General features: G+C 41.6%; 1 protein-coding gene and 2 pseudogenes across 1 annotated transcript; all 3 read right to left on the reverse strand.

Moving 5' to 3' along the window:
- Positions 1-9,646: 9,646 nt before the first annotated feature.
- Positions 9,647-36,046, reverse strand: LOC105102052 (kinesin-like protein KIF21A; annotated as a pseudogene).
- Positions 36,047-45,413: 9,367 nt separating this feature from the next.
- On the reverse strand, positions 45,414-49,510 carry LOC116151320 (actin, cytoplasmic 1-like; annotated as a pseudogene).
- A 12,061-nt stretch (positions 49,511-61,571) lies between these two features.
- LOC135320619 (collagen alpha-1(XII) chain-like) lies at positions 61,572-95,631 on the reverse strand. Its single transcript, XM_064483765.1, has 9 exons — positions 95,450-95,631; positions 94,956-95,076; positions 94,245-94,332; positions 93,646-93,779; positions 92,308-92,447; positions 91,086-91,273; positions 90,377-90,517; positions 61,845-61,943; positions 61,572-61,643 (listed from the first exon to the last, which is right to left on the reverse strand). Exons 3-7 carry the CDS (start codon positions 94,299-94,301, stop codon positions 90,491-90,493), a joined length of 546 nt encoding a protein of 181 aa, XP_064339835.1. The 5' UTR covers positions 94,302-94,332; positions 94,956-95,076; positions 95,450-95,631; the 3' UTR covers positions 61,572-61,643; positions 61,845-61,943; positions 90,377-90,490.
- Positions 95,632-144,179: the final 48,548 nt, after the last annotated feature.

The raw sequence follows: 144,179 nt of genomic DNA on the forward strand, positions 1-144,179 counted from the left end.
AGGTTATCCATTTTCATTCCATATAGTTTTTCATAATATTCTGGTATGCTATTCTGTATTTCTTTTTTACTTGTAATTTCTCCATTTTCCTTTCTTATTTTGTTAATTTGTGCTCTTTTTTCTTCTTTGTGAATTTGGCCAGAAGTTTGTTGATTTTATTTACTTTTTCAAAAAACCAGATTTTGGTTTGATTAATTTTTCTATGGTTTTTAAAATCTCTATTTATTTCCTCCCTGATCTTTATAATTTCCTTCCTTCTGCTGCCTTTTGGGGTGTTTTGTTCTTCTTTTTCTAATTCTTTTAGTTGGTGGATTAAGTTGTTTATTTTGAGATTGTTCTTTTTGGGGGAAGGCCTGCATCACTATAAACTTCCCTCTTAGCACTGCCTTTGTTGTGTCTCATAAATTTTGTGTGGTTGTGCTTTCATTTTCATTTGCCTCAAGGTAATTTTTAATTTCAACTTTGATTTCCTCATTGACCCATTGGTTTTTTAATAGCATATTGTTTAATTTCCATGCTTTCCTTTTTTCTCCTTTGTGTCTCTGTTGTTGATTTCACTTTCATGGCATTGTGGTCAGTAAAGATGCTTGAGATAATTTCTATCTTCTTAAAATTGTTGAGTTTTGTGCCCAAGTACATGATCAATCCTAGAAAATGTTCCATGTGCACTTGAAAAGAATGTATATCCTATTTTTGGGGGTGTAATGCTCTGAGAATATCCACCAAATCTAAGTTTTCTATTGTATTATTTAGTTTCTCTGTTGCCTTATTTATTTTCTGTCTAGAAGATCTATCTAGTGATGTTAATGTGGTTTTAAAATCTCCAACTATGATTGTATTCCCATCAATATCCCCCTTTATCTCTGTTAGTAATTGTTTTATTTATTTACGTGCTCCTATATTGGGTGCATATATATTAATGTGTGGAATATCCTCATATTGTATCACTCCTTAATCATTATAAAATGTCCTTCTTTATCTTTCTTTATGGCCTTTGTTTTAAAGTCTATTTTGTCTGAAATCAGTATTGCAACACCTGCTTTTCTGGCTTTTCCATTTGCATGAGATATCCTTTTCCATCCTTTCACTCTCAATCTATATGTGTCCTTCTCCTTAAAGTGGGTCTCTTGTATGCAGCATATTGAAGGTTCTTGCTTTATTATCCAGTCTGCCACTCTGTGTCTTTTGACAGGAGCATTTAGTCCATTCACATTTACAGCAATTAATGATAGATGTGTGTTTATTGCCATTTTGAACTTATCTTTGAGTTGATTTGGTATTTCCTCTTTGTTCCTTTCTTCTTCCTTCTGTGGTTTGGTAATTTTCCTTTGTATTATCATGGATTTTTTTAGTTTTTGTGACTCCCTTATAAGTTTTTGGCTTGTGGTTACCCTTTTCTGTAAGTCCTTAGCCCATTAGTATATTCGAACTCATCCTACTGAAAACAAAAACTTTTAAAAGAAAGAAAAAAATACTCTATATTTTCTTGCTTCCATCTCCCACTCTTAATGATTTAGATGTCTTCTTTTAAAATTTCGTGTTTATTTTATTTGTAATTCATGAGTTATCACCTTTCCAGTTAGGAGATTCTCATTTCTGTAGCATCCTGATGCTTTTCTATTTAGAGTATACCTTTCAATATTTCTTTTAGCATGGGTTTAGTGTTGCTAAACTCTTTTACTTTTTGCTTGTCTGTGAAATTCTTTTTCTCTCCTTCTATCCTAAAGGATAGCCTTGCTGGATAAAGTATCCTAGGCTGCATCTTTTTTTCATTCAGGACTTTGAATATACCTTGCCACTCCCTTCTGGCCTGTAGTGTTTGTGTAGAGAAATTAGCTGAGAGCGTTATGGGGTTTCCCTTGTAATTCATTCTTTGTTTTTCTCTTGCTGCCTTTAGGATCATTTCTTTATCCTTGACTCTGGCCATCTTGATTATGATGTCTTGGTGTGGGTCTGTTTGGGTTTTTCCTGTTTGGGACTCTCTGAGCTTCCTGTACTTGGATATCTGATTCCTTCTTTAAGTTTGGGAAGATTTCATTCATGATTTCTACCAATACCTTTTCAATCCCCTTTGATCTTTCTTCCCCTTCTGGGACCCGTATTATATGAAGATTAGCACACTTTATATTATCCCATAGGTCCCTTATGTTGTTTTCATTTGTTTTTATTTGTTTATCTCATAGCTGTTCTGAGTGTGTGCTTTCTGTTGTCCTGTCTTCTAGCTCACTTATTCTTTCCTCTACATTTTCTACTCTGCTTTGCACAGCATTTAGATCAGTTCTCACCTCAGCCAATGAGTTTACCAGTTCTACTTGGCTCTTCTTTATAGCTTCCATTTCATTTTTGACATATTTTATATATCTAAACATTATCTCTTTTAGTTCCTTCAGTACTTTGAACACTCCTTTTTTGAAATCTTGATCTAGTAGGGTATTGATGTCTATTTCATTGATCATTCTTTCAGGGGATTTCTCTTGTTCTTTTAATTGGGAATGGTTTCTCTGCTTCTTCATCTTGCTCATACCTCTCTGGCACTGTGGCTTATGGAGTATCAGTTATCTATTGTGGTCCTTAAGGAGTTTATTTATTTATCTATCTAATGCCTATGTAGGTATAAAACATATTTTTGGCCCCTCTGTCTTTTGAAGAGGACGATGTTCTGTCGGAGTTCCTCAGGTGCTCTGGTTGGCTGAGTGGGTCTGTGGATGTGAGTCTTGGTGTATTTGTGGGAGAGGGTGAGCTACGAGCATCCTTCCACTCTGCCATCTTGGCCTCCTCCATGAAAATGACTATTGGCAGCAAGCTTTAGTGCTCTCCATGTGAGCTCTTCATAGGGCTATTTGACATGGGTAGATCCTTTTTAAAATTGTGCTTTAAAAGGGCAGAAAGTAGATCAGAGGTTTCCAGGACTTGGAAAAATATTGCAAGTTTATCCTCTGGAGGTCAGCAGCGTGGAAACACACCGTTCCCTGGGCAACACCATTTTCCAGAATTGTCGTCTTTTTATTTTTTTGAATAATGGAGGATTTCTTTTGTCATAGAAATCTAGAACTACTCATCAAGAGAGATGCCTGAATGTTTCATCTTAAGGCCACAGTCTAGACATAGAAGCCAATTCTTCTTGTAAAGTAAAATCAAAGTCAACAATACCAGCCCCCTAGTCTGACTGCAGTCTCAGGGCACCTGCCTAAAAGCACCCACACTTATCAGTCTGCTTTGGCTGGTCCTGCAGCACCCACTCACTGAGTGAAGAGCCCCATGTGCCGTCCTGACCCAGAGTCGTAACTTCTTCAGAAAGAGGAGACATACTTGTCTGTCACAGCCAGAACCTCTCTGCCTGAAAGTTGTCTGCTCTCCACCTCCTTGTTCCAGCACAGCTCAAATGATGTGGTCATGACGGCTGACAGACTTCAACAGAACAGGGTCTATCCTCAGCCCCACCTGCAGCAGCTTTGAGATCTGCCCCAATTTCTTTGGGACCCTTAATATTTCATTGCTCATCACAACCTTCTGCCCCCGAGACCACTGGGTGTGTTTTCAAAGGCCAGCCCTGTGTCTTTTCTCTCTTCTTTGGAGAATTGCCTTTAGGCTCCTGGAGTCACTATGCTCAAGTGCACAGAGAGCCAGAAGATTCCTGGGAATCTACAGTTTACATCCTCACCATTCTCCTGGTGGAGCTCTCCTGTCTTGGGTCAGGACCACCCTGGGATGCAACTTCTGCCCCTATGGAATCAGGGCAATGCTACCCTTGGTGGGGCCTTTGTCTGTGATCACACCCTTGAGTGGCTTCCTGCCCTTCTCTGACCTGCTTCTCTCTGTCCTTTACTGATTTCTCCTGGGTGCACTTTGCTAATAAGTCACATGCACCCAAATCCTTGTCCTGAGGTCTGCCTGTTTGGAACCTGACCTAAGACATGGGCATTGATGGGAGATTGGGGCTGCCTCTGTGAAGAGTTCGTGTTATCTAAGACACAGATGTCCAGCCATGGGGTGGGGAGGGGGGAAGTAAAAGACTCAGCTTCTAATCATGGAAACAGTCAGACGATAGAACTTGATGGCTATGGTCACAGGCTTTATCAGGCAAACCCATGTTGCTGTCCTGGCTCTGTCACTTACCCTCTACCTGTAGCTTTGGGCAATTTGCTTACCCTCTTTAGATCTGAGTTTTCTCCTCTGAAAAATAGAGATAATTGTCACACATGCTCTGCGGGATGGTTGTGAGCGTGAAGGAAGCACGTGCGTGTGTAGTGCTGGGCACGTGCTGGCACATGGCAAGTACCCAGTGCGTACTGGCCCAGCTTATGGTTTGGTTCAAGCTGTCATTGTTCTTTGGCTTGTGCTCTGTCCCCAACTTGTAACTGTGTGTGCCAATGTCATTGTCTCCCCTGGTGGCCAGTTGTCATTTCTACGTGGGGAGGGTAGAGTCAGGAGGGAGAATTCCTCTTCTTTCTCAGGAACAGAAAAAATATTTAAGCAGTCTTGACTGTAATTTGGCTTTTGATCGATTATCTGTAACATGATTGATGATGCCTGTGTGGCATCGGTTGTTAACCATTTTTAACGTTGCCCTTGTCTGGGGAACTCCTGATGAGTCAAACTGAGAAGATAGTTTGCCTTTGATTTGACACAGTCTTTGAGAAAGTAAGAAGAAAAGACTGTAGGGGTTGAAAGTAGGAACTGATAGGCCTCTGGAACCTTCTGTGGACCAGTCATTATCTCATTGAATCCTCCAAGTCATACAAGGTTGGGAATATGACCCTTATTTCCCAGCTGAGGAAGCCAAGAGCTGTAAAATAATTTGTGTAGAATCAAATAACCAAGTAACTGGGAGTGACAGGTGTTACTCAGGTTAGCAAGTGGTGGAGCAGAATTACAGCATAAGGCTTGTTTTTCTAAATTTCCTGCCTTTTTTTTTTTTTCAGCACAAAGGGTTAAATGAAGACACTGAAATTATTCAGTAAAATTCAATGGGAGTGGGGTGAAACTTGGGCATTGAGAATATAATAAAAATCACAGAAGCTCTTTAAGTAATAGTTGGAATGGAAGATCTCACAGTCCCTCGAAGCTCAAAGAATTTGTGCCTATGGAAGACACCTTCTAGGTGCAAATGCAGAACTCTCAGAAGCTTCTTAGGACCTTTCCTCCTGCTGTCACAGCCTCTGGAACCACCAGAATTGGATTCTCCTTACTAAATACAGGAACAGTCACATCCCTGGGGCACTGACGGGGTGTCTGTTCACAGAGGCAGCAGGTGTCCATTTTGTGGCTGGGTGTTTGGCGATGAGGCAGCATGCTGTGGGGATACTCACTGGGGCTTTGACATAAAACAGACCCAGGCTCAAATTCTGGCCCAGCCAATCAGCAGAGATGGCCCCTTGGGCACTGTCTGTCTCACTCTGTTTTCTCATCAGAGGGACGTATCTGAAGGTATTACATCAAGCACATGCTTCACAGTGCTTTGCTCCTGTCATGGTTCATGCTTCCCCACTTTGCTGTTTGGGGAACAAACGTTCTTTGTGGATTTTGTTCAAGGATCACCTTTTGTGGTCCTCCCACAAGCCAAGCTAGCTGATTTTCTCTCTCTCTCTCTCTCTTTATTCTGTCTCAGTAGAAAACTGTGAATATGTTGATTAAGGCACTTGTCACATTGTGTCATAATAATCTGTTTAAAAATCTGTGTCTGTAAGAAATCCTTTGGCTGCAAGTAACAATCAAATTCCAACTGGCTTTTTGGATGAGGAAATTGCTTATGTCAAGGGATGAAAAGCTAGAAGGAACTAGACTCCATCTCGGAGTTTAAGAGGTGCAATCAAGGGATAGAGGGGACAGAGTGGTTTTAAAATATGAATAGAAACTCTTTGGCACGCCGCTCTTCAAAAGGTAGAGTATAAATCCCTGTCCTTGAGTGCAAGTTCCTCTAGATCCTCATGGTCCTCATCTGTCTAATGGGGTAATGCTCACACTCACCTCCTGGGGTTATTATCAGTAGAGTGAGGTCAGGCTGGTAGCATGCCTCGGGGGAGACAGTGTTTCCAGGAATTTTGATGGTCATTCTGCACCCACAGGGACTCAGCTGTTGGTCAAGTAAGTTTGGGAATCTCTGAGTTAAGCTGGTTGGCTGTAGGATTACTCAGAGCCTTGAATAAGCTAATCTTCCTTGCACCCATCTAAGGAAGGCATATTATCAAGTGGCATTTCTTTGGTACATTTGACCCTAGAGTCCTACTTTTGAGGGCATTTTATGGGCCTGTGTCCACCGCCTTAGCTCTGTGTTAGGGAAGCCACCTGTGGCCACCCGTGTCCTGTGGTGGGTCCGTGGCTGGCACCTCTCCTGTTTGAGGTGGAGGGCAGGCCCTGTGCAGTGAGTGGAGCCCCACCTTTCCTCCTGCCCTGTGTGAATTCTGGGCTGAGTAGACTTAGCAGTGGCCTCACCTGTACCTCCCTTGTCTCCCATAGTGCACAGGGGCTCATAGTCTCAAGACTGCCCTGGGCATCTGGTGCCACGCTGTGGAAATGCACCTGGCAGGTGGCCCTGAGGGGCCCGGGTACACATCATACTCTTCTTACCACCTGTGTCTTGCAGCTCCATTTGTTACCAAAACAAAAGCCCCTGGAAATTCAGCTCAAGGATGACATGATCACCTTTAAGTAAAAGGCACCTTTAAAATCCATATGCCAGATGAGGTGCTTCCTGAGTGGACACTGTCATGGAGAACCCATCTTTAGCTTCCTTAGCTCCCAGGGTAGCTGATGGGCATCAGGGCGGAAGAGGGCACTGACACAGATAGGATAGCACACAGCCACTCCCCGCCATTCCTCCCAAGTTTCTGTTTTCCTCCCCCAGAGAAAACAACCATTTCTCCTGGCTTTGAGATTGTGCTGCAGCACCCTTTCTGTGGTGGGTTCTGGCCTCCTTTGTCCCTGGCTGTCCCAGTGAGGCTGCATCTGTTTTTAAAAAATTTAATTTAATTTTGAAATATAGTCAGTTTTTTAATGTTGCATTAATTTCTGGTTTACAGCCTAGTGACTCAGTTATACATATACATATATATATATATATATATATATATATATATATATATATATATATATATTCCTTTTCATATTCTTTTTCATTATGGGTTACTACAAGATATTGAATATAATTTCCTGGGCTAACAACAAGGTTAGCTAATTTATTTTATTTGTGTGTGTTCTTTTTTGCTTTTTTTTTTTAGTTTGGGGAGGCAATCAGGTTTATTTATATATATATATACATACATACACACACACACACACACACACACACATTTATATACATATATATATTTAATTGTAGCACTGGAGATGGAACCCAGGACTTCGTGCATGCTAGGCACATTACCACTGAGCTATATCCTCCCCCATATTTTACTTTTTTTAAATTGAAGTATAGTCAGTTTACAATGTTGTGTCAGTTTGTGGTGTAATGTTTCAGTCATTCATATATGTAACATATATTCATTTTCATATTATTTTTCATTATAGGTTACTACAAGATATTGAATGTAGTTCCCTGTGCTCTACAGTAGAAACTTGTTTATCTATTTATATATAGTATCTGCGAATCTCAGACTCCCAGCTTACCCCTTCCTGCCCCCTTTCCCCCTCTAGTAAGCATAGTTTGTTTTCTATGTCCATGAGCCTGTTTCTGTTTTGGGAAGCTCCTTCTTAAGGCAGAAAAAGCTATGGGTGAAGGAAGGGAAGCCTGTTGGGCCGAGGATTCAGACTCAGGGTTTATCTGCCCCGGCCCCACAGCTTTGGTACCCATAGTGTGGAGTTAGTTTGGGATTCCCAGGGCTGTTGGGCGATCTTGGGATGAGCAGAGCCTCTGAGTGGCAGTTCTTGATCTATTTTGGGGAGCAGGTGGAATCTTTGATTCCTCTCCCCAGAGAAACACAAGCCAGACTGACACACATATAGTAGGCCTGGCATTTAGGGTAAAATCCCTTAGATTAGGGCACTATGAGTCTGCTCTCTTCTCATTTCCATTTTGGAGTCCCTGTTTGGTGTTGCCTTCCTTCCTTTTAGGGCTGCATTCGTGCCTGTGCCCAAGACAGTGGGGATGAGACACAGGAATGACCAACCAGCTCCTCCATCTGTGATCCCCCATCCTGGTGATGACAGCACAGGTGACAGGGACCAGAGCATGAGCTTCCCTTGCCCAGAGCCTGGGATGGGGCAAGTCAGGCAGGGCTGGAGGGTGGGGGGTGGGGAGGAGAGGAAAGGGATGGGGACGGAAGAGGAGAGAATTTGGGGAGGAGGAAGAGGGAAGAAGGAGAGGATGGAGGGGGTGAGGAAAGAGACCCGAGAGAAAGGGGGAGGGGAGGGGCAGGTGGGAGGCGAGGGGCAGAGGGAGCAAGGGTCCCTGACTAGGGGGCATTCAGCACAGGGTGATATGTGAGTGACGCCCAGTGACTTAAGAGGGAAGACATTGGCCTGAAAGGGAGGGAGACAGAAAGCCGGGCTTTTCAATATGAGCATTCATGTCGCTGTGACAGTGGTCACTTACCACGCCCTGAACGGGAGCTCAGGGCCCAGTGCTGCCGCCAAAGGCCTCCGGGTAAAGTTTTACCTGAGTGTGAAAGGGGCGGGGGCCTGGCCGAGCAGCAGCTCCTGGAGCTTCCGGGGCTGCGGGGGTGGCCCCCCCAGGGCTGGATGTTTGGAGCAGAAAGACTTTGGCACCAGAAGAGGGGACACAGGACAGGTTGTTTCCAGATGGGGGACCCCTCCAGGCATCCCTGGCCATTGGAGGAAGGGATTGCTTCATACAGGGGCCTGGAAATACCTTCTCCAGCCACCCTTTCCCCATTCAGTGTTGTGAGCCTGCCAGGGGGTGAGAGAGAGGGCAAGTTGGGGAGCCTATCTGGGCAAGTGATGTCACTGGTACCAGTTCAAGTTCTTAGAAAAAGATATTGTTTCATACTTACCACGTGTAGGTCATGTATAGATTTTTAATGAGGGTGACCCTCCCTGTTTGCTGTCCGGGAACTCAGAGGTTTCCTGGGATGCCGGACGTCCCACGTTAAATCTGGGACAGTCCTGGGCAAAGCAGGGCAGCTGATCGCCCTAATATTAATTTGTTTGATTTCACAGTAGCTCCTGGAAAGAGGCACTGCATTTACATCCACTTACAAATAAGGAAACAGGCAGGGAGAATGAAGTTCCGGAGGCTGCAAAGCCAGGGAGAGGGAGAGCCTGGGTCAGAAGGCAACTAGTCTGGTGTCTAAGTGTGCGCTCCCAACCCCTCCCCTTTGCCACCTGGAACCTAGAGGCGACACCAGTGTGATTAACATGTTTTCTGAACAGTCAACCAGGATGATGGGGGCCAAGGGGGTCACTGATCTGTAGGTCCCAGTGCTTGAGACAGGCCTGCCCCTCCCTAAAAATCAGATAAGAAGGGAAAGAAATATTCCTATCTAATAAAACTGAAATTAAAACGTTTCCATCACAGAATGTATGCCCAGCACTAATGAAACAATTTAACAGCATTTTAGTCCTGAGCACAGAGTACAGCGCAGCTGCACAACTTTGGTCACGACAAATAAACAGCAATACTTAACACAAACTGTGTAACAGTCTTTGTGAGTAGATTAAGGTCAACTCCATTTTGTGAAAAATCATCAATATACTGTCACCTCTCTTTTCCATTACATTAAAAGAGCTTTCAAATTTGGGAACCCTCTGTAGACTGATATAAATACCAGACAAAGAGACCACATTTTGACTAACATTCTTGACATGTTTAAATAGGTAAATCGGCTGAACAGTAAACAGCGGGTTGCATTGTATTCCAGATGTATTTTCTGTCACAAAAGCAGATATCTTTACATTCAGCAGTTGGACTCAGATATATTTCCCAGTTAATCCCATTCACAATTTTGCCTAATAAATGCAAGATGACATTTTCCATACAGAACACAGAGTGTTATCTCAGTGTTCAGTTTATGACTATCTTCATCCATGTTTAATTACTGGCAATATCTTCCCCCAGATCTCCTGCATCAGACATTTGACCATCTTGTAAATTTTGAGCCTTCCAAATTCTCACAGTTCGATGACTACAAAATAATAAATTAAAAATGAACATGTGAAAAGATGTGGAAATATAAAGAAATAAGTTCTTAGAATTACTTATCATGGAAACATTTTCTGAAAAGACCTTTAATAGGTGTAAGTAAAAATATACATTATACTATAATTATATCAAAGTTACCCATAATAATGAACTTTAAAATAGCTCCTATTATCAAAGGCTTACAATGTGCCAGCATTGTCACTATGTGTGCCTTACAAAGATGAATTAATTTAATTCTCCTTGCCTACCAAAAGATACAGATAATGCTATTATCCCCTATTTACTGATGAGGAAACTGAGGTCTAGAGAAGTGAAGAAATTTGCCCAAGATCATAAAGTAAGTGATAAAGGCATGATCTGAATCTAGGCAGTCTGGCTCCAGGTTCCTGTCTCCTAAACATCACACTGATATGACAAGGTCAGAGGTCCTTAGGCAAAAGAGCCCAGAGTAAGGTCAGAGTTTAGGGGCCGGGCAGGGACTCCAGGGAGCTAGTGACTCTGTCAACAGTCAGGAAGAATCATGTTCCAGTGAAATCAGCAGAAGCCCACAGGAAAAACGAGGGTATTAAGAAGTGGAATACCACTCTACCTATCATAGAACACAGAGGATGCAAAATTTTTCTGAGAAAACTATTTTTGTTGACCCAACATGTGGGCACTGGGGACCAGTCACTAGGCAGTCACATTTTTCTACCATGTCTCTCATGGCTCTAAAAGGGGAGTGTTGCTTTTCTCTAATTTCCTAATAAATCCAAAGCCAAAAAGAAAGATTTGCCATGGAATTTTATAGTTAAAAAGCTTTTCAAATGTTATGCAGTCCATTTCAAGGATGAAGGACATTTACTGACTTGTCCAGTGTAACACAGTGGAGCACAGAGCAGAGCCTAGAATCCAGGGTTTCCAGTTCTTAATCAATAGTCTTCCCTCCTGTGAGAGTTCTCATCACAGGAATAAAAGGCACACTTTTTCTTTTTTCTTTTTTTTTTTTTGTATCTACATCAGATGATGGATGTTAATTCCTAAATTTATTACGGTAATCATTTCATTATACATGTCAGTCAAATCATTATGCTGCACACCTTAAACTTGTGCAATGCTGTATGTCAATTATATCTCAATAAAACTTGGGGACAAATAATAATCTCATCCACCCACACAGCACATGTACATTGAAAATAGTAAGGGGCTGTGCTCATCCATCCACCCATTTATCCATCTCATTTATCCCATTCAACCATCCACTCAGCACATTTTCATTGAGAGCTTGCTGTGCTCTAGGCACTATTTTAGGTGCCTGGGATGAACATAAAATAAACAAATAAATAAATAATAGAATTTTCTGCCTTTATAGATCATACATTCTAGCAAAAGGAGACAGACAACAAACCACAATAAATAATTAGATTATAAAGTTTATTAGAAAGTAATAAATGTTGTAGAAAAATAAAAGAGCATGGCAAAGGGGAGCAGGAATAGCAGGTCAGAGGAGAGATCACAATTTTAAATAAAATGGCAAGGTGATTCTTCTTGAGGAAGAAAGAACTTAGAAAAATGTCTGAAGGCAAAGTATTCCAGACAAAGAGATCAGCCAGGGCAAATGCCCTAAGGCTGGAGTGAGCCTGCTCTGTTCAAAGACCAGCAGAGAGGTGATCAGTGTTGTCAGAGAAGGAGCCCAGCAGAGGGTGCTAGAAGGTGACATGAGAGAGAACAGATGCTCAGGGGGCTAGGCCCAGTATTGGCTCGTTGCTACATAAGATGGACAATGACCATGAGCTTTTCAGCCAAGCAGAAACATGATCTGACTTGTGTTTTAAAAAAATTACTCTGGCTTCTGTACTGAGAATATATCACACAAGGGCAAAGACCCTTGTTTAGAAGGCTGTTGTAGTCATCCAGGAGCTGATGGTGACTAGGGTCAGTGAGGCAGCAAAAGACATGGCGAGAAGTGGTTGGATTCTAGATGTAATTTACAGGTACAACACCAACAGAATTTGCTGTTATGGAGTGTGAAAGAAAGGGAGGAATGAAAGTTTCAAGTCTGAGGAACAGAGGAGACAGAGAAGCCATTGACTGAGATGGAGAAGTTTACAGAGCAAGCCTCAGAAAGGCTGGGAGTTCAATTTTCAGCATATGAAATGTAAGATGATCACCACTACTAGTCATGAGAGAAAAACTTGTGCCAGGTTCTCTCTCCTGTTGTAAACAAAGTGAAAACTTGAGAAAATGTAAGGAACATCTGTTTTCAGACACTGGGCAATGGGTAGTTCAGGCTTGTGATCCCTGAGAAAAGGGGAACAGAGAAGGTAAGCTCTGTGACGGACTTGGTTCTGGTCCTGGAATCACCTTCCAGACTACAGCAGGGGGCGGGGGAACCAAGCAGAAAAATCACAGAATGGGAGGTGAAGAGATAGTAAGAAACACCTGGGAAGTATGAAGTCATTGGAATTTGTAAGACCAAGTGGAGAAGAGGAGAGAGCATGCAGAAACAACTGTGGAGCTACAGGGAAAAAATTCCATAAATACACATAGAGGCGAAGCTGCACATGAGTAAAGCCAGGCCCAAAACCAATCACTAGTTAAGTGTAAGTCAGATGAATCCCAGGGCGCACTGAGGGCTGTGAGATGCTCAGGTTCTGACCAGTAGAGCAGAGAGTGTCATCACACGCCTAAGACAGTCAGTAGGGATCCAGGAAGAGCTCAGAACAAGTCTCAGAAAGATGAAGCTGAGCCACAAGCAACTTAACTGCCTGACAGACAAAGCCCAACACTCTTTAAAGGAATATAATATAATCCAGATACTCAAACACAACACTGTCATGTTCAACAGTCAATAAAATATTACTTGACATAAAAAAGGAGGGAAAATGAGACCCATAATCATAAGAAAAATCAATGACAACAGATCCAGGAATCAGATATGACAGAATCACTTCTACAGGGACTGGGAATTACACAGTGCCTCAGTTTTCCCTCCTGTAAGCCAGGGATGATGACAATGCTCCCCTCCTAGTGTTCTCATGAGGACAAAATTTTAGTGCCTGAAAACTCTTAAAACAATGCCTGGCAGATACTAAGCCCTGTACACGTTTGTTAAACAGCAAATATGTAGAACTAATTTGAAAATAGCCCCTCTGATTTTATTGTCTGTTTTCCTGATTTGAAGTTATGTGGTAAATGCATCTGCATCTGATGCACCAGGAGTAAACTGAGGGAAATTTCAGTTCTTTAAAAATAAAACTGGGTCATGGAAGGTACTACAGTACCCTCACACCTCACTGGACAGGCCTCAGGGACGCACAATTCTTTTATAGTCTTATCTGAGTGTCCTATGACTTTGAGGGCTATTAAGTTATTTCCAGTAAACTGTCAAGGACACAACAAGTTTCCCAGGGGATAAACAAAAGCGATGACTCTTAGGAAAGTAATGCATCTTGGAAATTGCATCAATGAAGCATCAAAAGTAAGCACCCTAGAAAAACACAAAATAAATTGGCTTTGATGTTCTTTAAAGATGAGAGAAAGCAAATCTAAATGAAAAGAGGGATTTGAGGAAAATATCACAGATAATAAGAGACACCACAGAAATAGGACAGAGGCTTCAAAATAAAATCAGGGTTATCATGCACTTAGGATAAAAGAATCTGGAAGGTGCTCAAGTTAAATTAAGTAACATAATTGGTGCACAAATGACATGGGGAGGTTTTCAAGATAGATATTCAGGAGAAATCACATTTTATTTGAAGGAGACAAACACCTCACACTATAGTACATATGCTTTCCTTCCCAAAGTGCTTATACACATATCATGTCGTTTTTATGGTCGCATCTCTACACCTCCTTCAAGCACCTTCTTAAGTGTCACTGTCTCAGGGAGGACCTCACTGACCACTCTCACTGCGCAATGTCCCCACCCCCACCCTGTACTCTCCTCCTTGCTTTGTTTTTCTCCATCGCGCCCATCACCATCTGACATATTTTACTTATTTATTTTCTTTTCATCTCCTTAGAATAAAACTGGGGTTTGTTCATGTTTTGCTCACTTTGCTGTTCCCAACAGCCTAGGACAGTGCCTGGCACACAGGAGAGTCATCATGAATGAGCAAATAAATTAATCAATACAGTCATCAGAATAGGGAGGAAGCAAATATTCATACCATGTATTTTAGAAGAGTTGGGAGAGGTAAAAAGAGGTTTTTTCTTTTTTTTTTTAAATAATTTGTTCTAAATATGAAGAATGGCAAGTTTGTTGCCTTTCTGGGAAAAAAAAAAAAACTTTAGAAATTAGTCACCTATCAATGATTAAAAAAAATTAAAATCACCAGGAGAAGATCTGGCAGGAGACTTCCCAGTGTAAACAGAGAGCTGATACAGGAGTAACACTAGTATCTTGTACCTGGGGAGCCCGAACTCAGTGCCCACAGTGGGCCTCAGAAAACAGAAATAAGACAGCATGAACAGCCATTAAAGTGACTGCAATAAAAGAAGGATTTCGCATGTTCTGCATTCCCAGATGCTGACAACAGAGCATTCATTAAATCTGAACACGAGCAACCAGTGTAGAGAAATATCACACGGGAAAGCTGACTCAGTAGCAGTAAAAGTGTGGGTGGAATTACCTCCTATGGCTTTGCTGGGGCCATCATAACCTGCCATCTCTCTGACGGGCACAAAGTTATCCACGTTCCAGAGTTTCAGAATACCCCCTCTGCAGCCACTGAGCAAAACTGGGTGGCACCATTCCCAGGGCACAGATCCAGTCCTTGTGTGTGTTTGGAACTTGCTGAGAGAAAAAGGAAAAATTATCAGCATAAGAGGAGGCTTCCAAAGAAAATTTTCATATGAAAACAAGTTACAAAAGTTTTTACTGACAAAATTCAATATTTGGAACACTGAATTGGCCTGGAAACTATTTTAAAAAAAATTTTGGTATGCAATCACTCTTAGTGATTTAAAGAAATAAGTCTATAATTTGCTCTGCAATTTGCCTCACTAGTTATCATCAGTGTTATCAGCATTAAAGGGTTAGAATATTAAAAATCTATAGAATCTAAAAGACCTGGAAAGTATACAGGATTTTTCAAACATCACTTCCTCTTCAAAGGAGTAATTATCTCACCTTTCTCTAACATGTATTTCATGCAAGTTTGGAAACTTTAACCTGGTATGTAGTCTCTAAGGATTATCTCATAAAGTCACTGCCTTAAATTTTGAACAAGAACAAGAGCCTAAAGCTTTCTGTTGAAGGCTGGAGCTAAACTATACATTTCAAAATGAGTAGGCAATAATTATAAGCTCATACATTATGACCATATTTTATGCATAAAAATATTCCTATGCATAATATAGAAGTTACATCCAAGAATGTACATCTATAAAAGAAAAGCTTTTGAACGCAATGTCTGCATCTGTTGCCAGGTTTTTTCTATCAACATACAGTCTACTTGTTTATTTGCTTTTCATCTGGTTGTCAGCAGGAAAGTGACAGCAACAGCAGGACAAACGCGCCCACACGGAGAGAAGGGAAAGCTGGAACCTGAGAACAAGTTCATATGCTAATTCATTTCTTCCTCTGGGAATTAGGGAAAGCCACCAATATTTGATTGTACTGACAAAACACTTCAACCCAACCATCATTCCACAGGAAATGAGAGAACCACCACTCATGGAGGTATGAACATGCTCCTGCAGAGGAGGCACCATTTACACTGCTCTGACTTTAGCTACACTTAGATTTCTTTGGACTGTGCATACCTAAATCAAAAACAAAACAAAATGAGAAACTGTAACTGCTTTACTCTGAGACCGATTTTATTTAGTAAGCAAATGCACAGGGCAATCCCAGACTTTCCAGTTCTTATCAGGGCCTACTCTCCTCTTATCTAAGAGGTTATCATTCAATGCTAAGTGTTGCCCTTTTCATAATTAATAACCCTGATGGATGACAATGAAACACTCTTGAAGAGGAAGCCCTGACTGATATCATCCTTAAATGATGAAATTCTACTTAGAGGCTCTTCAAGTTCTTATACAGGATACTGGTGACTTTGAAGCACCCAGTCTGTCCCGTGCATTACCTGTAGAAGGTCTTTTTGAGCCAGATCCCGTTTCTTGATTCCATTGTCTCTGGACCCACTAACTAGGTTATCCCCTTGTATGATTATCACTTCAGTGCCATCATAATGAGGGGGCTCAAAACTGCAGGTGGGACTCACAGTTCCAAGAGCCCCTTCAGTTACATCAAACATCTAAATAAAAGCAGAAAGAAAGCAGTCATCCTATTTAACTTACATATAAGTACCTATATGTGTCCATTCATAGAAATACATGAGATGTATATTAACAAGACATGATTTGTTTTGTTGTGATATTTTACTAAGTTAACTAAAAAAAAACTGGCTATGAATGACTCAGAATGAAACTGAGCCCTATTTTCAGATTACTTTTGCTGACATATTAGGCTTTTAAAGGCAACAATTTTTTCACGTATGAGTGCACAAATGGTATGTTCAATAATAAAAATGCTGGTTATCAATCCAGTTGCTATTCAAATAAGTGACATGATGGTTATTTCAACACTGCTAGTTGGCTCAGCGGTCCTGCTGGTCATCGCAAATACCCCAGAGCTGCTATTCCGAACTTTTCCCTCCCCTCAGTTGCCCTCATCTCTCTCAGCTGTTGACCTTGTGATGTCCTGCAAAGGCTAGTGTGATCAAAAATTAACTTTCTGGACCCTCCTCCCAGTTACAAAAGTTTGCTTTTATCCTCAGACATTCTCTTTCCCATCCCTTCTTTTCAGCTGCTAAAGTGTACTTACTTCTTTCCAAGGTTCACATCTTTGGTCGGACTCTTTTTTGGTCTGATTCATCAACTGCCACCCCTTTTCTGCTCACACTTTCCCTCTCCACTGAGCCCATCTCCCAAGCATTTAAACATGCTCAAGTCTATAGAATACAAATCCCATCCCCTTAACCATTCTCTTTTCAAGTCACTAACTCATTTCTCATCTTTTAATAAAAGTTCCTTTAAAAGGAGCACTTATATGCTTCCTAGATCTCTTTATCACTGTATCCTCTTTTATTCCTGTTGGTTCTTATAGGATTCCCAAGGCTGAGTCATGTCAACTTCTTGCTCCTTTGGCCATATCAACTACTCTAACTTCTTGAACATCTGCTTCTGTTTGACTGGCTCTGAAACACACATGTCTACTTATAACTTATCTTGAGCCTTGGACTTGCCTTTCAAATGGCCTACTGGTCTACACAAGGAAATCCTCAAACTTAACATCTCCAAAATCAAATTATGCATCTCTCTTCATCTGCTACTTGCATAAAACCTGAAGACCATAATATGTTCAGTATAAAAGATGGTGATGATGGGACTTAAGCAGTAGTTGGATGACTGAGCCAAGAAATCTTTAAAATCCCTCCCAACCTATCTTCTGTGACAAGTGATCATATACGTATAAATAATAAGAACAAAATCAGGAACTATGAGTGAGGAAGATCAGGAAGAAAAAGCAAAGGCTAGAAATGAGAAAAAAGAAATATGATTAAGAGAACAGGGTCCTAGGTGTATCTGAATACTTTAAATCTATCAATAGGAGAATATAATTCAACAACTGTATTATACACACTTTGATGTAATGATCCTTGGAGCTGGTGATGATTAGATCTTGTCCATTGGAAATCTGATCTACAGTTAAGACATATAACAGGGCCTAGTTTTCCTGTTAACTTTCCTGTGGACTGAAACCTTAGAGAAAAAGAAAGAAAGAAAGAAAAAAATTTTGTTTGGAAATATTTCTTAGCATGCTGAGGCTGTCTCAACAAAAATAATCTATATTCTTTGATAAAATTATTCATTCATTTTCTTCTGATTTAACTCCACCTCTATACAAGTCTGTTCAAATTAACAGTCAAAAAATGGCCAAACTACGATGGAAGTGTCAGAAGTCCTAAACAAGTTATTCCAAAGTGACTAATGTCATTCAAGTAGTAAACAAAAGGGCATCAAGAGTCCAAAAACTTGCTACAGGTTAATTTTAACTCCACCCTAAGTCCAGGTAAACTTTAACCTGTTAAATGTCTGCATATGTTATAGACATATGACTGATGTTATCAGGCCCGATGTGAAATTGGATTAAAACAACTATGTCACTGATATAACTAGAAAATAGCAATATGGAGAAAGTAAGATTATTTTTTACACACACATATTTTCACACATACACATGCACGTATATGTACACCTATCTTATATACACATGTATACACACATGTGTGGGCACTACGTGCGTACACATGTGCACCAGGACATAGGTAGTCCATTTCATCAGTTATTTTAAAGATATGAAAATTACCAGGAATGTATCTGACTGGTAGAAAAGCATATGATGTCAAATGTCAGGGGTGACAATGAACTTTTTTTCGTAGTCCTGCTTCAAATCAAGCTGCTGGGATACAGAGATATATTTGGCTTCCAGAATATTACCATTTCTTGAACACTCTTTTCTTAGTTACTTTGTTAAGATGAATCTGTATTTAATCATGTTGCTGAAATCAGGCAGGTTTCAAAGGATCTAACTTTTCAGCAGAAAAGAAAGTGTGAAGATTTTCAAAACCTGATCTTTTCTGCCTCTTGTGGTGACTAAGTTTCTTCCTCCATGGTGCTCTGGCTACAAGTTTAACATCTTCAAGAATAAACCAAGTCTTCCTCTCTTTCCTAATTTTCTTAAACAAACACTCATTTTATTTTTCTTCTTTTTATTTTTAAAACAGTACTCAGGGCTGTGTTTCTTCTTTCTCTTTCTCTCTCATTTATTTATATATAAATTAGGTTTATTATACTTTCTCAAACATGCATTAAAATATTACAAGTTATAACTAGCTATTCCTCAAAATTTCTAAAATAAATTGCCCTTTATTTACCACTAACAGATTCCTTCTAGATTGGATTATTATCTGAATTTCCTGAATTGCAGACTGAACTCAGTATCCTGTAATTGCCTGTTCAGTGGCCTTTATCCTCCATTATGAGATGAGTTCTAAGAAGGTGGACCCCACGTTTGTCTGGCTTAGCCTTTATCCCCAGTACCTACCATGGTGCTGGTACAGTGTCTGTCATAATTGATCTTGAATATATATTTGTTAATGAATAAATAAATATTCTCTTGCTGCCAAAATTGAAAGAACTAAAATAAATAGTGGATAAAATCTCATACTTCAATATATCATTTTTCTTTTTTTACTCACTCCATCTTCTTACGACTTCATCTTTTATATATATTATTTCATATTCACTAAAATCCTGTGAGGATTTATGTGCAAAGTTGTAAAGTTTATAAACTGAAAAATTTGAGATATAAGATGCATGACTGATGTTACAAAAAATAATTCTTTCAAAGGTACTAATGCAGTTAGGATGGGAGTCTTGGTCTCTTCTTAGTAAACAGTACAACTGGAGACATATATTAAGGAAGGCTGTTTTCCTTCATATATATTTTCCCCAGCAATGGAGATAAAAGAAGGAAAATTGGGAGTTTGCTAATGAGGAAAGAAGAGATATTTAGGAGTGTTGTATTCAGCAGAAAAGCCCAAGATTTTATATTAACTTCTGGGGTTATAAAAATTAGACTTCACATGCACTAATGATAAGTGAAAAAATATATTTGCCATATAAAAGAAATATATTTTCCTTTAAAATTCTGCCTTTTAAGATCCCACATTCTGACCGCATTTCCAGAAGCTGCACAGAGGAAGGTGCCAGTTGGGTTTAGTGCAATTTGACTGATCTGGTTTTCCCCAGAAGGAATAGCAACTGTCCGGCTGGTACTTGCAGAACAGGCATCTCCAAGAGGAACTTGACCTGAAGACCTTAACAGAGGTGAAACAGCAAGGTAAGTCACATTTCTGGGTAACAGTTAGGCTTAGAATGCCTTAAATTCCTAGGAAACTGGCTGCAGGCAACCAGATCTGGTCACTGTAAGCAGCTTACCCAGCACAGCACTTCACACACACGTGACTGGCACTTATAAATAAACATTTTGACAGATAAATAAATGAATGAATGAAGAAAACAAGATGACATGGCTTTAAACTCAATTTGCAAGTCTCTTAAACACTGGGAATTATGGGTCCTGAATTAAGGATGACCTCAATATGATTCAGAAAAGATTAGATGACAATGATTTAAAAACTCAGCAAGTGATGCAGTGCCACAGAGGTAATTCATTTTCCTGCAGTTTCCAGAAGCCCCCTGAGGGGCAAGCCTACCGATATTCTTTCATATGTAAGATTTGCCCTTTTCAGTTAAACACACTGAGGAATTTTAAAATTATTTTTAGTTTTTGTTTACTTTAACCCAATCATATATGGATTAGTTACTATTGCTTAACCATAACTTACTTCTATTTCCTCTGCTAAATTCTAAATGGCAAGTGTATTTTTAAATTTGGGAACATTTTCTCAGTTAACTTCTAAAATATCAAGTTATAATCAGTCTTTTCAAATTAGATTTTAGTCAGTCAACTGGATGGGTAAATTTCTAACATAAGATAACAGTGTTCTTTTTCTACAAAACTTCCCTCAAGAGACTTGTATTCAATACAGTAAATAATTAGTAGTTCTCAACATGCAAAATAGAATTTAATGTTAGTAAACCCCACTGTACAAATTAGTAAAAACTAACCACTCCTATGCTCCCTACTCTTATTTAAACCAACAGAGTTCACCCTGATTTTAATTATGTAAAACAGTTCATCAACCTTATGGCAAAAAGAATCATCTGCTCTACATTTTAAAGACATACATGATAAGAAACACAGGAAACAAACTCATCGTCCAATTATCCAACACAACCTAAAGTTATAAAATATGGTCTAACCTCAAGGCAGTGATAAGTCCTAAAAAAAACAAAACAAAACAACAAAAAAAGCCCTCTCAGTTATTCAATACATGCTAATTAAATGTTGCAAGTACTTCTTCACCATCTACAATGGTGATTCCAGCCATTTTCCAGGGAGTGGTATTCATTTGAAGCATGTAAATCATTTAACTATACAAGTAATAAATACTATGAAAATTTAATTCCTTAGTTATTTGGTTAGGGAGGAAATATGAAATGTGTACTTAGTCACAGACCAAATATGACTTCTCCCTTCCTGTTTAATATTGAGCTCTTATATATTATTTTCTCAATAGTTTTTTTCACCTTACTTTATCGGCATTCTTACTGTAAACACTTTAACATTCCTTGCAAGTAGACAGGTATAAATAAACAAAAATGCACTCACAGACCTATCTTTTCTCATATTTATAAACAAGGACTATTTGCCCCTTATGCTATTTGCCTTTAAGTTACTTACATTAGCATTTGAATGCACTTTGCTGAGTCTCTGATATCCCACACCTTAATATAAGATGTTGACACTGTGAAGACCAAACTTGTATAATATAGTATTTTACAGATATGACATTTTTGGGATGACCCCCCAGTGACATTATCCCATACTTTACAAGTACGATCTAAAACAAGGAAAAAAGAGGAAATACTGTCGATATGAACTAAATTAGACTCGCTTAACAATAACAATTTCTCTTCTATGAGGAAAAAAATGAGATAAGAAAACAGTAATTATTCCATTCACCTGAAACAGGCATCCTAACTCCATCCCTGACACTTTGCAGCAGGTTCAAGGGCAAAGGAGGTGTGAAGGATTGGATGAAAGCTAGGGATGCATCATGAGGTATTAAAAAAATAATTACACAAAATTTTGAAATAGACATACGAAAAGAGTCTTACGCCAAATTGCCCCTGAATCTTAAACAGCCATCCTAAATCAGCTGTTTCAAAATCTGCTCTTAGCTCCTGAACACTCCATACTCATAAATACACACACGTTTCTTTTCCAGGAGTCATTGATGGATTTTATCTTTGACTCAAAAAACATAATTGTAAAACTATTCTATTTTGTTTTTCTGACATGCTGAATGTGTAATTATACTGGAGAAATCAATTTAACTTGAATCATTAGGAAATTATATTTTTACAGAGTAAATTGTTTTTTAATGGGGGAATTGCTGGCCATTATTCACAACGCATAAGCTAGACTCTTGTATTTCCCTCATAGACAATGAACAAAAATGTTCGCTGATTAAACTGAGTCTTGGAACATCCCTAAATGCTAAAAAACAAAAACAAAAACAAAAAAAAACCTAGCTCCCCAAATTCCTATACATGCTTCCTTCTCATCGTCCTAGTCTCATTGCCCATTGTCATGTATATTCTACCTTTCAACTCAATTGGATTTAGTTTCCAAACCACTTCTTTTCTTTTCTTTTTTTTAAGGATTAGATTTATTCATTTATTTCTGCTTGGAAGAGGTACCGGGGATTGAACGCAGGACCTCGTTTATGTTGAGCATGTGCTCTACCACTTGAGCTATACAGCCCCCTCCCCCCAAATCCACTTCTGCCTCCACATCTCTGCTTCTGCTCTTCTGTGATCTTGGTTGCCAGTCCTTACCTGTCAATAGCAACAATCCTGTAAGGTTCATCCTAAATACCTCCTTATCAAAGCTTTCCGTATTTTTACAACTTGGCATAATCTCTCCCTTTCCTGAAACCCCAAAACCCTTAGTCTCTAATTTTTCATCTCATTTATAGTTGATTATTTTAGCTGCCTGCCATTTTACCAAAGGGGTTAAGAGCACAGGCTTGGAGACAAATAGACCTAGGTTTCCAATCCTGGCTCTTCCACTTTCTAGCTAAGTTTATCTGGGGAAATTATTTAACTTCTTGAATCTTCAGTCTCTTCATCTGTAAAAATGAGGATGCAATATGTGTCATTGGGGTTGTTGTGAAAATTAAGTGAGATGTAATTTGCATACTGTCCAGTGCAGCCTCTGACATACAGGAACTTTTCAAGAAACGGGGGCTGCTACCCACCTTACTCTCTCTGCCACACTGTACATTGCAATGGCCTTTTGTAGATTTCTACGCAGCCTGCGTTACTAAGCTCAGGGCGTTGCATACATAAGACGCTCAACTACCGAAGAGATGTATCCCCTCGCCATTCTACTCACATCACATCAACAGAGGTTTTCCTTTCTTACCTACCATGCAGTGATCTTATGTTTTATATAATTCAGGGGTTGAACCATATTATCCCTCAGATTTTTATGAGTCTTAAACAGTTTGACATTTTTTTCAAAACCTGTTCAACGTAATCATTTTTAAAAGATCTATTATGTATCTAATGACACAACAACTAGCACCTTTGATCCAGTGAGGAGAAATCATAGCCCCCACACAGAGCCCAGCTGTTGTGCGCCCTTCAGATGTGTGTGTGTGCACACACTGAAGTGGGGGCGTTCTGATTCATTTTGAAGCTGGAAGTGGGTTGATTATGCCCCTGAGCTGGGAGAAAAATAAACAGAGCTTTACTTCAGTAGCTGTATCATGAAACTACTTTTAATTTTTTTCTCTGACTTTAAGAAGTCTTTCCAAGCAATTAGTAATAAAATCCATACTGGTCCCTTGTCTCATTTTTTAGGCAAAGGGACACAGTGTGAAACAGTAAAAGCCGTGATGGCATGCATCAACTAATCAGGTGTCAGCTAGCAAGTGCCTTCTGCAAGGAGCAAAGCCAGTGCTGCATCTGGATTTTCTTATTAGTAATTTAATCTCTTTCAAATTTAATGAAGTAATATTGGGAGCTATTCAAGTATAGTGAATTCTGACAGGTAAGAAAGTATAAATGATGATTAACTGGAAGATGTGACTCTGTCAGGCTGGAGTATAATTCTACATCAAAAAAGACATTCTGAAGAAAGTATAACACATATCACCTAAAGTACTAAGAAACCAAATTTGAAACCAATTTGAAGAAATATAAGAATATCTGTATAGACAGAAATTCTAAAGGGAGAATGGCTCAAAAATAGCAAAAACTTTAAAACTCTTAACAGTGTCAAAGAAAAAAAAATTAAGAGTAAAATGTTAAGAGAACAGTGAGGCTCTTTAGGGAGCTTTATGATAAATTTAATATTTCTAAGTTTCTGCTTTATGCCATTGGACTGTGAACTGTGGAAATAGAAAGTTTATCAAAACACTGTCCTTATCCTACAAGAATTTAAGACAGGATCTGAATTGAAATAACTGTATGAGGAAGACTAAAAATGAGTGTGAATTAAGACATAATAAATATGTAGGTTGACTGTAACTGTGCTTCAGAGCAGGAAGAAAAATTACGCTGAAATATGCCCATCATCTAAGACAGATGGCATACTATGAGGGCAGATGCGGGCATGAAACCAAGCTTTCTGTTTCCATCTTCTTGATGAATGAGAACAGCCTTCATGATGCAAGGTGCGGGGATAATTAAGAAGAAATGTAAGCCCAAGATAAGTTAGAACTGATAATTAAGACTTATTCAATGAGTTCAAGTGCTTCTGTTTCTGAAACACTATGTCACAGGGTTTTGAAAATATATACTATTGTGGAGGCAAAACCATTGTTGGTACACTGGATCAATAAAAGGGATAAAACACATAGACCCAATTTTCTAGGAAGGAGAAAAATAGTGGATTTCAGAGGTTACAGATGAGTAACTCTTGTTGAGTCTCACAGAGGAAAACATTAAATAAATATAAACACTTAAATGCTTATATAAATGCTCATATAAGATAACATGGGGAAGTTCACTAATCTCATGGGGAAGTTCTTTGTAGAATCAATAGACAGCATGTTAGGAGAATGTCATATTACAATATATGTTGACTCCAGAAAGGTCCATACAAAAAGCTTTTCAAATGACATCCTTGTAGATGTGGTGAGTAAGAAAAACACTATTGTAGTAAGTAAGGTAGTTTTCCATCAGTGCTGAAGAACCACACCTAAAGGGTCCATGTTCCTGTCAGTCTGGAAAGAGGTCTTCAATATCTAGTCAGTCTTTCCTCAGAAACAAAGACAGACATGGCATGTTTATTAAATTGATATATTAAAGAGATGCACTGCCTAGAAAAAATCACAAACAAAATTCATTTAGGTACATACCTACCACTAAAATATTCAATGGAAAAAAAATAAGCATAAAATTTAAGTTGAAGATAGAAGAGAATGCTCCAAGTAGGAAAGGGGCTTAACTCAATTTTACAAGCTAAATAAATTTGTTTATTTATATGAGATCAATGGCTTAACAATTTTTGATTCCTCTACCAACATTTTCAATGACTTGTGCAATACAAGTAAATATCTCAGAAGAAAGCAAAAGAGTTACTATATTCTGCTGAGGCCACATCTGAAATGAGATTGAGCTCTGGATGCCACATTCTAAGAAGAACTCTGAAAAATGGGAGATTTTTCCAAAACCGCGGAAGCAGAAAGAAGGATCCTAGACTATATCATATTAGGAGCAGATGAATCTAAAACTATTGAGATGATAAGAGAACTTCCATTAGAGAGAGCATACAAAAGCACAGTTAAATGGCTGAATATTTAAAAGATCTGTCAGATACCCACAAAAAGATGTACTGGATTAATTCTACTAGAGCTCAAGAGGGCTGATGAAAGGCCAATGGATAGAAATTTAAAGGAGGTAAATTTAGGCTCAGGATTTTTTAAAATCCTTTATTTTTAGGGTTTAGTTATATTGATTTCAAAAAATGAAGGGAGTTCCTCGTTACTAGAAATAATACCAGGAACTGTTACCACATGGATGTGTAATGACAAAATCCAAAGTATTATTTGCATACATGCATCAGTTTGAGATTTTTGAAACTAATGCTCAGTAACTTGTTGGTAATCTAAGAATTTAACCAGAACTGTAATGGGAGCAAAACCTCCTCAAAAGTCTGAATCTGCCATTTCAAAAGCTTAACTGATGTGGGGTTTAAAAGCTATGAACTGAAGCCATCAAATTATAACTATTGCTTCATATGTTGAAAAGTTATGATCTAATACACAGTCAACTGCTACTGTTACTTCGAAAACAGAATATGTATGTATATATGTATGTATGTACGTATGTATGTGTATTTTAAGAAGCTGACTATAAAGAAAAAAATCCATGATAACAGCCTAAGAGTTGCATGATCTGCATTTAATGACACAAATCACCCTAAGGAAAAAAAAAAGAAAAAACTAAACAGTACCCTCAGTTATATAATACTATGTCTCCAAAAATTTCCTTCATTCAGATCATTCTCTTTATCCTGAGAATCTATTAAATGTTCCCTTCATGACATAACATCCAACACAATTCTGTCATGTCAAAGGTTGTAATATTACAAAAGTAAATACTTGCCTCCAGTGACTTAATGTATGGCCCAGCCTAGAGACCAGGATGCCTTTTTTTCATTCTTACTTGTTTTTATTTTTTCAGACCTTTGAAGAAAAAGAATTTCAACACTAAATAAAGAATTTTATTCATTAGATACTGAAAAATACTCTCATATTCTCAGAATATTAGGGTTAATATTTTATAGAGATTACCTTATATAAAAGATAATAGAAAAAATACAGAAATTGGAAACATACATCCTTGGTATTTCTTTTCTATTAAAATTAATCTATTCACATTCTGGAATATATAAATCAACTTCAAAATTGTTTAAGTTAAGGTTAAACACTGCAAACTTACACAACAGATCTGATCTGAAGGAAAAATAATGCTTACTTTTGTTCCATTCAAAACCAGCAGTCTTGCAATGCTGTGAATGAGATTAATTTCCTCCCCCTTCCCCCACTTGCCTTCTGGAGGATCTACTGATGATCAGGAAAATGGCCATAAGACATGGTGGGGGGGGAAGTGCAAAGGGAAAGGAGACAAAATGATTAGTGGAAAGAGGAAATGATAGAAAGAAAAAGAAATTAAGGGTCCAAAAAATCTGTAACATGAAAAAATGCAACATTGTTATTTCTAAAATAGCATTTACTAGTTAAAAATAATAATTATTTTTTAAAACCTCTTTTTCTTTCTATTTCTTTCTATACTTTAGGTACCATAGTATCCTTTTTCCCCTAGCATACCTTTTTTCATCACAAACCCTGCCATAAACTTCTTATTTAAAATCAATAAACCAACATGAAAAACTACCTATTCACCTCCCACAATTTGAGGGGGCAATATTCACTGAGGAAATTAATTTTCATAGATCTAAATTTCTTTTAAAGAAAACTTTTAGATTATAGACAGAAAACAAATAGCACAATTTTTTATGTTATTATACAAAAAAGTCTGCCACTACTTTGTCTGAGAGTTATGATCACAAAAATATATTATATATATATATATTAAAATTTATGGTTAAAAATGTTAGTGCATTGACATTTACCAGTTATGAATGCAACAAAAATGGGACTTGCTTAAAGTTTCTAGGAAGGCATTTTAGAACATCACTGAAAGGTCAGAAGGTAGGAAAGACAGAAAGAACCTGTGTATCTCTGACACAGAAGAGTCACTTTTATCAGATCTACAGGGAAAGAGTCAGAATTATGAGGAGAAAGACTGCAGATGGTAACAGGCGGACACTGAGGCTGAGCTGATGCAATGGTATGAATAATAGAAACACAGCAAACATTTCCTTTAATGGGCCCTGCTTTCCTATTTGCACTGGATATCAGCAAATTCAATATACACCTAAATTAGCTACAATATTTTGTTCTTATATTTTCTACCAAGATTTGGGGAGGGGGAACTTTCTATTACTGATCCATGGAACCGATCTGTCCTCGCTTTCTAAAATGTAGCCCCTGAAGAGGAACGCCATCAAGTAAATGAAATCCATCACTTCAAGGTGCTATTTAATCTGACTAGTACTAGAAAACTTTTCCCATTTCAATAACCATTAATGAATTTTATTCCTCTTGATAATTACTTTAGAGTCTCATATGAAAATTACACAAATACATGTCTGTGTGGGGAGTGAGTCAGTCAAAATTTAATAACCTTTGATTTAACTCATCTCAAAAACGTGGAGGTCTTCTGCCTAGTCAGTCCCTCAGCAACAGCAGGGAGGTTTTGGTGGGATTTTAAAAATAAGTGAGCCATTCCTGTCAGCCTGACCCTGAATCCTCCAGTACTGACAGTAAGTCTGGTTATTATATTAAATATTTAGCATGTAGAATCATACAATAGGCTTGGGAAGAATGAGGACAGAGTGAGTGCTGGCATGTCATGTCATCAGAAACAATGTGTTTGACCTAACTTCTAGCAGGTGAAATATGCTAGTCTCAAAAAGGAGCCCAAAAGAAAGTGATTCAGAAGGTAGGTGAGGGTTTGGGTTAAGTCAGTTATTCTAAGTTTTAATTTATAGAGATGACAATGCAGTTAAATGATTGGTAGCTGATAAACCGTTTCAGTAAAAAACATGGAACTATGATTAGACTGTCAAGATTATCAAAAGACTGACAAACTTTTATGACCGTAAATACAAGGTGGACAAAATTTACTAATTCTTCATATCACTAGTGAAAATGGAATTCCTACAGACATTCCTAATGCTGTGCTCTTTTCTCAGTTAAATGAGAGGTATGATTTAACAACATTCAAGACTCTTTTAATACTTGTTTTTAAATTTAAAAAATCACCTAACTAGATCACCTTAAAGAACATATCATATACTGATTAAACTATATTAAAATTTAATCAAGAATTTTATCCATAAATTAAGTAGATTAAAGATTACTTCAAAATAATCATGTATCTAAGTCTACAGAGCCATTTAGCATGATCAAACATGCCAGATAGATCTTAAACAGTATCCTGTAATTTCAGAAATTGTTGATATATGTAGGAAGATCATAGCATAGAAAACAAGTTGGCATGGGAGGCTGGATATCAAGTACATACGTCCACAACATTATAATTCAAAATCAAAGCAGACAAGTCAGAGTTAATAAATACTTTATGGCAACACCTTTAGTATGAAATTTTTACAAGAGAGATTCTGGCTCAATGTGGGGATACTTTTTCACTTCAACTTTGATGAAAATAGTATTTTCCCTACCCCTCCAACTTTTCTTTCCCCAACAGCCCACCCTGAGTTCTACCCTCTCCACCTCTCCACCTATAAAGGTACTCTTATTTTTCAAGAACACAATGACTCAAGTTTTGTGGTGGATTTGTAGAACAAGCAAATGGTAACATGTTACACATATGTGACACGGTCTTTGTCAGCTGTTATATCCACCAAAGATAAAATAATATGCCACTTTTCAAGGCAGGATATTGGATTAGAGGCTTCTATGGGCTCAATGAACATGAAGAGTCCCAAGAAATTTCAACTTCAAGTGATCACAAAGATATTTCAATTCTAATTGACTTGCAAAAGGAAAAGGCAAGGCAAGTGCTGAAGTGAAGCAATGCAAATCTACAGCAGGGAATAATGTTCAACAGGAAAATAAATTCATCTAATTTTGTGTATATGGTTCATTTCCCATTGGAAAAACACATAAAATACAGCATGAGTTCACAAGTCAGACTCCACCTCCCACACAGAGAGAGCTAAGTGTTCTCTCTGGATTGTATTGAAATGCTCAGGAATATTATAACCTATAGTTGGGACTCTTTAACATAATGACTTACTTATCCTGCTGAACTGATGTGTTTCCCTGAGAAACAGTGAGACGATTAAAAACATTCAGTTCATTACGGGGCCAGCTTGGTGGGGAAGAAGGAGGTGAAGGCTAGCCTCTGAAGTTCCAGAATCTGAGCTACAAGGAAAAAAAGTTAAATAGGTGGCTATTTATTTGTTAGAAATGTTATAAGAAACATGCTTTAAAAAAAAAAAAAAGCTTCTCAATAGAGAACTCCTTCCTTCCTTCCTTTCTTCCTCTCTTCCTTTTTCATAAGATAAAATGCACTCTGAACAATTTAATTCTTTTCCCCTACTGGATTGTGTTACATTGGCCAAAAGATGGCACTAAAGAAAAAGTTCTGTTGGCTAAAATCTAAACTCAGTATGAATAAATCAAGGCAAATTTAAAATTATACAATTTTACACTTGAGATCAAGATGCTCACTTTACAGATGAGGGAAGAGACCCTGAGAGATTAAGAGGGATTTGCTTATTCAACTGATTAATTCATTTATTTTTTAATTATTTATTTGCTCCATCCCTTATCTCCTAGTTATTCTTTGAGATATTTGATTCATTAGAAACCGATAAATTACATCTTTAAATACAGGAAGCAAGGATGATTAGGACAATTTCCATGACATTCAAGGCAGCTAAACCAGTGGTCAAAGTAGAGAGTGTGCATGATGGTACAGGGGAGGGGATGGTATAAGATCACTCACTTGGGTACAGAAAATACCCAAAAACTTCTTTTCATATTTAATACTGAAGAAATTGGCTTTGCCAATATTTGAACAGAGATTGCCATTGATGATCTCATTTAAGACCATGTCAGAGATCTACCTGCCTTCTGCAGCCTGTGAGGTGACCTGAGGGAAATGTGAGTGTGCCGCAGGTAGAAGGATACAGGGGCTCTAACCCATTTGTAACTTTCTGCGTGTTGTGGTGTTGCAATTTACAAATGCCCAGGTAAGTGGACCATCGGATTATATTATATACCGTTAGGCAGACTAACCCTCACAAAACAAACTCTCACAAAACACACACGTAGCTTCTAAAAGAGTTCAACAACAAAAAATTAAGGATAATACCAATTTAAATATGAAAGAACAGCAAGAAAGCACCATAACTCACACATCTTCTAACACTAGATTTTTTTCAACCACTTTAAAGCGGTGAAATCAATGTGTTTTATTCAGATAACAGTAACAGTCAGAATTAATTTCAAATTTTTCTAGAAGACTATTTGAGTTACAGTTTTAATAAACCTCTCCTCAAAGGTATATTAACTTCACAATGAGATACACAGATAATTGAAAAATAAGAGTACATGATCAATTTATTTTACAGGTATGTGTGAGACCAAGAAAATTAGAAGACCACAAGCTGACAGCTGATTCAATTGTCTTAAGTCAAATCAGTCACAATCCCAGAGTCAGCCTAAATATGGAGAATAATTCCACTGCTGTCCTTTAGCATCTCAGTGCTGCTGATGTTTTATACACCCTATCAGATAAAAAAGCAATAGTAACTGACTGCCTTTGTTCCTTGGTCTTTGGGTTTTCTGCTTTCTCACACACCTTTCTTCTTGCTATGGGGGGAGGCTCTGGTGGGTTTTTTTCTGACAGAGATGACTGTCTAGAACTAAGAGAGAAAAAGATTCTGTAATCATCTAATTTTAAATATATACATAGAACGTTGGCAATTGAACCTAAATTTTTAATAGATTACTAAGTAGAACTTGAAAAAGGTTACTTGGGAATAAAAGATAGAACTAGGATAGGAAAATATTACATGAGTTATTTTTAATTAATGGGAGCTTGACAACTGTATATTTAATTTTTAAATTGGCAATCTTATCAAAAACATATAAGCCTATTATCTTTGAACATAAACATCAATGCTCTACTGCGAAATAGCTAACATGAATTTTTAAATTTTAAATGTCTTTAAGTTTGATTAAAACTGCTTTAGGTGAAGAAAAATTGTCTTTACAATTTTTCAAGAACAAAAATATTAGAATATCAGAATATGAGAAACAATGAAATTTAATGAATTATTATTTACAGAGTCACAAAAGAATACTACAGGTGAGCACAAAAAGTGTTTTACTTAACTAGTATTTAAGTATTAGTTAGCTATGTAAGTTTTGGTTAAAAATATTCTTGTTTTATTATAAATTTTAAATGTTGAATAATGGCTATGTAACTAATAATTTAAGGCTGATTTTTGTGTACAGTGGTAATGAATTTTAATTGGAAAAAAAATGAAATTTTGCTATCCTTGGCTACTTATACTAATAAGGAAAAAAAACACCAAGGAATTAGAAAACAGATCCTCAGAACGGGCTTAAAGTGATTCCTACCTGAAAGTGAAAACTAAATGTAACCAAACTTCATGTGCCTGATTTTTCTAATCAAAGGAAATCACGTTTTAGAAGTTCTGGATCATTTAAGTCATAGGCCTACTTAGGTGAATAATTTTATTTTATGCAATAAAAGTCATGAATTAATGTGTTATAAGAGTTACCGTACCAGCATGTGACCAGCTCTTAAATTTGTACAGAATCACACAAGCATCTTAATTGATGAAAACTTGAAAATAAATCATGTGAAGAGACAGTATCTAAAAGATATTTTCTACAACCTGTCATGAATGATAACATTTTTAAAAAGAAAAAGGCAAAAAGAAGATATTCTGGATTCCAGATCATAGATTTAGTCTTGAATTTCCAAAAGTCGCTATTCATCTGACAGACTAAATGCTGAACACATGGGAGTTCCTAAAATCTGGTCTCAGTTCTGTATCACTACCTTCACCAAAAGCTTTTCTTCTACTGTTATCTTATCAAAAAAGCACTGAAGCCATAAGCCATACTAGTTAGCAATCTTTATCAGCAAATTCAATAGTTAATCACATAGGCCACCTCAATCACAAGCAAGAAAGTTCTGCCATCTTCAAAATTAATTTTGGAACTAAAGGTAGCAGATGGGCTTACTGAATGGAAGACAATGAAAATACCTTCATAAGATGAAGAAAGTTATGAGAAACAGATATTCAAGTTGGGGGCGGGGAGTTTGTTATATTTTATTATTTGCAGAGTCATCTAGTATGTGCCATTTTTTGGCACTATTTCTCAATGCAGTCATGTGTTCATATAGTAAATCATTTGCTAGATCATATATGAGGGTTAGTTTGAAAAAAGTCATTAAAAATCTTTACCAGTGAATGACTGATGTAGTTGTAATACAACTAACAAACAAAACACACACACTGGCCTGTGTAGGAAAATCTTTCTTCTCAAGATAATTATGAACAATTTCTAAATAAAATCTGTTTTGAGTAGAATGTTTCTTGTTAAGATGATCACAGTTGGGAAACGTTCCCTCCTTCAACTCTTTAATAACACAACAACAATTCTTTGTGTATACACTCATCCCAGACATGCAATGTCTTCAAGGCAAAGGATTAGGAAAGTTCAAAATGGATTAAGTTGGTAACTGACATCTGCATTTTTCTTTAACAGTGTCAGCAAAAGTCTACTCACCTGCCCAGGCTCTTAGAATGAGGATGTACTCATGACTCAGAGCAAACTGGAGAGGCTCCAAGGTTCTGTTTGCTGTAATGATTTTACAGGTGGCACTTTAACCTACATTTGTTTCTAAATAAGTTTTGTCTGTAATTCACATCTCAGCCTTCATAAAAATGATAATCTTTAAGAAAGACCCTAAAACTTAGAAATAGGACACAGCAATTTCAACAAAGAACATCTCATTTAGATTATTCCGAATATTCAAAAAGTTAGGGGACACGACACCTGGCAGAAATTACTTTGAAAACTAGAGATCTTATTTACATAATTAAAAAAGAAATAAGAAATTAGCAATATATATATATATATATTGAAAAAGAAAAGAAAAGTCAAAAGAAAGGAAGTTAGTGTAGCTGGGCCAGACTTGCATGCTGCCTCTCTTAGAATCGAAGCCAGAAGGGGAGGGAGCTCTTTTTCCCTAGCACAAGTACTGGTCTCAGTATTCATTCTAACCTCTTGCCCTTCTGCAACAGGTGTAAAAGGGCCAGGCAGAAGGCATCTCCTGCACTAGTGTCTGAAGGTAAAAACATTTAGCATGTCTTTCCCTAGCAAGTGTGTCAAACATAGCACGTATGACAGTGACAAGCCAGAGCTACAGCCAGGGAAGACTTTTGGGGGTCATAATCATAGCCAACATTTGTATATGCTTATTGGATGCCAGAAATTGTTGTAAACACTTTATTATATTAGCATATACTATCATTATCCCAGTTCACAAGTGAGAAAACAGAGGCACACAGAAGCTAAAAGTCCGAAGTCACAGTTAGTAAGTGGTAAAGCCAGATTCTAAACCAGGCAATCTGCCTCCAGCATTACTGCGCTCTCCTGACACTCGTGGCCCGCTCCCTCAATGTCTCATAAAAAGAAAGAAAGAAATTAAACCAACAGATAATTGCAGGGGATTTCAACTCAATTTTGATTTTTCCCATGCTTAGATGATTTATTTAATGTAAACTTTATTTTAATACCGATTTTTATATTTGTGGCCCAATTTTCATGACCCTGCCCCCTGATGTCTTAACTGGATGTTTAATCTGCCTGTTGGATATCCAACGCCAGCCCATGCTAGCTTTTGGCAGCGTGGTGAGGCAGGTGAAGGTTAATTTTCCCTAGAATCTAAATTCACCATAAGCATTCCCTTCCATACTCCAGGAAAATCAAGGGACTACCTTGTTGTAAATGCTTAGAGTTGGATGTTATCACTAATGTATTAGATAATCAAGGTGTTTGCCACATTATAAACCTTTAGAGTGCAGAAACCCTGTTGTATTCAACTTTACATCACTTGCATTTAACATAGTGCATTACCTATTTAAAATACATAGCCAACTTCGTTTATTCAATGAGTGAAAAATAAATGATTTGAGATCCTTTCAGGCATCTTCGCAGTTCAAAAGGGGTGGCAGAGAGCAAGAGAAAACTTTTGGAAAGAAAAGCCCTGCAGACGCGCATCCCCCACCAACCCAGGCCCCCTGCAGCCGGCGCACCTCCACTCCAGGGCGCCCGCCCGCCCTCGGTCCATCCCTCCGCTCGCTCCCAGCTGCGGCGCCTCGCACTTGACTTGAGTCCCCGCCGCGCTCGTCTTCGCCGCCGGGATCTGCCGCCCCGCGCCATGGAGCCGGCCGCGGGCAGCGAGCGCCGCATCCTCCGCGGTCCCCGCGGGCCCGCCTCCACCAGGGGCCACGCGCCCTTGGCAGCCGTCCCCGGCCGGGCCCGAGGGGAATCGGCAGCTGCGGATCAGCGAGGGCGGCCAGTTCAGCGATGGGCTGGAGGATGGAGGCTTGCTAGAAAGCAGCCCTCGACCAAGACCTCACGAAGCCCAGAACCACAGGAAGAAGGCATTGGGGGCCTCCTGGTTCTCATTATTGGCACACAGGCCCTGGCAGAAGCTGCCTTCAGTGCTTTTAGCTGAGCATCCTCTGAAGAAATGCTGCAGTCTATTTTGTGCTTGGAGATGAGAGTGATGGATGCACAGGTTTGGGGGGCACTTCTCTTCTCAGAACTGGCAAGGCTCACATTTTAAATAGTGTGTCCATTGCAAATAAAGACAATTGCCCTTCACTGCCAAAAAAAAAAAAAAAAAAAGAAGAAGAAGAAAGAAAGAAAGAAAGAAAAGCCCTGCAGGCCAGTCTTATGTCCTGTCAATTCTCTCCGCTGCCAGTGGAATCATTTCCCGGGCCTTCCTAACCACAGTGGTGTTTTCAGGAGATGGCCTTGAGGCCACCCCTTCACATCTCTCCTGGGGATCCTACAAGGGCATGAATAACAAGGCCTTCACAGGCCCGAGACACAAAGTTACCTTAAGAGATTATCTCCCCGACTTAAGACTGGATCCAAACTACACTAGAATGTTTTCTTTGAGTCTGGGTACCTTCTGCTTAGTCACTTAGAATAATAAAATGCAAAACACATGTTACCAAGCCGGTGGCTCAAGGACCACTCATGAAGCCTGTCAATGTGACGCAGCGCTCGACTGTATTATTTTAAAGATAAAGAAATTCTCCGTTGAAATTCATATTTAAGGCTTCTCTTGAAAAAAATTGAGAATCTGGTAGCCTTAGGCCCATATTCCATCATGGCAAAAATGAGCAAGGGCAGAGTGGTGGCACTTGTTTTAGATGGGGCATGTCCTCTTCAGGTAACCACACTGATCCCCCTGCTAATTGTCTTACATCCAACCAAAATACTCACCTGCATCACCTGGCTGACCATTGTGGGCCTCGAATCCACCCTGCCCAGTAGCACAGTATTGTTCTTTCAGGTCCTGATTCCACCCATTCATTCAGCAGATATTTACTAAGCACTGCAAAAATCCAAAAACATCTTAAGGTGGTTATAATTCACCTAGCAGCTGCCAACACTCAGCCTGAAATATATCATGTGCGTCTTACACATTTAACAGTATGTATTACTCATATTTTTTAAACTTCACAAGTATCCATTATAGCCTCAGTTTTTAAAACAAAATGATGATTAAGAGTTGGCCTATTCAAACCACTTCTGGAGACAATTAAACAAAATAAATAAGGAACACTTAAGAACATATTAGAAAGCTAAAATTTCAAAAAACTCCTATCAATCTAAACTATTTTGAAGGACTGCTCTCCATAATCATCTCTTATCTGGTGGGAAAAGTGCAAGAATAGAGTAGGTCACAAGCCCCATAAAGGAGAAAACTGTTCAATATAGCTTTTTGTTCTAAGGGGAACACGATAAAGCACTAACCTTCCCACACGTGAGACCTTTGGTGAAAACATGCCCACCTGCGAGCCTGTGAAGAGCCGAGCCTGCGCCCTCCATGTTCAATAGGAATCATGAAGAACAGCATTAAGAGTGTTCACGTGGTATTTTCAAATCTCCTTACTTTGTTTTTAGGTTTCACTTCACCACGAAGCTTCATAAGGTCTGAAGACAGTGAGCTATGTGCAGATAATTAACCATAAGATGAAACGGGAACTTATTATAGAAAACTGTATGTCCTCTCTCAGTATAAATATGGGGGAAAATGTATATGCCTGTGGAAAACACAGAATGACAATATTCAAAATCAAAACAAATGAATTAAAATAATTCATTTTCCTTCCTTAAATATCCCATTATTTTTTAAAGTTTTTGAAGTTTAAGCATTACTCAGCTTCGTTTCGATATTACTGTTTCTGGTGCTCTTCACTTAACTCCAAATTTATTGTCATAAACTCCAAAATTATTTCTCTTATGGTAATTGATGCAACAAGATAAATGTATTAAAATATTACAGTGGTCAGCTAGGTAATGCAAATGAATATTTCAGTTGGATGTAAGCTAATAACAATGGGCACAAACAATGCACACACGTTGCTGCATTTTGTTCCAGGGGGAAGCGTGCGCTCTGTGTGATCTCTCATGGGAGGGAGAGCGCATAAGGAAGCCTGGACATGGATTCCCCCCAACGCTTATCTGCATCTTTTCCCCACATAGTCCTGTTGTGGATCCTTCCTACATTGCTCTCATGAATCTTTGCCATGAATACAACTATCTGCTGAACCCCGTGAGTCTTCTAGCAAATCTCCAAAAACGGAAATATTCTAGAAGCATTAAAAAAGGAGGAAAAGGAAGGGGAAATAAAAATATTCTTCAAAGACTACAACACAAACCTATTAGGTATGAGGTACTGGCCCGGCTCCCCCTGCAGCCTCATGTCCCATCACCCTACACCACAGCCTTGTTGCTCCCGGGCACCAACCTGCTTGAAGGGGTCACACCTATAATACTGTGCCTAAATGCCCACGCTTTAACTTACTCACTGCGCAGAGCAACTCTTTACTGCACCCCCTTCTACATTGTCTCTTGCCTAATTCTTTTCTTCCTTTATATTTCAGCTCAAATTTTACCCCCTCCAGAAAGCCTTCACCAGTTCCTCCATTCTTGCTGGGTAACCCCATTTTGTACCCCCATAATTCCCTGTACAAATTTCAGTCTCTGCCCTCACTGCAATGTATCATAAGCTGTTCACGGCCTGTCACCCTCAGCAAGGCATCAAGTCTGTGAGTGCAAGATTTTTTGTCTTATCTTCCAATTTCAGCACCCAGTCCAATACTTGAGATAAATTGGAACTAAATAAGTATTTTTCAAAGCAATGCATTTGTGACTATGTAGCTTCCACGGATTTAACGTCCGTGCTTTTCTCCTTCCACACCCTTTCTTTCAGGAACCTGGGGGTTGGATCACGGCCCCAGCCCTCAGGGAAAATTTCTGTCACGAGTCACAGGTCATATTAGCTAAATGCGTTTTCCCTTTCTGTTTCTGACCCTTCTTTAAGCTACAGATGTTGGAAAGCTGTGAAAAGTAACAGCACTCATCAAATAGCAGTTTAATATTTTTCTGCACAAAAGGTCATCAAAGGAGGCACTGCATTTTTCTTCCAAGTTAAAAGGGATAAAGGAGCCATGAGGATGAAGAAGAACAAAGAGAAGGTGGAGGAGGAAGGTGGGAGCAGAACAAGAACAAGGAGGAAGAGGAGCAGAAACGTGCTTGATAAAACTTGGAATGGTAAAAATTCAGGTTATGATCCAGGACCGTGGGCAGTCTAACATGGTTCCTTAATACAGCCACGGTTCTGCTCTCCACCCGTCCTTGTCACAGCTTGAGCGGGTTCAAAGGAGTAGCCTGTCCGTATCTACATTACGGGGCTGATCTCAAGGAAATACTGTTTTGAGATTTTTCTGTCCGTATCTATATTACAGAATTGATCTCAAGGAAATACTATTTTGAGATTAACACACAGTGTAAACATGTAAAGAAAATCAAGTAGCTCATCTATTTTATTTGTGTAACAACTTATTTAACATAAATTTATTTTAAATTGATTCATAGATTATGTTTAATGACCTAGAAAGGTACTTACATTTAATCTTTCAGTTACATTCCTCTCCTTCAAGTATAAGTATTTAGAAAAATCTTGACAGTTGTGTGATTAGAAAAAAAAATTAAGATCAGATTTTGAAATACTTTTAATAAAAACTGCTCCAAAATAATCATTCAGAAAAATCACAAGTAATAAAATTACCCTGATACGCTTGGCCCTCTGTGTATATAAATCATCAGGAGGAGCATAGATATTACTCAGGCTGGGTGTGGTTCACGTGAATATTGCAGTGACAAGAGAAAAAAACTGAAAATCTCAATATTCAATGAAACCTAAAGCTCTTTCCAACCTGAAAATACCATGTTACGATTATAAATATTGTTTCAATCTATTCCTATAAAATCCTTTGGATAGTTTTTTTTTCAAATTATAATATATGTGCTTAATTTTATAAAACTTAAGAACAGCTAAAAATCTAGCAAATATATGCCAAAAAAATATATGCCAAAGATAAATAACAAAGTTATTTATGAGGGTAAAACAACAGATACGAGTTAACAGATATATTTAAAAATTAAAAAGGAATATATGTTCCCTTTTTTTCCTATAAGAAAAAAATGAAGGGCTTATGAAACAGGAGCTGAACCTGGAGTTCAAATAATGAAACAGAAAATTAACTAACGTACTTATTTAAATATCTAAGAATTTAAAAATCAAGAAATGTGTAAGAAAGGCAAAAGACTTAGTATGTTTGTGGTCACAGGTACATTTCAAAAAATGGTCATGCAGAAACCAGCTGGCCGCCAATAAAAATGTTTAAAATAAGATGAACCACAATTAGTGTATGTGAACAATTGGTAATTCATGCAGCTGTAGGTAAACAGAAAGCTAAACCCACTTACCTAAAGGTGCACCATCTGGATCTGTGTAACAGCAAAAGGGAAACAAACAGCAACACTCCAACCAAAACAGACCCAATGTTAAAACCCCCCACGTAAGACAAGATTATGCACCATTTGTAAGGTATGTGAACAGATGCCACAGCAAACGCTTATAAACTTATTTTTAAGGCAATTAGATATGCAGAGTAATGAAACTGGTTAATACTTTAAACAATTTAAATAACCAATTCAGAAACATGGTTGATATTTTTATTCCTAAATCTAGTTGCTTAATACTGTTAAATAAGCCCTTTTAAGTTGCTACTCATTTCTTGCAATGACAATAATTACATCCCCCTAAATTTATGCTTGCAAATTAAAGGAATGATTATTAAAAGCGTAAGTAAATACAGCAGCTGTTCAATCTGGCTACAGGGAACAAGGGAACAGTATAGCAAACTCAAAGAGCAAAATTACCATGCAGTTTATTTAAATAAAAACTTCATCCAAATTACCTTGTAAAGCATGGCCAGGTAGCGCATCTAGCTCAGGATGTAATTCTGCTTTCTCTTTCGACATGTAGAATAAGGGCTGGTTTTGTGCAGCACTGGTTATTCCAGTTTGTTAAAGCCGACCTTCAAGTACTTTAATTTGAGCATCCTTCTGGGCAGCCTGAGGACTCAACACCACCACCCCAAAAAAAAATTATCTTAGATCACACAAAACAGAATCTACACACAAAGATCTCTATCAAATAGTGAATGCATATGATGTATGAACTCTGACATCAGATACTTTGATTCATCCCAGCCCCTCCACTTCCAGGCCTGGTGACACTGAGTAAGTTACCTTATCTTCCTGATTCTCAGTTTCCTCATATTCAAAATGGTATGAACAATATCACTCCCTTTTATGTTATCAAGATTAAGTGAGAGAGCTAAACATAAAGGGTCTCGCACTGTCTCAACATGGGAAAAATGGTGAATCAGGAATCATTATCACTTTCAACATTTAGGCAAAAGTTGCTTAAGGTAAGGAGAGAGCAACTGTATTTTGTTTTCCCCTGTCTTTTTTGAGCTGTAAAGAATCAGTATTAAATCAAAATTGACTCTAAATTTATTTGCACCCCAAGGGATTTTTGTTTTAATTTTCCTTTGTTAAAGGAAAATAGAAATTATTTTATTCTTTATGTTGTATATCTGTTCTAATACACAAGCACAAATGATGACAAGCTAATGGAATTGATGTAAATAAAAGATTCTTTATCTTCCTCCATATTACAAAGGAAAGGATCACTGGAGAAAGATGAACAAAACTACAATGAATTAATGAGAAAGGAATAGAGACTTTATTCAGAAAGCCAGCAGACTGAGAAGATGGCTGACTGACGTCCTGGAGAACCATATTCCCCAAGTCAGTATTCAAGCTCTTTTTATACTGAAAAGGGGAGGGGGTGTGGTCACTTGTTGCAAATTTCTTGGTGAAGGAATTCTTTGTTCTTGGAATCCTTCTTTCTTGTAGCTGTCCATGTGAGTCAGATCATGGTGCCCCTGTAAATCCAACAAAAGTTACTTTCTCTTCTTCAACTTGTTATCTTTATGAATGTGGAAGTACTAATATCCTTAAAGGTCAGAGCCTTGAGAACAGGCTCTCCTGTATATTTCAGCCTATTGGCAACATTGTTTTGCAAAAGGTGCAGAGCCGGCAAGTCTACGCCTGGGAAACAGGACACAGGGTTAAAGTCAAAGGAACAGATCTAATACAGAATCAGATTTGTTCTTTTCTATCACAAGGCAGAAGCCACTTAAGGATTTAAATTCCTTTAGGTTAAAAATAAGTAAAATGTTAAAGGAACTTACATGCATAGGTGTGAATGTGCACAGCCTATTTGGAAAAACACACAAAGGGCTGTAAACAGTGACATCTCCAGGGAGGGCTGAGACAACAGGATGAGGGAAATCTTTCCTTGGTGTATTTTTGTGCTCTGAATTTTTTTACCATATGCACATATTTCTTTCTCAGTGAAAAAAGTGTAAGGAAGGAAAGGAGTAACCAGCTCAGCATGCCCAGCAGCCATGGAACACTGAGCCGTCACTTCTGCTTTAGGCCGGGAGGCATTACTGACTCTGCTGCTCCCAGGGCTGTTTTATGACATCTTTTATTATTTATATCTTTTATAAAAAAAAAATAATTTGCTATTCCTCATCCCTGCCCACAGCTGGGGGAAAACCAATTGAGTTTTCATGGAATTGTTTTCCAAGGAGTAGAAGTAAGTTACAAACAACCCATCTTAAGGGTACAGCAGGCAGAGTGGGTTTCCAGCGGCCAGACAGCTAGGAAGGGTTAGCAACAGAGGCACCCAGAGCTGAGAGAGGGAGCCTCCAGGCCCCACACAAAGCCGCCCAGAGCGGCTTCCCCGTGCGCTGCTGAGGGTCCTAGAGGGGAAGGTCTATAGGACCCAGATTCAAGTTCAGCAGTAGCTGGAAAGAAACAGAATTAAGATTCTTTATCTAAAATACTTCATAGGTAACTAAATATGTTAGTTTTTTAAAAAGCTGAGACCTTTCTAAGTGTTATGAAGAATGAAAAGTATCTGTATACGACTACAATACAAAATGCAAGATGATGATTCTAGAATCTGCCCGGGGCTGCACGTTGAATCACCTGCTCATGTGGCTGAGGAACGAAGTTTCTGGTTTTCATTATTCATTGGCTCAACAACCATGTGCTGAGACACTGTGAAAAGCACTGGAACTGCAAGTTGAAGATGACACAGTCCACCCTGAAGAATCACAAACCATAAACTGGAAAAACAGGCAACTTCCATACAGAGTCATAAACAGCACGGCAGGTATAAAAGGGGGCACAACTGGAACACTTAGAAGGGACATCCAGCTTTGTGCCAATACTGCCCCTTTTGGTGGCAGTGATATGTAAGCAGATACCTGGAGGACGAGGACAAAGTGTGGGAGGGAGAGGGAAGAAGCAAACACAAAGACAAGAGGCAGGGAAGGGCACATGTGGAAATGGAAGCAGTCTAGCTGGGCCAGACGCTGGAGCAAAGCAGCAGAGCAGGGGAGTAAAGAGATACATCTGAATATTTGGCAAGAAACCAATTGTTGTGTTTATTCCAAGGTAAGGAATTTGGAATTTTTCCTGAGGGCAAAAGATTAACCAATGACAGGAAACTTAATTGTCATCCACCAGTGGCAGCTACATGGACTGTGATTGCTTGAGTCTGGGTTTTTGGCCTCAGTCACGACCAGAAACTTAAGAAGCTGATGCCCTCCAGGTTTTCTGATGACAGTATCAATGTGCAGGGTGACAGTCCCACAGGGCTAGCAGGAGGAGAGGAAGGATACAGCCAGAAATAAACACAGAACATAGGCTTGAGATTTTTTAAAGCTATGGATCATAATGAATAAATGAGAAGTATATTTTTCATTATGGATGGTTTTGTTTTCACAATTTTCACTAGGTATGGATAAGAAAAAATGTAACAGTGTCTGTTATTCAAACAATGGAAAGAGATGTTATTTACTATTCACAGTTTATTTCGGAAATCAATGTCTAAATGTAATTCATACATTTTGGCAACATACCTTCTTCTAGTTCTCTAGTTATATTTTTTCCAACTCCTGCTGCATCTGAAATAAGTCAAATAATATTTATAATGTTTAAATTAAATAAGAGACAGTATCATGGGAAAGAGAGCTAGCTTATAAAATGTGACTTTTAAATAATACTTTTAGAGACTAGATCAACTTGGGGATTGCTTAAATAGAAAAAAAATCACATGAATAAAATAAAATAAATTCCTACCTTTTTTGGTTTTAGATAATAGAGAACATATATATGTAATGCTATTTAGAGTCATCTGATGAAAACTACAATAAATGTTGGCCTATTGAATATATATAATTTCAGATTTTGTTGCTTAAACAATTCAAGTCATATTTTACACTAAATGCATTACCTTGCAATTCTTAGAAAAATTTCCCTTTATAAAAGTTTGGTCAGTTTTTTTACTTTAATGGATTTTTCCTTAAAATGAGCTTTCCATTCTTGCCTTTTATAAAACTAAATTGTTAATGTATGTTCCGTGCTAATAATTTTTTTAGCACAGAATCTTAAATACATAAAATGAAGAAAGTGGTTCTGTTGTAATGTTTTGTGAAAATTCTACTGGGAAAAATTAAACAAATGTATTTTGCTTTCTGTATATGAGTAAAACATTTATTTCAGAAAATCTCCTTCAGAGGGGAGGGTATAGCTCAGTGGTAGAGCATGTGCTTAGCATGAAAAAGGCCCTGGGTTCAATCCCAGTACCTCCATTAAATAAAAAAAATAAATATCATCAATGTAACAACACTAAAATGAAATTTTAAAGTTGAAATACAATTAACATGTTAGCAAGTGAAGCTTTACTCTACATAGAGGTCAGAATTCAATTAAGGATTTTAAAACACTGGAAAAAAACCTCAGCATCTAATAATTAATCTCTTAGAATCCGTAAGAAGTACAGGGACTCCAAACTGAGCACTTTAGTGTATCCCAACAGAAATGCGAACTTCTGAGCTAAAGCTGACATTGTAAAAATCTTTTTCTTATGCTTATGAGCATCTTTTCCCAAACATAGATAGTAACAAAAATCTGTCTTATTTCTGTCAAATCTTTCAATTAAATTTACAAACAAAAAGGAATTAGAAATGAGAAGACTGTGAGCATTTAAAATATTTTAGTGTACTTCTTTTCAGAGTTAAATTTGTATTGCAAAATTTGCCTGATCTGGATGTTTGTAAATCCTCCATTCCTCCTGTTTTATTAAGAACAGAATCTCACTCCAACTGTAGGCTGAATGGTTTTGAAGCAGATTAATACATAATGTACGCTTGCTATAATCTATAGTAGTAATTCAAGGGGAGAGGGTACACCTCAGGGGTAGAGCACCTGCTTCGCATGCACGAGGTCCTGGGTTCAATTCCCAGTACCACCACTAAAAAATTCAAGATGAAAGTATAAAATGTTTTACCTTCAAGTGAGGATATTCTTCAGTAGAATCTTAAACACAAAATGGACACTTAACCAATGATATGTAAACACGAAAGCCAACTGTACAGTGACGCAGAGTTACTGCTGAGCGTAACCCTTCTGCTTGCTTTGGAAATGAACACGTTAGGTTTTGGTGTTTTTATTTTTGAGGGGCAGTTAAGACAGCAACAAGACAGAAACATGAATCCATTACAGATAATGAATAAAAACAGGAATATAGGTTAAGATTTCAAAAGTATGATTATGTTTCAAATGACTTTATAAAATAGAAAAGTGCACATATACCAATGGGAACATGCTGATTGATGAGAAGAAAAGTGAGCTTTAATCAGAATAAGTCATGACTCCAAGAAGACTAATGCAGCAAGCACATCTTTAAAGCAGTTGACACCATCGACCACGAGGATGTATCATGTTCTCAATTCCCCTGTAATTTAGGAAGCCCACAGTTGTGATGATACTTTATTTGAATGTGTAATTCACTTCTCATGAGAGAAAGTGTTATGAGTTGATCAGCTTGTGTACACAATTGGTGAATAATAGTTCATAAAAATATTTTTTCCCATACCCATGTGGGCTACTGATATGACTACATTTCTTGGATCCTCTAGCTTAACCAACTTAAATTTTTTCCTTTTTTTTTTTTTAAGGTGTGCACTTTATTGAACTGGTCTCAAGTCAGTGTAAAGGTAAGCCCTGGCTGCCTCCATGCCTCAGCCCACTCTCACGGGGACCAAAAGCCTTCATACATCTCAAGTTTAGGGACAAAAAAGGGGGACTGACCATTCAAAATAAAACAAACAAAAACAAGTATTAAGGTAAAGTTTTTTTTTTTAATTTGCAGAACATCACTTACACAAAAGCAATGCCATCACCCTCCCTTGTGGGCTTCCGCAAGGACTTCCTTAGAGAAGCCGGGTAGTTTGGGGAAGGCAGGGGACTTCCTGTAACAATGCATCTCATGATATTTGGGGTGACTATTTTAAAAAATGTACAAAGTCCTCGGTCACAAGGTAGAACTTTGGAGATGCTTGATCCAACTGCCTGCTGTCACGTTCACTGTTTTTAAATCCTGAGTCAAGTACCAAAAAAAAAAAATTTTTAAAGAAAATAAAAAACAAAACAAAATAAAGCTATGCCACTCTCATCTCCTTTTCCACGCAAGTTAGGTTTTGTCAAGAGAACGGTGGACGGTAACTCAGTCCGCCTAGAAGCACTTGCGGTGGATGATGGAGGGGCCGGGTTCGTCGTAGTCTTGCTTGCTGATCCACATCTGCTGGGAGGTGGGCAGCGAGGCCAGGATGGAGCCGCCCATCCACACGGAGTACTTGCTCTCGGGGGGCGCGATGATCTTGACCTTCACCGTGCTGGGGGCCGGGGCGGTGAGCTCCTCCTGCATCCTGCTGTTCATACCGGGGTACATGGTGGTCCCGCCGGACAGCACCGTGTTGGCGTAGAGGTCCTTGAGGATGTCCACATCACACTTCATGATGGAGTTGAAAGTAGTCTCATGGATGCCACAGGCTTCCAGGCCCAGGAAGGCGGGCTGGAAGAGAGCCTCGGGGCAGCGGAAGCACTCGCTGCTGATGGTGATGACCTGTCAGGAAGCTCGTAGCTCTTCTCCAGGGAGGAGCTGGAGGCGGTGGTGGCCATCTCCTGCTCCAAGTCCAGGGCGATGTAGCAGAGCTTCTCCTTTATGTCACGCATGATCTCCTGCTTGGCCATGGTGGTGAAGCTGCAGCCACGCTCCATGAGGATCTTCATGAGGAAGTCCGTCAGGTCCCGTCCACCCAGGTCCAGATGCAAGATGGCATGGTTGAGGGCATACCCTTCATAGGTGGGCACAGTGTGAGTGACCCCACCACCAGAGTCCATCACAATGCCAGTGGTGCGGCCAGAGATGTACAGGGACAGCACGGCCTGGATGGCCACGTACATGGCTGGGGTGTTGAAGTCCTCAAACATGATCTGCGTCCTCTTCTCACGGTTCACCTTGGGGTGCAGGGGGGCCTTGGTCAGCAGTATGGGGTGCTCCTCAGGGGCCACACGCAGCTCATTATAGAAGGCGTGGTGCCAGATCTTCTCCATGTTGTCCCAGTTGGTGACAATTCCATGCTCAATGCGGTACTTGAGGGTCAGGCTGCCTCTCTTGTTCTGGGCCTCATCACCCATGTAGGAGTCCTTCTGGCCCATGCCCACCATGATGCCCTGGTACCAGGGGCGTCCCACGATGGAGGGAAAGATGGCCCGGGGGACATCATCGCCTGCAAAGCCGGCCTTGCACATGCCAGTTTCCATTGTCGACCACAAGTGCAGCAATGTCATTGCCCACAGTGAACTGGTGGTAGTGCAGCCCAGTGGTGACGGCGGAGCAATGAGGGGCCCGTGCTGTCGGGATGGACGTGGTCTCAGCTGTCATCTCAAAGTTTCTTGATCCATTAGTGCAATACGGTATATAAGACACACCTAAGAAATAATGTATATTAAGTTTTCCACATTGAAATATGATTATCAAAAAAGGAAAAAATAAACTTGATTGCCACAGAATTATTAGATACTAAAAGACTTTTATATTTCAAAGTCACTGTAGTAGTTACTGAAAACAACAATTTTAGCATTTAGGGAATGAACCCTATTAATTTCTTTTGTTTCCAAAGTTAGTTTGGTTTGGTATCCCATGCTAATGTTTAAAAGGCTTTTTGTGAAACAACCAACTTATCAAAAAATTAGCTATCCTAAAAGAAAAAAAGCCAGTGTTTCCATACTCAAACTAATCTCATTTGAATAACAAATACCAATGCAACATACATCCTTGATGCCTGATAGTTGTGAGCAGTGGCTGTGGTTTACCCCAGTTCCAGCCCCTTCCTGCTTCTGGAATTCTCTGCAGTGGCAATGATCTAATCTTGCTTCAGTGCAAACATATGACGCCACCTAAAATGAGTTCTCTCAAGTTTCCTCATCAATTCCCACATCACCTACCTTCCACCTTTTCTCCTCCTTCCTTCCTTTCATTGCATCCTTCCCTCTTCAAAGGTATCCCTAGATCTGTGGTCGTAATTCTTCCCCTTTTGGATTCTTTGGATGGATGGCCCCCACCACTTCTTTTTCCTCTCTGCTTGATCACAGTACCTTACATGGGTAATTTCTACTTCAGCTCTTTGCCTCCCTCTGGCTATAAACGTGCTCAGATAGAAAAACAAAGCCATGCTTTTCCTGATGCTGTTATGTCTTGAACTCTCCAGGGGCTCTTCTTCCTGATTACTCTAAACACACGTCTACCCTCTTGCTGCTCTGAGCGGGGTCTCAAGACCAGCAACAAGAGTGTCACCTTAGAACTTGTTAGAAATGCAGAATCTCAAGCTTGCTGCTCAGAATGTGCACTGTTCACTGGGTCCCCGGGTGACTAATTACAATTTGAGGAACCCTGGTCTATACTGAGTCTACTCGACTTAATTGATCCTTCTGAAATCTCGCCTCAAGTGCCCACTGTAACGCTTCCCCAACCTGAGACTGCATTAGAAGGCGCACACTTTCTAACGGTCTCTTAATCAGGAAGCAGCTTCCCTGCGCCCCCCGTAACACACCCTGCTCTCTTCCTCTTCCTTATTCTCTTCTCTTGGCCGAGGTGACACCATCCTACAAGGCAGCACCACACTACATGACATGAAGGTCCAGACATTTACAGCTGCCCGCACCTGCCTGTGTTCACCCACGGCAGGGAGAACCCAGCTCTGCCTGATCAGGCACCTCAGCCCTCATTGCCCTCCTAACAGTGAGGAGGATGGGGACAGTGGGAACATTCGTGCTTCTCGGACAAGCTGTGGTGCTGGAAGCTCACTTCAGGTCCACCTCACATTTCAGACACTCTTCCTCTTTCCAAAGAGCTGTTCTGCCTTCCCACCCTCCCCCACAGTCCCCTCCTTCCTTTCCCTTCATTCACTTCATGTCCCTTCTGCTGTGCTCATTCTTCATCCCCTCTTTCCCTCATTTCCTGACTGTCCTTTGGTCACAGAGCATCTTGAAGTGAACCCAACTCAGCTCCTTAAGCGGCATCTCAGTCTGACCTGCTGCGGGTGCCTGAGTTATGTAACTGACCTCCTTTTCTCACCTTTCCCCTCACTATACCTTCACCAGGTGATTTTCTTTGGCTTTTAGAATATATCAGAATTCATGTCTGAAATCAACATTCTGTCAAATGACTTTTTAATAAAATACAGTTCTTAACTTCTATTTCTTCACTTAATGTATTTTTTCCTGTTTGACCTGCAGCTCCAGATGAATTATCCACACACTTCTGTGGTCGACTCTCAGAGATACTCTGTTAAAATCAATATCAATAATGAGTTGCATAAAGATTTCCAGATCCCTTTGTAAAAAAATCCCTGCATTTTCTAACTTTAAAAAATTTTCCTATTTTGAAAGCAATTATACTTAAAATAAGAGAAAAATATCTAGGGAAACCAAACATTTAAATAGAAAACTTCATATATATTGTCTAGATCAAGTCTATCTTTTATCTTCATTTGGCTTTTGATTCAGTAAACTGAACGTGGAAAGCCAGAGCAAGTATTTTCACATGCAAAATACTGACTTATATTCACATTTCAACAAAGAATTAACTTCAAAACACCTAACTCCACTTTGAATTCCCCCACAAAGAGGAAGACATTTTTAAAAATACATATTTTTGTAGGTAAAGCTGAATTGCTTTGCTGTACATATGAAACTAACATTGTAAACTGACTACACTTCTATAAAAAAGCAAAATTTAAAATACACTTATTTTTAAACAAATATTTTAGTAAGTATACTTGCTATAAATTTAAAATATTTCTAAGGACATATACGGATTTAGCATTAAAATGAGATACTTGGCATGAAAACAAACCTCGGAGTGTGTCACACTGAGTCCTGACAGCACTGTAGAAGCTGCTTCATTTCAGTAAACAACGGCTCAGCACAATCTATTATTTGATAAAACTTTTATAGTTAGGAAAACTAGTTGAATAAATTAGCAAAGTAGTAAGAAAAACACTGATGTTTTAATAACAGCAAAAACCTTTAAATGTAGTTATGTGACTCGTCAAAAAAGCACAGGGACTGTCATAAGAGAAGGATGAGGACATTTATTTCCCAACCCTCTGCACGTGCCCAGCCCTCACTGTGCACATTTTCTTTTCTACACACAAAAAATAATAAAAATGGTTATAAGGACAGCTACCCACTTGCTCCTTCCTCGTCACTCTAAGGTGCTGGGGAACAATGATAACCAGAAGTGACCCCCTGTTATCTGTCAAATGTCACTCCTCTGGGCCATCATGTGACTGGCTCCTTCCCGTCCTTCCCTTGGCAGCTGTGGTCACACTCCGATCTGTGCCGACTATGTAAATTCCACTCTTGCCCCACCCCCATCCTAGCTACAAGCACTCACTTTTGTAAAAAACTGACGTTCTCCGTTTTCTTTACCTGAAGGACTTACTGTGACTGACAGAGGATTCCTGTTTACTGGTTCTTCTGTTCCTACCCCTACAGCCTAACCCCTCAACCGGTACATTCAGTGTCTAACTGCCCGGCACGCAGTGGGTGTTCAGGAGCAGGAATTTCTTTAAGGTGAAAACATCTAAAATCTCAAGATGGCCTCAAGTACCAAAACACTCTGTACCTATCAGAGATCTCCACTAAGTCCACTGAAACGTGACACACCCCAAATGAGAAATCCACGTGCCCACTCTGACTTTCCCATTCTTAACTCCACTGCTGTTTATTGTCCTCAGGTGTCAAAAAAGCGTCCTCAACACTTAGCCATGCATTGCCAGTGATCACTCTGTCTTACACTCGATAGCACCAGTTACAGACGACATGTTTTCACATTTGTTACCACGTTTGTTCATTGCACATACCTCGCAGGTGTCAGTACCAATTTACCAACAAACTCGCTGACATTCAAACAGCTCCAACAAGTTTTCCCAAGTCCCCACAGCTAGCGCATGCCGACATATCTGTTGACTTCAAACACAGTGCTGGGCCACTAGGCAGCAGCCGCCCAGATCCAAGAGCTCAGGGCCTCCTTACCTCTCCCCACAGCTGTCAGCTTCGAACACGTCATCACTGTTACTTACGTCGCTTCAACTACGGTCATGATCAAAACACAACACGCAGGCCACACTAACTATCCAAAAGGGGCTCACCTCATTAAAACATCACTAACCCAAACTGTTGGTATACTAACCCCACATATTTATCACTCTTCACCATGCTTCTGATTCTCGTGAAGTAATCCCTGAAGATCTATGACAAGGAAACTATAATAATTCCATTTCACAGGGATTTGCTTTCAAGGTCAATGTGGCAAAAACATAAAACAAAACGCAACAACACAACAACACTCTTCTTTTTAATCTAACCTACTTTTCTCTGCACCTGCCTGAGAGTCTGACCAATCCATTTATACAAAAGAAACACACAATTGGTCACAGGCTGAAAAAGAATACATCTTTACTTTTTAGAGAAAACAACTCAAGAAGCCGACTCAATTCCATAGGACTTCTCAACATTGCTTTCTGGGCTACATACACTGGTTTCATTAGGTGAGCCTGGAAAGTTCAGAGTGTCATAGGCACTGGTATGACATCAAGCACACAATGAAGCTCTTAATTGTGGATGAAAAAACTAAGAGAAAGTTTGATGGGCAAATGCAAAGGTGAGTAACTAATCTCAGGGCATCCCCTAATTTATGTATTAACATAACTCAAAGCTTCTACTTGAAAATAGTAATAATAATAATGATACAATAGTACCTCCAGATGAGAAAGGGATTCTGTATCTCCCTCTACTCCTAAATTGAAAGCTGATACGCCATCTATAAAATGATGTTAAAGATACATGAATGAGAATATTAACCAATGTAAATTTTGAATACACATATGCATCTATTGCAAATTATGGATATCTCTATAAACTAAACTAGCGCAAAAGAATTTCAAAAACTTGTACCATTTTTTGTAGGAAAAGCTAAGGTATACTTGAGATATTTATAAAGACATGTGGTACGAGTAAAACACTTAAAAACTAACACATATAATATTTAAATCTAGACAACTCAGAGTATTCAATGAACTATATTTTTTAATGAAGGTAATGGGGAATGAACCCAGGAACCTCTGCATGCTAAGTAAGCATTCTATCTACCACTGATCTATACCCTTCCCACAGAGGAAACTAGCTTCTGAGCAGAGAGAAAACAAGGTAATACATGTTCACTAACTTACCGACATGTTAGTTTGCTGTGCTCCATCAACAGAGGTCAACGCATTAGGAAGTGTTACTTCCTCTGGAGCAATTTCAACAGTCTCAGGAACATCTTCTGGTGTTTCAATTTCTGGCTCAGTCGCCCCTTCCTATGAAAACAAAGTAAAACCAGAACCAAACTTCAGAAACCATCATATTCATACATGGTCATTCAATCAGTCAGGAACACAACAGTTGAGTACTGTATCTATCAGGTCACTAGCACTATCCTGCGAGAAGCTGGCAATACAAATCAAAGACACATGCGGCTCTCTACTCGGCCAGAGGCACAGATCCATGAAAGTGAATCACCACAGAAAAGTCTGAACAGCTCTACAAGTGAAGTGAATGGACAATGTCAGGGCACAAAGGACAGGAGAGCCTGTTGCACGTCCATGGCTCAGGGAATGCTGGGAACATGACTGTGTCTCAAAAGACAGCCGCAGTGCAGAGGAGGGGGACGTGAAGGGGTTTTGAGGAAAGGCAGCCTGAGCAAAAGGATGAGGTGTGAAACAACATCATAAGGTATAAGGAAAACTAGAACACTGTTGCTTGGAAGGGAATGCAAAGCCCCAATATCCTAGGTTCAGCAAGGGATATCACTAGATTAATTTCACATGAGGACTGCTAAACACGAAGAAAAGGAAACAACCTCACTTTCACAGTAAACTCTATATTCAATGTCCTGTAATAAACCATACCAGAAAAGAACTCAAAAACAAAAATTTAGATACAGACACTGGTTTCATCAGGTGAGTCAGGAAAATTATCAGAAGTACATGATGCAGGCATCTGACATTAAGCACAGACTTCACTGAAGTATAGATTAAAAACTGTCAAAAATTTTCATCGTCAATTGCTAACGTCAAAATGCAAAGTGAAAACAACCATCTGTTTATCTTTAAGCATTCCGTGATGCTTATATTTTAAACTAAGAAAAATATTAACCTAGGAATACAGTACCTCCTTATCAGTAGATTCTTTATCTTTGCCTTCTCCAAATTGGCAGATTGACATTCCATCTGTAAAATGTAGTTACATATATGTTAGTAAGAATATTACCACTGTAAATTTTATATACCCATGTTCATCTATGTACATTCATGGATATTTCAATATAAAAATTGGCAGAAAGAACTTTAGAGAATTAAAGTATTTTCCAAAAGAAAAGCTTAGTTATGGTTTGGATATTTTTGAAGACGTATAAAAAAAACACGTAAAATTATTTAATATCATATTTGGAGCTGCACAATTTATATTTTTGATATTTGAAGTTTTTTTTAAATGGCGGTACTGGAGATTCATCCCAGCAACTCCTGATTGCTAAGCATGCATTTCATCTACTAATGAGCTGTGCCCTTCCCTGCTGCACGCTACCTTCTAAGCATAGAGAAAACTAAAACTGAAAAACTCCTTCCCTGTTCACTATTGTAGTTAAGATGTTAATTTGCTGAAGCAGAACAAAACTTTTGAGCCTTCTTTCTCCATCTTGCACTATTTCTCACATCCGAACAAGGGGGGAGACAGGTCTACTATCACTTGAGGGAGCGACCACAGACCACTGGTTCAGGTGTTTTCCTAACTAATGATCAACTGCGGAAGGCCAGGGCTCCACTCACTGGAGAAAATGATACGGGTGTGCTTCTCAAAACTCAGAATGCGGTGCATGTTGAAGGCACATGTGCAAACCTGACACTTCTGCCTTCTGTCAGAGGACTCTTTTTTACTCTACAAGAGACACCTCCTTCCCATGTCAGGTTGGGGAAGTCACAGTCCAAATGTGTGTGCAAACAGACTAGAGGAACATGACAATGTCCTCAGTCAGGTTTCCCCATGCTTTATGAAGCCCTGGAGAGCGATCTCCCCTTCTTCTTCAGTGACTCAAGAAAGAACAGAGGAATACGCTTTCGTCTCACCAAGTGGAGCAGTTGGTGGTGCTGGGTGAGGCTGCACAGGGCACAAGGGTGGCTCAGGTGGAGGTGGCCCAGGGAAAGGATGGGGCCCTCTTGCATCAAAAGTAACCTGCAGAACAGAATGGAGAGCAGTGTTGGATGACAGACAAAAGCACCAACACCAACAAAAGCTGGAACCCAACGCAGCAGCCGTCAGCACCAGGCACCCTCCCCTCCCCCGGGTGCCCAGACAGCAGCAGAGTGTCACACACTTCACCCTCCCATCGGGGGCCTGCCTGCACAGGTTGCCACGGGGATAAGACACGGTCACCGCACGTCACCGCCGGTGTCTGTAAGTGGAGGAAGCAAAGCGGCCTGCCCTAGAGGATGCACAGACAGGTGCCAGCACACTGACAAAGTAGCGTCTTCCCAACAGGCAGCCACTCCGGGCAGGACGGCCCTCCCCGCCACCTTCCCCGGCGCCACAGAAGCTGGCTCTGCGTGACCAGGAACACGGAGAAGGGATGGACGTGAAGAGCCCATTCTCCACATGTGGAAGCAGAGCCACACCTGGCGCCCACCCGGCCCTCTCTGCCCCCACCTCGCAAAGGGCCCTTGTCCTCCCCGCAGGGGCTGCCCCTGGGCACACAGAGCCCTGGGGAGCTGGGCACCCTGGAGGCCTGCGGGGGAGCCTGCAAAGTGCTTCTGAGGGGACAAGGCTGTCCTCAGAAGGCAGTCAATCATCCTGATTCTCAGGTAGCTCTGGATTTTAAGTTCATTACAAAACGCACAGTACGTGTGTCCTATGGAAAAGCAAAGCGGGAAGTCTCAACCCCACAACTGACACAGAAGGGATTTCAGCTCATGCGCAAAATCCCATGGTGTGTGATGAGATAGAGGAGCAGCTCTGACAGCTTCCAGGGCAGGACCGGCCCAGCTCAGGATGGGGAGCACAAGGTAAGGACTGTGGTGTCAATCGGAATCCCGCTGCAGGGAAATAGGCCTCTTCACTGCGGGCCCTATCCCTTCCGGCATCTATCTCCTACTACAAATGCAACATCTCTGAGAGTCAGGCTTTCCTACCCAGAGGACAACTGGAGGGAGCGTGGAAGACACATTTACCTCCCCAGGAAAGACAATGATGGGCTGTGACACTTACTACACCCAAGAGGACTCAAAGCTGCCCCTAGCACATGGGATAAAGCTGGAGGGAGGGCTTTGCTCAGTTTTCAGTTACGAGGATTTGAATGAACATTCTCAACAGGCGAATCACCTGGTCTGAGACAAGAAAAGAGCAAAATAATGATGACAGGAATCTGTCTCAGTGACCGAGGGGCAATCCCGGGTGACAGAGGTCAGGAAGGAGTCAGCCGTGCCAAGAGAAGGAAGTTTGGAGTGAGGGGTCCCCCTCCTCCTGTTATTTCAAGAAACACACAAAGCCTGCGGTCCTCAGCCCCTAAGCACTCACTCCCTGATGGCTTCTGCAGGCACCACCAAAGGTGACGGGCTGAGGGGAGAAGCCCTCTGGCTCCTGGGCAAGGGTTTGAATTTGGAAAGGAATGACACGCTAGACCTGTCACAGAACACACAATCTGGAGATGAGGCCAGCAAGGGCAGCTGGGAAAAAAAAAATCAAAGTTGCCAGAAAGAGTTCCAACAGAGAATGATCACCCCATTTACCTGGGCCTCTGTGGCCGCCTCAGGAGGGCAGGAGTTGCCGTTCTGCACCGGAGCTGCACTAGGTCCTGAATCTGATAAAAAAAAAACAAAAAAACAAAGAAAGGATGGAAGATTACGCTTTGCTGCAGACTTTGCTGAAGAAAACAAAGCTTCCAAGACCCCCTTCACCATATTACACTCTTCCCCCCACCAGAACCAGGGGGAGACAGGTCTCCTGACCCTTGAGGAAGAGACCAGAGCCCTGGTTCAGGTGTTTCCATAACTAATCGCCCAGGATGGGAGCGCAGGGCTCAGATGCCCGGACATCAGCACTAACACAGGGAACTCACCTCACACTTGAGGGGAAATCGCAGTTTCTACACAGGCTAAATATTGAAATAGGAAGAGTCTTTCATTGGAAGAGTATCAACAACCCCTGACCATGAGCTCCACCTCTCCCTCCTCAGCCCGCTGGGAAGCTGTTACAATCCTTCTGGCAGCACATGTCTTGTGTAAGTAACCAGGTGTCATGTAAATCTTTACGACAGAAGTGGCCTGAGAAAGACTAGTGTTCTAATAAGTGGCAAAAGAACAGTGAATTTTATGGAAACCCTACTGGCAGATTTTAGAGTTACACTTTTAACTCTAGACGTGATACTCCACATAGTAATGCCACTTGCTAACTGGCTACTCTAGGTCACTGTGCAACTTTTTTTATAAGAACAAAGGGACCTGCAAAATTAGTGATGAAATGCCTGCTGTCTTAAAGCAGATCTTGGATAGAATAGTTAGTTATCCACCAAGACAAGTGAAGAGAAAATTTTTTCTCACCAGGACACACTGCCTTCATTCTAAAACCCTGTGCATGTTATTTTTCTCAATGACAAGGAGAATTCAGCCTTCAATATTGTGTCCAGGATGGAAGAGGGTGCTGACGCTCATGTCTTCCAGCGCACAGAAACCAGCCACGCCAGCCACCCAAGGGCCTGGGGGGCAGTTCACAGTCCCTGGAGGGGCATGAGCTCCAGAGGCACAGAGGACAGAGCCCAGCTAGGTGGTGGCAAGTGAAGAAAACAGCATCCTGTCAACCAGCTGAGACACTGTTCCCTGTGGTGAGTGTGTGGTGTGGTGTCCAGGAAAGCCAACAATTACCCACGGGGACAAGAAGCCCATTCGGTGGCTTCTGCAGCAGAAATGAAGCTGCCACACTTCACAGTGCGCTCCTTACCTCTCAGGGGAGGAGACAGCCTGTGTGGTCCTCCTGGGGTGGGCTCCTGCCTCATGTATTCCTCTGCCTGCCTCTCTCTGAATGTTATGTCCAGTCTTAATGATGGAGAAAGAATGGCTTCAATAAGTATTACATCATCAGTTCCTCTACTAGATACAAAACAGCCAATCCTTAAGAATCTCAAAACACCCTTCAAAATGTGTCAAAATTCTGTACCTTTGTTTCAGGTGGGCATTCTCCCTTCTCAACTCAGCATTTTCCCTCTCCAGCTCCTGAGCCCTGAGCTGTGGGAGAAAAACACATCCACGTTCAGTTGTGGCCGACTGTGCACAAAAGGAAGGAAACAAATTCTTACCCAGTTGTCTTGGGTTCAGTTGTGGCCAACTGTGCACAAAAGGAAGGAAGTTAACAAATTCTTACCCAGTTGTCTTGGGCCTTCTTCTCAGCAAGAGCAACCTTAAAAAGTCAACACATCAAGAAACACCCCATGGTGAGGGGTTCTCAGGGCCACGATAACCGTCTGCTTCAGGTGCTGAGGACTCAGTGTGTCAGGAGGAAGGCAGATTACCTGGTGTCTCCAAGTGATCTCTGCTTCCCGCATTTGCCAGTGACATTCTTCAAGTCTTCTCCTACGAGTTACAAATTGTTCCATCAGAGAAGACACAACGCTGGGTATGCTGTTAAATACCCTGCCCCATCCCACGTTATCCGCACTGCACACTCACACACAGCATCTCACCGCATACGGCGCACTGCACACGGCTGCAGCAGCACAGCGGGTGCCAAGCTGTCGCCGCAGCCACTCCTCCCGTCACTGTTGTTGAACGCCTGCCGGGTCCTGCGCGGACACAATTCCCTGTCCCGTTCTCAGCATTTCCCTCACGTGTCCTGTGCTGAGCGTCTTTCATCATAAAGCTTGATTCTTCCTTTCCTTACACCTGACTCTATTTCTCAGCCTTACAACACGTCGGTCTCCACAGTGACACGGGCATATTTATTGGTCCGACTGACGCTACACCAAACTGCTGTTCTCAGGTTGAGAAGAGTTTATAGCACCTTCAGAAACATCTCTGTGAACCGTCCTTCCACACAGTCTGGCCAGCACTGGGGACCAGGAAATTCTTAGCAACTTAATATTTTGTGAAGTTAAACCTTTAACTTAACACGTGTAAACATAACATTTTTTCTCCTGTGTGAAGCATGTATACAAATGTCTTCTGAACATTTGTTTTGGTCTGTGTGTGATATTGTGTCTAAATATTTTAGAAAAGTTTTTAAAAAATCCAACAGCGGTTTTCGGAGCTGCGGGTGTTGAGGAGCTGAACTCACTTGTACTGCCGTGTTTCCTCTTCAGCCAGTTTCACCTTCTCCTCTGAGGCCAACAGCTGCTTCTTTTCCACCCGCTCACATCCTTTCATGTCATCTTCCTGAGAGGGGAAAGAAACTCTGTGAAATTCTGCCAGTATCCCTCCCAGAAATTGGAGGGGAAGAATTCCATGTTCCTTTCGCCCTTCCCCATAAATGCTCAGGCTGATAAATACACAGGAAAGAATTAAAGGTCCCCCACTAATAAATATGAGAAAACTACACTCAGGCCTCTGGCAAGAGTTTGGTATCAGGGCTTTCCTTCAGCGTCCCCACCCCTACTCATTTGTGCATAATGTAAACACACAGGAAAAGCCCACGGGAGGTGTGCTCTGTGCCCCCCCAGGCTCAGGCTCCTGTGACGGGGACAGCGCGGGCTCACTGTGTTTCAACGTGGGAATAAGGGCCTGACCAAGTCATCACAACAGAACACACAGGATGGAGCAGGAGCCCATGACTTACCTGATTTCTCCCACTGAGAGCCCTGACTTCAGTCAAAGCCTGGGGCAAAACCTGGTTCTTTAGCAAATATAAGAAAATGTTTTCTTTTGAAAGCAGGTTAATAGGTGTGAATTCCATGACCTCTCCCTGAGAATGACAGGAAAATCTGGGCAAATTATGAAATCCATGATAGAACGTACCAAATTGCTAAAAAGCCAGGAAGGAACATGAGGCCAAGATGGAGAAGGAAGCCCCGAACTGGGTCCACCTTCCCCGGGGGTCAGAGGAAATGACTGAGATGCAGAGCAGCCCCGAAGCCGGTGCCCCCCATGCATGGGGACCACAGTCAAGGCAGCTGGAGCTCACAGCCCGTCAGAAAAGGTGATCCCTAGAGAGACCCACAGGCCTTAGCTGGGATCCACGAGCGCTACATGCCAGGAACAAAAGTGGACAGGAGACACACGGGCCTCAGGAGGGCTGGCTGCACTGACTGATCTCAGCTGCTAACTGGGTTAACAGGATGCAGCGCTGCTGGTGCCCTGATCACCTGCCAGCTATAACGCCCACCTTCTCTGCAGCAAGTTAACCTCACACGAGGCCTCAAATTTTCCTATTTTCTACCCAATGCCTAGAGTTTAATAAAAATGACAGACACATGGCAGGTCATGACACTTTGATGTGGTTGAAACCTAAGGACAATAAAAATGGATCTGGGGGATCCGGATAATGAAGTGACTAAATCTGGTCCAAGAACCCACTAAAACCTCAAACTAAATACAAACAAGACTCTGGTAACCAGTTAGGATGAACAGAAGCAGCAGATTACAGAAATCAAGGTCGAAAAATAAATGCAAATCTGTACTGATTGAATATGGTAAAGAAAATATGGTGGTAAGTATTCTGAAACATATTAAAATATCTACTTAATTTCACACATTCATTCACACGACATTATGTGTCATAATTAACACGGGAGCGTCTTACTCTTCCACGCGCCTGTTCGTCTGTCCACAAGTATCTCTAGGGAAGCGTGTGCTTTGCCGCAGCCTTTGGAAGTTGGCTCCCTCGCCCACTTGCACAGATCCAGACGCAGCATGGTGGTCTTGTGCTTTCTTTTTATGTTCTGGAAACATAAAACAATTGTCTTTGTGTGTGCACTGTGCACTCAAGAGCTTGGTTGTGGTGGGGAGTGAAGAAAGGAGAGAATCCTGAAGGCAGGAACCCATTTGTTACCTTCCCAGTGCAAACTCATTTTTACTACAGGTGTGTCTCACTTTATTGCCCTTCACGGTAACGCATTTTTTTTTTTTTAACAAATTGAAGATTTGTAGGAACAATGAGTCCAGCAATTTTATCAATGACCTTTTTTTCTGACAGTATTTGCTCATTTCTTACCTCTGTGTCACATTTTGGTAATTCTTGAAATATTTCATTCTTTATCACTTTAATTAAGACAACCATGACATTCTTTTAAGGCAAACCCTAATCTAGCATAAGTCCCTAATTCTCAGCAATTCCACAAACCCTGAGAGAGGTGAAGAGGTTTCAGAAGAAAAGAGTGAAGCCAGCAGGGGTTGGCCCATGAAGTTTAAGGCAAGATTTCATCTCCACTGCATACCTGTGAAAGGTAAGGCGGGAAGAGCAGACCCAGAAGCTGCTGCAAGTTCTCCAGGAGATGAAGCTAAGGCAGCTAATGAAGGTGGCTGCACTAAACAGATTTTCAATGCAGAAAATTACAAAGGGAGGCCATCCGGCAATTTCATAGCTGGAGAGAAGTCAGCACCTGGCATCAAGGCTTCAATGGACAGGCTGATTTTCTTGCTAGGGGCTAACGCAGCTGGTGACTGTAAGTTGAAGTCAGTGTTCATTTAACATTCTGAAAATCCTATGTCCCACGAGAATCATGGGAAAACTACTCTGTGCTCTATAAATGGAACAAAGCCTGGATGGCAGCACATCTGTTTACAACATGAATATTTTAGCCCACTGTTGAGACCCACTGCTAAGAAAAAAAAAACCAAAGCAAACAAAAAACCATTTCTTTCAAAGTATTACTGCTCATGGACAATGCACCAGTCACCCAGGAGCTCTGATAGAGATGCATGAGATGAATGCTGTTTCCATGCTTAACACAACATCCATTCTGCAGCCCATGGACCAGGAGTAATTACGACTTTTAAGTCTCATTATTTAAGAAATACATTTTGGGAGGTTTGACTGCCACAGATAGTGATACCACTGATGGGTCTGGGCAAATGAATGGAAAACTTTCTGGAAAGGATTCACCATTTTAGAGGCCATTAAGAACATTCATGATTCTTGGGAAGAAGTCAAAATATCAACATGAACCAGGGTTTAGAAGGAATTGATTCCAATCTTGATGTGTGACTTAGAGGGGCTCAAGAGTTCAGTGCAGGAAGGAACTGCAGATGTGCTGAAAATAGCAAGAGAGAAGTGGAGCCTGAAGATGTGACTGAATGGCTGCAACCTCATGATAAAGGTGCAAGAATGAGGAGCTGCTTTTTACGGATGAGCAAAGAAATTGTTTTCTTCAGATGGAATCTACTGGTGAAGATGCTGTGAAGAAGGCTGAAATCACAAAGGACTTAGAAGAGTGCATGAACTTAGCTGATAAATTACCACAGAGTTTGAGAGGACTGACTCCAATTTGGAAAGAAGTTCTCCTGTGTGTAAAATGTATCAAACAGCATTGCCTGCTACAGAGGACTTGTTCCTGAAAGGAAGAGTTTACACTGTGACAAACTTTACTGTGGTCTTATGTTAAGAAGTTGCAAAAGCCACACCAATCTTCAGCAACCGCCACAATGATCAGTCAGCAGCCACCAACATCAATTCAAGACCATCCACCAACGAAAAGACAACACCTCACTGAAGGCTCTGATGATGGCTAGTAGTTTTTAGTAATAAAATGTATTTTCATTAAGTTATGAACATTGGGGTTTTTAGACACAGTGGTATTGCTCGCTTAATAGGCTACAGTGTAGTGTAAACATAACTGGTACATGCATTGGAAAACCAAAAATATCATTTGATTCTATTATATTTATTTACTTTATTCTAGGGGTCTAGAACTGAAGCCACAACATCTCCCAGGAAGCCTGCATATGAGGTTTTCTTCCCAATAAGCAACATACCTTCCAGGCTGCAGTCCTCAGTCATCATGGCGCTCTGCATCGGACCCTCGATCTGGGCTTCAAAATGCCTGGCTGCAAGACAGACGTGAGAAAAGACTTTCAGGAAGTACTGATCCACAGCAATGTGAACGTACTTAACACAAGAGGATCGTACACTTGGAAACGGCTAAGATGGGTCATCTTCTTTACGTGCATTACAGTACAATTAAACATTGACAAAGTGACGATCAGTCCTCTGAGGTAAGCATCTAAAGGGTGAGGAACGTCTCTTACTCTCCTCTCGCTGCTGAGCTGGACATCCTCCTGCACACGCACTTCTTCAGGTTCCACTGTGGCTTCGTGGACATGAGCTTTATTAAGAGCAATTTCAACCTAAAATGAAACATTTCCATTGATGACTAAATTCCCAACAAAAATAATCTGAACAGGTATCAACATTTAATCTTCTAAGATATGAAATTTTTTTCCTTGTGAAAGCTAATGTGTACAGTGGAAATCCTGCTGCTAATGGAGGCATTTTCCTCTGAAACTCCTGAAGTGCTCACTGAAACAGCATCTTTCAAGTTCTCTGGAGATGTTCCTTTTTCCAATATCTTCACACAGGACAAAACAAAGCATGTACTAAGATTTCAATGAAAACTCAGGGTGATATACTTAAAAAGTGTAACTTACTTTTTTCAAAACCAAGTTATTTTGTTAAGTGCAAAACAAACCATAGAAAATAAATATATTAGCTCTGGTACACGTCCAAAGACTTCGGTGAGCATTCTCTCTAGAAGACATTAAGGCAGTGAAATGATTCTGAACATACACATTTTAAAGAGAAAAGAAAGTAAAGAAACAATCCCCTTTAAAATAGCACCCAAAGTAATAAAATATCTGGGAATAAATCTAACCAAGGAGGTGAAAAAATTATACACAGAAAACTATAAACCATTGATGAAGGAAATTAAAGAAGACTTTAAAAAATGGGAAGATATTCCATGCTCTTGGATTGGAAGAATTAATATTGTTAAAATGGTCACACTGCCCAAAGCAATCTACAGATTTAATGCAATCCCTATCAATTTACCCAGGACATATTTCACAGAACTAGAACAAATCATAAAATTTATATGGAACCATCAAAGACCTAGAATTGCCAAAGCATTACTGAAGAGAAAGAAAGAGGCTGGAGGAATAACTCTCCCAGACTTGAGACAATACTATAGAGCTACAGTCATCAAGACAGCATGGTATTGGTACCAAAACAGACATATGGACCAATGGAACAGAATAGAGAGCCCAGAAATGAACCCACACACTTTTGGTCAACTCATCTTCGACAAAGGAGGCAAGAATATACAATGGAATAAAGACAGTCTCTTCAGCAAATGGTGTTGGGAAAACTGGACAGCAGCATGGAAAACAATTAAGCTAGAACACTCCCTTACACCATATACAAAAACCAACTCAAAATGGATCAAAGACTTAAACATAAGACAAGATACAATAAATTTCCTAGAGGAAAACATAGGTAAAACATTATCTGACATACACTTCAAAAATTTTCTCCTAGAAGAAATAAAAGCAAGAATAAACAAATGCGACCTAATGAAACTTGCAAGCTTCTGCACAGCAAAGGAAACCAGAAGTAAAACAGGAAGAAAACCTACGGAATGGGAGAAAAGTTTTGCAAATGAAACCGACAAAGGCTTCATCTCCAGAATATATAAGCAGCTCATATGACTGAATAAGAAAAAAATAAACAACCCAATCCAAAAATGGGCAGAAGATCTAAACAAGCAATTCTCCAAGGAAGACATACAAATGATCAAAAGGCACATGAAAAAATGCTCAATATCACTAATTATCAGAGAAATGCAAATCAAAACTACAATGAGGTATCACCTCACACCAGTCAGAATGGCCATCATTCAAAAATCCACAAGTGACAAATGCTGGAGAGGCTGTGGAGAAAAAGGAACCCTCCTACACTGCTGGTGGGAATGCAGTTTGATGCAGCCACTATGGAAAATAGTGTGGAGATTCCTCAAAAGACTAGGAATAGACTTATCATATGACCCAGGAATCCCACTCCTGGGCTTGTATCCAGAAGGAAATCTACTTCAGGATGACACCTGCACCCCAATGTTCATAGCAGCACTATTTACAATAGCCAAAAAATGGAAATAGCCTAAATGTCCATCAACAGGTGACTGGATAAAGAAGAGATGGTATATTTATACAATGGAATACTACTCAGCCATAAAACCCGACAACATAATGCCATTTGCAGCAACGTGGATGCTTCTGGAGAATGTCATTCTAAGTGAAGTAAGCCAGAAAGAGAAAGAAAAATACCTTATGAGATCGCTTATATGTGGAATCTAAAAAACAAAAACAAAAACAAACAAAAACAAAGCGTAAATACAGGACAGAAACAGACTCATAGACAGAGAATACAGACTTGTGGTTGCCAGGGGGGTGGAGGGTGGGAAGGGATAGACTGGGATTTCAAAATTGTAGAATAGATAAACAAGATTACACTGTACAGCACAGGGAAATATACACAAAATGTTATGATAACTCACAGAGAAAAAATGTGACAATGAGTGTGTGTATGTCCATGAATGACTGAAGAATTGTGCTGAACACTGGAATTTGACACAACATTTAAAGTGATTATAAATCAATAAAAATGTTAAAAAAAAAAAAAAGAGAAAAGAATACAAGTGTCATACGTCCCCTTACACAAGCTTGAAAGCATCTGGGACTTTCCCTGAATTTCGGTTTGGGGTCAAAGACAGCGTCTGCTCCATTTACAACAGACAGGGCCGCTTCCTACAAGTACTAGCACTGGGCATCCTAGCAGCTCGTTCTGACCCCCTGCATCTTGTGTTTCCTTATTCAGCTGGTCCTCTTCCATTGCCAGCCTGTCAAGCTCTTCCAGCAAGTCTTGGTTTGTTCTGATGGGCAGTTGCTTCTCTTTAACCCAACTGGAATCATGTCCCTTCTCAGCCAGTATCAACAGCCACCCCTAAGTTTCCTGTGATAGCAGCTGACCCAGGCTGGGCCCAGGACAAATGTCAAGCCCATGAAGAAATGTAGAACAAAGAGAGACCTTCAGGCACAAATATTTCCTCGCCTCCACAAACTTCCTCCTCACTGGACAATGGAAGACATGACTGGACGACAAAAGGAAAGCAAGGGTGGGAAACTGCTCATGCCAAAGGTCTCACAAATGAGTGTTCCTAGTGGAATATAAAGTTTTCCCAAATTCACATGGAAAGTTCTGTTTAACATAAACAAGGCAAGGGGCTGCACAGCTCGGCTAGTAACTTCCTTCACCTCTCAGGAGTTTCCTGGCATTTTCTATGTATCTTGGAAAGCGGTGTGAGTGGAGAGAAATCTCCCTAGGTTGTGGAAATAAGACGTATTTCCTAGTCTCTGAAGTTAAAAAGTCACAGAGGCTTTAGTCCGTGAAATTCTGGGTCATTGTTCACATGGAGGTTCCGCTCCCAGGCTCCCACACTCTGCTGTGGCCAAAAGCAGGAGGAGCGGGAGCGTGCAGCTCGCCCAGGGCACAAAGAGCCTCAGAAGCCCAGCTGTGGTCAACGTAGCAGCCAAACTCTCACTGAGCGTGGACGCTTGGCATCCTGACCCCTCGCTGCCTGCAGCTAAGCTCGAGCAATCAGAATGATGTCATTGAAGTATTCATTATCCCTCTCAATGGTTTTCAAGTTCTCCTTCAACAAAACATACTGAATCGGTAACAATTACCCATTACTTTCATTTCCGTTTTCAGAATGTAATCTGGGAAAAGAAGAGGTTTCTGCCTTAAACTTCAGTGCTTCATCAAAGAGCATCTTATTTTGCCTAATGGCCTCCTCTAAGCATTTCTTTGCGTCATTCATCTGTCTATACAAATATGTAATAAAGGAAACAGAATTTACAAATATTCATTACACTGCTAGCCAAACGTATCTTGTGTGTGACCCCTTCCACTAATACAGAAAGTGGTGCCTTACATCTACGACATTTGTTTTTTTATTGCAGTGTAGTCAGTCACTATGTGTCAGTCTCTGGCATACAGCATCATGTTTCAGTCACACGTGTATGTACCTATGTCTGTTTTCACATTCTTTCTCACTATAACTTACTGTAAGATATCAACTAGAGTCCTCTGTGCTGTACAGAAGAGATTTGTTTTTTCTCTAGGAACCTTGCTGTGCATCTAGGCCCCTTACAGAGCACATGGAACAGGACAGTAGGATGACAGAAAAGAGCACCAGCAGCAGGACAGACAGCGACCATTGTCAGGAAGTGGACATGCTTCCTGACTCAGACACGAGTCATCATGTGAGGAATTACAGCTCAGTAAGATCCAGGCAGGACTCCACTGTAATACCATGTAAAGACACATTTTCCTGACCCTTAAAACATACTTCTTCATTCAAAACTTTAAATGATTACCAGAGACTGAGGCCTGCCCCCAACCTTGGCAATCTATTGGAATATCATCAGTGTCAACACTCCAGTGGCTACAATGTGGCTGTAGAAGAATGCATCTATGGAGGGTAAACAGGAAATCATGGGTGTTCCCTTTTCACATGTTGCTCAGGGTACACTGAGCGTCCCTGTCCCGTCACCCAACACACAGGCAGGGGCAGGTGGGCAGAGAGATGGGCTCACCAAATACTTAGTATTTCTTGCTTGCTATTGAAGAGAAGGGTTTATAAATTGTCATTTTCTCAATGAGAACATATTGTGGTTTTGTTCATTGGATTCTTACTATAAAGATAGTATTTTGCAACAAATTTCCATTTCAAAACTAATTTCTGTCCAAGTTAGTAATCTAAAAGGAAAAAAGAAAAGGGTTGGACTCCTGGATTCTGGCCCAGGCATGAAAATAAAATGTCCAGTGACTATAAAATTTCCTGTTATGTGTGACTAAAAGGACACTATCAGGTACTTTAGTAATACAGCGAGGATGGTCCTCCAGATGAACATGAGAAAACCAAAAACTCCCCAGAAGGCAGTAATAAGAGTAAGCTTCCACAGAAGTTCATAAACATCAGACCGAGGATGGAAAAGGAGAACCAGAGTATGGAGGACCTGAAAAGATATTGGAGACAATGAGGAACCTCAAAGACGCTTGCAGTACATCTGTCACAGGGAATCATCTTTAAAAACCCTAAACTACACCCTCAAACAGCTCCTCAGAGAGGCGAGAAGGGATACTTGAGTTCAAAAGGGGCAGGAGGATGCTCTTGGGAGTGTGCGCATGTTTACTGCCTTCATTTGGTGATAGTTTCATTGCTGCTCACGTATGTCAAATATCTGACACACAAAATGTTAGAGATTTGACTTTGCTGGCAGATGTATTGCAAATATTTTTAAAATAGTTAACAAAACTTAACTTACAAAGGCAAAGCCAACTTGAAATAAAAAAATAAGCTAATACAAACCTACAGGGCATGGGAAGCCTACATCTTCTATTGTATGTTCATTAAGTACCTGGACAGACTCCTATGAAATATCCTCAAAAATACACCCAAAATGTATGGGGTAAGAGCAATGAAGATATGTGTTCAAATACAGAGAGATGTACAGAGATGTATTTGTACATTTATAGATTAGACATGAATGAGAAAGCCAATCAGCTCTTACAATAATGACAAAATTACTATTCTGGCAAAAATTAATGATTTATTTTAGCCCAACTTTCTAAAAACCGTGGAGGTTTTCTTTCAATGTTCACTTTGTTTCTGAACCAGAGCATGTAATGTCAGACTTCTGAAATAAATAAGCATTTGTACAATTGAATAATCTTGTATAATATTTTCAAAACTATGAAAATGAAGTTACATAAAAAGAGAATTCAAAATAATCAGTACAAATCATTCACATGCATATTTCACAGTATTGCACCTACGTCCATTAACAGCCACCACAAAAATTAATTTGTATTTCTGGAATGTACAGTTACCAAAACAGAAGGCAAACACATAGTTTTGTAAAAGCTAGATTTCTAAGTATTATAGGAGGAAATAAACACACAATGTAATTTGTACTAATCTAGACACCAAGCTTCCATTTTGTGCAAATAAAACCTCTCTAGAAAGCAACCTCTGAAATCGGTAACATTGTCATTGCCAGCTGCTCTCACAGCTGAGATCAGTAAAATGTCTGCTGGTGGGAAACATGCACTGTCTTTGCGTAGCCGCTGTCTGAGAGAGCAGTGGGTCTCAGCACAAAGGACAGACACGCAGATCAAAGGCACAGAGAGACAAACAGCATCTAGTCACTAACTGGTAAAACCCCCTCAGTAGTGGGCATGCTTGTCACACATGGCACTGAGCGCTGGCGTCAGTGGCTGCCTCCTACCTAGACTCTACCCACCAGGGCCGGTGGACTCAGGTTCGGACAGTCAGCGGCCATGAGCAACGGTGGAGGAGGACAAGTTTATCCAAATGCTCAAAGATGTGGTAGGAAAGAGAGCTTTACTAACCTATGAGAACTCATCCTCATTCCCTTTGAGGGAAAAAATTCTAACAAAGATCACCTATAAACACCCTCAGTGGGCTCAGAAGACACAGAACAGACTCTTCCTTGAGTGGAGGGTCCACGTGGCATGATTCTGCCTCAGCGCCGAGGTTGTTCCCGACATGAGTTCTTTCCAGGTCTCTAACAATCCGGTGCACGCCCATCACAACAAACCCTCTTACATCCATGGGCTGTGTTCTCAGTCTTTCTTTTTCTTGGATGTGGAGGTATTTCTTCTTGAGAGTGAAAATTTCACAGTATGTACCGGAATTTTCTTTATATTTGGACAATTCTAAGGACAGGCAGGACCCTTTCAGCTTTGGGGAAATCAACACTCTGCACATGGACACTTCACTAAAGAAAGTACAACAACTTGTCCACCTCCTGGTCATGTCGTTCCTAGGCATTTCCCCATTATAAACATCCCAGCAGGCTGCAGCCACTCACTTTCGCATCGGCTGGGCTGTCAGGGCTCCCGTCAACCTAGTTAGACACAAAGACCCTGGGGGCAGCCTCCAAGATGAGAAGGAAAGGGATAACTCAGAATTTACTAGAAGTCTAATAGAAATAAAAGCAAAAATAAACAAATGATACCTAATTAAACTTGGAAGCCTTTGCACAGCAAAGGAAACCATAAGCAAAACAAAAAGAGAACCGACAAAGTAGGATAAAATATTTGCAAAAGATGAGATTGACATGGGCTTAACTGCCAGAATATATAAACAGCTAATAAACCTGAATAAGATAAAACAAACAACTCAATCCAAAAATGGGCAGAAGATCTAAACAAGCAATTCTCCAATGAAGACATACAAATGATCAATAGGCAAGTGAAAAGATGCTCAATATAACTAATTATCAAGAGAAATGCAAATCCAAACTACAATGAGGAATCACCTCACACCAGTCAGAATGGCCATCATTCAAAAGTCCACAAACAATAAATGCTGGAGAGGCTGAGGAAAACAGGGAACCCTCCTACACTGCTGGTGGTAATGTAGTTAGGTGCAGCCATTATGGAAAACAGTATGGAGATTCCTCAAAAGACTAAAAATAGATTTACTATATGATCCAGCAATCCCACTCCTGGGTATATATCCAGAAGGAACCTTAATTCAAAAAGATACATCCATCACAATGTTCATAGCAGCACTATTTACAATAGCCAAGACATGGACACTAAATGTCCATTGATAGATGATGGGATAAAGAAGCTGTGGTATATTTATACAATGGAATACTACTCAGCCATAAAAAATAATACAATGATGTCATTTGCAGAAACATGGATGGACCTGGAAAATGTCACTCTAAGTGAAGTAGTCAGAAAGCAAAAGAAAAATACCATATGATATCACTCATATGTGGAATCTTAAAAAAAAAAGACAATATTATTTACAAAATGAAAACAGATTCAGAGACATAGAAAACAAACTTATGGTTACCAGGGTGGAAGGGAGTTGGGAGGGAATAATTGGGAGTTTGAGATTTGCAGACACTAATCTATATAAAGTAGATGAACAACTAGTTTATACTGTACAACATAGGTAACTATATTCAATATGTTGTAGTAATTTATGGTAAAATTAAGTATATGAAAATGAATACATTTATGTTCCTATATGACTGAAGCATTCTGTTGTACACCAGAAACTGACACACTGTAAACTGAAGATACTTTAATAAAAATATTTTTAAAAATTATAAGGCTATTGAATATTTTTGTTATATTTAAATTTCTAAAAAGAATACACTTCAAAGAAAAAAAAGTTGCTAGAATTTAACAAACCAGAAACCACAGAGAACAGATGACACTTCACTGTTTAACAGACCAGCACCAACCCAATTCTGAGACCCCACTGCTCCCAGATATCACCACCAGGAAGGGCGCATGCACAGGAGAGTGCACTGCATGGGGACTGGACCCGAACGTGCACAGCTTGAAGCAGGATCCTGACAAGCTTTCCAGGAGCCAGTCTCACTATGACTTCTAGTAAATAAGAGTTTCTCACTTTTTAAAAAACAGCTTTATTGAGATATAATTCACACATTCCCCCATTTTAGGTATACAACTCAATGGCTTTTAGTACATTTACACTTCCTTCTTTGATGCAATAAAGTAACTATTTCAGATTTCATCTTGTCAACCTGCCGTGTTTGGTCTAAGAGGTCCTGACAGGACCCAGATCTTGCTGAGGATGCTGGTGGCCAGAGCCGCTGCAGGCTGGTCAAGAAACCTGCCCTGAGGGCCTCGGTCTCCACCAATGATGAGTTACCATCAAGGACCCCGTGAGAAAGCAGTGAGTTAAGCACAGTGTGAAGGAGCCCAAGAAAAAGGAGGACACCTGATGCCCAATGTTTACTCACATTTGTGTTTCCGTATCCAATATACCCCAGCACGTGGGGCCAGAACAGCAGCCTCATGACCTCCATGTCCTGGTCCTCTCAGGGCCCTGAGTCCCCAGGCAGGAGGTGGGGAGGTGGGGAGGGACAGGGACAGGGTGGGGTGGGGAGGGGTTGGAGATGGGATTGGGGAGGGAGTGTGACAGGAAGAGGGGTTGGGCACTTGGGAGGAGAAGGGGGTCACAGGAAGGATGAGGGTTAATCAAGCTCCTGAGGGGAGGAAGGAGGGTTCAGTCAGGTCAGAAGGTCAGCAGTTCAGGAAAACAAACGGCAGGTCAAGCGGACTCTTAAGAGCGGCTGGAGGGGATGAGCCACCTCCCTCCAAGCCTTCTCCTGTCTGAACGCTGCCTTGGCAACGCCAGTGCTTTATGCCCTCTCTTGACCAATCACCTGCCTTTGCCCCGGCACCTCACAGTGGGCATTCCGGGTGACCTCACTTTTAGAATGTGTCCCACCTACCTGATCCCCCACCACCAACTGCCATCCAACCCTGGGTCCTCTTTGCAAACTTTTCTGACCTTATGCTTTCTGGTCCTGCCCAACCCAGGTCCCCTGTCCGCTACTGCTGGGTGCTCCCTCCTCCTTCTCCAAATTCCCAGGGTCTCCCTTGGGCAGTGGCTGAAAAACTTGTGGGGTAAAGAATGACAGAACCAAGAGGAATCACCTGCACAAGCAGAGCGGGAGGTCTTCACTCCCCCTCACTCAGCACTTCATACAAAAGGCAGAGAGAATGTCCACAAGACAGAGAAGACCTTAAGAGCAAACCATCTTAATCACATCACCACACCCATATGGCCTTTATTATTGGTAGTACACCTGTAGACGACACATTACTTTAAAATACGTGATACATACATAAAAATAAGCCGTATTAGTTTTGCCAAATATATATATATAACTATACAGTATAACTATATACTGTCATGCCTTCTACTCTGCACTTCAGTGATTCACGTACGCACAGGTCCAAGGAGGCGGAAACCTACCCCGGGGGGGGGGTGCAGAAACAAAGTTGTGCTTTGGGGCAGTACTGGCTGCGAGGGGGCCTGAGAAACCCTTCTGGGGCGGTGGGAAGACTTGGTGTCTAGATGCGGGGGCTGGTGTTCACTCAGTCGGGGAATACTGAGCACGTGGGGCCTGCCAGTCTCAAGGGTCAGAGAGACCCTCATATCTGTCCCCGTGAAGTGGCCAACTGCTGACAGCGAGGAAGGAGTGAGGTGCCTGGAGTGGCCGTGGGAGTCCAGTGAGAGGGCCCCGCACTCATCCAGGCTTTGGGCCCCTGCCCTGCCCTCCCAGCTGCCCTCAGGTGCCCCATTTCCAGGCAGCAGCTCCCTCCTAAGTCTCAGGAGCTCCCCAACCTGCCAGCAGTTTTCTTAGTGAGAAACGGGCAGGGGGCAGTCAGTGGTCTGGGACGCTCTGCCACTCACAAAGAGTTGGGTGAAAATACCTGGCTCCTTAGATGCCCCTCAATCCAATCCCCCAGGAGCCCCTTAAGCCCGCAGGGCCCTCCCTCCTTCCAGCTGGGGCAGGTGGCCAGCCCTGCAGCAGCTCTGTTGTCCAGGCTGGGCCACCAACAGGTCAAAGGTCACCAACAGGTCAAGGGGAGACTGTGCTGCCCAGGAACCGGGGATACAGTGGTGCAGCAGTAAGTACCAGCAGGAGCAGCCTCTGTAACCGGGCTCCTCCACTGTGAGCAGGGCAGGGGCCACAACTTGCCGGTGAGGGTGGGGGGGCTCGGAGAGGTGGGGCCCTGTGGTCCTGGACAGGGCTGGACCAGAGCCCAGGGCCTGGAGATCTGGGGGGAGAGACAGAGAGACAGGCAGGGAGAGAGACAGTGTGTGAGTGAATTGGAGAGAGAGGTGGGGGTCAAGTCCTAGAGAGTGACAGACGGTGAGCAGGCACTGGGTAGGGAGAAGCAGAGACAAGAGGAGGCAGGAAGGAAAGAGGGAGCCAGCCCAGGGTGCATGGTGGGGGATGAAGGGCCAGGGTGGCCTGACTCTGGGAAGGGGCCCAGAGTGGAGGCAGCAGAAAAGGCAGGAACCCTGGCCTCACAGGCCCTCCTGCTCTGAGGCTCTGACCTCCCTGGAGCTGAGGTCCCCAGGGGTCACCATACTTGCAAACACTGGTACCTCCCACTTTTCTTGGGACTGCTGGTTGCAGCCTGTGTCTGTCCCTGTTGGGGCTGACTTCCAGGAGCATGGGCTGTCCTTGGGGAGCGAACTCTGGAGCCTGCCCTGTGGGGAGTTGACACCGACTCCTCACAGACCCAGTGGGGTTGTGTTTCCAACCACACCGTGGGCCTTCCTGGTCCCACAGCCGGGCTTCTGGCACTGTGCTGGCCCCAGGGTCCCCCAGCCTGTAGGGACTGAGTCCCATCCAGGGTGAGTAGGCTTCAGGGATCCTGGGTCTCCTCCTACTGTCAATCAGAATTCCCTCCAACCCTCAGGAGTTGGGGCCCCCTATAAATTACCAATTAACATCATGTCAAAGGTATTGAGGTCTCACACTAAGCAATAAAATGTACCAACGGACCAAATTCAAAGTGCAGTGTTCCAACTACACAACACTGTCAATAACCCATTTTATGGACGAGAAGACAGAGGGGATGTGAATCACCTATGGGTCTCAGGGGTGGTTAGTGCTGTAACTCTGCCTTGAACCAAGGTCTACCTTGGAAAGGGATCCACCTGGAGCCCGTCCTGTGACCTGCTCCCTGAGGTTCTGAGGGAGACCATTGGCTTTGTCTTGGTAAACTCCTTCCAATGACATTAAGTCACGCAGCAGTCAGGACAAACAGAGTGAGGATGTGTTCATGAGCGCTCCTGACTCCTAACGGCAAGTCAACTTTGTCTCAGGAAATGGGTCCTCTATTATCATTAAGCCGAGCATCAAAGTAAATAAGCATAAAAATATAAAATCCATCATATATATGAATACTTTTAATTTAAAATATAAATAACTTTACGAACTATAAATGGGTGCACTGCTTTGATACATGACAAACAGGACATCACATATATTCATTTGAAAGTAGTGCTGTGATGGATGGGAATGTGGTGACAAGAACAGGGTTATTATTAGCAGGGAAGGAGGTCCTACAGCTCTCAGTACAGAGCGGGTATGTTTACAATGTTTCACCCCACGACCAAACTCTCACCAGACACACACACACACCCACACACACAGGCAAATGCACATAGATCCTAAAATTACAATCTACCTCCTGATCAGAAAAATGATAAAAATACATGCACACACCACCTAACACCACCACACTGACCACACATACAGGTCCCCTAATACCTTCTTAATACTTCAGTTCTGTGAGCCTCTGAAGTTCCCCTCACTTGCGCTCACCATCAGCTAACAGATAGAAATCATAAACAATATTTCAAGTCTGATTCATCACAGTTCCTCTAGGAACTTATTTTCTATTATTGCAAGTGTCAGAATATAAAATTCACAATTTCAGATGGAGTTTTGGCTCAGTAGTTTTCATGGCTAAAAGCTCCCACTGACCACACAAAATTATTGGCTCTACTTTTCTCATTCTGTGCTTTCTATGCCAGCTAAAATTTCCCTTTACATCTAATCAGTTTGGATTTCAATCAGCGGCCTGATACAGCGTTTTGTAGATGAAGTGTGATTGTCCTATAGGTCGCTATCTATTGGTGATCATTTTATTCTTTAGACTTAAACAATACAACTGACTTCCAACCTATGGCTTTTTGTAGACTCACAGCTTGTCCTGATCACACTCTGACCTCCTCTAGTAAGTGTCTGTTGAGAAAAATCAAGCCCACACACATGTGGATTTGACTCTACAGTGTCAGTACACCCACCCTTCTCCATTTATTTACTCTCAGTGGTCACTACTTTTCTGTTATTTGACCTAGAAATTGGCCTCCTCCTACCCCTACCCTGAACATCTCAAAAGAATAACCTAAAAAACTAAAGTTTTCATCCCACAAACTGTAATCTCATTACTAGTAGCCATAAGGGTGGCCTATGAATGAATTTAAAAGGATTAGAATGAATGTATGATAATTAGTTTAAATAAAAATATTTTGACTCATAAAATTATAATTAACTTCATAATTATCAAATGGCATTAGTCTACACTACTATCATTTTTGCATTTACAGCATCCTATATAGATACTAACATACGATCACATTTAATATCCCCGTTACTATGCTTAGATGGCATAATATCACCGTTATTCATTACAGCAACTGTCACCATGCTCAGCACCCATTCTACATTAGCTGGCGTATTACTAGTGCTCCCCGCCTTCATTTTTCACAAGCCTTCGTCTCTATTTGTCAGTGCCTCCTCTCCCATCAGCAACTTGTCTTCTTCCCCCAGCACACGTAGCCAGTAATTTCATCTATCCCAGAAATCATTAACCCCCAAAACCACATCATCACAATGCTAATCTTACTACAAGTATCCTTAGATTTCACACTTCACAATTGGTCACATTCTATAGTTAAATCAAAACAACAGTCAAAACCGTAATCATTGTTTACCCACTGGGAAAATCAAACAAGATGATTAAGTTCAGGACTTTATTTCTTACTGTAAGTACTCCTTGGATCACTTCCACTTGCCATTGCACTAAGTTTGATCCAGAATCTTTTTGGGGGGAGGGGTTATCTATCTATCTATCTATCTATCTATCTATCTATCTATCTATCTATCTATCTATCTATCTATCTATCTATATTTATGGTGGAGGTACCGGGGATTGAACCCAGGACCTCGTGCATGCTAAGAACATATTCAACCACTTGAGCTATACCTTCCCCTCTAATTTTGATTCAGAATCTTATAGGTTCGTTACATTCTCTAATCATTCAATACTAAACTCAGGCAGCATCCATTTCTTAATCTGGTTTCCCCATGACTGACATGTGTAAGCGTTTATGGTAAATATGCCCCCTTTAGGACCAGCTCCTTTGATTCCCAAGAGCATAACTGGAGTTTGCTTTCCTGGACCCAGAGCACCTGCAGTCATGCTGCTCACACTAGGCAGCTGAGGCACATCACACATTATAATATTCAAGCCCTTGGAAAATGAGACGGCATATCCTGGCCTTATACCATCTTTGTGAGGAATAATCATGACAAGCCCCATCTGTCTGTGCCAGACAGACCTACAGCCGCTCCCCGCAGGGCCCCCCACCAATCACACACACTAGGAGCTGTGGGCATCCGTGTGCAGACAGCATGAGGTCACAGTGGTGCTCCAGCCCTGACAATCACCTGCGCCTTAAGTCACAGTTTGAACCACGCATCAGGCACCCCAGGCACAGGGTTCAGCACTGGGACGAGGAGCCCCCTCAGCTGGGATGAAAACCAGTGGGCTTGCTGGAGGGCTGTGAGAAGCTGAGCCCCTGCTCTTGAAGAGCCTGGGCAGAGACCCACTGACTCCCCATCATGGCAGGGACACAGCAGGCTGAACGCTGCCTGGGCTCCGGCCGGCTGGCAGGGGTGGCTCAGGCGGGCCCCCTGGACTCCCCCAGGCTCCTGGCCCCACCCTCCTTGTTCGGTGCTGCTCCCCACTCAGGCGGAGGCTTCCACTGCCAGTGAGCGTGTGCATTGTGGGAGAAAGTGGCACTGGCCTGGGTGTGGCCCTGCCTCTGAAAAGACAGCCGGCAGTCACGGCCAGCTAGTGTGTCCCTGCACACCCTCTGCAGGGGACAGCACTAGCACCAGTGCAGGGCCTGCCATCCCCAGAACTCACTTTCCTGTGCACACCTGACAGGCGGGGGGGCAGCTCAGGGCTGCAGCCCCAATATCTCCGGCCCTGACCCACCCTCTAGCCAAGCTGCTCACGCCGGAGAAAAGGTTATACATAACCTTTATACAGATCCTTCTGTACTAAAGTACAGAAGGGCCACTGCAAGCCGTCAGGCCTCAGCCACATCCTAAACCAAAGCAGAGACTGCCATCACACCCAGGAGACCCCAACTCCCACAGAGATCGTGCTTCAGCCCCATGGGACACCGTGCCACCTGATAGGGCTGGAACAGTCACTGAGCAGAGGAGAAGCCCCTGCTTGAACCTGGAACTGGCTCCAGTCCCCCTGACTCCAGCCCTGTGGCCCCCATTGCAGGGGCTGCCAGCATGTCCCGGGGAAGAGCGCAGCCCAGGATCACTTCAGGTCCAGCTCTTCCCAACCAGCCCGCTGGGCACAGCAGACTGCACAGGAACACGCTCACACAAGGACACATCTTTAACTCTGACAGGTAACTGTTTCACCTAATTTCACAGAGATACAGAAAGTTAAAATGAGAAGACAGGAACATGTTTTATGTGAAAGAATAAGAAAATCACCATAATGAATAGAAATAAGTAATTTACCTGACAAAGAGGTCAAAACAATAGTAGTAAGAATGATAGCTGAACTGGGAAAAAGAACAGAAGAACACAGGGAGAAGTTTTAAAAAGAACTAGAAAATATAAAAAAAGAACCAGCCAGAGCAGAAGTATAGGTAATACAGAAGATTAGGCAACACAGATGACCCATTAGCAACCCGGAAGATAGAATAATGAGAAGCACCCAATCAGAAAAGCAAGAAGAAAAAGCATGCTACACAAGGTTAAGGAACTTCTGAGGCAGACCAAGCAGAGTAACACTCAAATTATAAGGGTCCCTGAAGGAAGAGAGAGAAAGGGTGAGAAAATCTTTGATAAAATTGTGGCTGAAAACTCCCCTAATCTGAGGAAGGAAGCGGATATCCAGGCACAGGAATCAGAGAGTCCCAAAAGGGATCAGCTCAAACAGACTCACACCAAGACATATCATTATTCAAAAAGTGAAATTTAAAGACAATGACAGAATTCTAAAGGCAGCAAGAGGGAAATGTCACATCAAAGGAAATCCCTCATAAGCCTATCAGCTCTTCTTACTGCATGTATTTTTAAAATTTGCATGTATCTGCTGTTCATTGTCTAAGAAGGTTTAGAGCCTTAGCTTTTTTAACTTACATAGTTATTAAAGGAATAAAGTCAACCACAAAATAAGAATTAATTCAAAAATATATATACACCCCGCTATTAACAGCGACACTATTTACAATTGCTAAGATGTGAAAGCATCCCAAGTACACATCAACAGATGACTGGATAAAGAAGATGCCCCACATACAGGTAATGGAGCACAACTCACCCATAAGAGAGAAGGAGATTTTGCGATTTTGGCTTTTCATTCACTTTTTTCACTTCAAAAACCAGAATTTTATAACTGGCATAAACATTTCCATTGCATCAAAAACAACAAAACACCTAGAAATAAACTTAGAAAGATATAACCAAGGAGGTTACAGATACTCTGAAAACTGTAAAACACACTGATGAAGGAAACTGAAGATGATACAAAGAAATGGAAAGATATCTTGTGCTCTTGGACTGGAAGCATCAACATTATCAAAATGGCCATCTACCCAAAGCAAACAACTGTCAAAACACTCACGGCATTTTTCACAGAAGTAGAACAAACGATTCCAAAATTTATATGAAACCATAAAAGACCCTGGACAACCACAGCAATCTTGTATATGTCTTTTTTTCCCCCTCTCTTTCTTCTTTTTGTTCTCTTTTCTTATGATTTGATGACTAGAGAAATTCCTTTAACATTTGTTGTAAAGCTGGCTTGGTGGTGCTGAATCCTTTTAGCTTTTGTTTATCTGTGAAGCTTTTGATTTCTCCATCAAATCTGAACAAGAGCCTTGCTGGATAGAATAGTCTTAGTTGTAAATTTTTCTCTTTCATCAGTTTAAATGTGTCGTGCCACTCTATTCTGGCCTGTGGACTTTCTGCTGAGAAATCAGCTGACATAACCTTATGGGAGCTCCCTTGTATGTCATTTTGTTGCTTTTCTCTTGCTGATTTTAACATTTTCTCTTTATCCTTGATTTTGTCAATTTGATGACTATGTGCCTTCACATGTTCCTCTCTGTGCCGATCCTGTGTGGTACTCTGTGCTTCCTGGACTTGGGTAATTGTTTCCTCTCCCAAGTTGGGTAAGTTTTTGGTTATTATCTCTCCCAAAATTCTCTTACATCCTTTCTCTCTCTCTCCTCTTTCTGAGACCCCTATAATGTGAATATTAGTGCATTTCATGCTGTCCCAGAGTTCTCTTAAACTATCCTTATTCCTCTTCATTTTTCTTCTGTTCTGCAGTAGTGATTTCCACTAATCTGTCTTCTAGCTCACTGACCTGTTCTGCTTCATTTAGTCTATTAGTTTCTTCTAGTGTGTTAGATCATTAAAATCATGTCAGTGATTTTATCCTTCAACTCTGGGTATTCTTTATATTTTCCAACTTTTTTGCTAAAAATTTGCTCTGTGCATCTGTACTCCTCTTGAGTTCTCTGAGCGTCTTCACCATCAATACTTTAACTTCTTTCTCAGATAAATTGTCTATCTCTTCACTTATTTCTTCTGGGATTTTACCTTGTACCTTGGCCTAGGAGATACTCCTCTGTTGCCTCATTCTGTATGTCTTTCTATTTATATTTTTAGGTAGGATAGTTATGTTTCTCAACCTTGGAGAAGTGGCCCTCTGTGGGAGACATCTTATGTGTCCCAGCAATGCACTTCTGTCGTGTCACCCAAGAGCCAGGGTCCAGCCAGTCCCACTGTAGACTCTGGCCTGTGTTTGTGGGCTCCTGCCACAGGCTTTGGGATTGTTTTCTTCCTTCTGATATCTGCTCCCTGGTGGATGAGGCTAGACTAGAGGCTTGTGCAGGTTTCTTGGCAGGAGAAGTCAGTGTCTGCCCACTGCTGGCTGTAGATTTTTCCTGGACCTCTGGTGGGTAGGGCCTTGTCTAGATGTATTTTTAGGTCAGCAAGTCCACTGACAGGTGGGGCTGTGTTCCCACCCAGTATGTTTGGCCTGAGGCTTCCCAGCCCTTAAGCCTACAGGTTGTCGGGTGGGGCTGGGTTTTGGTGCTAATGATCCAATCAAGATGTCAGCCTCCAGGAAAGCTCACACAGATGAACACTCCTGGAATATCAGGCACCAGCTTTTATATCCCCTGGGTGAGCCACAGCCTTCCCCTATGTCCCCAGGAGACATTCCAAAACCACCAGGCAGGCCTGGCCCTGGTTCCTATGAAATCACTAGTTCTGCCCTTGAACCTGGCACACGTGAGATTCTGCATACACTTCCCAAGAGTATGAAGTCTCTGTTTCCCCCAGTCCCATGGGGCTCCTAGAGCTAAGCACCCCTGGCCTTCAAAACCAGATGTCCTGGGGCCTCCTCCTCCTCCCAATGCTGGAATCCCAGGCTGGGGAGCCTGACATGGGGCTTAGAACTCCTGTGGGAGGGTCTTTGTGATTCACTCTCCAGCCTGTGGATAGCCCACCCAGGCGGGTATAAGGCTTGATTATACTATGAGCATGCCCTTCCTACCATCCTGCTGTGGTCCCCTCTTTATGTTTCCAGTTGAAGATCTTTTTTGCTAGGTTCATTTTTTTGATGCTTGTTTAGCAGTCAGCTGTGGTTTCACTGTAATCGCGAGGACAGGAGAGCTCATGGAGGCCTATCAGCTGTTTTTCAGCAAAGTTTCACTGCAGGCCAGAAGGAACAGCCATGATATTTTTAAAGTAATTAACGGGAAAAACCTAGAACTTAGGCTACCTAGTCAGCTAAGTTATTAATCACAATTGACACACAGTTCAAGAGTTTCTCAGATAAGCAAAACCTGAGTTCATCAATCCTAAACTGACCTTATAGGAAGTATTGAAAGAAAGGTTTTCTTTACCTGAAAAAGACCAAAAAATAAGAACTTGTATGAAGGGGGAAAATCCCACTTTTAGGGCAAAAATGAAGCAATGGCTGTGAATCAACCACTTAAATAAGCCACTTCAAAGACTAAAGGACAAAAATTGTAACAACAACTATAATTACAGCAAACACTTATACAAGGCATATGAAGATATAAAAAATAAAAGCAAAAGCAAAAAAAGGGAGAGGAGTAAAACAGTAAATCTTTTAGAACTTATATGTCCTTAAATAACAATTACTTTAAGGAAATTAGATACTGTAACAGAGCGAAATATATGAACCTCATGGTAACCACAAATCAAATACCTACGTTAGATATGCAAAGGCAAGTGAGAGAAACACAGATATAACAATAAAGAAAATCAACCAACCATAAGAGAAGAGCATGAAGGAAGGACAGAGAAGAACTACAAAACCATTTGGCAATGTAGAAGGATAAAACATTAACATACAGAAATCAGTTGCATTTCTTTACACTAACAATGAAATGATAGGAAAAGAAAGCAAATAAATAAATAAATAAATAAAAAATCCCTTTTAAAATCACATTCAAAACAATAAAATACTTAGGAATAAATCTGGCCACGCAGGTGAAAGACATACATGGAGAACTACAAAACATTGATTAAAAAAATTAAAGAGAACTTAAAGAAATGGAAAGATATCACATACTCTTGGATTGGAAGAATTAATATTGTTAAAATGGCCATACTGCCCAAGGCAATCTACAGAGTTAATGCAATCCCTATCAAGTTACCCGGGACATTTTTCACAGAACTAAAACAAATAATCCTAAAATTTATATAGAATCATAAAAGATACAGAATTGCCAAAGCATTACTGAAGAAAAAGAATAAAGCTGGAGGAATGACCTTCCCAAACTTCAGACAATATTACAGAGCTACAGTCATCAAAACAATGTGGTACTGTCATAAAAACAGATACATGGATCAATGGAACAGAATAAGGATCCCAGAAATAAACACACAGACCTACAATTAATCTTTGGCAAAGGAGGCAAGATACATAATGGAGAAAAGAAAACCTCTTCAGCAAGTGGTGTTGGGAAAACTGGACAACAGCATATAAATGACTGAAGTTAGTGCACTCCCTCACACCATACATAAAAAATAAACTCACAATGGCTTAAAGATCAAAATGTAAGACATGACACCATAAAGCTCCTAGAAGTGAACACAGGCAAAGCATTCTGACATAAATTGTAGCAATGTGTTCTTAGGTCAGTCTCCCAAGGCAAGAAATAAAAGCACAAATAAACAGATGGGATCTAATCAAACTTGTAAGTTTTTGCACAGCAAAGCAAACCATAAAGAAAATGAAAAGACAAAATATGAAATCGAAGAAAATATTCACGTGACCAAAAAGGGCTTAATTTCCAAAATATACAAATAGCACATAAAGCTCAGTAACAATGACAGCAAAACAAATGACACAAATCCCAAAACAGTGTGAAGACCTAGTCATTTCTCCAAAGAAAACTACAAATGGCCAACAGGCACATGAAAAGATGCTCAATGTTGCTAATTACTGGAGAAATTCACAACAAAACTACAATGAGGTATCACCTCACACCAGTCAGAATGGCCATCATTGAAATGTCTACAAATAACAAATGTGGAGACTTTGGGCAATGGGAACATTCTGGCACTGTTGGTGGGACTGCAAATTGGTAAACCACTATGGAAAATTCTATGGAATTTCCTTAAAAAACTAAAAGTAGGCTGCCACATGATCCAACAATCCCATTGTTGGGCTTATCCAGAGAAAACACTAAATTAAAAAGATACATGCATCCCAATGTTCAAACAGCACTATTTACAAGAGCCAAGACATGAAAACAACCTAAATGTCCCTTGTCAGATAAATGGATAAAGAAAAAGTATTTTATATATACATACTAGAATACTACTCAGCCATAAAAAATAATGAAATGATACTATTTGCAGCAAAATGCATGGATCTAGAAATTGTACTAATTAAGTTGGTTACAGAAAGACAAATACCGTATGATATCATTTTTATGTGGAATTTAAAACATGCCACAAGTGAACTTATTTACAAAACAGAAACAGACTCACAGACTTAAAAGACAACCTTAAGATTACCAAGTGGAAAGCAGGAAGGGGGATAAATTAGATGTTTTAGACGAGCAGATAGAAACTCCAATAGATATAAACTACTACATATAAAATAAAAATAAAAACAAGGTCCTCCTGTATAACACAGGGAAACTTTTTCAATATCCTGTAATAAACCATAATGAAAAAGAATAAGAAAAGGAATATATATGCATATCTATCTATCTATCTATCTATCTATCTATCTATCTATCTATCTATCTATCTATCTAAAGGACTATGCTGTACATATTCAAACAAAATATTATTATCTGAATTAAGCCATTATATAAACATAACAGAATAACAGTAGACTATATTGAAAATGCAGTACTGGTCAAGATTCAAAAATAACTGTTCAACACCCACTTATGATAAAAATTCTCACCAAAGTGGGTATAGAGGGAACATATCTCAACATAATAAAAGCTATATATGACAAACCTACAGCCAGCATAGTACTCAATGGTGAGAAACTCAAAACATTCCCACTAAAATCTGGGACAAGACAAGGATGCCCACTATCACCACTCCTATTCAACATAGTCTTGGAAGTCCTGGCCACAGCAATCAGGCAAGAGAGAAATAAAAGGGATCCAAATTGGAAAAGAAGAAGTAAAAATCTCACTATATGCAGATATGATACCACATATAGAAAATCCTAAAAATTCCACACAAAATCTACTAGAACTAATCACAGAATTCAGCAAGGTAGCAGGTTACAAGACTAATGTTCAAAAAGCAGTTGCATTTCTTTACAGTAATGATGAATCAACAGGTAAAGAAACAATCCCTTTTAAAATAGCACCCAAACTAATAAAATACCTAGGAATAAATCTAACCACGGAGGTGAAAGGCTTATACACAGAAAACTCTAAAACATTGATTAAGTAAATTAAAGAACCCTTAAAAAAATGGAAAGATATCCCATGCTCCTGGATTGTAATAATCAATACTGCTAAAATGGTCATACTTCCCAAGGTAATCTACAGATTTAATGCAATCTCTTTCAAATTACCCAGGACATATTTCACAGAAATAGAACACATCATAATAAAAAATTTATATGGAATCACAAAACACCCAGAATTGCCAAAGCATTACTGAAGGAAAAAAGTCTGGAGGATTAACTCTCCCAGACTTCAGAAAATACTACAGCGCTACAGTCATCAAAACAGCATTGGTAGAAAACAGACATATGGACCAATGGAACAGAATAGAGAGCCCAGAAATGAACCCACAAACGTTTGATCAACTAATCTTCAACAAAGGAGGCAAGAATATACAAAAGAATACAGTTTCTTCAGCAAATGGTGTTGGGAAAACTGGACAGCAGCATGTAAATCAATGAAGCTAGAACACTCCCTTACACCATACACAAAAATAAACTCAAAATGGATCAAAGACTTAAACATAAGACAAGATACAATAAACCTAGAAGAGAACATAGGAAAAACATTATCTCAAAAATATTCTCCTAGGGCAGTCTACCCAAGCAATAGAAATAAAAGCAAGAATAAACAAATGGGACGTAATTAAACTTACAAGCTTTTGCACAGCAAAGGAAACCATAAGCAAAACAAAACAACAACCTACATCTGGGAGAAAATTTTTGCTAAAGATGAAACTAACAAAGGCTTGATCTCCAGAATATACAAGCAGCTCACATGACTTAATAAGAAAAAAAAAAAACAAACAACCCAACCCAAAAATGGGCAGAAGACCTAAACAAGCAATTCTCCAAGAAGTAAGTACAAATGATCAATAGGCACATGAAAAAATGCTCAATATCACTAATTATCAGAGAAATGCAAATTAAAACTACAATGAGGTATCATCTCACATGTGTCAGAATGGCCATCATTCAAAAGTCTCCAAATGAAAAATGCTTTAGAGGCTGTGGAGAAAAGGGAACCCTCCTACACTGCTGGTGGGAGTGCAGCGACTCTGGAAAACAGTATGGAGATTCCTCAAAAGACTAGGAACAGACTTATCATATGACCCAGTAATCCCCACTCCTGGGTATATATCCACAAGGAATCCTACTTCAACAAGACACCTGCACCCCAATATTCATAGCAGCACTATTTGCAATAGCCAAGATATGGAAACAGCCTAAATGTTCACTGATAGATGATAAAGAAGATGTGGTATATTTATACAATGGAATACTATTTAGCCATTAAAAAGACAACGTAACACCATTTGCAGCAACATGGATGTCCCTGAAGAATGTCATTCTAAGTGAAGTAAGCCAGAAAGAGAAAGAAAAATACCATATGAGATTGCTCATATATGCGGTCTTAAAAAAAGAAAAGAAAAAGACAAATGAACATCAACACAAAACAGAAACAGAATCATAGGCATAGAATACAAGCTTGTGGTTGCTGGGGGGAGGGGGGTGGGAAGGGACAGACTGGGAGTTTGAAATTTTAGATACTGACAGGTATATATAGAATAGATAAACAAGATTACACCGTACAGCACAAGGAAATGTATACAAGATCTTGTGGTAGCTCTTGGTGAAAAAGATTGTGACAATGAATACATGTATGTGCATGTATCACTGAAAAATTGTACTGTACACTGGAAACTGACACGTTTTAAACTGACTATAACTCAATAACATAAAAATTTTTAAAAAGTAGGTAAACAATAAAAATAATTAAATAAATATGCAAAACATTTTGAGATCCCCAAAATAACTTCAGTCACTTTCTTGTTCATACGGTTCAGAGCGTAGGAGATGGAATGAGAGCCAGACCATCATGAATTGATATGTTCAATACTCTATTTGTTAGGCAGGTGACTTAATCCATATAAATCTCATTTTCCACATATTAAAATTGAGAATACTATTATTAATCACATTGTAGTCCTACTATTTAAAATATGGTAATATAACTAAACTACAGTGGCTTACTAAATAGTTAAAAATGTAGTCATCATTATATTGTTACTAATACCTTTACAGTAATTATGTAGCAATTTAAATGTTCAATAAGTATATGACTTCATTAAACATGTATTTTTAATATTTAAAAAATTACTGTGAATTATCCCCTTAACAGAAAAGTACAATGGTAAAATAATGATTAAGTAGGATAAGTGTAAAAAGATATTTAATAAGACTCACTGACTAGTCATGAAAATAACTCTTAGCAAAACTGTGAAAGAAAGCAACTTCCATGACAAAGTGAAAATAACCAAAACAGTATAGTGCTGGCTTGGAAACAGACACGTATATCAATGGAACAGAATAAAGCTCATAAATAAACCTGTGCATATATCAACAATTTATGGCAAGGGAGCCAAAAATATATAATGGGGAAAGAGCAGTTTCTTTACTAATCAGTGTTGGGAAATCTGTATAAGTATATGCAGACAAATGAAAATGGGCACCTATCTTATTACCAAACAAAGTCAACTCAAAATGAATGAAGAAACCATAAAACTACTGTAAGAAAATGTAGGCAGTAAGCTCCCTGACATCAATCTTGCTGATGAGATTTTGGATTTGACACCAAAAGCAAAGGAAACAAAAATAAAGATAAGCAAGTGGGATTATATCAAACTAAAAAGCTTCTGCACAGCAAAGGAAATTAACAAAAACATGAAAAGGTACCTAACTGAATGGGAGAAAAGGACTGCAAATAATATAACTGAAAAGGGGCTGATATACAAAATATATAAAAAAGCTCCTACAACTCAATAATAACAACATTAAAAAAACCCAATCTGATTACACATGAAAAGGACCAGTATCACTAGTCATCAGGGAAACAGAAATCAGTACCACAAGGTATCACCTTTCATGTGTTAGGAAGACTGTTATCAAAAAGGTAAGACATAACAAGTGTTGGCAAGACATGGAGAACAGGGAAACCTGTGACTGTTGGGAACGTAAATTAGTGGAGCCACAAATTTAAACAACATGGAATTTTCCCAAAATACTAAAAGTAGGGCTACTATATGATCCAGCAATTCCACCCTTATTTTTCTGAAAGAAATGAAAACACTAATTTGAGAGGAGATCTGCACGCTCATTTTCACTGCAGCATTAATTCAATAATCAAGATACGGAAACAACTTAAGCATCCATCAGTGGGTGAATGGACAGAGAAAATCTGGTATGTGTGTATATATCCAACAAAATACCGTTAAGTCATTAAAAAGAATGAAATCTTGTTATCTGCATCAACATGGATTGACCCTAAGGGCATTCATTATGCTAAATGAGATAAATCAGACAGAGATAAACATGCATGGCTTCATTTATAGGTTGGAGCTAAATAAGACAAAATCAAAAAAAGCTCATAGATACAGAGAACAGACTAGTGGTTGCCAGGCGTGGGGAGGAGAAGAGGGGAAACATTGGTGAATGGGGCCAGTACATACAAAGTTACATTTACAAAATAAATAACATGAGGTCATGACACATACAGTTTGGTGACTATAAGTAATAATACCACATAAAATATTTGGTATTACTAAGGGAATAGAATCTTATCACAAGAAAAAAATGTAAATATATACAATGATGGAAGTTAACTAAATTTACTGTGGTTATCACTTCACAATATATGTAACTATCAAATCATGTTGTATACCAGAACCTAATATAAAGTTATATGCCTATTATATCTCAATAAAAACAAACACAAAACAAATAAAAATGCTATACAATTTGTAAAAGGATATACTTGGGATAATGTGAACATTTAGCAACATTAGTAATAATTAATAATAATAATAATAATAATAATAATAATAATAATAATAATAATATAATATAATATAATATAATATAATATAATATAATATAATAATAATATAATAATTGTAACCGTGGGCACTTCCTTTGGTGATCATTGTGCTGGCTTAACTCACATTATCTCACTTACAAGACCATCAATCATAAAAAGATCTGTATCAAACAATTTTACAAAGAATGAAGTTGTGGCTTGGAAAAGTTAAGCAATTTTCCCAAGACAGCCAGTGGCAGAGCCAGAACTCAGCCCTATCTTTCAAGCAGCTAGAACCTGGAACCAGAACAAAAGTGCACAGACTGATTTTCATCCTACTAGACTACGTCTTGCCACCTAATCACTTCTGATTCCGGACACTTCAAGTCTCTAAACTTCAGTGTTCATTTATATACAAAACAGGATACGAAAACCTGCACTGCCTATCCTGCAAAGTTGTACTGAGAAAGAACAGTGTTAACGTTGCTTTGAAAACTATAATAAGATGGATAGATACAAGGAGGACAGGCAGTCGCCACAGCGAGGTGGTACCACCAGCCACAGCAGCCTGGTAAGAGCATCAGCACAGGTGAGTTATCATCTCTGCACATTGTTCTTAGGGATCTTCCTGCTAAGTAAAAATATCTAAATGAAACTGAAAAGAGTACAGCACATCCAGAATCAGCTCATTAAAAGTGTTGAGGGTTTGATGTGTGTGTCTGTTTTGTTTTGCTACACAGAAGAGGGCTGCTATTATTAACTCTGAGCAACTGTCTAATTGTGGTTCTGTAGTAAAAATATATTTTGGGTCCTATTCTTGCAATTTCTGGAGTGGGTGAGGAAGGTGGGGGTGGCAGGGACGGGCTTACTCTATGGCACAGTAACGTATGTCCACACTAACACCCTTTTCTGATGAGTCAGTGCAGCACTGTAGGATGAGCAATGTGGGAATAAAGAGAAGGCATCCTGCACCAGGCATTAAGTTTCATAGAGCCCAGGTGCCCAAGTACAGGAATCACACACTCAGCAGTCTAAGAAAATGCAAACAGCACAGCAGAGGAACATAAAAAGGCAGCAAGTTCTTGTCTTTTGTTCAAAAACAAAAAGACAGTTCAATTCTGCTTTACAGAAATCTGCAACCATTCAGGCAGGCCCTGCAGGCAGTTGCGATTATCCAGGTCACTTCAGCTGTAGTTACTCCTCCTCCTGTGGAAGAACTCTAATAAAGATTTCCATCTTTATTTCTTTACCAATAGAAATTCCACTCAAAGTATTGTCCATATTCTTTGGAAGGAAAGAGACTGAAAACTGGCTTTTTACTAGACGGAAATGCAAAGTGAGGTGCAGACAAAGGAAACAGAAAACTGAATCTAACATGAGTGAGCATGATGAGTCCAACAATATTTAGAATCCAGACAGGAAGAAACACATTCAGAGCAACATGAACTGGGAAAAAAAAAAAATAAAAGGAAAGAAGGGAGCTTTCTGAATCTGATTATCTAAGTGAACTGATGATGGAATAGAAAAGAATAAATGTGACTCCATACTAGACCTGTTCCTTTGATTTTAACCCTGTGCCCTGTTTCCTAGGCTCAGACTTGCCGGCTCTGCACCTTTTGTAAAACAATGTTGCCAATAGTCTGAAATATACAGGAGAGCCTGTTCCCAAGGCTCTGACCTTTAAGGATATTTACACTTTTCCATTCATGTGAAGATAACAAGTTGCAATAAAAAACAACATTTGTTTTGTTGGAGGCTTACATGGACACCATGATCTCACCCACCTGGACAGCTGCAAGAACACAGGATTCCAAGAACAAAGAATTCCTACATCAAGAAGTTTGCAGCAACCAAGCACTCCCCCTCCTTTGTAGTACAAAAGGAGCCTGAATTCTGACTTGGAGAAGATGGTTCTCCAGGACATCAGTCTACCATCTCCTGGGTCAGCCAACTTTCTGAATAAAGTCACTATTCTTTGCCCTTATACCTCATCTCCTGATTTACTGGCCTGTCATGCAGTGAGCAGAATGAGTTTGGATTCAGTAACAATAACCAACAATACAATTAATGAGCAAATACTGGAAGAGTTTTCTCTGTAATGAACCAGATGCCAGCTTTCACCTCTTCTATTCAATACTGTACTGAAGACACTGTCAGGATAATAATGCAATAACAACAACAAAATAGGAAGCATAAAGATCAAACTTTAAGTGAGAGAATTGCCACTGTGTGTGCATGGCATTATTATATGCATGGAAAACCCATCATAATCCAGAGACATTCACAATTAGGAAGTGAATTAGTGCATGGTTACTGCGTTGAGGATCAGTGTATAAAATCAACTGGATTATTCTGCACGAGCAAGAAAGAAATGAAATAAAATTAACCTGCAAACACCAGACCGGCAAACAAGTATCAACAGGAAAAAGAATCAATACAGGATTAACTTATACAACATTAAAAAAAAAAAGCTTCAGGCCTTGTGAGGCCTGGCCTGCCCAAACCACAGGGGCCGTGAGGTCTCCCCAGCCAGTCTGGGTCCAGCCCGGGCTGCGGGGCGCTGTGCATAGGCCGGCAGGGGCCCAACATCGGCCTCCCTTTGCAGCTGGCGCTCTCACCACACTGGCCCTGGTCAGATGTCCAGTGCCTCTTTGCCAAGGTGCTCTGGGTGATAGAAATTTTAAAAACAATCAATGTAAGAAAAACACAAAAAACCAACAGGAAAGTGAGCAGGCAGTATGAAGGAAAATAAGCCCAGGAGGCTGACAGACTTTCTAAAAGGTAAATCCCCTGATGCAGGTCCAGGTGAGAGGATCCCAGTGGAGCCCAGGACAGGAAGCCAGGAGGCAGGACCACCAGGGAGGTGACAGCGCCCCCTGCTGTGGGAGGGTCCGGGTCCAGGACTTCCAGTGGGGACCCCAGGTCTTCTGCCTCAGTCTCGGCCCCCACTGCATCACCAAGCACAGCCCCACATCACCACCCCCAAGCTGGGGAGGATTCTGATTGGCCAGGTCAGAGAAAGTCATATAAAATGTGGCTGTCACACAAGAGTCAAACTGGACACTGTCAGTCTGTCACACAAGAGACAGGACTCAACTGTCATCACAGCACTTCTAAAGAAGAAAGCTTAATTTCAGCGTCCAACCAGGCAAGAAGTTGCAAAATGCTCAAATGAACGAGTATCAGACTCACATATTCATCAACTGAGTCACCAGCGGTGGGAGAAAAAATGACCCTGTGCTGCTGAGCTGGCCCATCAGCGTGATCCCAGTGCGCGGACAGGCTGATGGTTGTCTCTCCAAAGACTCAGATTCCTCGGTCTGCTGCATGGTCCTAAATAAAGCAACACAATAGAGTTAGTGGCCTGTCTGTGAGCAGGTGGGCATGGGGTTGGAGGGAGGGTTATAAAAGAACTGTACACAGGTCAGAGTAACTGCATCCAGGGATGTCACCACTCTGGGGTATTTCCACCCCTGTGATAAAATCCGCATCTCCTACCTTTCTCACGTAGACCCCTAGACAGCAGAAAGTGCTCCATTCAGAGCTACAGTTACGTGCTGAGCTTTTCGGGACAGAGACTGGGTTGGAGCCTAAATGTACAGACTGGGAGAGAAAAGGATTTTAACTACGCTGACCACTTCCCGCTGAATGAAACACAGAGGCTGAGCCCTCACGTTTCAAAAGTGCTCAGTTGGTGAGAAGACCCAACGCAGGGCAGGAGAAGGGAAGAAACCTCTCCTTAACCCAGGCCCCAGATGAGAAAACAGCCCAATGACACTCACTCAGCCCAGAGGGCCCTCAGACTGAATGTGAACGTGGGAACCGGGGCAGAAGTGGGCGCCAGGCCTCCCCTCACCTGCGCAAGGTGGCGGAGGCTCTCAGCACCCCCCTCACCACCCACCTGCCCAGCCTTCCTCACTGAGTCACAAGGGAACTGGACGGGAAGGATTTCAGCCTCATGTGTTTGGCCCCGCCTGGGGCTGGGATTCCCCCTCCATCCAAGTAGAGCGCAGTGATGTTCACGGAATAGGGTGCGTCTGGAACCAGCTGCTCGAAGTGCACCGTGGGGGTGTTTCCTGGCACCACAACCTGGAGGGGAGGACATGCCAAATTCTGTCTGGTAACAACCCAAATGCTTACTCACACTTTTATTAGCAGAATAATGTTTATAGTAAAGGACTGAGCCCAGACTCAGCAGAAGGCAACCTCTGTGCTACTTTGTGACATCTGCCCAGGCCACAGCATTACATGCACTTTTCCCTCAGAAATCCCCTCTCCACTAAATGTGAGTTCACACTTGGCCCTTGGCATCCTCAACAACCTCCCATTTATGTTCCTGGGGAAGGTTCTCAAATACAACATCCAGGGCTTATGATAGTGACCCCAAAGCACCCCGAGTGTTAGAGACACTTCTCAGGGAGAGGTTTTTCTATTAAAATAAGAGCTACTCCATGCGATGGACAAGGCCAGTGCTCTCTGAACACGTCCTGCCGCACACAAGGGTGTAAATCAACACTCGGACAGGCTCCTCGTGTGCTTATGTTTGTTTACGGTCACTGCTTCTTTTTGTAAAGTCTAATAAATTTACTTTCCCTCAGGTTTTCTGACACTCTCCCTACTCAAATTAGTAATTTCTGCTCTTTATATTATTAACTTACTTAGAAAATAGAATAGTACTAAGACAGATTGGGCAGTCTATTAAGAGCCAATGAAGGCAAACTTTCAGGTAGGTTCCTAACAAAGACGTGTGTGTTACAATGAAAGCCCATATTGACAAGGTCTATCAATGACTTGCATTTACTACTGGGGTTTTTTAACTCATATAGCTAATTTACATTTTCCCCAAATTCATTTTTGCTTACTAACCCTGCAGTTCATACCCTTACAATTTAATTCATGAAAAGCAATCACTTAAGCATTGTACGCGGGCATGTTTGTGGCCTGCATTCTCACAGGCTGCTGAGCACAACACAAACATGGGACTAAATTCATCAGGAAATGAGTGTGCACGTGACACAGGGCCACAACACCTGACCTACTGTCCTGCACCAGCAACTACAGCAGGAGGCGCCATAAAATCTACAAAATTCTTCTGCCAGCTCTAACATGACAACAGTACTTACAGGTTCGGGGGCCTTTTGCCAGCCAGGGGAGCACACACAGCGCGGTGCTGAGGCCCTGGCCAGGGGCGGGGCCCAGCCAACAGCCTGGCTGTTTGGGGTCAGACTGTACACTTGGGCATCTCTGGCCACTCTTCTCACCACTGAGGAAAGAAAAGCCAACATGTATTTCTTACGTCTATTTATACATGTCAAGATTTTGTAATCACTTCTCCTGAACTTTCGCTCTGTAGCAGGATAAAATACTGTCCTCCTTAAACTTTGAATTACCTGCATAAAAAAGCAGATGAAAACTCTCCAAATCCACATTTAGCCAAACTTTGCCAACTAGGGTCTTGGTCTCTACGGATGCTAAGTTGTTGCCAATAAAAAACAAAGGAGTAAAATTAGTAGTACTTGGTTGGCCACAAAAGGACAAGGGTCAAGGGCAAGAAATTGGAAAAGAAGCTTCAGTTTTCCAGCACAGGTCATGGAGAGAGAGACAAGAGGATTCTACCACCTCTGCCTCTAAATGAGAACTGACAACACCGAGGACGCCCAACTAACTGGCAGCTAGGTTACCTGGCTTCGATCATTCGTTTCTTCTCATTGAACAGACAGACACTGAATGTCTTCTGTGATTCAAAGAAAAGGCAACATAGGGAGAAATCAAAGATACACTCAGTTCTCAATTAACTGCCCCAATAGGGACTTAGGAAAACATGCAAATTAAATCCATATATTATCCCCAAACCCCACTTTAGCAATAACATCATTTTTCTAGACCACTAATCTTTTGCCAAAAGAATTCATCCACACTTGTTTTCTTTTAGCCACAGCACATATATTTTTAAGCCAAAAAAAAAAAAATTAGATGTATGCACCAAAGCCTTTAAACAATACTACAAAGAATTGCAAAACCACTATAAACTGGTTTCTCGAGATGTTAATAGCAAATGAAAGCAGAGATTTTCAATGCAAAAAAAACAGTTCATCAGCAGAGAAATGTGCTATCGAGTAACATGACCAAGATTTCAACAACTGACACTGAAATCCAGTAACAAAACGCTGCTTCAAATTTATCAAGCACAAAGCAAAACTCATGAACTTTTGTCAGTGACAGAGAATACTGATAACTATGTACACATTTACAAATCCTGAAGTTACCATTTCAGAATGCCATCTTTATTTCATACACTAAAATATTAACGATTGGTGGGGGTTGGGAGGTAAACTATGTGTAATTGTTACATTTTTATTCCATCATTATGAATTACCCAAATTTTCTTTATACTTTAAACTTAATGCTATACTAAAAAGCAAAATGCATCATGAAAACGCTAAATTTGTCTGTCTTCTTACTTCCATGTCCTTCCAGTATCTGGTGTATGCACTCCATCACCCTCAGGATAGAGGGGAACCACTGTAATGGTGTCTGGGGCATCCGGCTGCTGATTCCTTAGAACGACATCATTGGTGTTCCCAGGGATTGGCACCTAAAGATTTTAATAAAATGTAAAGTACTTGATTTGAAAACCTTGTACAAGAAATAATACTTTGAACAACCGAATACTCAAAATACTAACTCAAGACCAAGTCACGAAGGAGGTTCCGGAGTATTGGGACCTAAGGATATGCCCCCATATGAACTGTTTTAAGAGGTGATGATGACCTCTCTGCACACGCCCAACTCCTATTTGAAAAGCCCCTGGAATGATTTGATCCCCCAGCCCCAGTCCCCCAAAAGCCCCCATCACCCAGGCTCTGAGGCCCCAACCGACCACCCTCCATCAAGTTCTACTGAAGGAACATGAACTTCTTCAGGGCTACAGTAAACTGGTTAACTCTTGATCTCTACTTTGCAATCTACAGTTGAAACTAACACACACTTTTCCTTACAGAAATAGTGACCAGTTCCTTCATACCACCTGCTGCGGGTGCATAGAAGAGCTTATACTGACCAGGATTTTGCTCTGTGTGCTCCCAGCGAACGTGCAAAGTGCTGGTGGAAGGGTCATACACTGAGGTTCCTCACTGTATTCAAAGGTTCTGAAATGCACAGAAAGCACATCATGCGTGACCCTAACAAACCAGCACACACAAAGACCAGGTTTACTCAGGGGTCCTGGGAACCCTAGAACACAGGATCCCTTTAGTAGGTGCCCCACAATTATCTGTTGAAGTAGTGAATAAAGGAAAAAATGTCTGTGATCATCGGGTACATGTCTCATCCCTCCACATGGTATTGTAGCCTCAGATTACACAATTTTTTTTTGTCTGTGTTATCCTAGAAGGTAATAAACAACTTTTTCCAAGACCAGAGGCAGATAACTCCAGTAAGGATATTAAAAACAATTTAGATCTTGCGGGGAGGGTATAGCTCAAGGGTAGAGTGCATGCTTAGTGTGCACGAGGTCCTGGGTTCAACCCCCAGTACCTCCATTAAAAAATAAATAAAACCTAATTACCCCCACCTCCAACAGAGACCAAAAAAAAAAAAAAAAAAAAAAAAGAAAGAAAAGAAAGAATAAAAGAAGAGCATTATTAACATGCATTTTAAAAGTCTAGCAAAACTCTGTGTCACCCCAGTGTTCCAAGTGGAAGATGTGATTCCATCCCCATGATGGTTACTATAAAAGCCACAGGAGTCCAGGTTCACTTATTGGTCTCACCTCTTCCTGTCATCCAACCTCCTTCTGCATCAGGATACAGGGAGGACAGGGTGATGGTGTAAGGAGTGTCAGGCTTCAGCTTCTGCAGGACCACACTGTTCTGCTGTCCACCTATCCTGGTCTGGAGTAAAACAGGGATAAGTGTCAGCTTTGCTCTCTCCAGCTCACTCATCCATTAGGAAAAGCTCTTTCTCTGTTTGAGACCTTTCCCAAGATCTGGAAACACCCCACCGTGAAAGTTTAAAATATATCCTAGGGTATCATTTTAAATGTAAACTAGGCCCCTTAAATCATAAAAAGGGTTTTAAGCCTTAAACTAGTGGTCTTAAAGAGATATTTCAACTGTCAAGTGGCCAGCACTGCAAAGTTCCATCCAAAACACGTCTCACAGATCTCTTCTCCAAAAAGGTGTAAGTCCTAAGTGAGCTGCAAAGGACCTTGAAAAGACAGCAAAGATCTGCATAATAGTAGAGGCCATTCAGTATTATTCTCACCTTTTTACAGATGGTTTTTCTTGCTTTAGAAGCACATCAAAAAAATTCAGGAAAAGATCCAAAGCTTTTTGGTTTCCCCTTCCAAAACTTCTCCACGGCCAGCGTTACCCATGCAGAATCCGTGACAGGGCCCCCTGCCAGGCCACACTCAGGGAGGGCCTCCCAGTCCTTTCCCTGATTTCAGACCGCTGGTATGAAGAATTTTCAATATCTTCCAATTATGGAGTTTGAAGGTTTTGTTTTTTTTTTTTAATTCACTGCTTATGGCCATCTAGCTATCCTGTTGAAAGAAAATTCAGATGCTTCGTTAACAGTCTACTGAATTCAGATGTTTATGCCATACAAATTTAAATCACATGAAAATGGCAGGCTGCCCACAGCGGGTGCACATGTGGAGGGCTGGATGCACTAGCACAGTCCAGGTGTTTCCCACTGAGCACCTTCCACTCAAACAGTCTGAGTTTCAGAGAAAACCTCAGTGGATCACTGGGCTCATGCTCATGATGAGCAAGTTGAGCTACAGCAGTGAATTTGGACAACTTTAGTAAATTTGGGAGTTTGAGATTTGCAAGTGTTAAAAACACATTAAAAAACAAATTCTTCCATATAGCACAGGAGACTATATTCAATCTTTTAGTAACCTTTAATGGAAAAGAATATGAAAATGAACATATGTATATATATGCATGACTGGGACATTATGCTGTACACCAGAAATTGACACACTGTAACTGACCATACCTCAATTAAAAAAAACACTAGAAAAATTCAGTGTGTGAGGTTATGAGAGCAAAGCATCGATATGACATTTTTGTTACTTGACGATCTGAGAGCATCAACTTAGTAGAACCAGCCTCATAAGGAAGCAGAAGGGTGTGTGTCTACTTCTCCCATCCAACTCTCCAAAATCATTCCAGCACCAGGGAGTCACCAATTTGATTATTTCTTGGACTAGCAGTGAAATGCAAATATGCCAAAGAATAACATATTTTAAGGGATTATCAGCTAACATGCTACACGGGATAAGTTTATGAGCCACCTTCTAATTATGATAAACAGGTGAGAGACAGTAAGAGACTCAGAGCAGCAGTTGGAGTTTCAGTATCACCAACAGAAATGCTAAGCTTTGCCTAAATCTGGCCTGACACAGACAAAAGTTCTGTTTCTGTCATTAAAATATCAATCCATCATGTGTGTCTTTTATATACAAGATAGTTGATGACCACTGGTTATTTAGTTTATTATTGATAACCTATAGGACAGATTCTCAATCCAAGTGTATCATACTAAGTTTAGTTCTTTGGAAACCACAACACGGCAACTCACAAGTCACACTGGGGACAGAAGGGTCTCTGATTCAGCTAAACCCACTTACTGTGCAGTACAGAGACCTGTAACCACTTCCAGCAGCCACCTCTGCTAACACCTCGAACATGGTAACAGGTATGACCCATTTGCTGGAGCTCAGCAAGTCGGATGAGTAAAAGTGAAAAACTCACCTCTCTCTCAGGCTAACTGAGGAAATACGACAGCCTCCAAAACATAAACAAAATGCTAGCCCTCATCAAAAGAGGTATTTGGAATAAATCAGAAAGCATCACCCTGTCTGGGTAAAAATTATGGTGCTTCCTGACCGCAGGGTAACGGACGCAGTTCTAGCTACATGTTTCATTAAAAGCAAAGCTGGAGAAGGTTCACAGACAGACAACTAAAGCAAGCAAGGTAAAATGGACAAGGGCTCTGTTAAATAAGGCAGGCTGGGAAGATAAAGACGACGAGCTTCCAAAAGTGGGACAAACATGACAAGGAGAAGATCTGGGAGCCAAGGAAAAGAGTTACCCATTCTGACAACAAAACATTGACCTCCGGGTTTGGCTATTCTGGCTTCCCGGGAAAACACTAAATACCCTGCAAAGCACACCCTCAACCTAGAACAGAGGGAACTATAAAGGAGGGACAGTGGCTCAGAGGTAGCGCCCAAGAATGGCATGTGCATGCCCACAGCAAGCTGAGTGGTCTCCGGGGACACCCCTGCACTTCAGTACCAACGACCCTGGTCTCACCTGCCAGCCTAAGTGGCATCTGTCTTAACAGAACCAGACACGCTCTAGGATGATGACCTGACATCATCCCTTCCCTCAGGCTGCACTGCAGTGTTCAAGGCCAGGTACGGGTTATCCCCTGGGGCCACAGAACAGACTGGGTAGGTCTGCCTGGCCCAGTGCCACCCCATCCACGTGTCCTGCACACCTCAGGGTGGAAGAGAGCAGCCCGTGGATGCTTGACCTGGCAAAGCAAGGACAAGACAGAGTGCGGAGAGGCTCCCAAAGGACCTGCCACAGGGCTCCTACCTTCCCTCATGACAGAGGCTGGTCCAGGTCCTTCCGGTAGCTCCTGTGGATTCTGTGGTGCTAGCATTAGCCAGAGTTTCTGGAAGCTGTGAGCAGAGAATCCTGATGGACAGACAAGTGAATCCATCGGACAATGACCCTGCGATTGAAGGAGCAAAGGGGGACTCTCAACACTGGGTTCAGTGGGTCCTCAGAAGGTGCTTCTCTGTCCTATTTATTTTATAATATCTTTGAAATCTTTACCAGAAAGATGCATAAAGTTTCCTTTAAGACATTAAATTACATGTGTTACATGCCCTAGGCAGTTTATAAATCCAGAACAGCTGCGTACTAGACATTGTTAGTAAATAACCAAAGAGCCACCCCCTCCTGATTTCTAAGAGAAGTGGGTTTGGCCCCCAGGGCTGGGCCTCCTCCACGTGGCCTCAGGGCACCAGGCGCAGCTCAGCCCAAAGTTGCCTTAAGATTAATCTAAACCCCAATGATGGTCCCATCCTTCCTGCTACACCTGGTCCGGCATGACAGAGCAGGAGGGAAGCACTTCTGAGGAACTTCCAGGTGAGATCTCTTCACTCCAAAGATGAAACCAGGAAGGCTTCACAGAACAGCCCACCACAACCTCCTTCTGCATCTTCCCTGCCTCCCATGAGGCCTTGAGGCCAGCATGCACAGGACAGAGGCCAAGGGAGCTGGAGCAGAAGAGCCCACATGCACCCCAGCTTGCCCCCCTCTGGGCTGGATCAGGGTGACAGTGGCAAAACCACAAGGCAGGAAGAGCCTGGTTGCAGAACGACCATTCTGGGGACCAAGAAAGCCTCCCCTGAACTGACCTGAGCTGAGGACAACCTGTGCTCTGTTTCTGCACACATGCTCCAGAGGGTCTTTGATATGGCAGCTCGGGGACCTCAGCAAGGGACAAGTCCCCCTGCTCCGCCAGCTGTCACACCTGAGAGTGACAGCCTTGAATGGTGATGGCCCTCTGCAATGCGGGGGGTCAAGCCACCACTGAGAGAGCCGCAGAGCAGGAAGGCGAGGAGAACCCTGGTTCTCACACATTCTACCCCAGCCTCATCAGGAGCTAACAGTCCTGCTGAGGTCACTTTGTCTGGGACTTTCTTTGACCTGAGGCCAAATAGAGAAAAAGGAAAAAGAAACCAAAACCACCTCCAGGCTCCGCGTCCCCAGATAAGGAGTGTCAGTATTTGATTTTGTCCCCTCGCTCAGCAAGCACTGCATGCGGCACCCCGCCCGGACCCAGACACACCGCACAGCCGCGATGGGCCCTGAGGGCCGTGGCTACAATCCAGCTGGGCCAGAGCCCACGCAGGACTGACCCTCCTCCTGGGTTGGCCCCTTATCCAAGGGGCTGGCCTCGTGGGGCTCGTGCTGCAAACAAGCCAGTGCACATACCATGCTCCGCAGGGCACGTGGCACCAAGAGCTCAGTAAAAGCCAGTTACACCAGCAGACGTGGGGACCACACACCCACATGTGAGTGTGTAAAGCCTGTGATTCACTAGCCGGCAACCAGGAGGTAGGGAGGTAGGGGAGTGATGGAGCCCACTCACTGAGGAAGTGCCGAGTGGGAAGTGACCCTCGATAACCTAGGAGCACACACTGGCAAGACCGGTGCAAAGGCCTTGTTGACAGCTCAGGGAACAGCCCAGAGAGAGCCCCCGGGGGCTCTGGGTAGTGCAGACTGTGGTAAAAGAGACCCCACTGCCCCAGCAAGGTGCAGATGCCACTGGGAGAACAGCCCCTCCCTCCCTGGCCCCGGGGGTCCTTCCTGACTGCCCTCTGCTCAGCAGCTTCAGGGAAAGGGGACCACACTGTGTATCCTGTTTTACAGCCTGCTTCCTCCACTTAAAATAATAGGAACACCTTTCTGTAGCATTATAAATACTGAAATTTCGTCTTTGTAATGGATGTGTATTTTTTTACAAACTGCTGTATCATAATGAATGTATCCACTCTCCACTTACTGCTAGTTTCCAATATTTTACTATGAAACTGTGAAGGAAAAGCCCAGCTGGGCTAAAAAGCTAAGTCACAATTCTAAGTGTGATAAGTGTCGGCTTACTGATCTAAGTTCTGCCAGGCTAACTCATAAATCTGAAGTTTAGTGTCAGTTTACTGGGCTAACAAGCTAACTCATAAATCCAAGCTCAACAAGTGTCAGTAACGTGATCTGTTCTGAATTGATAAGCTCCAGTGTACTGATTCCTTGCTTTTTGTTGTTTGAGCCTTATTGGCTAATAGCCCCATACTTGTAATTAACCCTATAAAACCTCATGCGCATGTCTTGGAGGTGCTCAGAGCTTTGGAGCAGAAGCCCCTCTGAGCCCGCCGGCGTAATAAATCTGAGTACTCCAACCCTCCGAGTGGTGCTTGTTTCTTGGCTGGCCTGTTGTTTCCATAACAAAACAAAGCTGGAGTGAATATCTGTTTATCTAATTTCCTGTAAATTCACGATTATTTCCTTAGGCTGTATTCCCAGAAGTGAAATTGCTGGGACTAGTTATATGCAAAAGATTTTTTTTTAAACTAAGTGCCTGCCTTGACTGTTAATACAATATCACTAGAGAAACAAGCAAGTGGATGAATTGAAGACTCAGGTGCTGTCTGGTTGCTTTAAAGGGCTGCAGAACCCCTGCTGCCCTGGGTACCAGTTTCCTTTCCAGACAAGCTACCCCACCCCACTCTCAGAGGCCTTGCAGTTATGGCCCCGCATCCTTCAGATTTACTTCCTAAACTTCCCTCAAAGTTAGGTACCATTCTTGGCTCCAAAGAAATGCCATGTTTCTCACAGTGGCACTTACTCTTGAGAGAGGGGTGGGGTCCTGACTTCCTGAGCCCACTAGGAGCCCACCTCCAAGCAGAGAGTGGGCCCACCACAGCCAGATCCTAAAAGTGGGCCAAGCTGGCTCTCCAGACAAGTCACCGTGCAGCTGTCCTGGAAGGCCGGACAGCCCAGGCCACAGAAGTTGTCCTAATCGGACTGGTGAGCTCAACTCCTTGGAGACCCTCCAAGAAAGAGCCTTCAAGAACACACACAATCCACCCGAGCATGGGAAATTGTCAGCACCAAATCTGGAGACATGTTCCCTGAGAGTCACCCAACTGAAGCCCCTCGTGGGAAGTGTGGGAACATCAAGAAATGGGCGCCCCGCTGACAGGGGGCTGAGAGTGAGGGACCCCTCGAGAGGCTGCCTATCACAGGTGAGTCCAGCGCACAGACCACGCAGAAAAAAGAAGAGCTGGCTTTGCACGTGGACTCCCAGTGCCTTTCCAAGAAGAGCAACACCAACTCAAACCTGTTGTTTATAGCTGGTGTTAAGCCCTGGAAGGGACTCGTGCAGTAAACGTAACAGCCCTTCTAACAGCAGGTGCAGGAATTAAAGAGGAGTCTGCAGCCCTGCACCCCCACCATCCACCCAGAGACTCACAGCTTAGCTCCCAGAAACCAGAGCGTTTGTCGTGAATAAACATGAAATCACCCAGAATAGGCTTTGTGACCAAAGACAACAGCACCTACTTGAAAAGTTGGCGATCAGCTGGGAAGATGGTTATTGAGTAAAAACGACTTACACACAAACTTGTTGTTGACCAGAATGATTCTTAACTACAGAGACTGCTCTGCTTGCTAACTTCGTATTAGGTGGCCCCTAATTCTTTTACAACTGACACGTGACAATGCTTGAAATGTGACTTCCATCTGGCCAAAATGATGACTCAGTTACTTTTATTGTGTCCAGTGAATGACCATGGCATATCCATTCCAAGGGTCAATAAGAAACACGTTTGATTAATTTCTCATTAAAAATCTATGATCAACCTGTATATCATTCAACTCCTTGAGTAACTAAGAAACCATGAAATTTTTCCTCAAATATAAAAAGATTACAGCATTTCTTCAACTTCATCATGAAGGCACATGATGAGAGATACACTGTTAAAACCACAGATGACAAATCCTCTAATAGTCTTTAAAATATTAGAATTTAGTTTCAGAATTGGTTGGATTCTGGATGCTCAGAATCCAATGTGACTCAAATTTGGCAAAGTACTTTTTTCCTTTTAACATTTAATGTGAAATTTCCACCAACACCAACTTCAAAAATGAAGTAGACAAAAATAAGAGAACCAACAGATTGCCACAGGAAGACATTTACATCGCTGGGGAGAAATCATGCAAAGTAATCTGAACTGCATAAAAATAAGCTTTGTTATTAACTCACTTACAACTCAGGAAACCTAAATCTGACAAAAACACTACTACATAAACCCATGTTTGTTTCTGTCTCCAGCAGCACTACTTAGGACAACTATACTAAGTGCAAAGCTCTTTGGAAGGAAAGGGAGAGAATGATGAAAAACATTGAAAGCTGACTTAGACGTCATACCTCAGAAAGTATCTTTGTGGTGAGAAACCTCCAATTATGTCATCACTTTGTATGATTTGATAAAGAATCCACTGTGCTCTTGAAGCAAACCCTGATCACTGGGGTAATTCATTCAACACTTACGGACTTCTCAACCAAGAGCAGAGGAAATTAGTGAGGGGAGGCCACAAGGGGGCAGTAGGGGCTCACAGACACAAAGAAGCCTCCCTTGACAGGTGCTCAGGGAGAATAAAGGCAGGCCCCCATTTGTGGAACTCCTGACCTGGGACAGACTTGAGGTGGTGGGAGAGAGGGGCAGTGTGCTCCAGGATGGGAGTGTTTCATGCTGTTCCTGTTCAGTGGGTCCACAGCCCTCCCAGCCCAGATGTACCTGGGCAAAGTACTCCCCACAGCCTGCTGGTCATGTTGCCAGATGTAGGGTGAAAAATATTCTAAGTCATCCCCTTCCAAGCCATGAGAAAGCCACATAGTCTACAATTACTATCAGAGCCACCTCGGTGAGTCACCCAGCTGCCTGCAACTTTAGACTACTGGAAATTCCTGATTAGTGACTTTTTTTTTTAAACACCAGAGTAACAACTTGACCTGCCCCAAATGACCACTTTTTCATCATTTCACCATTTTTTGCTTTGGTTACCTATTCTTTTCTGCAGAGAACATAAAGGCAGTAAAATGAAAATGGCGCTTTAATGTACATTAACCTCAAATCCGAATGCTGTTCCTTCCAAGGTTTGGGAAAGGCGAAAGGGTTCTGTGGAGTTAGCTTTGAGCGAGTGAAACACTCCTTTTGGATGAGGCTCTTGGGCTCCTTCAGGCCATGCTGACATGCCAGGGGATTTTCTAATAACTAATGCAAATAATTCACATCTGCAGATAAGAGTCTTCTTGAAGTCACAGATTACCAGGCCTGCGAGTTCCAATCAGACGCACTGTCCACCAGGATGAACAATTACTGTGAGCAAAGCCCCAAGACTCCCCTGGCTGAGGCCCCTCTGGAAAGCCTTTGTCTGAAGTCCTCCTCTGATGACAGAAACAGCAGGTGCGCTTTATATTTCTGGCTCCAAAACCACCCACAGCCCGCACTGGCAGCATTAATTACAGGAAAGAATCCCCGATGATCACTTTATTTTTGATCCATAGGAGCCAGCAGTGCAGGTAAGTCCCGAATCCAGACACCTGCCAAGTAGCCATTCATGTGGGAAGCAACACGCAGGTGGCCAGAACACTTTCTGGAGGAGAGCGAGGAGAGCCCCGAGGTAGCTGCTCTTTAGTTTCCGACACAGGTCGCCCTCCAGCGCTGGTTCTTGCCGCTCTCCCCCTGCAAACCCACCGGGCCCCGGGGCTCTGTGCCCTGCCGCCCCTATCCACTCCCGACTCTTTCTGGATCGCGTGCACTCCACTCCACGTCTCTCCATGTAGCACGTGCGACGGGGTGGGTCGTTGGTTCCCGGCACCCACCTGGCCCAGCAGGGGGCCACCATGCCTGCCGCCCCCATCCCTCACTAGGAAGACTGTAAAAATTACAACTTCCCATTACCCTTAGCCAACTAGCCCAGAAGGGCAACAACAGCTGCTGCTGGTGGAGGCTCCTTACAGAATCCTGAGCCTCGCTCAGTAACCTCCCCTAAAAAGCCTCCGTGCTCCCCTTCCACTTGGAGAGCCCGTGGCCACACTCCCAGGGCGATCTGTCAGCTCCCTGGTCGCCGCGGACATCGCACCCGGCATAAGTGACCCCTCCAGCCTCCCCGCCGCGCCCCGGGCCCCTTTCACGCAGCCCAGGCTCCTGGAGCCTTCCATCCATTCCCAGGAGTGATCGGCCTACCAGTCCCCACTGGGCGGCGAGAGAGGGTGCAGTTTTCTGCAGCCCCCATCCCCTCGCGGTGCCGAGCCTGAGCAGGGAGCGCAGCCCCTCGGCGGCCGGCACCCCTTCCGGGGTTTCCTCGGGTCCCCCAGCTGGTGGGGCCAAGCGGAGAAAGTCATCTCTCCTCGAAGCCCCGCTCGGTGCTCGCTCCGGCACCCCTGGAAGGCTCGGGTGCCAGGGCCCAACGCAAGGCTGCCCCAGGTCCACCCCCTCTGCCGCCCTCGTGGCGCCCCAGCTGTTCATTTCACCACGCAGCCCTCGCCCCACCCAAACCCCAATGGGTCCCGCATCCCCCACAGGGTCCCGCACGGCTTTGGGCCGGGGGGCTCTCACCTCCCTCAGTGTAGACATCCTCGGGTTCTCCAGTTCAGCAGATGCCCGGGGACATGGCCTGGGGGCACTTCAGCCAGCCAGCCCAGGAATCCTCCCCGCTGCCGCTGTTCTGACCCGCTGGAGCTCCTTGCACCGGCTGGCTTTACGGCTGGCGCCTGTGCACTAGGTGCCCGGGGAGGCACCGCGCACGGCACAGAGGGGAACGCCAGCGCGAGACGTCTGCTGAGGGGCGGGGCTCGCGCCTGGGGGCGCGCCAGGCTTCAGATCCGTTACCCTGGCACGCGCATTCACGGGCATACGCAGTATACTCTCACACATAAATTCCAGCAATATATTTTTGAACCAGCTCCTGGAGTAATTGAAATAAAAGCAAAAATAAATAAATGGGATCTAATTAAACTTAAAAGCTTTTGCACAGCTAAGGACACCATCAACAAAATGAAAAGACAACCTACAGAATGGGAGAAAACACTTGCAAGTGGTGCGACCAAAAAGGGACTCATTTCCAAAATATACAAACAGATCATAACTCTTAATATCAGAAAAACAAGCAACCCAGTCTAAAAGTGGACACAAGGCCTAAGCAAGCAAGTCTCCAATGAAGACATACAAATGGCCAATAGGTACATGAATTACCTCAACATCACTAATTGCCAGAGAAATACGGATAAAAACTACAGCGAGATATCACCTCACACTAGCCCGAATAGCCACCTTTATAATGTCTACAAATGATAGATGCTGTGTAGAAAAAAGGTGGGTGTGTAGACTGGTGAAGCCACTGTAGAGGACAATATAAATGTTCCATGTGATACAGAAATCCCACTCATGGGCATATACCCAGAGAAAAATAAAATTCAAAAACACACATGCACCCCAATATTCACAGCAGCACTATTTACAGTAGCCAAGATGTGGAAACAACCCAAATGTCCATCAACAGATGACTGGATAAAGAAGTTGTGAGATACACACACATATATACACATATACATATAAATACACACATACATACACACACGATGGACTACTACTCAGCCAAAAAAAGAATAAAATAATGCCATTTGAAGCAACATGGATGGACCTGGAGATCATCATTCTAACTGAAATGGGCCAGAAACAGAAAGAAAAATGCCATATATCACCTATGTGTGAAATCTAAAAAACAAAAAGGGGGGACACAAATGAACTACTTATTATTTATAACTTTAATGATTGATTTCTTGAATATGTGTAAGCATATTTGATTGTCCTTTATGATCAGATTACTGCATTCTATTGATTCTTATTTTGTAGTTGGCTTTATTCCTTTGATAACTATGTCAGTTTAAGAAGTTAAAGCTCTAATCTGTTCTTAGAGACAATGATCAGTACATAAACACAAACTAACAAAATATGTGCAGTATATTGTATTTATGTATTTACATGCAATATATTGTCACAATTCTACCTAATAAAACTGAAAAAAAAAAGATCTTTGGTTTTTTGGTTTATTTGGGGGGAGGAGGTAATTAGGTTAATCTATTTACTTTAATGGAGATACTGGGGATTGAACCCAGGACCTCATGCATGCTGATAAGCACACGCTCTACCACTGAGCATAGAACTTAATTCCTGAGAACAGTGAAACAAGGGAGGCACGCCCGATGATGACTGCCTGAACTTAGTGCCAGGAGGCAGATTCAAAGCCACAACACAGAGAAGGGGAAACTCAGAGGACAACAGACACACTGAGTTGAGGGGTAGAGATCAACATTCAGGGAGGCCAAGACAGCTAGATTTGGCAGGACAGCACCCCTGGGAAGAGGGGGCAGCACAGAGGTCCCCTAGAGTCAGTTTGAATTCTGACCCGTGCAAGAGGAGACTATCTAAATTTGGGGAAAGCAACAAGTTTATACTATATAGCAGAGAACTATATTCAGTATCTTGTAGTAACTTACAGTGAAAAAGAATATGAAAACAAATATATGCATGTTCCTATATGACTGAAGGAATTGTACACCAGATATTGGCACAACACTGTAAACTGACTATACTTAAATAAAAGTATATTTTAAAAAATAAAGTTGGGGAGACAAGCACCAGAGAACAGTTGGTTTAAGAAGCCCAGAGCTCACACAGGGCTAGGACTAGTTCATGGCTCCACCAGCAAGAGTGGAAATGATTCCTAATACACATGGCATCAGATAAAACCCTCAAAAGAGCATCACCTTAATAATGGAGCTAAATCATCTTTAAACTAGCAGCTGTCCTGGACCCACCTTGACAAAGCCTAAAAACTAGCTACAAAATGATACCGCTAAATCCCAGTAACATAACTGCTTGCCAGAAAGTCCAGCACTATTTGAAGAAGTACAACAAAATCTAGCACCCAACAGTGTATGTCTGATATCCAAGCAAAAGTCACCAGGCAGGCAAAGGAAGAAATTATGACTCATAACCAGCAGGAAAAAACCAATCAACAGAAAGAGACTCAGACAAGAGATAAGGGAATTAGCAGACAAGAGCATTAAACAATATTATACTGGTAAAGCTTCTTGGGGAAAAGTTTGGCAATTCCTTAAAAGGTTAAACATAGGGTTATCATATGACCCAGCAATTCCACTCCTAGTTACATACCCAAGAGAAATGAAAATTTATGTCCACACAAAAGCCTGTACACAAGTGTTCATAGCAGCGAAAAAGGAGAAACAATTTAAATGTCCATCAACTGACGAATGAGTAAAATGTAGTATATCCATACAGGGGAATATTATTCAGCAATAAAAAGGAATGAAGTACTGGACATGGTACAATGTGGATGAACCTTGAAAACATTATGCTAAGTGGGGAAAAAAAGCAGTCACAAAAGAGCACATATTGTGAAGGAAAAGCCCAGATGGGCTAATGAGCTAAGTCACAAATCTAAGTGTGATAAGTGTCGGTTTACTGATATAAGTTCTGCCGGGCTAACTCGTAAATCTGAAGTTTAGTGTTAGTTTATTGGGCTAACAAGCTAACTCGTAAATCCAAGCTCAACAAGTGTCAGTAACGTGATCTGTTCTGAATTGATAAGCTTCAGTGTACTGGTTCCTTGCTTTTTGTTATTTGAACCTTATTGGCTAATAGCCCCATACTTGTAATTAACCCTATAAAACCTCATGTTCATGTCTTGGAGGGGCACAGAGCTTCGGAGCAGACGCCCCTCTGAGCCCGCCGGTGTAATAAATCTGAGTACTCCAACCCTCCGAGTGGTGCTTGTTTCTTGGCTGGCCTGTCATTTCCGTAACAATATGATTCCATTTATATGAGGTGTCCTGAGTAATCAAATCTATAGAGACAGAAAGAAGATGAGTGGTTTGCCTGGGCTGGAGAGGAGGATGGAATTGGAAGTGACTGCTAATGGGGGCAGAGTTTCTCTGAGGGGTGATGAAAATAATCTAAAATCTAGATTGTGGGTATGGTTACACAACTCTGTTACTAAAAGACATTGATTTATACACTTTAAGTGGGTAAATTATATACCTGCATGATTAGGGCCATGTGAAATGTTTTATTACTCTGGGGAGATCCCCAGCTGGTGTAGGCGCTCCTGGTGGGGAACTCCCAGACAATATACCTGCCTGCGCTCTGGGCTCCCTGGGGGGCACCTCCAGGGCTGCTGGGAATGAGGACATGGTGGGGAGGGCTGGGAGGAGGGACCTCTGGTCCTTGGCCTCTTGGTGGGCTAGAGCAAGCCTCCCAAATTACAGATGGGCAGGCCCAGCCCTCCAGCTACTTCCTGATCTGGAAGTCAAGTGGATCTAAGAGTGTCTGGAGAAGCTGGAGTTGAGACAGCATGGAAGAGGGCAGGGCACAGCCACTCAAGGAATGACAGCAAATTAACACCATAGTGGTGGAAGATTCATCTCCTAGTTGGCCTTGAGGATTAAGGGGTTTGACTTCTAATAGACCTTGAGCTTCATTATAAGTTCATTGTAACAGCGTGATAAATAACATGCCTGCAGGCGCCATGACGGCCCCAAGGCTAACCGCAAAAGGCCATAGAATGGGCGGGGGCACAATCCCTGGGAATCCCAGCCCCTTCCCCAGGGCAGTTGGATTGATCCCACCTGTAGGCGTGTGAAGCTACTGAGACCATAAAAAGTGGCACCACGCCTCGTGGCCCTTGGCGCTCTCCCTCCCCTTTGGAGACGCCCGCACTCTGTCTATGGAGTGTGTGCCTACTTTTACTTTAACCTGAGCGCCCAATTCCCACACCTCTTTCCTTGCCTTTCTCTTGCCTTACACTCTATGCAGTGTGTATCTCTAAATAATTCTACCTTTATTCAATGGTGGCTTGCACTTGAATTCTTTCCTGTATGAAGCTGAAGACCCACATTTGTTGGGACTCAACCAAGACCTGGGACACAGCCTTCTTCATGCCCCACAACCGTTTTCTTTTTCCTGCATCAGTGGTGCCTGGGGAGCTGCAGTGGAGGCGGGGCCTGGGCAGGGAGGGCAGGTAATTTCCCCCAGGAAGTCCATCCTGGGTGAGAGCTGAGGTCACAGGGAAGGGACAGCTGGGCTTAATGGAGGTCCTGGAGATAGAACCCTGGACCTAGTTCATGCTAAGCACGTGCCCTACCACTGAGGCATACCCTCCCTCCTCACCCCATCTAAGTGTAGATCGTGAGTCTCCTCTGACCCTTTTATCTTGTCTCACCACTACTCCCCTTAATTCACTTAATCTGGAAGCATCTGTTGTGTGTCTGGTTCACCACCTCCTCAGGAACAGTTCCAGGTGTCGACGTAAATAAGTGTGCAGCCTAAAATTTGAGAGTTATGTTTTCTTTGGCGGGAGGACTCAAAGCTTCCCAGATCCCTTTGAAGGACTGCTCTAAAGAGGTAGGGAGGAGCTAGGATATACAGCTTTACAACACCTAGTTGGAACAATAAAAAATTGCTTGTTATCTAAAGAAAACCAGGCATCTCAAGTTAAAGAATTTAGCGCTTTTCTATGTATGGGAGGGAGCAAATATTTGGGCTCACTGAATTCATTCCTTTGACAAGCTCCTAGCTATCTAGGGCCAGTCTCCTGTCCTTTCTTATTCTGAGTCCCCCCAGAGGGCACGATTGTGAGTGGCTGCAGAGGCCGGGCTGCAGGCTTGTCTTCACTGGGGGATGGCAGCAGCCACTGATGACTTGATGGCTTCAGCATTCTTTGTTTATTGATATGGTTTGCAGTATTTTTCTTTCACAACAGTCATAAATGTATTCCCTCTTGGATATAACAAAATCATGCAATAAACAAATAATACTCATTAAATCTAAAAGTATACTTGTCATGACTCCTGTTATAGCAGTTTCATGAAGGGCTGAGATGACAGCCCCTGCAGGCTTTGTCCCCACTGAGACCCAGTTCTTGGGAGGCTACACGGCAACCAGGCTCACCCATTTCTTGGTTTACTTAACAGCCTTTTTCATCAACCTCCCATTTAAAGATTTAAAACGTTAAATCAGTATCAAAGGCTATTTCATCTTTGAAGAAAGCAGGCTATGCTTAGAAAGAAGTTCTAAAATCACAGAACAGTTTGCACCAGAGTTGTGAGACAGGAAGGGAGCAGGGCACAGCCATTCAAGGAAGGCCACAGCAATTAACATCAAAATGGTGAAACACTCAACCCCCAGTAGGCCTTGAGGCTCAAGATGATAGAGATTTAACTTCTAGCAGATCTTGAGCTTCATTACACACCCATTGTAATATATTAACATTGTGAATAACACGCCCACAGGCACTATGGCAGTCCGGAGGCTGGCCACAAAAGGTCAAAGGGTGGGAAATGCCAAATTTCTCGGAATCCCAACCCCTTCCCTTTAGACTGGTCCTTCCATTTATTAGCATATGAAGCCACCAAGCCCATAAAAACCAGCAACATGGCGCCTCACGGCCACCCCTCTCTCTCCCTCTTCAGAGGCGGCCCGCACTCTCTCTCTGGAGTGTGTACCTACTTTTAATCTGAGCACCCAACCCCTACACCTCATGTCCTTTCTCTTGCCTTTCAATGTATCTCTCTGAATAAATCTACCTGCACTCTACTGTGGCTCACTCTTGAATTCTTTCCTGAGTGAAACCAAGGACCCACACTTGGCAGGGCACATCCCAGGGGCTCAGCCAAGACCTGGGACAGAGCCCTTCTCATGCCCCACATCTGTTTTCCTGTGTCAACATTTTATCATCTTCAAATGATGATAAGCTATAAAGTAAAAAATAGGTGTTCTTTTACTCTGAAAAAACGTTTTACTGTTTCATTGGCAAAACGTTGTATTTGCTCTTAAATGGGTATTTCTCTGCAGGTCCAGAGAACTGCGATTTAAGTGTATTTAAAGCAAATATCCTAACCTAAGTTAATAGCGGACCTTTGCTAGGCTTATCGCAGACTCTCAGGGCGTCCCTCTGAGGAAAGGGCGGTTGGGGAGGAGAGGGGTTTAAACTTTTTTTTTTTTTTGGCGTCTTCGCACCTGTGGGTGGTCCCGCCTGGGAGGCCTGTGTTTAAGAACTGTCCTGGGAACTCACAGCCTAATTTTAACATGTGAAAGGAGGGAAGAAAGAAAACCCTACTTGTAGTGGGCAGGGGTTCCCCATATGTTTCAGGGCTCACATTGACCTGCTCGCACCCCAGGTAGTCTGTTTTTAATCCTTAAATTAACAAACAGGGTTGACCTGAGCAACCACACTTAGTAGGGAACTAATTTTATTGCCTCCCCAAGGCGATCTGGTTCGGCCCTCCTCAGACAAATCAAACCGAGAGGGCCACGCAGAGCTGACGCCCAGGAGACCCCACAGGAGCGCCCCTGGGGCAGCGGCGATGCTGCAGGACCGGCGGCACCTGCATGCTGGGCAGATCTGCGTGTCCCCCCCAACTTCACCAGTGGCTACCGCGAGCAGGACCAGAGGCTAAGGTAGGCGCGGGCTTGAGTGGACTGGAGCGGGGCAGCGGGCCCACCAGCAGAGGGCTGGGGGCGGGGTGAAGGGGCGTGCAAAGGGCAGGGCTTGGTTATGAGGGGCGGGGTCGGGATGCGCGTGGGGCGGGGCCGGAGCGGCTCGCGGGCCTAAGGCCTCCCCAGCCAATGCGGCGCCCTGGTGCGGGGAACCTGGACCTTCCGCTGCTGCCGCCTCTGCACGCTGGTCTTTGCGGACCTGCACTGCCTCCCCCGCCAGACACCCGGCCGCTGCCGTAAGCAGACCCGCGTCCTGTGCTCACAGTCCACACATGCATGCAGTTGCTCCTTTATAATACGGATCCATAGAAATCTGCCTGTGCCAGGAGACACAGGACTGAGCAATCTGGGTCCACTCATCCCTTGGGAAAGTCACATTCGCTGTCAATCACATAGTTTGTTTTTTGTTTTAATCAATATTTCCATTTAAAATTTTATTCTTAAGTTTCCCATATCTCGATTACTGGGTTTCAACTTGACGTCCAAACTGTGTCCTTAAGTGTCCTTTACGGAGAGCAGAATTTGGGGCGCACAGAAGCTAGTAAGCAGAGCCGCGCCTGGCAGACAGATTCCCCAAACTAACTCCCTCTGTCGGATTTCTCTGCACATTAAAACCGTGTTCTCAACTGTGACATGCAAACGGCGTGCTGCGGCAGGACGGGAAAAGTCCTGCGTGGCCAGGCGCTGCCCTTGAAGGCCACCGCGTCTGTGCCCCCTGGGAAGGGAGGTCCCTTCTACCCATGGCTCAGGCCTGCCACGTAAATAGATAAAAGCCAGCGAGGTGTGGAGAACATGTGGGGTGAACACTCAATTTGTGAAGAGTCTCAGCAGTTTCCAACTCAATGCAAATGTCTCCCTTGTAAAACTGAGTAAGGAACACGGATTTCCTAGGTCAAAACACAGCCGCTGTGCTGAGACGGGGTCTGGGGCAGGGCCAGGGACACAGGTGGAGACACAGCGCTTGCACCCTCGTCCTTGCTCCGGCCCCTATTCATTAAGCGCTGGCCGGGGCAGTGGGGAGGGGCACAGCTGACTGCAGTACAGCCCTTCAGCACCCCCTATTAGCCCTATGCCTTGGGGAGCCCCTCCGCTGGCTCTCCTGTTCCTCCCTGCACAGCAGTCAGCTCTGGGCAAATCCCACAACCTAAGACACGCTTAATGGTAACTCAAGCCTCCAGTCCCACTTCGCATCCCCTCGTGCACCGTCCCGACCGCAGTGGAAGGCGGCTCTTGTGCGGTGGAGCCCTTCAAGCCGCCTTCCTGCTCCCACCCTCTCGGGGGTATGCCCTGGGTGGGGCCATGAATGGAGGACACAGTTCATGAATGCTCAGCTTTAAAGCCACCTTCCCACCCCTCCCTCCCTCTTCTGCCACCTTGGGGAGGACTAGCAGTCTAGGGATGCCCTTAATGCGGGTGCAGCCATTTAGCCCCACTTCAGACCCCCTTGTCCGCTGCCCAGACTGCAGGAGAGGGGCGGCCCTTGTAGGGTGGAGCCCTGCAGCGCCGCTTCCCACTCCCCCTTCTCAGCCAGCTCTGCCTGGTGCCAGCAGTGCCCGTAGGGGCGAGTGTGATTATAGTGCAGGGTGCTCTTCCTCCCGCCCTCTCCTACTGGGCTCTCCATCTGCTGGTCCTGCTCACTGGCTGCTCCTTCCATGCCCCAGAGAAAGGAGGACACAAATTACAGAATAGGCATCAGAATTGCAGGTGGTAGCTGTGTAGCCCTGCAGGTGAAGTCATTTCCCACTGGTCACTGGGGCTTCCAGCATCGAAATGGGGAAGGGGATAGCTAGGATCGTTTCCATTCTCCTAAGCAATGCCAGCTTGGTTCAGAAGCAGCAGAGCAAGGGCTGGGTCCCAGGACATCTGCTCACAATTTTACATCCTTGGAAACATCCAAGACTGGGACTGCTGTCTTCCAAGGACAGTGACAGTGAGAGTGACTCTGAAAATATGGCTTCTGCTTATCAAAGTTGAACAAAATCGTGCAGGCATCTTTCAAAGTAATTTGTCATTTGCAGAAAGGGCAGTGACGCTTTGTATTCTTTGACCCATTGATCCTGCTTCAGGATGGGTGGCGACAGTGGCTGTGCTGACAGTGGTCATGGTGATGTGAGGACGGCAGTGATCGTGATGATACCTGTGTGTTAACTCTCAGCATATTTCAGACACTTTACACACTTAATCCCATTCAGTTCTCATAGCAAGCCTATGAAATATGTGTTATACCTTCTATATTCGAGGAAACTGAGGCTTAGAGTGGTTAACTCCTCCAGCTAGTCAACAGGATTTGACTTTTTTCCTTAAGAGGTAATCACCAGAGATTAGTTATTAATTTAGAAATAGTATGATATTTTATAATTTAACATTTAAATTATTTAAAGATATCGTAGATTAACATATTGTAGCATATTGATATAAACATTGACATAATGATAATTTACATATAATTAATGTTAATCTGTGAATAAAACTGATGCCATTCACAGAGTACATAAGCACATCCCTGAACTATGTCAAACCCTTGTTTTTTAAATTGAGATATAATTGTCGTATAACATATTGGTTTTAGGTACACAACACAATGATTTGTACATATTGAGTGGAATTTTTTGTTTGATTGGGGGGGAGTAATTAGGTTTATTTATTTATTTTATTTATTTTAATGGAGATTGAACCCAGGACCTCGTGCATGCTAAGCATGCACTCTACCACTGAGTTGTACCCTCCCCACCGATTTGTATATATTGAGAAATGATCACTACAGCGAGTCTAGTTAACATTCATCACCACATGTAGTGATAGCTATTTTTTTTTCCCTGTGGTGAGAACTTTTAAGATCTAATCTCTTAGAAACCTTCAAATGTGCAGTACAGTATCAACTATAGTCACCCTGCTGTACACTACATCTCCAGGACTTATTTATTTTATGAATGGAAGTTCGTACTTTTTGACCCCCTCCATCCATCTCACTCCCTGCCCCACCTTTGGCAACCACCAGTCTGTTCTCTGTATCTATGAGTTTGGTTACTTTCTTTTTTTCTTTTTTTAGATTCCACGAAAAAGTGAGATCAAATGGTATTTGCTTTTTTGTGTGACTTATTTTGCTTAGCAGAATGCCTTTGGGGTCCACCTATGTTGTTGCAAATGGCAAGATTTTCTTTTTTATAATGGCTGAACAATATTTTATTATATACATCTCACATTTTCTTTATCAATAGTATAAATTGCATGTATATCTCACACTTATTTAATCTATTCACCCATCAGTGGACACAGGTGCTTCTATGTCTTGGCTACTGTAATGATGTGAAATGAACATGGGGGTTCATGTATCTTTCCAAGTTAGTGTGTTCATTGATTTCAGATAAATACCCAAAAATGGAATTGCTGGATCATATGGTAGCTCTATTTTTAATATTTTGAGGAACCTCCATACTGGTTTCCATAGTGGCTGCATGAATGTACATTCCCACCAAAAGTGCACAAGGGCTCAGGGTCTGATTCTTAATCCCTTTACCATTTTCTACTCTTCCTATAGTGATTGGTATAAAATGAATAACTTCTTTGGTGTTTTTTAACACTAAAGTTTTATTATGAATATAATCAGAATTTTATTGGCAAAATCACATTTTTTATTGCATTTGTCTCTGAGCCGCTGAGTAGATTTGCCCTAAATATGTCTTTTTTTAATTGAATGAAAGAATCTTTAAATTCTATAGTGCTTTACATTTCTCAAAAGTTTTACACACATGATTTCATATAATACCATAATAACCTTTTTATTTGCCCCTACCTCTTATTGCCCCTCCTCCTCCCCATTCCCCACTGATAACCACTATTTTTTTCTCTGTATCTGTGAGTCTGCTTCTTTTTTGTTTTATTCTCTAGTTTGTTGTCTTTTTTAGATTCCACATATAAGTGATATCATACAGCATTTTTTTTTGTCTGGCTCATTTCTCTTAGCATAATACACTCTAAGTCCATCCATGTTGCTGCAAATGGCAAAATGTCATTCTTTTTTATGGCTGAGTGGTATTCCATTGTGTGTGTGTCTGTGCCACATCTTCGCTATCCATTCTTCTGTCAATGTGCAGTTAGGTTGCTTCCACACTGTGGCAATTGTAAATAATGCTGCTGTGCACACAGCGGGGTGCATGTTTCTTTTTGAATTAGAGTTTTTGGTTTTATTTTGGATATATAACTAGCAGTGGGATGGATGGGTAATATTGTAGTTCTATTTTTAGTTTTTTGAGATACCTCCATGCTGTTTTCTACAGTTGCTGCAACAGTTTACATTCCCACCATCAGTGTATGAGAGGACCCGTTCCTCCACATTCTTGTCAACATGTGCTATTTGTGTTCTTTTTGATGATAGCCACTCTGACAGGTGTGAGGTGTCATCTCAGATTGTTTGTTTTTTTGATGTTCAGTTGTATAAGCTGTTTATATATGTTGGATGTTAACCCCTTGTCTGTCATATCATTTGCATATATTTTCTCCCATTCAGTAGGTTGTCTTCTTGTTTTGTCAATGGTTTCGCTTGCCATCCAAAAGTTTTTAAGTTTAATTAGGTCCCATTTGCTTATTTGGCTTTTATTTCCTCTGCTTTAAGAGACAGATCTGAAAAAATATTGCTGTGATTTATGTCAAAGGGCATTCTGCCTATGTTTTCCTCTAGGAATTTTATAATATCCGGTCTTACATTTAGGTCTTTAATTCATTTTGAGTTTCTTTTTTGACTTGGTGTTAGAGAATGTTCTAATTTCAGTCTTTTACATGTAGCTGCCCAGTTTTCCCAGCACCACTTATTGAAGAGACCGTCTTTTCTCCATTGTGTATTCTTGTCTCCTTTGTCATAGATTAATTGACTGTAAGTGCATAGATTTATTTCTGAGCTCTTAAAGAAAATATTTTTGATAGTGTTATTTAGAATATTGAAAATCTGTCCATGTTCTAAATCCAGGTGCAGAATAATATGTGAGGAAATCTTTTAAATCCTTTAGTGGAATATTATGATGATTTTGAAGAATATATGGAAAATAGAATGGAGAATTGTATTTATAATATAATTCTAATGATGTGAAAAGACACACGGATGGGGGATCACAAAAAGATAACAATGTACTACAAAATCCTGGTCCTCTGGCTCCTCCAGGGACCCAAAAGCCAAAGGATCTCCAAGGGCCCTCCTTTCTCTGACTCTCCACGGGTCCAAGAATGACAGGCTTTCTTAATCCCAATGTAACATCTTTTCAAGGTCATGTTCACCATCCTGTTTCAGAAGAACAGTATTTGCTCCGCAATTTCCTCATGTGAAATGAGGATAACCTACCCTCCCCTCTCCCAGATATTGAAGTATAAAATTTATGCAAAATAGTCTCTCTTGTTGGTGTGAACTATTTTGTAATTTTTTCTGTTCCATGACCTAAAATCATGCTTTGCACAAAATAATTCTAAATAAATATTCAATTGATGACCTTTGACCTTTTAGTTCCAAATACAGTGTCAAAGAAGAAACACCATATATGCCATTAACTACTATTATATTACAATTAAAAGAATCAATTTTTAGTGTTCTAAATACAATATGCTTTAGAGCAGGTAGCTACCATTCTACAATTTTCTTCATTTACATTTGTTAATTTTGCATTAAAAGAGGCAACGTGGCATAATAGAAAAGCATGGGAAAGCCTCCAAAGTATTTGTTCAAATCCCCAAGAATACATTTATTTGTTTTAATGGAGGTACTGTGGATTGAACCCATGACCTTGTGCTTGCTAGGCACACACTCTGCCACTGAACTATACCCTCCCCCTTTGAAGAGAATTTTCAATTAGGGTTTTAAAAAAATCGAGACAAGCTTGAAGCAAGAGAGACTTTTTCGTAGTCCTTGAAGTAGCCCGAGATCTCATTATACCAGGAGGGTGGTTCTTCCTACCCCAGCCCAGAGAATTAAGTGATTCATTAGCATCATGGACCATTATATTCCAAACTTTAGAGCCTAAATGATGACACCAGAAGTAGCAGGTTGGAGCCTTCAGAGATAAACAGGTCATGTCAATGTCAGATTGGGGTCAACTCAAGCCTCATCTCATTTGCTTCACACCCAATTTAAAAAATTGTAGTTCTGGCACAAATCAATCAACCAACTGACCGACAAGCAAATCAATGTCTGTGGGCCGGAGGCGGTCTTGGGCGTGTGGGAAAGATGGCCCTGCCAGGTCCTGGCCCCAGCTGGCTCCAAGCCTGGGTGTGCTGCCCAGGAGAGGGCAGGCCCTTTGCCTTTTGCCCTCTGGGATGCCCTCCCATGACAGGTGCCATTCTAATGGGGGAGTGTCTCTGGTGTCGTGACAAGAGAGGAAGCCACCGGGAATCCAGGGATATCTGCGAATTGGAGAGTTTGGGGAATGCTGGTTCTGGACCTCATACAGAAACATGATGTTATCCTCATCCAAACATTTTTTAATCCTCACCCCATCAGTAAAAACACTTCTTGAGCACTTTCCGCACTGAGTGCTGGTGACTGCCACACTGAGCATGCGCAAACGTGTTTTCACTTTTACCGTCCTTTTCACGCGCGTAAGACTAACATATTTGATGAAAATCTCTGCTGTGTCTAAGTCTTAAAAAGGCTTGTAATAAGTGTATCATTAAATCCTAGGTTATAGTAAGTCATCCATCAGCAGCAGACTTCTCCTTTTGGTGTGACATAAAATAATGTTGGGCCATAAGACCGTTGATTTCATCCATTCTAACAATCAGTAAATATAAATAAAGCTTATTTAAAATTTTTCCTATAAATATATAGTGGAATTTCTAATATTTCCTAAGCTCAGTGGGTGACCTTGGGCCCCTGGGAGGGACACTGCATGGTGCTCACAGCCCCAGTTTGGGGACTCCTGCTTGAGGAGCTGAATCAGCCTAACCAAATTCTTTATTGACTTTGTCATTAGAGTCATTACGACTATTGCAACAGCCTTTGAGTCCACATATGAGAAAAGACTGCCAGTACGGCTTGGATCCTTCTCTCTGGGCAGCCTGGCTCCTTCGAACAGGGGAAAGTCAATGGTGAAGCTCGTTAGAGTGGGACCCCTCCTTCATCTGCAAAGCTGCTTCTCCCGATGGGAACACCTGTAATACCCTCAGCTTTTCTGGAGCCACTTCTGGGCCCACATGCTAAGGTTCCCGTTTTATGCAGTTCCTGGACCCTGGAATGACCGTGTCCCACGGTGGAGTGGTGTGGGGAAGGGTGCCGGTCTGGAGTGGGCCTGGCCTGGGTCCTGTGCTGAGCGTGACCTCTTGGCCTTTCCCATGACAGTTACCTACAGACAGATGCAAGGCCGGTCCCTGCTGCAGTGGCTTGTCTTTGTCATTACTCATTAGTTTCTGCCGGTCCAAGGGCACCACAGGCTCTCATGCACAGCGGGCATCTTCTGAAGGTATCCTAGAGGGCGGAGCTGGGTGGGTTTGTTTAGGGGAAGAGCAGGCTGGCCTCTGCTGAGCTGCCCTGGGGAGAAGGCCCCTGTAAGTTGGACTCGTCCTTATCTGCAGGTCTCCCTGCCCAGCCAGCCCCACATCCAGCCCCAAATTTGCTTGTGAGAATCCTCAGTGGGGTTGGTGCCCCTGCCTGTGGGGCTTGTCAGCTTCACCTGGTAACCACTCACCCCCGGGGACTTCAGCTGGTCTCACTACCCCAGAGATTCCCACTCAGCACCTCTGGGCTGGCATCCCAGCCATCCAGAAAGCCAGACTCACGGACCCCTGGGGCTCAGGGTGAGACCCACAGTGGAGAAGTTGCACTGCCACCCCAGGGATGTGGGCACTCCAGGTGGGGCCCAGCCCCCAATGCTGTGTAGCTGCATCCGGTTGTAACTTCCTCCCTGGGGATGTCCTCCGTTGCCATAGAGATGGGTACTTTCCTCCTCTTTTTTAATAAGTGGTTCCTAGTCAAGGCAGCAGTGTTAGGAGTAATTGGGGGGAAAGTTGGACCTTCTTTTCAACAGAAGGAGGCAAGCAGTTTTATTCTATTATATTTTAAATCATATCTGTTTGTCCCTGATTGCTAAATGACTTGGGGTGGATCTCTCAAAGATCACCTTGGTCAGCTCCTGTGCAGAATGAGGGGCCGAAGGGCTGTTCCTTTGTGAGCCTTTAAAACATTAAACATGTTCTCTTTCAGCTCTCCAAGCTACACAGACATCCTGCTGTTTGCAGACGAAGCCAAAGGGGATGTATGAGCTAGCCTGTCACTGGGCAAAGTCTAGTGAGGAGGCTCAGGCAGAAAGGCACTTTTGTCAGAGCAGGTGCAAACATCTATGATTCACTCTCCTTCTTTTGAGGGGAAGGGAGGTAATTAGGTTTATTTATTTTTTTTATTTAATGGAAGGACTGGGGATCGAACTGATGACTTCATGGTAAGCAGGCGCTGCTCTACCGCTGAGCTACACCCTCCCCCAGCTTCACTCTTTTCAAGCAAGCCCGCCACAGCGTGTCTTACACACACTCAGGATTTTTTTCCCCACATCTGAAAGACTTCCTGGCCTCCCACGCTAATGGAGGAAGCGAGTGATGCAGGCGGAGCATTCTCATCCTCCTGCCCTGCCTCCTACTGAAATGCATCCTCAGCGAGGTGGGAGCCTGCTGGCCTGACCTGCGGCTCCACCCCGATGGGACACTCCCGGGCCACCCAGCGAGCCCAGCCTGGCGGTTCCACGGGGAGGGGAGAGGGAGAGCCAGGGTTCGTGTGGCTTCTTTGATTTTCTATGTTGAAATAAATCAATTTGGTTCATTTCTTATAAACTGGAGCATTAGATGAATATTTGTATCATTTAGTAAACATTTTCAAGAAAGCCTTTCTTGCTTTCTTGGGTACTTCAAGGTAAACAACTCAGATGCGCGGGAGGAAACACTAGATGCTGGAGCTTATTCAACCCTAAACTCCAATGATTTTGGACGAAACCAAGCTCGGGGCCCCTCTGGCAGCAGCTCCCTTTTGAGCGCCTCTTGAGCGGGGCAGAGATGCGCGGCAGACGCAGCTACACTTCACATCGTTCGTTTGTTCACTCAGCAAGTCCCTAAGTCCTTGGTGGGGCAAGGGCCATGCCTCATGGGTGTCCCCTGCACCGCTGTGCTCTGAGTCTGGCAAGGGGCAGCTGCCCCAAAACAGAGACAGAGAAAGAGAGACAAGAAGATACAGAGAGGGCGGGTGGTTGGGAGCCAAGGCTGGAGGCAGGCAGCTGGGCACCCTACCTCCTTTCCTCCAGCATCCTGTGTGAACAGCTCAGTTGTGACACATTTTGGGGGGACAATTAGCACTTCTTGGGGTTATCACCAACATGTCCTTAAAAGGAGATCATCTCAGCAGAACTCACTGTAAAGACAGGCGGGCTGAGAATTCAGCCCAGAACTGACAGCTCCAGGCCAGAGGCTACTCCCCCTCTCCCGGGATCCTGGTCTCCCACAGCCTGCCAGGTAGCACAGCCTCCCTGCTGCAGCCCAGCCACTGAATCTGTGCCAATCTGAAACCAGCATGTAAAGATCTTGCGGCAAAGAAAGTGGGCTAAGGGGACTGTCTTCCCGCCAACCATACAGGGTTAGGGGTCAGACAATTCTCAACCCCATCTGTCAAGACCTTCAGCTCCCGGCTGATTAAACTGACCCTGTTTGGGCAGATACCATAATCAGAAATCAGAGGAGTGAAAACAAGAAGAATATTACAAATAATTCAGGCAAACAAGCCAAAAGAATCCAATAAGAAGAAATTATGAGTGAGAAAAAGACTCTGGGATAGACGCTACAGCCTGAATTAAAGTAACTGATCAACATATTGCTGTTTTATAAGCTTCATTGAATTTCCTTCACAATACTCAAAGCTGAGTTCAATGGAAAGGTCAACACAAGATTTATTGAGCATGTGATATAAAACTACATATACTGGAGTGTTTTGTGGGCAGAAAAGTATCTTTCACTCAGCACTGAAATGTTCCTGTCCTGAGAGGGCTGTCCCAGTGCTCAGCTGAGGGGCCTCAGCCCTGAGTGTGGTTTTGACTCCTCCTGGACACCAGGACAGTGCACACACAGGTGAAGAGAGAGCTCTCAGTGTGAGCACTGAAATGGGAAGTCTGCTGAATTATATGGGCTGCTACACACACACACACACATACACGCACACACTCACCAAGCCAACAAACACGAGGTCCAATATCAGCTGGGGGTGGCGGCACCACCCTTCAAGCATGGGTGGGAGAAAGAAGTGGATGATGCACAGACCAGTGACTAAGGCCCCCAGGACATGGTGGGGCACATGGGAGCCCGGCCAGCTGGGAGAGGCCCCCTCACACAAAGTTGGTGCTTTAGAGTGTTCACTTTGAAAGCACACACATAGATGACATTTCCATTGAGTTTTTCAGCTTTTTAAACCCACTTTAGCTTATAAGCCTATGTAATACAATCTATTTTATTTTTGTGTGTGATATACTGTGTTTTTAAAAAAAAACTTTATTGAAGTGTAATTGATTTACAATGTTAGTTTCAGGTGAAAAGTGATTCAGTTATACATATACATATGTATTTTTTTCTTTTCAGATTCTTTTTTATTATCAGTTATTACAAAAATTGACAGTAGTTCCTTGTGCTATACAGTAGGTCCTTGTTTTTTATCTATTTTATATAATGTAATGTGCCTCTGTTAATCCCCAACCCCTAATTTATCCTTCCCTGCCCTTTCCCCTTTGGTAACCATAGTTTGTTTTCTATGTCTGTGAGTCAGTTCTTGGCTTGTAAATAGAATTTATATCATTTTTTAAAAGATTTCACATACAAGTGATAACATATATTTGTCTTTCTCTGACTTATTCACTCAATATGATAATCTCTAGGTCCAATTATTTTAAAAGTCTATATTGTAAATTACTTTATTGGCCTTTTCAAACTTTTCCACCATTGGTTGTGAAAATAGGAATTCAAAGTAATATTCAAATGAGTATTAAAGAGAAAGAGGGTAGAATTCAGTAAAGGGTTGACTTGGACTATGGTTCATGAAAAAATAATTATTCAAATTTTGGGAGATAAATATTTCTGGGTAATAATGACTTCTGATGTCATAGTTGTCTTTAAATAGTTTCTGGCACATTCTGAGCAGTACCTTCTGTTGCCGCTTAATTATTCTAGAAAAAATCTAATGATGGATGATGGACTTGGCAAATTTATCCTAAGAACTTGAAGAATGTATTTATCCTATGTATGGAATGTTCACAAAATTACCATCTTAGGCACTTTTATACCAATATGAAGTGTGCTGAAAAACATAGGTAGATAAAAAATACATTGTGTCATTTTCTTTCTTCTTTTTCTTTTTATTGAAGTATAGTCAGTTTACAATATTATGTCAATTTCTAATGGACAGCATAATCCTTCAGTCATCCATATATATACATATATTCCTTTTCATATTCTTTTTCATTATAGGCTACTGCAAGATATTGAATAAAGTTCCCTGTGCTCTACAGTAGAAACGTGTTGTTTATCTATTTTATATATGGTAGTTAGTATCTAGCTGCACTTAAAGAAATTGAACTGAGAGGGCTGTTCCACACTCAAGAGGCTACAATTGTGGCAAAAAGGAAAGCCAAGATCTGTTCATTTATAGTATGAATACCTAAGATATAAATACTCATTTACATTTTAAATAGAAAATTAAGAACTAGGATCATGGATCCTCCAAATAGAATAATTCCTAATTTTAAGTACGAAAACCAAATTAATTATTTTATTTACCTATCTATCCATGCATCCACCTAACTAAATAACTAACTAACTAATTGAGAAACCTTGACCTACTTAGCTCTGAAAAGTACATGAATTGTGAAAAGTTAGCAGCCAGCTTTTTCTGGAGTGCATGAAGAATTTGAGAATGAAAGGTCTTTTCCTTGTAAAGGACACCCCAGATGTTCAGAGAGATGATTTAAAAAGTAGAAACTTTCCAGGAGACAAAAATGGATTCTGAGCTCTGGCTGGAAGCTTCACATAAATGTGTCATGTATCTTATCTGTCTCCTGCTGTTGAGGACAGCAATAGAGATAGCCTTCCTGGGCCACTGTCTTGGAACTGCCCCATTCCAGAAATGAGCCTTTTTACACCCCGGTTTTGCTCACTGTGACAGAGAGCGAGGGGTCCTCCTTTTGGAGAAAGCAGTAACTAGCTCTCTCCCTTCTGGACTGATTATAGAAGCCACTTTTTCCCTGCCAGCTTTGGTTCTCACTCAGCCTACCCTGGTGCATCCTAGGAAAGAAGGATCTGTCACCACAATTCCATGCATGCTCTCACTAAGGGACCCTCATGGGGACACTGAGAGAAGGCACAGGGAAAGCTACAAGGATTTATACCAGTCACGTGATCTCAATCCCCTGACTGTTCAGATCTTTCAACCCATCCCTGGGTTAGATTTTACATCAGAGCTAAATCAAATGCCTGCAGGAGGATCCCCTTGTACCTTTCAGCCACATCACAACTGGCCCCTTTTCTACCTGGAAGCAACTGACTTTTCTTGGCTGGGAGCACTCAAAACCAGCCTCTGCATGTATTTCCAAATTCTGCCATCTTCAAAAGCCACTCCGGCACATGTAGCTTTATATCACAGAGGCAATAGGTCCTGTGACAGACCTTTCTGCTAAACTCAGCTTGAACAGTTAAAATTAGGTTCTATAAACCTTATATGCACAGACTTTTCTCATTTCACCTGGACTGTCTGCTGTTGGGAAAGGACAATGATCTCCTGACCAGAAACTAGACCTCTGCAGGACTCCAGCTAAATATAATGATGAAAGTTTAAAGCCACAGAGATGGCTGAATCCCCAGCAGGGGAATACTGCCAAGCTGAGGGAGGGTGCTGTGTTTGGAAATGTCTGCAGCATCTCCAGTGGGGTTTATACAATGATGTGTGACTAAATGTTTAATAACCAGCTCTGCAGAAAAAAATTGTATATATTATTACTGATAATAAACAGATACATCACTTTATTTTAAGTAATGTGGTTAATTATGTATAAAGTTTATACAGCACAGAATTTGCAAATAATAATAAAATATATATGCTTTATGGGGTAAATTCCATATAGCAATAAGCTTTGGTTGATTTTTACCAAATTCTACATCTGTACCCAACCTACGGTTGTGATTCAACAATAATTTGGCAAGTGGTACTGCTTCCTGTCAACAGAAATAATCAATAAAAAAATTATAATAGGAAAAAAAGAGGTTTTTTTCCTTTTGAGCCAAACTGAAGACTGTAGACAGCCTCTCAGATAACTCTGAGGAACTGCTCCAAAGAAGCATGGCTTTCAGCACAGTTTTATATATTTTCAGAATAAACAAGTCAGGGATACATTCCTTCAATGTTTAAAAAAAAAAAAAAACCTAAAAACAAAACACACTGATCAGCACATACACAGTGAGTCAGTATGGCTTTGGCACCTGGCAAAGGAGTCTTATCATCAAGGAGCAGCATTGATGTCCAGGCAGGGAGGTATTTAATCCTTGTTTTTAATATGGCCATTCTTTACTTCTGGGCAATGCAACCTTTTCTTTAATAATTAAAGCAGATGTACAATGTATGTTTGATAGGCTACAGACTGTTTTAGTTCACACAAAATTCAAATTAACTCATATATAAGCCACAATTGCTTCCCCATACTTTAGTATGTGAAAATTGCTTTCATCAAACTTAATTTACTGACTCTTCCTCCAATAAATGTACTGTCATGAAATCTGATACGTGATCTACTATGAAACTATTTCTAATCCTCATTATGTTAATTAACAGAAATCTCTGAACTCTGGCACTACACAAAAAGGAACATCACATCTTTGTCGACATGAATGACTTTGCTGTTTTAAATTCAGTTATGGTAAGACACACAGACACAGAAGTGACTGTCATGGAGGAAGAGGTTTATATCCATAGTTCCCTAGAAACAGGAGGCATGGAACACCACGCAGGGCCACATGCAGAAGCACCAGGGTCTGTCCAGAGATGGAGCAGGAGCGGAAATACAGGCACAGCCTTAACTATGGTCTCTGTGGGAGGACTGGGCAGGGTGAGGCCAGCAGGCTTAGGGCTGGCTAGCTGCAGAGGGCTGGGGTGCACAGAGGCTCTCCTTAGTTGCTGGTACATACCCCCCACCCCCACTCCTCTGCCTCCTAACTGACCCCAGTGGCCCCCTCATATGGCACTGCATGGCATCATGTGCCGGTCTTCTTAAGATCCATGAGTATAAGAAGCTATCTTTTCAATCACCTTGCTTAACTAAATAATAATAAAACCTATATTTTAAAACAAATAGACAAGGCAAGAAATGTAGGCAAGTTTAAAAACCTGTACTTTTTTTTTAATAGGCAAGAGTATAGTTCATTGTATGGACTAAAGGAATACTTAAACCTCCACACTTGTCGGCACTGCTGACTCTCCCGCAAGTGCCAGCATGATTCTTATATCCAGAGCTGGCTGAGCCTCCACAGAGGACAGTCCTACCATGTGGGCCCAGAGGCACAGACGAGGACGGTGAGTGACGCACACCCACCTGGAATCCAAGCAGCATCTCGAGGGAAGGGAAGCCTGGTGCTGCTCAGGCCTCTGCAGCTGACTGCTTGCCAAGGGATCCTCAGTAGACCTGGGAAAAAACTCCAGACCACTCAAAAAAATGATCCCAGGTGGTAAATGGACAAAACTGTATTTCAGAATCCCTGCTGTTGAGTCAAGAATAATTTCCTCTAATAATGAATCTCACCTGTGAGCAGGCTTTTCCGCTCCACTCATGGCATCTGATGGTTATGAGACAATGAAAGTCATTGTAAGTGGCTTTGACGCCTGAGGAAACGTAGGTCTGAGGGGTGCATGAACGGAATGAGATGCACCGCCAGCAGCGGGAACTCAGTGCTACACTGTCTCCCAGCTCGACTGCCTGGAAGAGAGTGTAAATTTCCACTATGAGTCTGGTGCTCATTCTGATTTTTAATCTGCTGTTGCAGGGGCCAGGCCTGAGGCCACGGTCACCCTGGTCCTTGGGGCCTCAAACGCTTTAGCATCAAGTGGACATTCGCTGAAATGATGCATCACTCCTGCCCCTTCCCTCATTTCCAAACCTTCTTGGTTACAGGAGACTTCAGAATAAACCTCCCACAACTTTAAAAGCTTGGAGTGCTGGGGCCAGGTTCCAACCTTTGCAGGTCACCCCTGGGATACCCCTGTGCTCTGGAAGGAATCTGGGGAAAGAAATCACCTCCAGGCAGAGTTGGGGGGCATGCACTTCAAATTTCCCCAACCGGGGTCTAATATTTCACTTCAGATAATGTTGCCAAGAATAGGAAATGCCGTTCCCTTGTCTCCCTCTCCATCTCACACTTGTGCCACCCATGGTGGTTGTGTGCCGAGCAAGAAACACTGTCAAATAACAAGAGAAGCAAGAGATCTCCAAGGCCTGAGCATCGAGGTGGGCACTTGGCTTCCTTCCTCAGAGGACAAAAGACTGGGCGGTGCCTTGCAGGGCTGGGGAAGGAAGGCCCAGCAGTGGGAAAGGAAAAGCAAGGTCAGGTTCCCATAAAGCTGACCAGTTAAAATAGTTCCTAGCTGTTTGCAAGGGAGCAAGTCTAGGTCATCATTTTGAATAAATATAAATATAAGACAAATTATGGTTTGAATTTTCCTTTCAGATCAGGCTTATGGGTGAAATACATTGTATTTGAATGAAATTTGCTTGCCCTGGAGGTGTCAGTGGTTCCCTCACAAAACAAAATTTTGAGAAAGCTGAGTTGGAAAACATCACTTATTCACCCCAGAAACTCCCTTCTTTTGACTTGATTTCCTAGAAATCCTTAATGTCCAGATCACAGATTCCTTGACATCATCAGGGATGCTCTAGGAACTGGGAGACAGCCACCCACTGTGGCCATGGGTAAGAGTGTGACCAAGTCCAAACTCTGAGCGGCTCATCACCCAGATCACACTCTCAGCACAGAGCTGCAGACTGGCCTCTACACCCTGCGGGTCTACCCCTGGGGTGGCTAGGGTTCCAGGTCCTCTCCCCAGGGCCTGAGGGTCCTTCTGGGTCCCACACTTCACACCTGGTGAGCCCCTCTTCCACCCAGTGCTGTGCCTCACTGTGGGTACCAGATTCCAGTACTCCTACTTGCCAAGGAGCCCAGAGGCCTCAGAGGGGCTGGAGCTCACCCATGATGGGGGCTTCAGTCAGCCATGAGGCCAACAGCAGCTGCCCCCTACAGCTCTTCCCTAAATATCACTCTCTCAGGTCAGCGCACATAGCCCCAGGTATTAATTTCTGAGTCATATGTATTTAAAATTCATTTTGGTGATCTTCTTTACATTTAATGTTGGAACTTTTTATATTGAACACTATTTACAGCCAGTTGTTTAAAAAATATTTTTACATAAAGTAAAAAACAAAGATAGCTCTTAATAAATAGTATGAAAACAATGATATGTGTGTATATGTATGACTGGGCCATTATGCCACACACCAGAAACTGACACAGTGAAACTGACTGTACTTCAATTAAAATGAATAAAGTTCACACGGCAAAAAAAAAATTATTTGAGCAATTACTCGTGTGCCTGCCACTGAGGTCATGCTCTCTGCCACTCACTCTTTTTTTTCTTATAAATTTTTTTTTTTTATTGAAGAATAGTCAGTTTACAATGTTGTGGCAATTTCTGGTATACACAAAACATTTCAGCTATATATATATTTTTTTCTTTTTCATTATAGGTTACTGTAAGATATTGAATGTAGTTCCCTGTGCTCTACAGAAGAAATTTGTTATTTATCTATTTTACACATAGTAGGTAGTAACTGTGTCATGCACTCTTAATTGGACAAAGCTGTGTGGATTTAGGATTGACCATCTGTCCCATGCCTTTTCTAGGCATTTCACTGTGCTGAGTAATTTGATCATCCCTCTTTTAGGGGCCCCAGGAACAATATTACCTGAGGTCTTGCATGATGACTTGGATGTCTATACGTTTATACCTGTAGATCACAATTTTTAGCTATAAAACTCATGATCCACAGTTTCTTTTTGGGAGTGCCTTTAAATATGTTATTCTATTTTCTTCTGTCATGAAATATTGTACTCAGAAATGGTGAGTGAGATCCTCATTTTCTTTCCTTTTTGCAGTGTATCATTTCCCCCTTTTCCCTCATATGTCTAAGCATTTCTTTAGTAGACCAAATCCTGCCATTGGTCATTCTGAGTCACTGCTCAATGTACCTGTCTAGGTGAACTTTGAATATATTTCTTTATTCCCAGCAAATTTTCTGAATTACAACATTTTTTTGTGAAGTATTGAAGTATGGACAGTTTACAATGTTGTGTCAATTTCTGGTGTACAGCGTAATGTTTCGGTCATCCATGTATATATATATATTCCTTTTCATATTCTTTTCTCACAAATCTTTATCATTTCTTGCTTGATTTATTTTTTTAGCATTTTCCTCTTTTCACCTTCTATTTCTCACAAGGCACTGTCTGTCACCTTGCTGTTATGACTTTACACTTCATTCATGAAGTGATTTTTTTCCATTTTTCTCATTCTTTCCTAAGTCCTGTCCTTTCATCTGAGTTTTTACTCATTCTAATTTATGATGTCATTTAATGTCTTGAATCATTTTCTTACTGTCTTTTACTTGGTTTCTGGAAAAGAAGCACATTACAGTCCATGGAGTACATCAAGAAAAGAAGGTTGTCATCATCTCTAGTGATGTTGCTCTGAAATTCTTCCTTTTCATGCCCTATAAGTACCTGGGATTCAACATCAATATTTTTCTATCACTAAATTTTATAAGAAATTTGTTTTCTTGATTTTGTGGAAAGCAGTAGGATGTAAATAGCTTTTCTGTCCTGTCATTGTTGTGAAATGCTAAAAAAAAAAAAAGGTACCTTGCTTCTGGAATTTTCTCAGCTCTGTTCTTCCACCCTCTCTCTGGGGGTCTGTGTTCTCATCACCGCCACTGCAGCTGCCCTGTGCCATCTGATGCAGTGAGCATCTTGCACAGCTCAGGAGGGCCTGGCAGCAGCTCCCCCAAATCTGCAGCTCTCCCCTTTAAATGGTTATATATTTTCAGACTCAGCCTAACAATTATTATCAATTTTATATCTTTTAAAATTATTTCATTTCTGAGTTATTTTTAACTAGCCTTAATACATATTTTATTATGTGTATATTATATGTATAATAATTACATGCATGCATAATATTGTATGTATATTATATGTATTATAATTATTCATTTTTAGTTTCTTATTTTAGTAATGGGTTTTCTTTCATTTTTGTTATTTATATTTGAGTCATTTGATGTTAGAGTTGTTTAGTTTAATTTTATTTATTTAACTAAAAATGATAATAGATTATTTAGCAAACACAATCATCTCAGTGCTAGGTTTTTGGGAAAAAAATTCATCAGATTAGGATCCCAGCTCAAAGAAACTCACAGTCCTAGACAATCTCAAACACATTGCAATATTCTAAGTTTCATTTATAAGTATACAAATGAAATTCTATGGAGGTGACTGTCTCTTCCTAGGGTAGCTGGTAAAGGGGGAAGTGGCAACATTGGACTCTCTGAAAGAAGAAAAGGAATGAAATTTGATGCATATGCAAAGTCTGAAGATCATCATATTTTTATATCAGATTTATCTATTTTGAGGGATTTCAGAGGACTTTTTACTGTGTTTTTTTTTTTTTTTTTAATGGAGATACTGGAGATTGAACCCAGGGCCTCCTGCATGCCAAGAACGTGTTCTACCACTGAGCTATACCCTCTTCCATATTTTTAGTTTTAAGTGGTTATTTTTTTATCTCTACCTCTTTAGATTCCTACCTGTGTAAGCTCAGAATCACGTCTGGCGGGTCCTGCAGCTTTATCAGCAAAGAGCAATCAGGCACAGACAGCAGGTTCCCCACGGGGCCTGGTGTACTGTCACAGGGCTCCCAAGTGTAGCCTTTCTTAAAAAAATCTATTTTTGTACTATAGTGGCTAACATTTGTAAGTCTCGAACTCTCAAATTTATCCCTTCCCACCCCCTTTCCCAGGTAACCATAAGATTGTTTACTGAGTCTGAGAGCCTGTTTCTGTTTTGTAGATGAGTTCACAGTGTCTTTTTTTTTTTTTTTGATTCCACATATGAGTGATATCATATGGTATTTTTCTTTCCCTTTCTGGCTGACTTCACTTAGAATGATGATCTCTAGTTCTATCCATGTTGCTGTAAATAGCATTATTTTATTTTTTCTATGCAGTATAGTATTCCATTGTATAAATATACAACTTCTGTATCCAACCACCTGTCGATGGACATTTAGGTTGGCTCCATGTCCAAGTATAGTCTTAGATACTCACCCACACTTTATGTAAAAGCAGTATTTTGGAAATAGCTTCTTAAAAGTAATGACTCTTAAAATTTTTTAACTTTTTTTTAAACAATTTCAGTGCATTTAAGAAATGTCCACCATGAATTTGATTACTGTGCATCTTGAAAACATACACCTAAGCTAATAATTATGTGGCTTAAAACACAAAACTGGTGCTCTCCTGCAAACAAATGGGCTCACATTCTAGGATTTCAGAAATGCACTTCCAGGCATCCTGTGCCCAGAGCTTCCACGCCACTTACAGCTGGGGGACTGTCCATGCAGGAAGTCACTGTACCAGGGTCACAGTGCATCTGAAACACCTTCCTCTGGCATCTCTCTTCACCAAAGGACAAGAGCTACAACATACAAGGCCCCCTCTAGACCTGATCCCTGCAACCGTGTCCCAGAACATTCCAGGAATGGCTGACTTAGCCCATGGATGGCAGAGTGTGACATGGTGGATGAACTCTGGGCCAGGGTGACAGTGTCCCATGGGCAACGTGGGCATACCCTGCAAAGAGACCACTGGGAAGACCTTTGGTCTATGTCACTTAAAGACTGATGAGAATTTACATGATTAAGCTATAGGCTTGTCCTACACTTGCAATCAGGGAAGGGCTTTCCCTGGTTGCCCCCAGGGTCCGGAGACCCAGAGTAAAGAACATCAAATTGTTGGCTTTTCTCTGCTGAGATGTGTGGCATAGTAATTTTTATCTTTGAACCTGTGATTTGTAGTAGAGCACAAGGACAGGAGAGAAGATGCCACAGGTGGCATGTGCACCAGGAGGCTCAGGCAAGTGGCATGGCTGGCCGTGGGAAGTGTGCAGCACAGCCCTTGGCCTGATCCAGTTAGGTTTTCAGTGTCCTATGCAGGGGTGGTTTCTGAAGTCAGGGTTTGGGAATTGTTCTGGCCCCAGGAGCTGTTGCTTTCCCTGGTTCTTTCTGGTAAACCAGCCAGCCCGCAGTCTAGCTTTTACCTCTAATGAACCTACCAGTTTCCTCTTAATTGCTTTTGACCACCAGCTCCATTATTTTTGAGGGATCTCTTTAGCGTGGATGTTCCCATATTCTGTTGCCGTAAATAAAGTCAGTTCCTTTGGGAAGTCCTCCAGATCACTTTTTCATATGACCTGCTTCTCTCTCTGAGCCAAATCTTTGAACCAGAGCTCTAGAGTGGAAGGTGGGAACAGGCACACTTCTCTGTCACCTGCTTTAGGAGCTGGAGGGGGTTGGTAGCCAGGCTGTCTTGGCTTGCTGATCCTGGTGGGGACACTTTGCTTTGCAGGCCAGGGCGAGGACAGCTGGGGTTCCAGTATTGTCAGTGCACCGCACCTAAGGGAGAGTGTCCAGAACAGGGGCTGGACAGAAGAAAGAGCCCCAACCTCTCGGTCACTCTTGCCCAGCACTTTGCCTCTGCAAGGGGCACCTGGGGACAGAAAGAGGAATGCTGATATCCTGCCGCACCCAGGAGGATGCTGTGAACCTCTGGCTGGGGGCTGGATGAAGCAGGGGCCCCGTGCCCCTGGCTGCAGCCATCCAGAGTGGACCTTCTGCCCTGCTGAGCTGGGAGGGGGTAGGGAGGCAGCCGGTGGTGATTCAAGCACCTCAGACTTTTGCTGTTCTTACTAAGTGTTTTTGGTATGTTTTCTTGAATAAATTTTTCTTCATTTGCTGTATGCTCAGCGGACCATTTCTAGAGGCTAACTTTTGAAAAATAACATTTACCAGTTTCACTGGGGAGTTGAAAGTGTCACTCCTAGGTGAGATTTGAGGTCATCTGTCATTCAGTAAAAGCTAATGGATGCAGGTTCATCAGTAGAGACATTCAAAACTCTTTTGCATTTATAAAGTCTGAAATCTGTGTCCATTTCTTCTTTCTCCTATTTCTCTGTTTCCCATTTGGGGAGTTTTGTTTCCTTTCATGGCTGGTTATGTTTGACCACATGCTGGGTATTATTTTAGAAAAAAAATGAATGGTAGGGATTTCCTTATACCAAGGTTGAAGGTACCAACCTCTAGGGTGGCTCTGCATGTGTGTGGGTCATGGATCCTATTCACAGCTTGTGGAGACCCCTGGCTGGTAAGACTGCAAGTCTGCAGGTGCACATCTACCCCGTCCTTTGCCTTCTCCTTTCGTTTTTTGCCAGGACCTTGGGCTTGAGAGTTTACACTATTTCTTATATTGTTAGGCTCTCTCAAGCCCCAGTGTGATGTGGGGAGTGTTTCCTCTAGGATTCCTGAGAGGGTTGATTTTACACATCAATTTGCCTGGGTCACAGTGACAAGGTATCTTGTCAAAAATTATTCTAGCTGTTTTCGTGAAGGGTTTTTGTTTTTGTTTTTGTTTAATAAGCTTAACCTTTAAATCAGTGGACTTTGAAGGAAGCAGATTGCCTTCCATAATGTGGGTGGTACAGCACATGCCTAGGACTCACAAGGTCCCGGGTTCAATCCCCAGTACCTCCAAGTAAATAAATAAATCCTAATTGCCTACCCCCTCAAAAAAGAACTATATACCTCACTGGGTTTTTGTAAGATTAGTTGAGTTAATGGCTATGAAATATTTAGAGTGATGCCCGGCACTTAAGTGCCAGGTGAGTGTTCATCATTCTTATCATCATCATATTTCTTTATGAGCATCATCCATTGCGCTAAATGTCCCATTTTGGCAGGGAAACTAGCCAGTTGCTCAAGTCCTCCTCCTGCTCAGTGTTATGATTCCACTGAGGAAACTACTTAGAGAATTTCCATTTGCAAGTAATGACTCAAACTGTTCCAAGACATCTTTTAGAGCATACATTTAAACCTAATGTGGATGATTTTTCTTATTAATAAATAATATATATAAAATAAACACTTTGGCTTAAAATTAGCAACAACAATGTTAATAATGAAAACATGGTGAACATTTATTTGGTGTTTATGTCAAATATTGTGTAAAACGTCTTTCACAGCTGGGATGGAATTCTGTGAGCAATGATAGTTGTGTTTCCTTAAAAGGTGAACGTAACTAAATAATCAAAATATACTTTTTTTTAAGATTTAATCATCATATAGCTAATCAAACTTTTCTTGTAATATTAGTCTTCTATTTGAATCTGAATATTTGATGGTATTTTTCTCTTTCTTTCACTTCTATGATTTGAAATTCTGCTAAAATATACGACAGCTGATAATTGGCACACATCACTCGTCTTGGATGGGTTTGAAGGTCTTCCCAAATCTTCTTTCACTTTCTTCAAATTTTATTTTTGCATTCTTTGAGGAAGTGTAATGAATAAGGATGTTTGCACTCTTCACGTATAATATCATATCTAAAAAACTAAACAGTCCATTGAAAAGAAATAAGGCAGATGGTAAATGAAATTCAAAAGTATCTTTTTAAAAGACATAAATGAACTTACTTACAAAGCAGAAACAGACCCACAGACATAGAAAGCAAACTTATGGCTACCAGAGGGGGAACGGGTGGGAAGGGATAAATTGAAATTTGGAGGTTTACAGATACTATTACACATAAAATAGATAAAAAGTTTCTACTGTACAGCACAGGGAACTATATTCATATCTTGTAGTAACCAAAGGAATATGAAAGGGAATATATGTATGTACATGGATGACTGAAACATGATGCTGTATACCAGACATTGACTCAACATTATAAATTGACTATACGTCAATAAAAAAACTTTATATATATATATATATGTATATAGTTTGTATATACTATACATACATATGTATATAGTTCTGTGATTCAACTGTTTTAAAATATTTGCTAAACTGGAATATCCTGCAGGGTGTCATTGATAACTAAATATATGATATACTGAATTTAGGAAGTTTATTAAGCTTATTGGTTTTTATCACAAATTTGAGTCACCAACAGGAAGGAAATATTAATCTATACAGCACAGAAAAGTTAATTATGAACTTAAAATAAATACAGAAACAATATTTTAACCTTGATCGTACCTAGATATAAGGTAAAACAGTTGGAAATCTGATATATCAGTACTTTTTATCCTTAGTTGAAAAGCTAAAAATGTTTTACCTTTTAAAATTATTTAATGGGGGGAGGGTATAGCTCAAGCAGTAGAGCGCATGCTTAGTACGCATGAGGTCCTGGGTTCAGTCCCCAGTACTTCCTCTAAGAATAAAAAAATAAGTAAATCTAATTACCTCCCCTACGAAAAAAAATTTTTTAAATAAAATGAAAATAAAATTATTAAATGAAATATATTTTTATTGAACAACCCTTCTGAAATACACTTTACTATGATCTAAAAAATGAATCCATTTTATTTCCAAGGATCTTTAACCACAGTATGGAAAAAAAAAACCCCACAAATACAAAACTCAACACTTTATGTCAATTTTTTTTATCCCTTTGCCTGTGAAGGTTGTGACTGTTCCCATCTAATTAATAACGGTGACCCTGAGACTGGTGGATGTGTTTCCCTCCCAGCACCATTAGAAAGAAATGTTCTACACGAGCACCTCATGCCTGGGGCCACAGCGTTACCCCTGGCTGTAAGGTGAGTGAATTGCTTTATTTCATCTGATAATGTCTTTTAAGTTAGGACTCTGTATCAGGCATTTCAAAAGCCAGTATTTTACAAAACAACATAGAACCATCACTATTGAGTGACACAGGTGTTGATCATTACATTACGTTGTACTTGGAGGAAAGAAGGTAAAGTGAGGACACATCTGTGCAGCTTCATCCATGATACTTACCCCAAAAAAAATTTAAAGAAAAGAAAAACAATTCTATAATAAAACCAGAAACATCTATAACTTCATGCTTACACACAAGGAGATATATCTACAAAGTGCAAGGAAATTAGGAACTAATCAAAGGAATTTGCCAAAAGTGTATAGGAATTTCCCCCAAGTTATATCTAGGTTTCAAGAAGCAGTAGAGAGGATTTTGAAGAGTCATATAAACAACATTTACCTTACAAAAAATCCCCATTTTTTTCCCATGAATGGACCACAGAAAGCAGCATGACCAGACTCACATATGGAGAAATCTATACAGCATCAGGGTAGGTTACTTACGAGGCTGCTGCAGAAGTATTGGTGAGGACAGAAGTTTGGGTCCAGTAATGATCATTCATCAGCATTTAGCACTGAGGGGGCAGGCTAAGGTAGCAAACCCTCATTCTGGTATGGCCTGGTGAGCTCATCTATTTAGGGGGTAAGAAAGAGAAAGCTTAAGGAGGACTGCCAGCTTTTGCTTTGCAACAGAGTAGGTGATGGTGTCATTCACTGTCAGAGGCTTTATAGGAGGAGATGCAAGTTCAAAAAGGGAAGGTAATGAATTCAGGGATTTTGTCAGCTTTTTGTGAGACATTAATTCTATTCAATCCACTTACTTAAAGCGATGAATTTGGGTCACTGATTACAGGTGTATAATGACCCTTTGAGGTCCTTTGCTGTCTATTCCCCTCCCCCACAATAAACAGTGTCAAGAAACTACTCTTTTTCATTTGATCACTACAGTTTTGCCATTTCTGCAGACTCACATACACAGCTGCCATTTCTAGCGTCCATATTCACATGTCCTCACAGTGTACAGCTTTTTACTTCTCCTACAATATCTTGATCTAATCTTATAAGGGCTAGTTTACTATCTTTTTCTTCCACGGTTCATGCTTTTTATGAATACGGTCATACTCCATATTGTTATTTGGTGGGTTTTTTATTTGTTTGGGGGGATTATTTTTAGCCTGGCTTCCTTTACCTAGTATAATCCAGTTGTAATTCATTTATACTGTTGCATTCATCAGGAGCTTGTTCTTTTTAAGTCTTTAATAATTTTCCGTTGTATGATATGCCATGACTTGCTTATTCATTTACCATTAGATGGGTATTTGGGCCACTTCCAGTTTGGACCTATTATGAATAATTTTGCTGTGACCATTTGTGTGTAGGTAAGTTAAAAAGCATATGTGTAGACATGCTTTCATTTCTCTTCACAAGCACGCTCCGCATCCTTGCCAATGCTCAGGATTTGAAGTCTTTGTAATTTTAAGCATTTAGTTGGGTGTATTCATAGATCTGCATTTCTTTAATGTCCAGCGACGTTGGGAACAATTTTATTTATTTGTCCTTTAGACATCTTTTTGGATGAAATGTCTGTTCAAATCTTTCCCCGTTTTTATTTTGGGTTGTTTATTTGCTTAGTAATAAGTTGTAAAAACTCTTTATATATTCTGGATACTGGTTTTTAGTACTTCTTGTCCTGCTATTATTTCCTGCCAGTGCATGGCTTACTTTTTACTTCCCCTACAATATCTTTACCTAATTTTTATAAAGACTAGTTTATTATCTTTTTCTTCCATGGTTAGTGCTTTTTATGTTCTAAGAACCTTATGTTTACCTAAGTTAAGGTCTAAAGATACCTCCCCTGTGTTTTCTTAAAGTAGTTTCATGCTTTTATGCCTAAACTTTAGGTCCATGTTTAATTTTCAGTATTAATTTTATATATGGTCTGAAGTAATGGTCAAAATTCACCTTTTCCAGATGTCCAATTTTTACAACACCAATTGTTGTGAAGGTTATCTCCCCCAACCACTGAAACCCGTTGATCCCTTTGTCAAGATAAATTGACCACATATGTGTTCACACATTTCTAGACTCTTCTGTTTCATTGATTTACACCCATCCTTATGCTAACACCACGCTCTGTTGACCCCAGTAGCTTTCTAGCAAGCTGTGAAATTAGGTGCCATAAGCTTTCCAACCTTGCTCTTCATTTCCAATACCATTTGGCTACATCAAATTTGTCGCATTTTAAATTATAAATTGAAATCATTATATAAATGGACAACTTAGCTTGTCAATTTACCAAGAGCCTGCGAAGAGCCTGGAGGTAGTTGGTGGAGCGGCAGCTGCGGCACCAAGTGTGGAGGCAAGGGCGGGGGCTGCCCCCAGTCAGCCGGTCAATTTGTTCCCATCTCTCCTGCTCCTGGGAGGCGGGTGCAGTGCTTGCAGCTCACGGTCTGGGCTCTCCCCTGGGAAGGGCAGAACTCTCTTGTTCTCCTTTGTCTTTATTCTTCAGTGAAGGGGTCACGTAGAGCCAAATCTTCATCCTGAGAAGTGTAGCCTATGTTACAGAAGAGCTGCTGGACACAGTGTGGTTTCTGGGTGGGTTTTCACATCAGCTGATGCCCCAGGCAGGCAGGAAAGCTGTTACTCAGAGCTTCTTAGTCTGGAGTTGGGGGATGGCCCCGCCGTCCTCACCATGCTTTTTAAAAATGTGTTACTCCCCTCTTTTTCCTTGGTGACATTTTAGGTTATTGGGTCACAGATTGCTGGCACACTCATCCCTGTTCTCAAACATCTTTTAAACTTGGGTGAAGTGACAAGTAGGGGACGAAGAAGATTTACTGAAAGGTAAGACCACTTAAATTTGCATTAAAACTGCATTCTGTCAATCTTTCTCAAATGGTTTTTCTGATTCTAAATCCACGACCTAGTGAATGCTGTACTCCTGTGTAAATCATTGATCTTCACATCACATTTGTTGAGTGGTCAACGAGATTTGTCAATCAGGCTTATCCCTGAAAGGAAAAGCTCAGGCTTTTGAGAATTCCTTGTCTGATGTCACCCAGGCAGTCACAGTAGAAGACAGAGCTGATATAAAAATCCCTCAGCTGCCTGAACTGCAAAGCTTCTGGGATTACTGATCCCTGAAATGCAGGTGACTCTTGATAATCTGGGGGATGGTTTACATGATCAGATTCTTCCAGTCCTGTAAATGGGTTCCGTGGCCCCAGCCCCGGGAGAGCTGGTCATAAGGGCCATATCATGAGGGGTGGGATGGGAAGGCAAGGTCTAAGAGCTGGAATCACTGAGATTCCACACTCGCTAAACACAGACCCCAGAGCCTAATTGTTGTCAGGTTCTGTTCTGGATTTGAGACTGTGTTCAGACATGATCCTTGCCCTTCAGGAGTCACTGCCTGGGCAGAAGTAACCTTTATATAATCCTGGGAAGGATGGCAATTAAAGTAGATGGGCTATTATGTTACTCAGTTTGCACAGGTGCTTTCTCCCAGGCATAATTGAGAGTTATGCTATTCATTCTTTCAATGAGTTATTACCCTTGAATTGATCATGTGTCCCACAGTAAGCGAAACAAGGGATCAGGAACCTGAGTTTTGTTCCCGCTCCTATCGCTGATTGTATCTGTCAGTCGGGCGCCCTGCGTATGCATTGTGAAATGGTGGTATTTCTTGTCCAATGGGGCTGCACTGTCAGTTTTGAGAATCAGGTGTGTCACTTGGGTAGGACAGCACCCTGACACACATGACACCTCTTTGTATTGTCACCTGGGAACATCTCTCTCTACATAGCTCTGTATTATTTTTGTTGTTGTACTTACTAAAATGTTTTACTTAAAAGAGATCCAAATTAGCTCCGTTAAACTGTTTCCAGAGCTGAAAGCTTCAGTTCTAGAGTATCTGTTTGATTTCTTTTAAAAATACATTCCGGTTTATTTCTCTGGTGAAAGTCTTTACCCTGTTATCTATTTCCCCATCATTTCCTTATTTTCTTGAATATATTAAAAGTATTTTATAGCCTTTATTGGTAACTCTGATGCCTACATCACCTGGGGGTTTGCATCCATTGTCTAATATTTCTTGTTCTCATATTATCCATCATATAGTCTTGACATGTTGCATGTCTAGAAATTCTTTATTACACGGCAGACATTGAAAATGAAAAATCCATATGTTATCTTCCGTGAGAGGTTTTCTACCTTCCCGTTAGGCAGACAGAGTGAGGGACTGATCATCTCACTCCAATCAGGTGCTGAGGTGGGTCAGGACTGGTGTCTTCTTTCTTAAAACAGCTTTGAGGTATAATTGGCAAAATAATTTTCACATATTTAAGTGTACAACTTAGTACACTTTGACATAAGTATATCCCCAAGAAACCATGACCACACTCAAGACAGTGAACATACCCATCACCCACAAAACTGTTCTCCTGCCTTTTGTTGTTCCTCAGATGCAAAGAGAGATCTTTGTATCATATCATCCTTTATCAGATATATGATTTACAAATAGATTCTGTTTATGGCTTGTCTTTTCATTTGCTCAGCAGTGTTTAAAAAGAGCTTTGGAGAGTCTTCATTTTGATACAGTTCACTATATTGGTTTCTTTTTTAAATAGATTAGACTTTTGGTGTCATAGCAAAGAAATATTTGCCAAACCCAAGGTCATAAAGTGTAAGCCTATGCTTTTGTCTCCTAGATGTTTTATAGTTTTCGATTTTCTATGAAGATCTATGATCTATTTTGACTTAATTTTTGTGTATATGATTAGATTTGGATGAGAGGTCTTTTTTTTTTTTATGTAGATATCTAATTGTTCCAGAACTGCTTGTTGAAAAGACCCTCCACTACATCCTTACTGAGAATCAATTGTCCATATAAGTGTTGGTTTATTTTTAATTTTTAAAATTTTTTATCTTGTGGGGGGAGGCAATTAGGTTTATTTATTTATTTATTTATTTATTTATTTATTTATTTATTTACTTACTTACTTACTTACTTACTTACTTACTTAACAAAGGTCCTGGGAGTTGAACCCAGGACCTCATGCTTGCTAAGCTTGCACTCTACCACTGAGCTATACCCTCCCTCTGTATAAGTGTTGATTTAGTTCTGAACATTTTATTCTGCATTATTCTGTTTTCATTTTACACTAATACCATACTTTCTGATTACTGTAGATTTATTTATTTTTTTAAAGTCTGAAAATCAGATAGTGTTGGTCTTCCATATTTGTTTTTCTTGTTCAAAATTGTTTTGAATATTTGGGGTCTTTTGCATTTTTATATGAATTTTAGAATCAGTTTTTAAGTTCCCTTCCTGACATCCTGTTCTGCCAAAATTCCACCCATCTCTTTGGCCATCTCCAAAGCCACATTTTCTGAAGAAGTCTCTCTAGACCCCAGGTGAAAGGAATTTCTCTTTCGTCTTGCTGCATTCACACTTCATAATATTTGATTGCATTTATTCATATTTGGCTGTATGTACTTGTCTGATCTTTCCTGCCATATAGTAAACCTCTCAAGATCAGGAATCTTGACTTGGTTCCCTCTGTCTGCTGAGAAAACTAGTTCTATGCTTTGCAGGAGTGAGCCCTGCAGTAAGAGGTATCTGCAGCACACATCTAGCTCATTGCTTGCATATTGCCAAGGAATCCTGCAGATTTAGAATCGTTTATTGATTGTTGTCTCCAAGACGGCTCAGTCTTTTTTATTTCTATTGCTACTGCTGCAGTTTCAAAGAACAATGGGCTAATTATTTTCCAAACATCAAAACATACTGTAATTGAGTTGTGACGCAAATTATGTGCTGCTGTGTCTTAACAACCTGCTTAGTGTTCACAGGCTCCTTCACTCATGGAACTTTTGGGAGAATGCCATATCCTTAGAGATAGCACTGTTGTCTTTGGTGACCTGAGCAGCAGTATCTGAACTCACTCCTGCTGTATTTCCAGTGTCCCCTCTAGCCCTCCTCCAGCCTTCCCTGGGGGACCCTGCAGTTCTGCCCTCAGAAAGCTTGTTGCTTCTCAGGAAGACTTCCCTATGAAACATAATCATGTCCTTCTTGTGGGGACATTCAGTCCAGAGACCTGACAGCATGGGAAAATGTTTAGCCTGCTTTTGGTAGAGCCTAAATTCTTCCATACTTATTAGAAGCAAATCCAATGAGGAAACTGTGTTGGCATCTAAAAAATCAGCATAAATGTCTCACGAGGAGGATCAACTTCTCCGTCCCACTCAGGCGTCAGGTTGAAGTGACACTCACCTTGGCTAACGTGTTCTCCTGTGAGCAATGTAAGGTTCAAGATGTTATGAATGGCTTTTTGTTTTTCTTCCTTAGTCTTTCCACATTGACTGTGTCTGGTGAGATTATATGAATCCTGCTTATTTGCAGCAAAGCCCTAAGCTTTTTAAAAGGATCACATGTTTAACATTTCAGTGGGCAATTTGTTAGAAAATAGAAATCCTCTTAGATTTTGGCCCTAAAGTCAAATCTTGGTTAGTGGTGAATGAAACTTCCCCTTAAAATTTTAAATACAGTGGTATAAACATTTAAAAATAGTTAAATATTAGTCAATTTCATTAAACACTATAGCAGTTATTTACCTTTAAGCTTGTTTTTGTGGCAGTTTTGCAATGTTCCCTCTCTTTGTTGATTCCCTCATTATCAGAGTCCTTGAGAGGCCCCTGTCATCACTGTCCATATCATCTTCATCATGGAACTGACTCCTCTGGAAGATTCTAGAAAAATAGAGATGATGGGGATAATGTAGGTGAGTGTGTATGTATACAATAAGTACAATTATCAGATGTTAGATGCACAGTATCTGTTCCATTTAGAGAAGAATGTGGTCATGAAATCCTGATGTGGTGAATGAAGGAAGCGGTGGGAACAGGATAGTCAGTGGAAAGGAGGAGGAAGTGAGCAAAGCGGTGAGCATAGATCCTTGGTTAGGTGATCAGCACATTGGTGTGAATGAGGGGAGTGTGGTGGCAGAATCATGTCCCTCCCCTGCCACAGGGTAGCCACCTGTGACATGTTACTGTACACAGCAAAAGGGACGACAGATATTTTAGAACAAAAATATTAGAGGATTTCTGTCTCCTAAATTGTCTATTAGTTAGCCTTTTAAACCCATGATACATTATTAAAGATTAGTGCCGGGCCACAAATAAACAGGACTCATATAATCTCACCACACATACTGAATGTAGAAAGACTAAGGAAGAAAAACAAAAAGTCATTCATAAGTGCCTTGAACCTTAAATTGCTCATGAGAGGAAATGTCACACAAGGTGAGTGTCACAGCCACATGCATAATGACTGAGTGGGGTGGCATAAGGGGATCCTGAGATAAGACAATAGGGTGAGTAGCCTGGATTGTCCAGGTGGGCCCAATGCAATCACAGGGGTCCTTAAAATGGAGGACATTTCCCAGCTGAGTTTAAAATAAGAGGGAGGTGTAGCCATGGAGCAGTGTTCAGAAAGGCTGCTGGCCATGAAAATGGAGGAAGTCATGGGGCACAAGCTAAGGAAGGTGGGTGACCTCTGGAAACTGGAAAAAAACAAGGAAACATTCTCTTCTAGACCCTCTAGAAGGCAGGCACACTGCTGGTACCTTGAATTTAGCCCAGTGAGAACTGTTGGATCTCTGACCTCCACAGCCATTAGGTGATAGATCTGTGCTGGTTTAAGCCATTGAGTTTTTGGAAATTTGTCACAGTGGTAATAGAAAAGTAACATAGGGAGGGGGTGTACACGGGATTAAAGATCTGGGATGGGGTGTGGAGAGGATTTTGACATTTACACCTAAAAAACAACCAGGTGCAGTGGGAAGGTGTTTTAAGGATGACCTACCTGGCAGGGCTGTTACACAGACTGTTTGGAGTGAGGAGAGCATTGGGGTAGAGGGATCAATACAACCTGTACCAGGAAAATAAGGAGTAAAATGTCACAGGGCTTCAGTGGTAGTGGATGTAGGAATGGAATTGGGCAGAGAGAAGCGTTACTTTGAAGGAATTAGTACAGGTTTGATGACTGCATGTTGGGGAGAGTTAGCCCATGTGTGGACTGAATGTTAGTGTCTCCTCGAAATCCATATGGTGAAACCCCATCTCCTGGTGTGATGGTGTTGGGAGGTGGGGCCTTTGGGAGGTCATTAGGCTAAAATGAGGCGATAGAAGTAAAGGCCTCATGAATGGGATTAGGGCACTTATAAGGGGCCCCAGAGTGCTTGCTTCTCTCTGCTCTCCACCCCATGGAGATAGTGGGAAGACAGCCATCTTCAAGCCATGAAACCAGTCCTCTCCCAGATACCTTGATCTTGAACATCTCAACGTCCAAAACTTGAGGAATATGCTGGTTGTTTAAGCCACCTGACCCATGGTAATTTGTTACAGCATCCCAGACTGACGAAGACAGTGGAGAATGCCTCAGAGTTTGGAACTGATTGCCTGGAGATGCTGAAACCCAGGGAAGTGGGCAGCACAGACATTTACTCATTTAATCCTCCCAACATAGTAGGAGACAAAGTCTACATATTCCTCACCATTTAAAAGATAAAGAAAAGGGGCAGAAATAAGTTAAGAAAAAAAGAGTTTGTCCAGGATTCACACAGAACCCCCCGGAGGCAGAGTGAGAATTTATACACAGGTGGGCTGGCCCCAGAGCCCCTGCTCATAACTACTACATCAGATGGCCTGGCTTATGTGGATCATTTATTTTTTCAACTGTGAGATGATGATACTGTGTCCAGTAACTTATAATTTCAAAATATGTCACTATAAGGGAATCATTAGTCATGCGCGATACAAACCACAGAAAGCTAGAC

This window comes from Camelus dromedarius, unplaced genomic scaffold (assembly GCF_036321535.1).
Source record: "Camelus dromedarius isolate mCamDro1 unplaced genomic scaffold, mCamDro1.pat HAP1_SCAFFOLD_28, whole genome shotgun sequence".
Taxonomy (NCBI): domain Eukaryota; kingdom Metazoa; phylum Chordata; class Mammalia; order Artiodactyla; family Camelidae; genus Camelus; species Camelus dromedarius.

What these genes read in the sequence shown, in the direction of transcription:
- LOC135320619 (XM_064483765.1), bottom strand. Translation starts at nt 94,301, where the DNA reads ATGACCCTTCCACCAGCACTTTGCACGTTCGCTGGGAGCACACAGAGC. An exon ending in GCACACAGAGCAAAATCCTG is followed by an intron (nt 93,780 to 94,244) that starts GTCAGTATAAGC and finishes TAAAATCTTTAG; the next exon opens with GTGCCAATCCCTGGGAACAC. An exon ending in GGCAAAAGGCCCCCGAACCT is followed by an intron (nt 91,274 to 92,307) that starts GTAAGTACTGTT and finishes CCTCCCCTCCAG; the next exon opens with GTTGTGGTGCCAGGAAACAC.